The sequence below is a fragment of the Quercus robur genome, chromosome 4 (genome assembly GCF_932294415.1).
Source record: "Quercus robur chromosome 4, dhQueRobu3.1, whole genome shotgun sequence".
In the NCBI taxonomy this organism is placed as follows: domain Eukaryota; kingdom Viridiplantae; phylum Streptophyta; class Magnoliopsida; order Fagales; family Fagaceae; genus Quercus; species Quercus robur.
Window position 1 is genome coordinate 39,077,488 of NC_065537.1, and position 144,179 is coordinate 39,221,666.

At 34.1% G+C, this 144,179-nt stretch overlaps 7 protein-coding genes across 10 annotated transcripts in view; 5 read left to right on the plus strand and 2 right to left on the minus strand.

The window, feature by feature from the left end:
• Positions 1-3,608, plus strand: part of LOC126721570 (subtilisin-like protease SBT4.13) — a 5,865-nt gene extending 2,257 nt beyond the window's left edge. The window contains exons 4-9 of the mRNA XM_050424617.1: positions 507-990; positions 1,829-1,923; positions 2,015-2,236; positions 2,454-2,565; positions 2,665-2,878; positions 2,967-3,608. Coding sequence (XP_050280574.1) covers positions 507-990; positions 1,829-1,923; positions 2,015-2,236; positions 2,454-2,565; positions 2,665-2,878; positions 2,967-3,472 — 1,633 coding nt within the window. The 3' untranslated portion in view covers positions 3,473-3,608. The remainder of the gene's footprint in view (positions 1-506; positions 991-1,828; positions 1,924-2,014; positions 2,237-2,453; positions 2,566-2,664; positions 2,879-2,966) is intronic.
• Positions 3,609-15,030: 11,422 nt separating this feature from the next.
• On the plus strand, positions 15,031-15,978 carry LOC126721841 (subtilisin-like protease SBT4.2). Its single transcript, XM_050424911.1, has 2 exons — positions 15,031-15,170; positions 15,639-15,978. Exons 1-2 carry the CDS (start codon positions 15,031-15,033, stop codon positions 15,976-15,978), a joined length of 480 nt encoding a protein of 159 aa, XP_050280868.1.
• A 28,764-nt stretch (positions 15,979-44,742) lies between these two features.
• LOC126721572 (ferric reduction oxidase 2-like) lies at positions 44,743-54,044 on the plus strand. Of its 2 annotated transcripts, none has more exons than XM_050424620.1 (8): positions 44,743-45,114; positions 45,220-45,322; positions 45,518-45,712; positions 45,844-46,078; positions 51,580-51,907; positions 52,282-52,525; positions 52,887-53,575; positions 53,760-54,044. In XM_050424620.1, the coding sequence occupies exons 1-8, from the start codon at positions 44,913-44,915 to the stop codon at positions 53,897-53,899; spliced, it is 2,136 nt and encodes a 711-aa protein (XP_050280577.1). In that variant the 5' UTR covers positions 44,743-44,912; the 3' UTR covers positions 53,900-54,044. The 2 variants fall into 2 exon arrangements, with proteins under 2 accessions (XP_050280577.1, XP_050280578.1); XM_050424621.1 differs by having other exon boundaries at positions 44,744-45,114; positions 45,521-45,712.
• Positions 54,045-63,487: 9,443 nt separating this feature from the next.
• LOC126721842 (uncharacterized) lies at positions 63,488-64,048 on the minus strand. The gene has a single exon (XM_050424912.1). The coding sequence runs from the start codon at positions 64,046-64,048 to the stop codon at positions 63,488-63,490; it is 561 nt and encodes a 186-aa protein (XP_050280869.1).
• A 14,105-nt stretch (positions 64,049-78,153) lies between these two features.
• On the plus strand, positions 78,154-90,435 carry LOC126721574 (ferric reduction oxidase 2-like). 2 transcript variants are annotated; one of them, XM_050424622.1, is made up of 8 exons: positions 78,154-78,529; positions 78,635-78,737; positions 78,933-79,127; positions 79,256-79,490; positions 87,861-88,188; positions 88,561-88,804; positions 89,150-89,838; positions 90,026-90,435. In XM_050424622.1, exons 1-8 carry the CDS (start codon positions 78,328-78,330, stop codon positions 90,163-90,165), a joined length of 2,136 nt encoding a protein of 711 aa, XP_050280579.1. In that variant the 5' UTR covers positions 78,154-78,327; the 3' UTR covers positions 90,166-90,435. The 2 variants fall into 2 exon arrangements, with proteins under 2 accessions (XP_050280579.1, XP_050280580.1); XM_050424623.1 differs by having other exon boundaries at positions 78,936-79,127.
• A 679-nt stretch (positions 90,436-91,114) lies between these two features.
• Positions 91,115-105,486, minus strand: LOC126721571 (uncharacterized). 2 transcript variants are annotated; one of them, XM_050424619.1, is made up of 23 exons: positions 105,083-105,486; positions 104,789-104,896; positions 103,762-103,910; positions 102,902-102,983; positions 102,333-102,748; positions 100,882-101,314; positions 100,570-100,793; positions 99,151-99,346; positions 98,853-98,998; positions 98,605-98,779; positions 98,425-98,478; positions 97,473-97,652; positions 96,591-96,703; positions 95,879-96,058; positions 95,266-95,323; positions 94,726-94,785; positions 94,543-94,584; positions 94,308-94,435; positions 94,075-94,207; positions 93,913-93,990; positions 92,644-92,760; positions 91,709-91,761; positions 91,115-91,610 (listed from the first exon to the last, which is right to left on the minus strand). In XM_050424619.1, exons 1-23 carry the CDS (start codon positions 105,227-105,229, stop codon positions 91,385-91,387), a joined length of 3,498 nt encoding a protein of 1,165 aa, XP_050280576.1. In that variant the 5' UTR covers positions 105,230-105,486; the 3' UTR covers positions 91,115-91,384. The 2 variants fall into 2 exon arrangements, with proteins under 2 accessions (XP_050280576.1, XP_050280575.1); XM_050424618.1 differs by having other exon boundaries at positions 91,709-91,771; positions 105,083-105,485.
• Positions 105,487-138,114: 32,628 nt separating this feature from the next.
• LOC126721581 (brassinosteroid-responsive RING protein 1-like) lies at positions 138,115-138,999 on the plus strand. The gene has a single exon (XM_050424632.1). The coding sequence runs from the start codon at positions 138,213-138,215 to the stop codon at positions 138,723-138,725; it is 513 nt and encodes a 170-aa protein (XP_050280589.1). The 5' UTR covers positions 138,115-138,212; the 3' UTR covers positions 138,726-138,999.
• The last annotated feature ends 5,180 nt before the right edge of the window (positions 139,000-144,179 follow it).

Consider the following 144,179-nt stretch of genomic DNA (forward strand, 5'->3'; position numbering starts at 1 on the left):
CCGAAGATTCTAAAACCACTTAAATTCTAAATCATATATATATATATATATATATATATATAATGAGAAACCATTACATATTTTAGAAATATATGGTTGAAAAAAAGTGTAAACTAATATCATGTATAATTTGAATATTTTCTAAAAAAAATGTATAATTTGAATTGTATAATTGTGCTTATTTTTAATTATACTTGTGCATATGTATAGGGCTACACACTAATTATTATAGATTAGACACCATAAGTTTAAATTTTACAAAAGCTATAAAAGAAAAAGAAAAGACTTTCTAATTATATTTAAAATTTTGATTGCATTGACCAATGAAAAACTACCATTGATAATATTCTTTCGAAAAAATTAAATTTAATGCAACCAGAAATTTGAATATTATCGAGAACCTAATGTACAATGTATTACCTAAAGTGTTGTATCTAATTTTTTTTTTTTAATAATAAATAAATAATGTTAACATACTAAAAAATAGGAAATGTTTCATTCTACAGTAAGCTTATTGGAGCTCGAGCTTATGGAAGTACTTCTGCAAGGGATGAGGAAGGTCATGGTACCCATACTGCCTCAACAGCAGCAGGTAACAAAGTACCAGATGTGAATTTTTATGGATTGGCAAAGGGCATTGCACGAGGAGGGGTTCCATCTGCAAGGATTGCAGCATACAAAGTATGTAGTGAAGAAGGGTGTTATGACCAAGACATCCTCGCAGCCTTTGATGATGCTATTGCAGATGGGGTTGATCTCATTACCATTTCAATCGGTGGAGAACCAAGAGCTTTTGATTCTGATTCTATTGCTATTGGTTCTTTTCATGCAATGGAGAAAGGTATACTCACCCTTCAGTCAGCTGGAAACAGTGGTCCTGGTGCAACAACAGTATCGAGTGTTACACCATGGTTATTCTCTATAGCAGCCAGCAGCATAGATCGGAAATTTATTAGTAAGGTTTCTCTTGCTAATGGAAAGACACTCGTTGTAAGTATCTTTAGCTGACACAATTAGTTTTATTTTATACTAGTGATTGCTTATATATGTTTTCATCACTTTTAAATAGTGCATGCATTTGGCATTCCCATAATCCCATTCATAAGCCTTTTCTCTCCACTTGGTTATTTGTTTAGTTATATTTTATATGAGAGTTCTAGTTTTAATTTAGAGCACCCATCCTATGTAGTTTGATTTAGGTTTTCCTTGGAATGACTGTATTCCTTTATCCTCTTTAAGTTGCCAGAGTCGGACTATCTAGCATTGAAGTGCTGTGCTAAAATCCCTATATTGAATTTGCCTGTTTGATCATTAGTTTTTTTTTGTTTTTTTTCTTCAAACTTAGAAAACTGTTTTCTAAACAAAATTTTGACATGATTTGTGTTTGACTCTTATATTTAAAAAACAAATTTTTAAGAAGAGAAAATGAAAAATTGTGTTTGGCTCCTATTGTTGAAAACTAGTTTTCATAATTTAATTGAGACAACACAAGGTATGGGACCTACAAATTTTCGATTTATTTACAAGATTGTCACCGAATTTAGTTCTCATTTTTTCAGAAAACACCGAAAGCTTGTTTCTTGTTTTCCGTTTTTCAAACTGAAAAATTGGATTCAGTTATTTGAGAACAGAAAATCGAAAACACTTTTCAAACAACTATCACATTGATAGGGCAACAGCCTGATCATACGAAAACAACTTTAAAAAGAAAAAAAAAAGTCTGTCTGTTGGCCACAAAAACTTCAGAGACACGATGAACTTGACTCTTTTTTTTTTTTTTTTTTTGGAGTGCATTCTATTCTTACACAATTTCATTTTATATTATCAGGGAAATGCAGTAAATTCTTTCACATTGAATGGAACTAAATTCCCTCTGGTATATGGGAAAGATGCTTCAAGTAGTTGTTCGGAAGAAGAGGCTCGGTAATTTTTTTTTTGTTATGATCATTGCTAACTTAAAGTTCTTGTTAAAGAAATAAAAGTTAAAAACTGTGCATGCCATGTTCAATATCAGGTTTTGCCTTGAAAATTGTTTGGATAGCGATTTGGTGAAAGGAAAAATTGTTGTGTGTAATGAGGCAACTGGAAGGAAAGAAGCTTTTAGAGCAGGCGCCCTTGGGGTAATCACATTAATTGGAGAAGAAAGAGCCGATGTTTCTTTTGTAGTTCCTTTACCTTCATCTGCTTTAACAGCCAAAAATTATGACCTGGTTAAGTCTTTCATAAATTCAACAAAGTAAGCATTCTAATATTTATGTTATCTTTGTTCTTCTAATACCCTACTGTTAAAATAATGATTTAGATATCAAATTTAACTGTTGCTTAAGTATATGAAAACTGCATTATGCTGATTAATGGCATAGTTCTTGGTTTCGTAAAAAAGAAAAGAAAAAAAAAAAAAAAACCATAATTTACATGAATTAGGTATTAATTTTCAAAGGTGGTGATTTCAGAAATTCACAAGGAAGTATACTAAAAAGTGAAGTTATTGAACATACAACCGCTCCTATAGTTGCTTCCTTCTCTTCACGTGGACCAAACTACATTGCAGCGGATATTTTGAAGGTTAGGGATCAATTACCTGTATATCTTCCTCTCTCTGTGGTTCACCTTGCTTATAATATCACTTCTCTAATGCCGACATATATTTGGTAAACATTGCAGCCAGATATAACTGCTCCAGGAATAGATATTATAGCTGCATATTCCCCTCATGCTTCACCTTCTGGAGCCCCTGGGGATAAGAGGTCTTTGAAACACAATGTAATGTCTGGGACCTCCATGTCTTGTCCACATGCAGCTGGTGCAGCTGCTTATCTCAAAACATTTCACCCTGATTGGTCTCCGTCGGCCATTAAATCTGCTCTCATGACCACTGGTACATCACTGGTCGCATCATTAATTAGCGGTATCATTTCTTTTCGAATTTTATGGTTCTAACTATGTTTGTTTTCTTGTTTTGACAGCTTGGCCAATGAATGCCACAAATGTATATGAAGAAGGTGAATTCGCTTTTGGGGCTGGCCATATCAATCCTGTGAAGGCAATAGAGCCTGGTTTGGTTTATGAAACCTTGAAAGAAGACTACATAAAAATGCTTTGTAGCATTAAAATTAGTTTTTTTGGTACTTGTCCCAAGGGTGTTAAAGGATCTCCCAAGGATCTCAATTACCCATCAATGCAAGCTCTTGTTGAATCTGACAACAGTTTCACTGTTGAATTTCCCAGAACTGTAACAAATGTTGGCCCTGCTGGCTCAACATACAAGGCAAAAGTCAATACAGACTCTCATATCAATGTAAGTGTGAAACCTAGCACCCTCTCCTTCAAGTCATCAGGTGAGAAGAAGTCTTTTTTTGTGACTGTGTCCGGGAAAGGATTGCCAATAAAAACAAGGGTATCTGCATCAATCGTGTGGTCAGATGGCATCCATAATGTAAGAAGTCCAATTGTTGTGTACACTGAATCCTAGAAAATTTTGTCATTGTATGTTCATTTCATGAAGTAACAATGTAACATAGACATGTATTGGAGGGTAGCAAAATAATTAGTTATTGTTGTGAACATCTACAGTGCAAACTAATGATTCAAAATAATTTTTGTCCATAGATTTCACCATCCTCTTCATAGTTGATCCCTTCTCTTCATAGATTACATCAGTTGTAAAGTCAAATGGCACTCCTTGAATTTTCCATCCATCACATAGTTTAGCAACTAGTATAAATATATAAAAACAGAAGTAGAGAGATGAAATGTATAAATATATAAGAGATTTGGGTTGACTGTACAAATCCACCCTAAATTATAGACATTTTTGCACTTTACACTCAAAAACTATTACAGATTGCAAAACCCAATTATAAAATAAAAAAATAAAAATAAAATCCCTTGCAAATTGCACCCTAATGTCGGATTGGCCGTTAAAATAAATAGTCACAAGCTAGTCAAGACATTAAAAAATTAAGTTCTCCATTTTACAAGATAAAATTACGATCATTTCAAAAAAAAAAAAAGATAAAAGTACGACATTACCCTTAAAATCCCACACCCACATCTATAATCTACACCCAAACCCTTTTTTCAATTCAAAATGTGATCCAAGAAACCAAGTCTGAGCCCAAAATTCATTTTCTAAACCCAAAATCTATTTTTAAGCCCAAACCCTTTTCAAGCCCAATTTCTAAAAGGATTATGAAAACTGCGTACATGCCTTTTGTAAGCTAATTTTAAAAAGACTTACAAAGAGTGTGTATACATGTATATGTATCTGTATGCACTAAATTTAATGCGTACGCACTCTTTTGGTTAGAAGTGTAAAAATTGGGTTTTTCCTTTTTGGTGGGATTTTTAGTCAATCAATTTGGCCCATTGATTGATTAATACATCTCATCATAAATTTAAAAATAAATAAAAAATAAAAAAATAAAAACCTGGCCTCCACTAAGCCTATAAATACCCCCACTTTCCTCCACCAAAGGGATCCCAACTTTTCACTAATAGCGGAAGCTTTGCCAGAATCACTCAAAAATACTTAGTGAGTTTCAAATAGTGTATGGATAGTTTTTATTAGTATTTGATTTAGTTTTCTAATCTTTAGTTACTAGAAAGCTAATCATTTTCGCATGATTTCTTAATCACACTAACCTTTTTGTGATCCTATAACCAACTGTCCACTAGTCTTAGGTTTCTTCATCAAAACCCCAAAGAGAGTCTTTATCCAAGTTGTTAACCCACACAAAACTGCGGTAGTCAATTTTAACTGAGGGACCGGTCAATCAACATCACTGTGAGTGCCACGAGGAGGAGATGTAGGTCTTTTCCATGATCTACATTCTCCTCCTCGTTTTGTTGTTTCTTCTATGCTATTTTTAATTCTATAATATGTTGTTTTTTGTATCATGTCATATTATATGTTCATTGTTTGATTTATTTTCTTCATCTTGTTGCAAATTTGTCAAAACCCTAGAATTTGCCTTAGGGCGCAAATGCATGAGATTAGGTACATAAGCATCATCCTTTCTACATACGCACTCCTTAGCCAATTAGGGTTCTTGTTCCTTGTTGCTTTTCTGGGAATTTGTTTTGGCGCCCAAATACGTATACATCTTTCTTACAGTGTACGCCAATCTAGGCAGAACCCAGATTTCTTTCCTTTTTGGTTTTATTTGCTTTTAATGCCATATTTATTATCTTTCCTTATTTGTTTTATCCACTTTAAATTTATATATTCTGTCTTGTTTTGTTCCCTTTTGCATCACACATAATATATTCAAAATACTAAAAATACCTAAAAACAGTGTAATTAGTTTTCTTTCCTTTTTAATCATCATTAATTCTCTAGGGTCAGTCAAGGGTCATAAAACCTAAAGGTGATAATCATGAAATGTACTCAAAGCATTACTTGGAAGATATTTCCTAAAAGATAAAAGTCTAATTCAAGAATAAAATCTTTCCAAGTGGGTATCAATAAAGCTTTAATGATAAAAGATGACTAATTTGAATTTAAACTTAAAAGTTAATTAAGGAAAAGACAAGTAATTGATGAGGTATTAATTACAAATCTTTCCTAAAAGGCTTAAGGGTTTAATTCCAAAATAGTTAACAATCAAGAGATTATATTTTCTAATATATTAGAGATAGTTGAACTTGAATTTAAAGGTTAATTAGGAAAGGACAAAGCATTCAGTGGCTTATTTAATTAGAAGATCCTTCCTACAATACTTGGATATTTAAATTCAAACTAATTTGATATTTATGGTAATAAAAGTCAATTAATTAAAGAACACATTAAAAGGCAAGAGCACATTTAATAATTGATGTTGGGTATAAAGGAAAGAAATTCAACATTTAATGAGGACTCCACTCCAATTAAGTGTCACTCCTTCATAAGACTTAATCGTTGATTCTCATTAAACATTAACCCTTTTTTTTTATCCACATGCACACACACTTTGATGATAATATGTTCAGATGTTTAAGTGATCATGTAGTTGGACGATCATGCGCTCACGCGCTTTGATGGTTGTGCTTAAATGCTAACGTGATTGGGCGGTAAGAGATACGTTCTTAGATTCTCACATGCTTATAAGCTATTATGTCCACATGTTTGTATGCTCCTATGTTCACATGCTTGTATGCTCTCATGCTCACATGCTTGTATATCCACATGTTCACATGCTTGTATATCCACATGTTCACATGCTTGTATGCTCACATGCTTCGATGATTACATGCTTAATTGATCACATGCTTAGATGTTCACACTCTTGCATATTCACATGTTTACATGCTTACACCCTCATATCTTCACATACTTGTATGTTCACATGTTTGGATGTTCACATGCTTCCATATTCATATGATCAATTGTGTTGTGCTCATACTTTCCTTTGATCTTCATATGATTGATTTCCTTTCACATGTCTATTTTCAATATCTATCGCACATAGATAAACTCTGGGGCTTAGATGCCTACAGGTGTTCACATAGGCTCATTAGATAGACAACATTTATCCATTATTCAGTAATGATATATGAAGGCCAGCTACGGCTAGGTAGGTTAGGGTGCCTAACCCTTTTCCATCTTGTACCCTAACTTCGAACCTTATCTATTAGGAAGAACTTCAAGGAGTCATGTTTTGGTTCTTGGACCTATAATGAGGTTGTGACTCCTTTACTCTTTTTAAGAGGCATTGCATACTGCCAAGCTCACGTCAGTTTGAATCTAAAACCGCTTTCTAAGAGATTAACTACTGCACACCCCGCCTTCGCAAGAAGGAACCGATGTGTCAATATGTCATCTAAAGGGGATAAGGATCATGGAACTTACAATAGCAACTCCATTGAGGATATTTGAAATAGGCCAGGTAGCAAAAGTGTCCTCTTTATGTTTGGACTGACAAAGATAGGAAGAATGCATGTATATAGTTATTTGCAGAAAAGCTTATCAAATCACTAAATGAAGAAAAAATAGGAAATTAGAGATAACATATTCTCCTCTTAGTGATGATAGAGAGAGTCGGGGGAGATGTCTTCCTCTTGCTAGTATGAGTCCTGCTAGAAGGAAGGGTATCCAAAGGTTGCCTCGACATTGAAGGCCTAGACTTGGTCACAGTGGACCTCCTAGTGGAACAGGTTCTAGATAAAGGAGGAGGAGGGCTCTCTAGGACTATGTTAGCAATAGGAGGAAAGCCTCCCTCATAAGGATTATCTCGAAACAAACCTTAGGGACATTTGCACCCTTCTTGGTTGGCTTGCGCTTAGAAAACCTAGAAGTCGAGCCTTTCTTTGTAGGTGCAGGAAGGTTTACTACTTTCACCTTCTTCTCCCAACCACAAGGGAACTCCCCTGTATACTAGAACCACCCATGCTCCTCTTCTTGCCACTCAAATATAGCAAACCTACTCTGCTTCCTAGCATAGGCAATCACAAACTTGGTAGGGAGAAGCAACTAAGGGTTCATCAACTACCCAATAGGTCCTCACTGAAGGAAGTCATAATGGCTTGCCAATAGGCGTGCATAGGGGCAATGCAAAGAACTACCTTCTAAGAATTGGGAATGGTAACAGCAGTAAAGAGCTTACTCCAAAATTTGAAGTCATGTGGGCGTAGGAAGGGGCAGACTGAAGTAGTGGTGTCCAGAACCAAAGTAAAGTCATCATGCATATCCTGGTCAAGCTCAAATTGCCTCCTCACTCTATGGGCGGAGTAGTGCACATACCGAATTCCTTTATCAACCAAGTAAGGCGGCCAACCAGAATTGGTGGCAACCAAGTAAGTAATCCCCCTCTCATCATAAGCCACCAATGGAGTGGTCGTGCCAGCAGTACCCATAAAAAAACCCATCATCGAGTCAACACAAGTATAGCCAGTACTAAAGTCCCTACAAGCTCTCCATGAAAAGCCCACTCCTTTAACAAAAAACTCCACAGCAGGATAACTAAAGAGCTTCTACCCGACCCAGCGATATGCCAAAGGAAACTTAGTAACAAAAACTCCACAAAAGTCTGTAATCACCCTAGGATAGGATTGGAACTTCTCCTTGGTATTGCGAATAGGCTTACACTTAGCCAAATGCCTAGCACAACGCTCCTAAAGAAGATGCTACAGGATAGTACTGTGAACAGATGAAGTAACTATATGGTAGGAACTTGCTTGTCTCTCATCACTCTGTTGAATATCTAATTGAACATATAGATGACCTAAAAATAGAAGGGCCAATGGCAAACTCACTCCAGTAGAAATCTTTATGGTTAATTGAAAGTAAACGGGTTTCATAGCATAATGTGGATGGGAACCAAAGACAAACTTACAAAGCCATAATGTAATGAAGACAGCATGGCGAGCGGTGGTGGAAGCTTTCAAGAAAGCCCCAACCTAATTAAAGAGCTTTGCATTCCTACCGCTAAGCCCCTTTCTCAACTCTACCTCCACTACCTCCTCCTCAATAGAAAGTTGGATGGCGAAGGGATTGACGTTGCAAAGAGCGGGAAGCAACAACTGATTGGCCACATCCTCCAAGGTCACAGTGAACTCACCGCACGAAAGGAATAAGGTGTGGGTGGCACTACACTACCGATGAACCAAATGGTGAAGGTTGAACAAATCACGGTAATTGTACAAGCACCATAAGGAGACGACGGCCTTCAGAACACTGGTTCGTTGAAGTGCCTCCATGAAACCTGTGTTGGGAAGCTCTCTATCACCCATTCTTTCCAACCCAATGACGTACCTAACCCAAATTTGAAGATAATAGGAATGGGTAAGGTCTCTTCACAGCAAATAACAAGATCGAGGATGGAGGAAGACAATGGAGCCTAAGAGACGTCAAAAACACGCTGTTCTAGGGATAGCCAAACAGGGTTCGACAAAGGAGGCGAATAGTCACCAAGCACCACTGGAAAGTGTGAATGGGTATTGAACCACAGATCTATGATAAAAGGGCACTCACTGTGAGGATCGCAACTCGCCTCCTTCTACTTAGAACAGCCTAATTTGGAATAGAGAGCCTCTTTTCCTTTTCAACCTCCATGGATGGTTCATCAGCAACAACCTTTTTCCCCTTATGGCGGGAAGAACTCTCACCTTTTGCCGGTGACATGAAAAAGAGATTAAATGGTAGAGTGATGAATGTGGGAGTATGTGAAAAGCGAAGCGAAGAGGAGAATGGAAAAAGAAAAAGGAGTTGTGAGAAAAGAAGAGTTATTGTGAAAAGGAAAAAGTGAAGAAGTGGAAACGAATAAAAACACTAGGAAGGGAAGCGACGGGCCAGCAATTAAAAGAGGTAACTCATTAAATGAAGTGTAGGCAGTGTTTCAGAATAATTGATGAAATGGGAAATTTGAAAAGATGAGCCTATTCATTGCAGAAAAGTGATTAATGTGGGGACCACTATTTAAAAAGCCCACAAAAGAAAACTACAAAGGCATTCACATGTGAATTGCAAGAGCAATCCACATGCTAAAGGGGCTGAATGTTGATACTCGTTTTTGACAAAAGGCCTAACGGCAGAAAAGGCCCAACAATGAGGAAGGATGAAGAAGAAAGGAGATAAAAAGTCCTATAGGCCGACGCATCATGAATGACAGCCAGCAGGCCCATAGGCACAACGAGGGGTAAAAGTAAAGTAAATGAGTCGTGGAAGCCCAAGACATGAAGTAAAAAGCCCTATGGACCAACATGATAGGAATGACAGCTAGCAGGCCATAAGCACAACAAGAGGTAAGAGTAGAGTAAATAGGCCATGGAAGCCCAAGAAAAGAGGTAAACAACCCAATGGACCAACATGGAAAGAATGACAGGCAGCAGGTCCATGGGCATAACAGGAAGAGAAATGACAAGAGCAAAAGCCCAACGGACTGGATTGGTAGGGACTTCTGCCAAGCCAATGTCCAAGCTCATAGGGAAATAAGAGGAAACAGTACAAGCCTAAGAGCCCAAGCCTTCCATGCTATGGAGGATAAGCACGAACATAAGAGACACATAGCAGAATGAGACATGGCAAGAACGACAAAAATGGCATGGGAGTAAAAGAAGACAAATGCAGAGGATAAAGAAACACACACATAAGGGCCGAAGTACAGCCACTCATACCCAGCCAATACAGGAGAGGTTGGCCCCCAACAAAGGACTTAGAGGGCGTGGTTTTGCTGGGGTGGGGGGGGGGGGGTGGGGAGGGAAGGGGTTTATTTTAGGGTTCTTGTCAAGACTTCTTTTGGGAAAAATGCCTTGCTGGGATGACATTTCGCCTAAAAGAGGTGAGCAAAGGGCTAGGACCACCTGATGCATGCCATAGAGATAGGTAGAGAGAGGAGCTCAAGCCTTGATCCATTCAAGTAAGGTAGGAGAGGTGAGGGGAGAAACAAAACAAGGTAGAGTTTTGTCTTGGAACCAGGAGTGGTGCAGCAAACACACTCTGAGCAAAGGTAGTGGCCGAGCAACCAACAAGTTAGTGGGCAATCCTGAAGGAATGCCCACAAGAAACCAAAAGTAGTTGGTGAAGGCTTAGGGACAAAAAGGAGAAATCTCATTGAATCAACTCACTATAAAAGGAAGAGGTAGCTATAGATGAAGGAGGAGGAACCTACGGGGAGAGAATAACAAGAAACTAATAGTAAAAAGACTAAGAGAAAGAAAGAAAGCAAGTGGTAAAAAGAAAGAGAGAAGAGAGAAAATACAACAAAAGTAGGGGCATGCATCAATAGATCGTTTTTTTCCCCTCCTCTTGACAAGCCCACCCTTTGGAACTTTACAAGTCATAACCCATAATCATTTAGGCCCTTTCTCCAGAACAAACAACTTTGATGGCAGCATCCTATAACAAGGTTGTTCATGTTGGAGTTTGGATCCCTTCTTCGACTTTTCATTGTCAGTAGTTTTGACCCAAGATTTGGACAGCAAAATCACATTATCTTATTTGCCTAGAGTCATTGTCACTTTCCTATCATGGTTTCTTTTAACTTGTTTAGCATTTTTATTGATATATGTCCTGCTGTAGTGTCTTACGCTGTTAGCTATTCTGCCATAGCACCTTCTATTATATTTACTGTATCAGTTGTTCTGCTGTAGCACTTTTTATTATATTTGCTGTATTTGTTGTTTTGCTGTAGCACCTTTTATTATATTTGTTGTATTAGTTGTTCTGCTGTAGCGCCTTTTACCATATTGGCTATAATGTTTGTTTTGCTGTTGTGTCTACTGCATCAGTTATTCTGCCACAGTGCTATCCACTGTGTTTGCTGAGACACCCAATCCACCGTAGCATTTTCTGTCTCGTCTGAGCATTGAGAATACCTAGCTGGCGCACAAGCTAGCCTGCTGTATAGTCCCATTGGGATAATAGGCCAATCCCAACTCCCTGATCGCTCAATCCACAGGCCTGAGTGTAGCAGAACGGGTCTAAGCCCATCAATGTAGAAAGGCCCCCACAGTTTGTAAATAGGACCACATGTAGCTTTCTTATTGGTAGTTAAGTTCTCTGTTAGTTATAATTCTGTTTTCTTATCCCACTAAGGTGATAGTATATATAACAGAGCATTGTAATCATTATTTGTATGCTTTCTTATTTTTCTGATTTGACAATAAGATTGCAATTCAGTTAGAAAGCTCGCTCTTTTTTGTTACATAGCAACAGTTGCATCTTGGGATTGTTTAAGTTGTCGAGCTTGCATTGGTTGGGATTTATTGGCAGTCGATCTGTGAGGGGGAGGGGCTTACCGCTGCGCGGAATTTTCTTTTTCGCTTGATAATGGCTATTGGTTTTGATTTTTTTGCCAATGGTGGCGAGACGGGATTGCATGCCACAACTGAGCAACATGCAGAGGTGTACGCGGCTGTCTTATGATGTTAGATTGGTTCACTTTGGCTGTATTAATTAGCTGGTTTATTTACGGCATTTGATTGCTTTGTAATATTGTTATACAATTTATAGTGGAATAAAAGTTCCATCTTTTATTTAAAAAAAGGTAGAGGATATTGTGTCTCCAAACAGAGTTCAGGAAAAAGACGACTTAACTTCAAGTTCTTGTTAAAGAAATAAAAGCTAAAACTGTGCATGTCATGTTCATTATCAGGGATTGCATTGAAGGTTGTTTGGATGGCGATTTGGTGAAAGGAAAAAGTGTTGTGCGATGACCCAATTAATGGAAAGACAACCTTTTAGAGCGGGCGCCCTTGGGGAAATCACGATAATTATAGGAGGAAGAACCGATCTTTCTCTTGTACTTCCTTTACCTGCATCTTCTTAAACAACCGAAAATTATAACGTGGTTCAGTCTTTCTTAAATTCTACAAATTAGGCATTCTAATATTTTTCTTATCTGTTTTCTTCTAATACCATACTGTTAACGAATGATTTAGATATGAAATTTCACTATTGCTCGAATTTATTAAAATTGTATTATGCTGATTAATGGCTTAGTTCTTGGTTTGGGAAAAAAAAAAAACATGAATTAGGTACTAATTTCCAAGGTGGTGTTTTCAGAAATCCACAAGGAAGTATACTAAAAAGTGAAGTTATTGAAGATACAACTGCTCCTATAGTGGCTTCCTTCTCTTCACGTGGACCAAACTACATTGCAGCAGATATTTTGAATGTTAGGGATCAATCACCTGCATATCTTCCTCTCTCTGTGGTTCACCCTGCTTAGCAATATCACTTCTCTAATGCCCACATATATTTGATAAATATTGCAGCCAGATATAACTGCTCCAGGAATAGATATTACAGCTGCATATTACCCTGTTTCTTCACCTTCTGGAATCCTTGGGAAAAAGAGGTCTTTGAAATACAATATATTGTCTAGAACCTCCATGGCTTGTCTCAAAACGTTTCACCCTGATTGGTCTCTGTCAGCTATTAAATCTGCTCACATGACCATTGTGTTGGGTCTCAAATAACGTTGTCACAAATATTAGCAATCCAAAATAATAATCACACACAAAAGACAAATATTTACATGGAAAATCTTTTTTCCTTAAAAGGAAAATCCACGGGACAAATTCCGAATAATGTCACTATTACAAATCAATTACAATAATTTTTGTATATGCCTCATGGCTAAAGAAAAATCTTTCTTATTTCTCTTTACTCTCACACACACACACACTAATTATCTCTTTCAAATGCGGCAACACTTTACTCTCTCATTTTTATTTTCTTCTTCATGCACAACTCTCTCTTGGCTGTTTTCTTTTTCTCTAAGCAGCTCCCTCTTGACTGCTCTCTCTTCTTTTTCTTTCTTGTGCAGCTTCATCTTTATTTGCTTTTGCACATACTCTCTTTGTGTCTTCTCGAAGGCCTACCTTACTCTCTCTTTCCTCTTGCATTCCTCCCAAGCAAAAATCCCATTTCTCTCTCTTGGTTTTATGCTCTATTTTCCCTCTCCTCATAGGGAGGACCCTTGGGCCAAAAGCCATCAAATTCTTTGTAGCGTTGTCTATTTATAAAACTCTTTGGTTATTCCCTCTTAGACTAGGAATACATTACCTTTTTAACAAGGAATTTATTCCCTCTTAGACTAGGAATACATTACCTCTTTAATAAGGAATAAACTTCCTTCCACACCAAAGAATAGTCTTTCCTTCTAAAACAAGAAAACCCAAATTAATTTTTCTTCTTCAACTAGGAAACCTAATTGACTTTCCAAGTCACAATTGGAATTTGAGGCAATTTCCCAACAATCTCTACCTTGACTCAAATTCTATCAATTGTCCTTAACTATCTTCTTTCCTCTTAGGATAACTCCTACCTTAATCAAGTAAACATCTTTTCCTCTTAGAATAGCTCCACCTTAATCAAAGCAATCCCTTCTCTTCCATCTTAATTCACACAAAGAGTCATCCACCAAATCAACTAAGCTCTAATACCACTATTGGTCTTTTCTTTTGTAGCATTGTGCATAATTGATCTTAATAGAATTGATCGAATAACTCCCAATAGCTGTGTATCAAGGAGGTTCCATTCTTCATCATTCATAGTATTAGGTTTCTTCCCCAAAAGTGGCGGATGCAACTTCTTCCCATAGAGATAATCTTCAACCTGCATCCTCCAATATCCAAAGTCTATTCCATCAAACTTTTCAATTCCTAAAGCCTTGCCTACTTCTCTGGCCATCGTTTCTACTATAACCTTAGCTCTGATACTACTTGTTAGGTCCCAAATAATATTATCACAAATATTAGCAATCCAAAATAATAATCACACAAAAAACACAAATATTTACATGAAAAACCCTCTCTCCTTGAAGGGAAAAAACCACGGGACAAACTCCGAATAATGTCATTATTATCAAATCAATTACAATAATTCTTGTGTATATCTCATAGCTAAAGAAAAATCTCTCTTGTTTCTCTTTGCTCTCTCACACACACTAATTATCTCTTTCAAATGCGACAATACTTTACTCTCTCATTTTTATTTTTTTCTCCACGCATTGCTCTCTCTTAGCTGTCTTCTTTTTCTCTAAGTGGCTCCCTCTTGACTACTCTCTCTTCTTTTTCTTTCTTGTGCAGCTTCATCTTTCTTTGCTTTTGCACGTACTCTCTTTGTGCCTTCTCAAAGGCAACAGTACCTTACTCTCTCCTTCCTCTTGCGTTCCTCCCAAGCGAAAATCCCTTTTCTCTCTCTTGGTTTCACGCTTTATTTTCCCTCTCCCATCAATTTCTTTGTAGCATTGTCTATTTATAAGACTCTTTTGGTATTCCCTCTTGGATTATGAATACATTACCTTTTTAACAAGGAATCTATTCCCTCTTGAACTAGGAATACATTACCTCTTTAATAAGCAATAGACTTCCTTCCACACCAAGGAATAGTTTTTCCTTCTACAACAAGAAAACCCAAATTAATTTTTCCTTTTTCAACTAGGAAACCTGATTGACTTTCCAAGTCACAATTGGAATTTGAGGTAATTTCCCAACACACTGGTATATCATTGGTTTCATCTTCAACCGTATCATTTCTTTTCCAATCTTAAGGTTCTAACTAGGTTTGTTTTCGTGTTTTGACAGCTTGGCCAATGAATGCCACAAATGTATATGAAGAAAGGTGAATTCGCTTTTGGTGTTGGACGTATCAATCCAATGAAAGCAATAGAGCTTGGTTTGGTTTATGAAGCCTTGAAAGAAGACTACATAAAATGCTTTGTCGCATTAACATTAGGACGTGTTTGGTAAACTATAATAGACACTTTAATGTAATGAATAGTTATTCCTTATGAATAGCTATTCTTCAAAATAAGGAATAACTATTCCTTATCAAAAGTACTTAATATCTATTCTTTCCCCTTATGTAATAAATTTTAAAAAAAATTTCCTAAAAAGCCATTAGTTGCCACATCTTCAAAATAAAAGAAAATAAATTTTCCTTCTTGTTAATTATTAGCTCTATTTTGAACACCGTAAAATAAGTGTATTTTAGAAAATTTGACTTAAAAATGATTTAATTATACATTCTTTTTATACTCTACTAAATTATGGATGCATATTCAGAATTCTATTCCTAAATGGTCACCAAACTAATGAATAGTAATACTAATTACATTCCAACTTAATATATTCCTTATAATACTAATTCTTATTCCTATATAATAATCATTACAGTGTACCAAACCTGCCCTTAGTTTTTTTGGTACCTGTAGCAAGGATGTTAAAGGATCTCAAAAGGATCTCAATTACCCATCAATGCAAGCTCTTATTGAGTCTGGCAAAAGTTTCACAGACGAATTTTCCAGAACTGTAACAAATGTTGGCCCTGTTGGCTCAACATACAAGGCAAAAGTCATTACAGTTTCTCATATAAATGTAAGTGTGAAACCTAGCGCCCTCTCTTTCAGGTCATCTGGTGAGAAGAATTCTTTTGTTGTGACAGTGTCTGGGAAAGGATTGCCAATAAAAATAAGGGTATCTGCATCAATCATGTGGTCAGATGGCACCCATAATGTGAGAAGTCCAATTGTTGTGTACACAAATGAAGCCTAGAAATTTTTTATCATTGAGTGTTCATTTCATGAAGTAACATAGACATGTATTGGAGGCTAGCAAAATAATTATCTATTTTTGTGAACATCTCTACAATGCAACCTAATGATTCAAAATAATTTTTTTTGTTCATAGATTTCACTAACCTGTTCATACCAGACTTTCCAAAGTCTTGATTTATCAATTGATCCCTTCTCTTCATAGATTACAACGATTGTACAGTAGAATGGTACTCCTTGAATTTTTGCATCCATCATGTACGTTTGCAACTGGTATAAACACATAAAAATAGAAGTAGACTGAAAGTTTAGCCCATAAAACCCTAGAATGACTTATATTATGTAATGTGACTATGTAATGATAGCTATATTGTTTGAGAGATTTGCACCCAAATCTATTAGAAATTGCAATCACCACCCGAATTAAAAAAATTACAAAATTTTCCCTAATGTTAAATTGGCTATTAAATTTAATAGTCACCAGAAATTAATTAATGACCTTAAAAATATAAATTTTCCATGGGTCATGTTAATGAGTGCCCTTAGGACATTGGTTAACAATTTAGTTATAAAAAAGTTTTTATGAAAAAAAAAAAAAAAAAAAAAAAAAAACAATTAATGTTTTAACAGCTTTTTTCGTTCCCCATAAAAGTAATATCAAAACTTTCCTAAAATGGATTGTTAACCAATATCCTAAGAGGACTTGTTAACATTTCCCATTCTCCATTGTACATAATAAAATTATGACATTACCCATGCTTAAAATCACAAACTAGCCCACATCTAGCCCCAAACCCTTTTCTCAATTCGGGTGAGATTGCACCTCCCAAGATTTGAGAGGAGAGTCCCAAGAACGGCGAAGCAAGATTTGAGGTTAGAAAAGTGAGGAGTTCAAATCTTCTGTCTCATCAATTATGCTCCATTTCATGCTCCACCAATAAAATTTGGACAGCTAACCTCTCTCATTAAATGAAATAACTCTCACTTTAACACTCATGTTACTAAAACGTTAACGTTAAAATCCTTTTCTTTTTTTTTTCTTTTTTTTCTTCCGCAACTTTATTTCTTCTCTGTTCCGGCTTTTGGTTTCTTTTTTTCTCTTCTCCATGTGGTTTGAGTCAACAAGAACTCTTTTGAGTTTTGTGTGTTGCCGTAGCTTTTGTTTTTGATTTGGACTCTTCCCTCTATTGTCTCATTATATTCCTTTCTCCCAAAGTGTTTCTGGCTTTTGCTTTTGTTTTTGTATGCCACAGAGGTTCCTTTTGTCCGGTGCAGATTTATTTCAACTTTTGAGAGACTTCTGCTGAAACAAGCAACCATCAAGGCTTTCAAGGTTTCTTTTTTTTTCTCTTCTCTATGTGGTTGACGTCTCAAGTGTTCATCTTCATCCTCACTTCGCCCCGGTTACAGACACATCCTCACTTCACCTTCAAGTGTTCATCTGCTTCTATTGGTTTCCACAAAACAAAAACAACATAGTTATTTTTTTTAATAAACAACATATATATATATATATATATATATACACACACACGTTAGACACAAACTCACACAAGTATAAGAAAGTTGTTATAAATCCTAAAATAAATTAAAAAAAGAAATTTATTTACATTAAACCAAAAGAAGAGGACTTACTTTGTGACTGAACAATACGTACAAGCCTTGTCGGTTGCTTGTTGCAGTAGGAGCCTCTCAAAAGTTGAAACAAATCTGCACCTATAGGAGAATAGGACCTCTGTGGCATATAAAAACAAAAGCAGAATCCTGATTTTGATTTTGGGAGAAAGGATTACAATGAGACAAAATAGGGGAAGAGTCCAAATCAATCCCAAAAGCTGCGGCAAGAGACAAACCACATGGAGAAGAGAAAAAAAAAAAAAAAAAAATCAAAATCCGGAATAGAGGAGAAATAAAGCTGCGGAAGAAAAAAAAAAAAAAAAAAAAAGGAATTTTAACGTTAACGTTTTAGTAACGTGAGTGTTAAAGTCAGTGTTATTTCATTTAATGAGAGAGGTTAGTTGTCCAAATTTTATTGGTGGAGTATGAAGTGGAGCATAATTGATGAGACAGAAGAATTGGACTCAAAAGTGAGTCCCACTTCACCATCTTATTTAAAGTTAGTAGTAAAAATACTAAATTGCAATTTAACCCCTCTAAAGTTTTAGATAATTTTAGCTCACTATCTTATTATCAACTCATTAAAGGTCACTAAGGAACACTTTTGGGCTGAAATTACGAGAGGAAATGCATTTGAAGTTGAGAACAATTACAAGATACCAAATTGGTTGCAATCATTGTTCTTACAGGTATTAATTATAAAGTTGTTTCTACTATCAATACTGTATTTTGTTTTCACTAATTTTAAAGTGATTATCATCCTCAAAAATAAAGTCTCGCAATCATCTCAGAATTGTTAGCAGCCCATTTGATAAGAGATTTCTAATAACGTTGTTATATTTTAGAAATATATGTGGGTGAAAAAATGTATGAAAATACGTGTAATGTTATTTAAACATTAATAATTGTTGTTTAAACAATAATACCAAACACTCTTAGATATTTGCTCGTATGAAATGAACAAAAATGAACTTTTAAGAATTTTTCCCATTTGAACCACCTACTTTTAGACCAAATAAAATTTTGTACAATGCACCAAACTTCATAAAGTCGAGACCTTTAGAAAGTACACTGCTTATAAGTTCTATCTTTTATCTCAAAAAAAAAAAAAAAAAGTACACTGCACAATCTTCTTGACAATAACAAGAATGCAGAAAACAAAGATCAGAAAGACCTCTATAACGAGTTGAAAGTGTACAAAGTAAGAGCATTCTCATTAGGTGTGTCAAATGCCAAATATTTGGCATTTGACACACCAAACATCAAAAAACCACTCTCATCAGGTGTTGTAAATGCCAAAATATTTGGTATGAGTGAATAGTACGCTCTCAAATATGAGAGCGTAAGTGTAATATTTTTTTTTCTCTTTTCTCTATCCTCTCTCATCACTTTCTTCTTTTCTCTTCTTTCTCATTCTACCTCAGAGTCTTAGACATCAAACGTCTCCAACCCACTTCAATCACTCTTTTTTCTTCTCACTCCCCTTGCTTTTCTCTCTTCCTCTCAGCCTTGCTGCGCCACCTCCTCGACCTGATGTCGATCTCTGTTGTTGTGGTTTTTTTTTTTTTTTTTTGGGCAATGACTTGATACCCGATTCAGCAATGGGTGGGTTAAGATGGTGATGGGTGGATCAGTGGTGGTGGGTTATGATGGGCGAATTCAATGGTGAGTGGGTCGGCTAGTGATGGGCAAATCGGTGGTGGTGGGTTCTGATGTGCGAATTCGGTGGTGGGAGGGCCGACCTATGGATGGGTAGTAGGTGGGTTGGCGACGGCAATGGGTGGGTGTGTGGGATGCGATGGGTCGATGGTGGGTTTTTTGTTTTTGTTTTTTGTTTTGGTGGTTGTGGGTTGATTTTCATGGGTTGTGACGAGCTGATGTTGGTGGGTGGCGGTGATTGTGGGTTGATTTTGGTGGTTGGGTTTGTTTCTTTTTTCTTTTTTTTTCTTTTTTTTTTTTTTTAAATAAGGTGGTGTTGGTGGATGTGGGTTTGTGCTAGTGATGATTGTCGGTGTTGTTGCGGCAGTGGTTGTTGGTGGCAGTGCTGGTTGTGCCGTTGTTTGTTGTTGTTGTTGTTGATGATGATGATGATGATGATGGGAGGGATTAATATATTATTTTAATGTGTTGAAAATATTATTTTGATGTATAGAATTGAAGAATAAAACATCTGATGAATGGGATATTGTAAAATGATGTGGTAAAATAATAAAGTAGGCTTTTGATGTGTCAAAATGGCATTTTTTATAGAAGAGCCAATGAGAATACTCTAAGAACCTCAAAACTAGAAAAGTTGGATGAAATTTGTGTAGGAAAAAGTGCAAAACTTGGGGCATAAAGACTGTGCTATGAATGACCCCGCGCACAGACCTAGTTTCCTAGGGTTTGTCTTAGCCTGGTAGTTATAGCCCATTCTATTAGAACACACGTCCTCCCACTCATAAATCAAAGCCAAAAACCATCCTGAAACTCTCCCAAGTAGCCCAGAACCCCCCCCCCCCAAAAAAAAAAAAAGAATCTTTCATTCCATTTCAAGCGTCAAGGGTATAATTTCTATCCTTTCTCATTAATTTCTCTTGATCTTATAGTTATATTGCTAACACTAATGAACTAAATTTACAAACAAAAACTTTCCTTTCTAGTCCTTTTTATTTTGCATTTAATATCTTGAGCATCTAAAGTCTGTTTGAATACCGCTTATTGCTGAAAACTGAAAATTGAAAACACTATAGCAAAATAATTTTTTAAATGTGTGAATAGTACCGTGGAACCTAGTTTAAAGTTGTTTTTTCTGAAAAAAGTACTTGCGGGTCCCGTGAACAGTGCACGGGATCCACACAAAAAATGCAGACGCGCGTCTACTTTCCTTTTCAGTGCAATCCAAATGTGCAGTATTTGACTCCAAAGGGATAACAAAAATCATCAATTATTTGAATATCCACCTTATTCTTTTAAGTACGTATTAAAGTACTTCTTCACTTCCTAGGAATTTTGTAATTAGCACGTAAAATATTATTTAAAAGCTTTATCAGGGAAAAATGCTCATACACCCCCTAAACTTTCAACTACTGGCCAAAAGATCCCCTCAACTTTTTTATTGGCCAATTTACTCTTTAAACTATTCACAACTGCCAAATCAATACTTCAGTTAGCCACACGTTAAAACACCAACAGAATAAGCACATGTAACTCACATGACTTTTAAATACAAACCTAAAATAACCCAAACATCCAAAACCCAGTGGAAAGAAGAGAGGAGAACCAGGGCCAACAGAGAGAGAGAGAAAGAGAGAGAATCCACACCGTTCAGAGCTTCTCCCCGCCATCTCGCCATCCTTGTCCCGGCGGCACCTTGGTGGTTCCGCCGCAGTGGTTCCGGTAGAGCCTGGGTATGTCTTTTTTTTTTTTTAATTTTTTTTTCCTTCTTACGTATTGCTATTTAAATCTTCTAAGAACTTCTTTTTTTTTTTTTTTTTTTAAGTAGAAATTCTTGTTTTGGTTTAATTTTTGGGTTGGGTCTCTATGAAATTCTTGGTTTTTTATTATCTTCATGTGCCTTTCACCAGTTGTTGCATTTGAGTATGCCATAGAGCTGTTTGATTAATTGCCTGAGAGAGATATGGCTACTGCTAATGGGGTTTGGTTGCTTGGTTTAATCTTTGGGATTGGTGTTTCTACAAGGTTGTTTGCAAAGGCCTCATCAACAACAATTTCATGTTTGAAGTTGGTGAAAGAAAACAACAGATACACAAAATTTCACAAGAAAAATGTGATATGTTGGTTTACTATTAAACCTTTTTTTTTTTTATGCATAGGATTATATATTATAAATTACTTTCCAATAGATGGGCCTAAGTATTTGATATTTTTTCACAAGTCTAACTCCTATGGCACAAAAAGCTTTGTCTAGTTTAATTGCATTTTGTGTTTTTGACTATGTTTGAATCAGAGTTCTTTGCATCAAAATTGTGTTGGTTTGGTTAAATTCTCATGATACAAACCTACAAGGAAAGTGGCTAGTGACACACCTCTTATCTATAACCTTTTAATCAATTATGTTCAGTATATTGCCAATATAATGGTGCAAGATATTTGTCCCATATGTGATAATAGCTTATCAATTTGATGATTTTGCTAACTTAATTGGAATCAAGCACCTCGTTACTAACCTAATTGATTGAAAATATCTTTCATTACTAGTGTTGTCTTGATAACTCTTACCAAACACTAATAATATGTCATCATTCATATAGCCTTTAAATAATAATAGTAAGAACTCAGCATAGAGAATACTATAATATTTAGTCTAGTGTACACCATTACCTAGAGTCATGTGTAGTCACATTTCATCTACCAACAAAAGTTTAATCTAGTAGTACCATGATACAAGACACCCTCAGCATGGAATGCAAGGCTCAAGGCCAAGACGAGGTGTTAACTCACACCACTATAAACCTGAAAGTTCAATCTTGTAGTACTATAAAATAAACACCCTCCAAATGGAATACAAGGCTCGAGGCCAAGACAAGGTGCCTACTTCACACTACTATGAATTGGTAATGGAGGCTGTGAGAGTCAACCCTTAAATCTCTCTCCCACTAGAAATTTTAAAAGAAAGGTTTTTATTTAGAAAACATGTGTAATCTCATCACACATTGCTTTGCACTTCATCAATACTTCAACGCTTAGTGAAATTTCAAAAACAATTCATTCGATTGGTCGAAGGTATTTCTCAATCAATCGAAATATTTAATAAATCCATTTCGAAGTCTCTGGATAACTCAATCGATTCTCGATTCCTATTTGATCAATCGAAAGGAACGTCCAATCGATCAAAAGGAATTCTCGATTGATCGAAAAATTGAAGAAATTCATCACGAAGTCTCTAGATGACTCGATCAATTCTCGATTCCTGTTCGATCAATCAAAAGGAATTCTCAGTCGATCGAGACTCTTGAAACTGAATTTTTTCAGCTTTTTCTGGTAACCATTTTTGACGTTTCACTTGAACAAAACACAGTTCCTTGATCATATTAGAATGAGATTGAGATCAAAATTGAATTTCATTGATGCTATAGTCTTAAAGTTCAATACGGCATGGTTAAAATCAAACTTAAACAACATCATAACATCAATATCAATTTCATCAAACAATAGTTCTAAAACTAAACTATGCAGAAAAATTAGTGCAAAATTTCCAAAAACCATGAAAACAGTTCTCTTTGATTCTAAAACTCACTCAACACATTATACAAACATAAGATTGAAGACTGCTCTGATACCATTTGTTGTGAAAACACATGGAAAGTACAGTTTTGTATCTCATACAAAAATACGCAACTGAATATAAATGGGTCTACTTTATTCATGTGAGATAACATGAAACACCTGAATTTTAGAAACAAAGAACAAGAAGACGTAACTTGATGCAACGAAATTTTTTAAATAAAAAAAAAAATGAAGATTGAACTTGCGAAGACTTTCAATTTTCACTCCAATTCCACAATTTGCCCAAGATGTGTGATCTCTTAATCAGTTCTATACATACTTGTTCAAGAGAATAACCAAGTGTCTAGAGGAAAAACTCTGAATGTTTATCTTTTTAATCATATGTATATTTATGCACTTGGCCGTTACTTTATTTAATAACTCTTATTAAATAAATAACTAACTATATAATTAGGTTAACCTTTTGGGCCAGCCCAATTAGGTTTTAGTGTGTGGCTTGAAGTGGGACCAAAAAGGGCAGATAACGCTCTAGCTCCAATGGGCTTTGAACTAATCTATCAACTTTTGACTAGCCTAAAGTTACCATTAATTATATTTAATACCACTATATAAATATAATTGCATTCTAAGCCTTATTAATAAATTATATCCCCAAGACTTTATTAAACATTTAACCTTTTCATGAAAATATTCATAGTAATACAAAGTCATAATGTGTAACTATCACTTTGAAAATCACTACCTCTCGATCTCTGAGTACCCGGTTTAATTCTTTAAGTTATTCATATATATTTTATGAAATCTAATTTCATAAAATATAAACTTTAGTAACGTTTTACTAAAGTGGTTAGACCTAACACTCTAAATAATCAAACCCATGATAACGCCTTAAAATGTATACTTGTTATATATTTATATGGCCGTTATCTCCTTATTATTATACTTAATTTGTATAATTAAGCCATGATTTGCATTAGTCCCTATTATTTATTTTTACATAATTTCTTGAATAAAATGCTATTCATTGTGTGTAATTTTCTACTTTCAGGAAATTATGTGAGAAAGATGAGTTTACAGGAATTTGTGAGCGAATGGAGGCCAAACTAGCATTAAAGTGGAGCTGAAGGACCATGCTTAAATTTCTAAGGAGGTGCAGCTGGAGTGTTTGGATCGTCTACCATGATTGGAAGCTTCAAATAAGGAAAGAAATCAAAGAAGCAGAATCTAAAAAGGAAAAATTTGATTTGAGCACTGATCAGTATTTTGGATGTATCTCTCTCCTCAAAAATCCAATTGACACAAGGCCAGATGGATTAGAACCGTGACTTAAATATCTACAACTTTCCATTATTGAGTTTTTCGAAATTCTCAATTTTTGAAGGCCGAAATTAACTCACAAGTTACCGCTGTAAACCTGGACGGAAATTAAAATAGTAAATGTTTTATTTTCTTTGAACACTTAGACATTAGGATTTTGAAGGGAGGCTGTGGAGAACGAATTTTGGAGAGAAAACCTTGTATTTTCCTTTCTCTAATGGCAGCCTAAACTCTTTGCTAGGGCTAGGGGTCGTAAGGGGGTGGGCTGTGCTAGTGGTGTTGGGCTGCCTCTTGCTGCACTAAGCCCAAGTTTTCTGGATAAGAGAGTTAGGACCGGCCCAGCTTCAGCTTAAGTTGGTCCGGCTTGTGCGCAAACTAGGCCAAATCTGCGAGGGACGTGTTCACGGCAGGCAAAACTGTTTCAGACAAATCGTGGCAGGCAGACATAATAATAATAAAATAAACAGAAAATATCTAGCCACTTTAATCGGGAATTGACCAAATAGCCCTTAGAATCAATTACAACAACAATACTATTTGTTTTCTTTTTTACGGAAGAGAAAAAAGGAATAACAGAGGACATCAAATGTTAATAAGCATGGGTTAGTTAGAATATTAGAGGAAATCAACCGGAAATCCAATCCGCAGGAGCAGAACCACAAAGGGGAGAATGTTCCTCCTCAAAGCAGTCAATCTCTCAGGAAAGAGTCCTGCTGTAGAGGTTAACCGCCCTGAGGGAAACGGGTCTGAGTGGTTTTCTGCGTAGATACTCTCGAGGTTTCTTACAGAGGGCCGGATTTCATGAGGGAGAGAAGGGACCAATCTATCGGTGCATGCCTACCTTTCTAATTCTCACTATTTCTTTCTTTCTTCTCACTTCGTTTTTTTTGCTATTTCTTTTAAGTTTTCTATTTCTTAGTCAAAGTTCCCGTTGTTTCTCTCTTTCTGTTCACGGCAAGACCCTCCTTTTATATTGCCTGCCGTGACCCTATTTTACTGTTTTAACCCTTAACTCCCTTTGTCTGGTCTGGGTGTACTGGTCGACCATCACTGTTCCGTCTGTGTGTCGCCCTCCCATTGACAAACAAGGAAGAGTATTTTGTTTGCTAGTCTGTCGTGGTACCCTTTCCTGCTACGGTCTAGGTTATTTCTCTCTCCCTATCCCTCATGGCATACACCTAATGGTTCCAACTCAGCTTGCCTTTTTTGGGTAGTAAGCCATCCCAGCAGGACACCTCCCCGAAAAAGCCTGAGCTGGAACCATAAAAATAGATTTTTTCCCTCTCCCCACCACCAAACTATGACCTCTGATCCTCTGACCCCCCGACCTCACCATGCTCTGTATTGGCTGGGTACAGGCTGGTGGTGCCTGGGCCTTGCACGTGCCTTCATTCCATATGTGTCCAAAACTTGCCTGCTGCCCATTCATCTGCCGTGGTCTAGAGGCTCACCGTCCGTGTTTTTTGACCTCTTATGTGGGCTGCTTTTTGTTTTCCCACTCTTCTCAGGAGCTGGGCTTTATTTGATGATGGGTCTTACATTTCTTTGGCCCATTCCTTGGTTTCCTTTATTTCTTGCAATGTCGTTCTGTTATTCCTGCTGTAATAACTTAATCCTGCTAGGCCTCTTTTAGGCCAGCCATTTATTCCTTCTCTTTGTGGCTTGGCATGGCCACTGGTTTGCTTTTATTTATGGGCTCTTATGTCCCTTTTGGCTTTCCTTTGGGCATCCTCAGCCCGTTTGCTTTCTTTGGGCTTCCTCGGCCCTTTTGCTAATTCTACATTCTCATGGGCTTTTTACTAACTTCATTGGGCTTCCCTGGCCCAATAACCTTATTCTCATCCTTGGAGTTTATGGGCCTACCATAAACCCCTTACTTTCTTAGTTTGCATTACTTTGGGCCTACAGCGGCCCTTTCTCGCTTTTCTACCTCATACACTGCCCATGGGATGTTATTTCTCTCTTTCCGGGCTTCTTTGAGCCCACTTGCCTCTTTAAGACCCATTTGTTTATTTCTTGGGCCTGTGATCCATTATTCCTGCCGCTTGAGCTTAATGGTTTTGCTGTCTGCTTTGTCAATTCTTTGTTGCCCTTGTTATTGGGCTTTCTTTCTTTCCACCTGGATTCTCACAAATGGCCCTTAACAGGGGTTATGTTTCTTCTATACGGTATGAATATTTAATGTGATTCTTTCTAGCATTTTATCAACGACATATTTGATTGTTTAATTAGATTTCTTTTGATGTATTAGTTCTTCCATGCTTTCAATAAGTTCAATCACGTTTTTCTTATTGTTTAGATGAATTTCTAATAGTTTCAAATAGAAATCAGGATTTAAAGTGAATGGGTTTTTCTGAAAACTTTTCTAACTGCATTATCAATTGAGGTTATCATGCATTCTTGAATTGGCTCAGTTCAACCGAATCATAAGTTTTTAATTGTATAAGAACAATCAATTATGAAATAGACGTTTTCTTAGATCACAAAGAATTTCATATCGATATAGGGAAACACCCCGATTCCCTAGTATTTACATTATTGATTAAATCAGTTTTTATTATTATTCTTGTTAACAATCACCAAGCAAAAGTATTTTTCTTCTTCACCCAAATTGTTATTTAATTATATTGTCTTTGAATTTACCCTGCTCCTTGTGGTTCGACTTCGGTACTCCGAGAATTATATTGCTACGATCTCCTGCACTTGGGAGTGAGCAAGCAACCCATTAAACCTATCTCAAGGGAATATTTTATATCTCTATAAAGAGACTATGAATTTCATCTTGAGAATATATGTTCCTTCAACATTACGTGTGATTGCCCAACATACTGAGGTTTTGACCGTTTGTCTAGATCTCACTCCTGATATATTAAAACAACTTACATTTCATGACCGGGTTCACTATTCCCTCAGGATTGAGAGTTTATGTAAATGAAAGTCGTGAGATTTATTATTAATTTGACAATCGTTAATAGAATAATAAATCTCACAGAGATCTAGTTCAATATGGCATACACTTAAACATATTAACATATCAACTAGAAGTCTTCACTTCTATGATCAAGACAAATCATCTTAATTGACATGTTATAGTCTTCGCGGATGAAATGCCCAATTTTATCACAAACTGCGAACTAAGATTTTGAGTTTACAAAGAATTTGTAATTTATATCTTTTATAGCTAAATCACGTAAATCACATACTATGCATCTCAAGGATCATATGATAATGTCCAAATATTCATGCTACCATTATTTTAGATAATAATAAAACAAGTTTATTACGTAGAACATAATGTCATACATAGCATACAATAGGATTTTAGGACACTAATCCTAACAAGTATCCCATCCCCTCGCCTTTAACATTCTAACACTTCTTGGTGAAATCCTAGGCATCTCTTTGCATGGTAGGCCAATAGTATCCCTGGCCATTTACCATAACTTTTTGCCACCAGGGTGTCCTGCTGGCTTTCCCTCGTGAAAATCCGAAAGAATGTCCTTCACCTCTTTGCTAGGAATGCACACAAGCCATTTCCTTGGGGAGATTCTTTTGAACAACTTCCCGTCCACCATCTCGAATCTTGTTGCATACTTCTTTAGCTTCACCCTTTATAACCGATAAGCAGGTAGTACACCCTCTAAAAGGTATCTCAAGTACGAATCCTACCAATCTTCTTCTTGTACTTCACTATTCAGCACTTCTACTTAATCTGGGGTGTTAGGACATATGTGTTTCACATGTTAAGAACATATGTCATGATTTTATATAATTGGCTTATCCTTTGACAAAACGCACTTTACTTGTATTTGGGTAGATTTAGGATGTGTTTAAATACTTCAAGAAACCGTGTTTCAAGATCAAGTGTTGAAGCCTTCAAGTCTATCCAAGAAAACAAGTTCATAGTGCAAGTTCATTATAGCTCGACAGCTGTATCTATCGAGCTTAAGAAAGCTGTTCAAAGTTCGGTGTGCTCGACAGCTATTTGACAGCTGCTCGACACCTTCTATCTGTCGAGGTTTAAGGATTTCAGAATTCTGATCTGATTTTCTTGGGATCCGTGAATATGTCTTTAGGCCTTCTTTTCTCCTAACCCTAGACATATAAAAGGATTGTTTTAAGGGCCGTCAAACAGTTCACAAGTTGCACAAGCATTGAGCAAACTCTGTTCAAGCAAATTGCGACCGGAGATGAAGTTCTTGCCCTAGTTTATCTCTTTCTCTTGAAGAAGTTGTTGTGTATGTGCACTGTAGGGTTTTGTGACCAAGCATCTTCTTAATCTTCATCGTGTGGATGAACTGAAGAACTTTGCAACCAACAACCTTCTTAGTTGGTGATTGAAGTCGCGTACTGGGATCCGCGCAATTGATTAGTCACGTACTTGGGAGTCATGCATCTGAAAGGGGAACTGTCACTATAGAATAAGTCCAATTGGGTATTGGGGTAAGGGTTCAACTGTAGGTTAGTAAGGTACTTGGGATTCCTTTACTTGTAACCGCTTGTTGTGATAATAGTGGAGTTTCGGGAGTGGTGACTTGAAAATTACCCGGTGGGGTTTTTGCCATTAGGTTTTCCCCATTCGTAAACAAATCACCGTGTTATTTATTTTCCGCTGCATAATTAGTTTATTGGTGATTTGTTTGTGCTACCACGTGTTTGCATGATAAATTGATTAATTAATAACTTGGCTAATTAATTAATTAATTTCTATCACAAGGGGTCATTCAATTTGTGGCCTATCATGGGGGTATGATAGAACAAGTCTTGCAGTCTCTCTGCTCTCCCTTGGCATCACTAGCCATCTCTGGCCAAAAGACCCCTAGCCTCTGTAATCTTCTATGTAGGCCGACATCAAGGTTTACCCCACAAACATCATCTTGTAACATATGCAACTGTGTCAGCTCTTCTTGCCTTGAAACACACTTCATTAGCAATCCTTCTACTCCTCTAAAAAACAAGTTCCCATTGATCTTGAGGAAATCTTTCATATTTGATGGCAAACTCATCCCAGTGTCCTTACCCTAGACCATTGCCTTTAATAAAGGTTTTCATCAATCTATAGGGAGGCATAACCGGCCTTTGATCAGGCCAGGTTGCTTCTCTTTCTGAAGTGTCATCTTCTCCTTCTTCAATACAGATTTGGTAGCTAGGGTGGCTAGTGAATTAGCCAACTTATTCTTATTCTGGTTAACCACCTTGCATTCTATGGAGGTGAAGTGTTTCATGAGTTCCTGTACCGTGGTCTTGTAAGCAGCCAAGTTAGGATTCTTCACCTCATAGGCTCCCTCAACTTGCTTAATGACTAATTCGGAATCCCCAAATACCTTTAACTTCCTTATGCCAAGTCTCTTGGCAGCCTTTAATCCTGTGACTAGGGCTTCATATTCTGCTTCATTGTTTGAGCAAGGGAAACGTAGTTTATAGGCCAACGTGTATTCTTCCCCTGGTGACTTCAGCACTACTCCTATTGGGGCCCCCCTTAAGATGTGGATGATCCATCAAAGCGCATAAACCATTTTTGCTCTTTTGTCACTAAAACGACCTGTTGGGGAAGTAAGAAATCACTAGTCCTTAGGAAATTGGCTAGTAGATCAACCACTACTTGTCCCTTAATGGAAAATAGTCTTATGCAATCGATATCATGGCATGATGTCAAGATGGCCCATTGAGCCATTCTCCCCAACAATTGAGGACTGGTTAAAAGATATTTCACAGAATTACTCTTGGTCACCAATTGTATGTGATGCGCTAGAAAGTAATGATTGAACTTTGACACAGCAAATGACAAGGATAGACATGCCTTTTCAACTTTGGAGTACGTTAGCTCTAGTCCTTTCATAAGCCTACTAATGTAATATATAGGTTTCTCCATGCCTCATTTTTCCTGAGATGGTAAAGCCCACAGTGATAGCTTCGTATTGGCTATGTACAATAAAAGAGGCTTACCAAGTGATGGGGAAACTATGGAATGAGAAACTGCCAAAATCACTTGTATTTTTATGAATGCTTTCTCACATTGGTCATACCATACAAAGGCTACTCCCTTCTTGGTTTGCTCGACCACAGGTTCTAAGATCTCTGCTAATCCTAAGATGAACCTTCTCAGGTAGGACATTATTCCCATGAAGCTTCTTAATTCTTTCAAAGTTGTCGGTGGGGTAAGTGCAACTATTTAGTGGGATCCAGGTTAATCCCTCTCTAATGAACAAGGAATTCCAAAAATCTTCCTAAGGATACCCCAGAGGCGTATTTCAAAGGGTTCATTCTCAGGTTATACTCTCTACATCTCTCAAACACTTGTCTCAAATGCAATAAATGTTCAACCGGGTTTTTTGCCTTTATGACCAGGTCATCAACATATTCCTCCCCCTGCTTATGCAACATATCACCAAAGATCAAAGTCATGGTCCTCTGGTAGGTAGCACCAGCATTCTTCAATCCAAAAGGCATCATTTTGCAGTAGTAATTCCTATAAGGCACCCTAAAGGCAGTTTTCTGGGCATCTGCTAGTTCCATAAATATCTGATTGTAACCATTATAGCCATCCATAAAGGAGAAGAATTTGTGTCCAGTAGCTGCATCTACCAGAATGTTGACATTGGGGAGTGGGAACCCATCATTAGGACAAGCTCGATTAAGATCTCTGAAATCTACACAAATCCTTATCTGTCTGTCTATCATTCTTCTTTACAGGAACTATGTTGGCTAACCATTCAGGACAATTGATTTCTTCTATGAACTTTGCATTCAAAAGCTTGCTCACCTTAGCTTTGATCTTTTCCTCAACATCTAAGTGGTATTTCCTTGCTAGCTGCTTCACAAGCTTTGCTTAGGATCAACATTCAGCCTATGTGTGACCAACTTTGGATCAAATTCGAGCATCTCTTCATAGTCCTACGCAAAGACGTCTTTATACTCTTTCAACAGAGTTATTAGCTTTCTCCTTTCTCTTTCAGGTAAGCCTTTACTTATCTTAACTATTCTTTCTCTTCCTTCCTCGCTAAGGTTGATCTCAACGAGCTTTTCTTGGAAGTTCTTCACAACATCATTCATGCATTCAGGGCTTCCTTCACAGGTTCTTCAACCATGCATTTCCCTCTTGGCTATTGAGTAAGGCTAAAAGGGTTAGGCCTGCCATCCTCCCAACCCCCTTCCCCTAATCGTCAAAATTCATAGACCACCCTGCCATCAGGCTTGGTGGTCCTTCTAATCTTAGGAGGTCTCTCAGGCTCTATAACCTCTCCATCATCTTCTTCCTCCTGTTCTAAAACAGTGGCATTGAAAGGAAAGGATCTTTTTCTCTCCTTAAGGTTCAAACTCTTGATAGAAAGTTACCTCTGCATGGTGGAGCTCTACCCTGTCATAAGGCATCCTAATGGCCTCAATGGTCACAGGCCTACCTCTCTAGATAACATTCACACACTGATGATACGTGTAAGCCACTGCTTTGTGTGCTTTAAGCCTAGGGCAACCTAGAATAACATGGTACTAAGTATCACCATCCATTACATGCATAAGAGTGTGTGCCCTAATGGGTTCCACCCTCAAATCTAAGGATACATGTCCCAAAGTGCACTACTGTAATGATCCTATCCCTACTACTTGAAGTGGCTGTCAAATGATTCTTTCTCTTGGAATGCCTAAAGCATCCAATGTCAAGAGAGGTAGAATGTTGGTGAAGGCACCATTATCTACTAAGGCCCTCTTAATTTGGGAAGCTCCTAGAAAAGCAGTGACATACAAGGGCCTCTCGCCATTCACGGCCCCGTTGGCTAAGTCTCTAGTAGAGAAGGTCACTGATTCCCTAATCTCTTGATATGCCACCTGCAATACGCTTCCCTCGGAGCCAGCTATTCCCTAGCTCCTTTCTACCACTTGAGTTAGAGCCTAAGCTGCCTTTCTTCTAGCCAATGGCCTAAGGACCATCCCTTCAAGAAAGGCATGAAATTTATCAGCTTGTTGGATTCTCAACGTCATCTCTTCATCCTGCAATGGCGTAGGTGCAGCATTGCTGCTAGCTATATTCTTAACCTCTTCTTCCATAGGGTCCTCACATCCTATAAAGAAGGTCATTCCTACCTCGAGTCTGTGCATTCCTTTAGATCTTGACCAAATTCTCCCCTAATGACAAGCTTGGTTAGGTTAATCAAAGCTAAGACCCCATCCACATCCATCAATCAATCAAACACAAACACACACAACATGCAATACAATTTTAACCAGGACCGACCTAAGGATAGGTTCTACGCCATTACAGTGTAAGGTGGGTTTGTTGTTTCATTATTTCTCATAGCTAGGACGTTACACCTCCTAACTTGTAATGTAATGAACATTGTGTTAGTCCAAACTACATGGTTTATCCATTACAATCAATAGGAAATGATCCAGTGACTTTGGGCTATGAGGTTGTAAGTTCGCCACTAGGTACCCGAATCTAATGAAGACCGGTGATCCATGGTTACTACCACCACAAAATTGTTGAAAGGGGTGCGTACAGTGTTGTTTAGATGGAACACATTATGACAGTTAGGGAAAGCTTTTAACAAACAATACAAACAACAAATATCATACAACATCCCATCAAACATAAATAAACAAACAAACAACTATATCATGCAAGACCATGCAAAACAAAGGTACGTATTTAGTCACTTAAGTCTAATACGAACCTTAGCCCTCGATGTCCCAAGCGAAGTCACCACTGTGAGACACCTCGAAAGTTGCCTCTCAAAAAAGAGAGATTTTTGGAGTGCTTTTTAGGGCACCTCTCTTTTTGGATAAGTGGTATGGAGTTGCCACTTATTTTTTTATACAAAAAAATAAGAAAAAAATAAATACATGACTGAATTATTCTCTTCATTGATTGAATAAAAATACATGTTTGAAAATTTGAAAAATTACATGGCTTTGGGTCCTAGTTACAAACTATCAAATAATTTCATGGCTTTTTGTCCTAGTTACTTTCTACCCAAAATAAAAATAAAGACAAAGCTAGATCTACTTATCCAAAAACCTAAATCCAAAGGCTAGGTTACGCAATGGGAAGGTGTTGAGCACCCACTTTGCCCAGACAGAGTCTGGTCTTCAAGACTCTTGTGACAAATGTACCTTTTTATGCATGTCATGAATGATATGTTGAACATGTGAAAAAAAATTAAATCGAACAAATTTATTTATGAATGAAGACTCTTCTTTTCAAAATAATCAGATCTGTTTTGGTTGGTAAAAAAAAAAAAAAAAAAAAGTGGTTTTTGGAGATAAAAAATTCAAATATGTGTTTATTACATAAGATAAATTCTTTTGATTTGAAAAATATCAAATCTGTTTTTTTAAGAACTAAAAAATGGTTTTTGATTATAGAAAAATCAGATCTAATTTTTATATGTTTTAAAAGAATGGAAAAGATTTTTTAAGAAGAAAGTTTCACTCATAATTTAAATTTATACAACATGAATTAAATAAAACAAACACAGACACAATCATGTTTAATCTTTTTCTTTATTTCAAAAATCTGCATATGTTAAAGAAAAATCAGATCTGTATCTAAGAAAGATACAAATCTTTTTTTCTTTTTTTCTTTTTGGAAGAAAAATTTAGATCTGCTTCTAATGAAGATGCAGATCTGTTTTTGGATTAAGAAAAATTCAAATCTACATCAAAGAAAGATGCAGATCTGTTTTTTTTTTTTTTTTTTTTTTTTTTTTTAAAGAAAAATTCAGATCTACATCTAAGAAAGATGCAGATTTGTTTTTGTTTTAAGAAAAAGGATTATTCACATGCAGATTATTGGAATTATAAAAAAGATCATAACATATTGTATAAAAATCAAGATCATGCTTTAACAAAACAATAAATAATAATTCATGGATAAAGAAAAACATTCGTCATCATAAACAAGAAGCATAAAAAGAAAAGGTGATTGAAAACAACCTCTTGCATGAGCACTCCTAGTTCTTGAGAGGATGTTTTATGGTCCAAAGAAACTTATTCGGTTATCTTTGAAACCTAAAAACCCTAATGTTAACAGCAAATCTCAGAGAGGATCAACAAATATCAGTAGTTTAAGAGCCCCAAAACGTATGCCTCTAAGAGCATAAAAAAAGGTGCTAAATTATAAGACCCAACCTCTATTTATAGAGGCCAAAAGACTCTAAAAAATAGCTCTGATGGGTAGAACGTGAATCGGGACTCACCCTTTTGTGAAAAGATCGAAAAGGGCGTGCCTTATCATCTCCCGAAGGGCGTTGAGCCAAAGCCTAAAAGGGGGAAATTCGGCCCTTTTAAAGTGTCGTTCGGCACTCCAAAAGTGCCAAATGGGCTCTTGGACACCAAATGTTCTTTCGTGTTCAGGTGCATTTTGGACTCTCCTTCTTGGGTTTTTTGATCCAGTCCCCGCACCTAGACGTGTTTTCATCCTTAGTCTATGATTTTTTTTTTATCTCTTTTCTGGATAATTCAGGCTTTTTCAGGAACAATTATCTTGTAGATAAATACCCTAAAATAAATCTTGATAAAGTTCAGATTATCCACAATTTTATTGTTGTCCAATCATCCATTTTATTCCTATGCATGCATCCCTATTTTAAACACTAATTATCAACCAATCACAAAATTATTTAATTAATTTTAATTGCTTAACCAATCAAAATTAATTTAAATTGATCATGTGTGGTTGACTCTACCTAGACACAATGCATGTTGACCATGCAACTTGATCAAGTGATATCTTTCGATCCAATGGTCTGATTTGGAAACTATACACACCATTATGACCGTTAGAATCTCAAGATCATTTTTATGATATGCCATGAATGAATTAATACATGTTATGCAAAGACAAATTGATGCATGTAATACAAGAACAAATTGATGCATGTAATGCAATCATGATTTTTGGGATATATGGATGGTCATTCAAGTCATTTTCTTTGATTAAATCATGGGTGCAAAATTGAGTGTCAACAGTAACATGGAAAGTAAAGAAGACATGAGAAGTACATGAAAAACCCTTTTGAAAGGGATGAAAAACCACGGGTGAGCAAGGGAAATGGTCTTTGCTCTCTTCTGTTTTCTATTATGTAAAGAAAAATGAAGGTTTTTGTACAATGGTGATGTCCCTTCCTAGAGGATACCTTTCTCTCTACCTTACTTTCCCACCCAAACTTTCTAGTTTTTCTCTTAGTTTCTCTCTCTTGGTTCTTGCCCTAATGGTTCAACAACATGTTCTTCTTATAGTCCAAGGAATGCTACCAAGTACATAAGGATAGGTGTCAAACCATGATTCCTCCATTTGAATCTTGAAACAACTACTGTACTATGTAGTGGCTGGAAGAAAGATAAAGCACACCAATGTCAAGGTAGTGGGACTGAGGGTAGCTCTGCTACTACATGGGGGGCAAACCTTGTACAAGGAAAGGGACATAGGGATATTAAGAGCGATACACGTGTCTTTAACAGTCATGTCTTTAACGTGGTCCAGTACAAGCCTAGGCAATATGGGGTGCTCTATTGCATTTGACTATGGGGGGTTGCTATCTCCTTTTTTTGTGCAAGTGTTTGTTGTCAATGTCAAGTGCAAATCTCACTCTTTCCCAAGATATTCACACCATTGGCACAGGCCAAAGATCCCTTCTTCAACCATCGTTCCTTTTCCTTTGCTCACAGCTGTTCCATGTGTATGGCCTGGATCCAGCCATGCCAGCATTCTCACATGCCTTGACTTGTGTAATGTATGGGTATGGATAATGTTTTTTTTATGCATCTAGAACAACAAGGTGAATATTTGACCAACATAACAAAAGTCCCCTTGACATACTCACCCTACCCATTTCTTCAAAATTCTCAAAAGACCATCTATGTGTCCAGTATTTGCATTTACCTTCCTTTTTCTTTGTTTCCATTAAAAACATAATGGATGGTTTTTGTTATTGGACAACTTGGAGCATAGAGAAACTACAAAGGCATTGCCTAGACCCCTGTAGTTCCATGCCAAAATCCTCATGCTTGCTACGAAGGCCTTTCATGGGCCACCTTCGATAGCTCCAAGTTGGACAGAAGTTGCAGAATTAGGGAAAACATCGAGCTTGCTTGTTGCTGCTGAGAGTGTGGTCTAGTCCAAATGAAGTTTGGTTCCCTATGTTGGCTAGGATTGTCTGGGATTCTGATTCTAATTATAAACTCATTATTTTCAATGCCAATATGTTGTAGAGATTCTACTACATTAGACACTGCCTCTGCTTGGTTATAAAATTCCCCTTGAGTTTCAATACTAGAAATCCCCTAGTAATGGTTGATTCTTCTTCGGCATGGACTACTTGTGCCTTGTACTTCATCACATCTTTGTTGTTTAGGTGAAGACTTTTTTGGCCGTTGGTATTGTAGCTTGTTGAAGGACAACTTGGGGTCGTACAACATGATCTTTATGCTTGTTTGTTGGGTTCTCAAATTAAAGTCTATGTTACAAGTTTGCTAGTTGACCAGAGCAGCTTCAAAATGATTCCTAAGATCATTTGGTTGCCTAATAGAGAGGCCATGTAGCTGCATGAACCTTTGTGCTAGCCCTTGAAATTAATTTAGAAGGGAGACAAGGCTTTGGGTTTTGTAGCAAAGGGAAAGAAAGACTGATACTGCTAGTTATGGAGTGATCTCCCAGATGTGAGTGCTAAACTCTAGGTTGCCCACAGTGCTATTTGTATGTTAGTAAGTAAGGTTATAGGACATGCTTGTGTTCTCATATTGAGCCTCCCTCGGAATCATTCTAGTGAGAGTAGCCACAATAACTTGTAAATCCTCATTGTCATGAGCTGTTCCACTACTTTCTCCCTTTTGAAAGTTTGAAAATTTTGATTCTTCTAGTGAAGTCTCAGCCATGGTGACTTCTGGGTTTTCTGCAAAAATCATCCTAAAGTCAAAACTTGAGAACTCTTCTCTTGTAAACGTTGGATAGCTTGAGTAGGATGCCTCCTAATCCATGAACACTAGCTCTACATTAGTCAACCCACAAAAACCTTCCTTTACTTCCACCAATCTAATATTTGAGCCTTTAGGAAGATCCCATGATTGGTTTTTTCTGTTATTGGTTTGATCTGAGGTCAGTTGGATTGTATTATTTAAGGTCGCATTTGGAGGGTTATTCTCATCATCAGTATCAGTAAGGAAAATTGTTTCTCAAAGGCTGTCATTTGTGGGACTCTAAGGATTTTGAGCATCCAGGTCACTTAAGTCTTTTACCATGAACCTATCAAAACTCGTGGGACCAAGCGTAGTCCTCTTACTTTTAAAATGGTTCCTAATATTTTCACCTAGATAAGGTTGATTGTTGTTTTGGAGTGGCTGATTTTTGGGTTGTTAATGACGGTTGGTTTGATGTTGGTTGTTTAGTGGTTGAGGAACACCAGGTTGTTAGTTGTTAGGGAGGTCTACTGGGCTAGGTTGTGACTTAGCTTCGTATTTGACTCGAGTTGTTCTTCTGCTAGGATGGCATCTGAAAGCTCTTATGTCATCAGTGTAGATGACTTTGGTGATGTCCAAGGCAAACTCAATAGGGTAGCGAGATCATGTGCGATGTACTTGATCTCTAAGTAGCTCTTCCACATCCATCAAGTCCATATGAAATTGGCTATGAGAATGTCCAATCAAACCACATTTTTTGCAGAATTGGCCATCATCACGCTTTAGAATGAACCTAGCAACTAGAAGGAACCATGGATCAATTCTCACTGGCAATCTTAAGAAATGGATGTTTCGAAGGAAGGTGGGCTGCCAATCCATAGAACCATATTCTCCAATTAAATCACCCATAAAATGTGCCAATTTAGTGTCATGAGACTCCAATGGTTGATTGTGCACTTGAACCCAAATTGTAAAGAAATTTAGTTGGACTCGATTTAGAGCTAGATTGGGAGCCCATTGCTCCACCACAAACAAAGCACCATCAATGGACTAAGGTCCCTCACGGAGGATATATTCCTAGTCTGTTGGATATTCAAAGTGGATAATGTAGAAACTCTTTTGTCTACCTACTATTCAAATGCTACCTCTAAGTCTCCAAGCAAAGTTTAGAATGGGCTGCATTCTTCTTCTAGAGAAACGAATTCTGTCAAGAAGATATCCCACCAAACATTGCCTCCGAAAAGCTCTATTCCTCTCTAGGGAATCTCTGTCTACTTGAATGACAGGTCCCCTACGAAATATGGTATTGGTAAGGATGTCATCATTGTTGAGGTTTTGTGTGTCACCCATTTCTTCATCATCTTGCCAAGCTTCAGAGTTGTTGCTATCACTCCATCCGATTTCTTTATTGTTTTGACTTGGCTCTATAGGTTTAGAGTAAAGGTGATTGGATTGGTGATGGGCAGGGGTGTAGGGTTTTTCCTTTACTGGGTTAAGGTGACTAGAGTAGGGGATAGATTTTTGGGGTGGTATGAGAGGTGAGTTGTTTGTTAGGGATTTATAGGTTTTATCCGAGTGTTTGTAATCCAGTGTATGCTGTTATTCAGGATGTTCAGAGATGGGTGAAGCTTTGAAGTATTTTGTGGGGTGAAAATCGTCTATATAAGGGTGGTGGAATGATTGCTTTTGAAATTTCATTGGTTGTTTCAACAGTGGATCAGTAGAGTTTGCCTGACTAGTGGGAAAAAAGTAAAACAGCTGGGTCGAGGAGCAAGGATCGCAATTATGCATGTGTGGAGAAAGAGACATTGTACCCAGTTTGATTAGCTATCAAAATGGATGTTTGAGTTCCCCATACATAGTCGTCTTTGGGTTTTGAGAGTTTAAAGGGTAATAATTAAGAGGGAGATCTCACCTAAAGTAGGCGTGGGTTTAAAGCCACTTGAAAAGGGGAGAAAAATAGTAGGTAAATAGAATCTATAAAATTGGGTTTTGTCTGTAAAGATTTTCCAAATCACTCTAGGCCAAAAGCAAAGTGCAAAAGGTGATGATGGACACTTGAATACACAAGTCAAAGAAGCAAAAAATATTTTAGGGTTTCTGATAAGAACTATAGCTGAAAAAGGGGTTTTAGGGTTTTGGATTGCAATGATTATCAATTGGGTGGATTAAGAATGTATGCTTGTCAATAAGTTTGCAATAAATATACCTTTTATACATAGATCTATAATATTTTACTAAAAAAAAGTTTTAACATTCATTGTACTCTACTCTAGAAAATGACTAAATTCAAAACACAAACTCTTTTGTATTTTCTGACTTTGACAAGAAAATTAAATTAACTTCCAACTCATCATTTAGCATTTAACACTCTTCTTCACTCTTCATTGTATCAGGACATTTATCAAGTGCCACATTAGAGATAACGACTAATTAAAATTTAAAAGATAAGAACTCTTCATTTTCTTGGGTTCATTATTTCAAAACTTTCCTCTCTCTACAAAGCACAAAACTTTTCGTGTTTCCATTCACCATTTTCACCTCTTGCACTTCTGCTACTTTTTATATACCTACCCATAGCCTTTCATCTTCATGGTGAATCTCAAGGTATTTTCTACCTTTTATTTTATTCTCTCCTTCTTATTCTTAGTTCTATCGTCTACTTGAATATCAAATAAGTATTTCAATATTTGCTACAACAAGTTGGACCAAACTGTTTGTGTTGCCTTCGAATCACAGGTGTTTTATTATTTTCTCATACACAAAAGTATGAAAATGGTAGGTTCATCATAATCATAAAGAAGATCATAAGTTAAGATATTGACAAAAAATTGAAATACTGCTTTCATAGATTCTGATATCATTTGTCCATTTTGAAAATCTAAACTATTTATAGGATTCTTGCCACAAAAACTCAACATATAATCTATGATGCAAAAATAAGTTTGGTATCCCATATGGTAGAAATTAGAGAGGACTAAGTAAACCTTTTGTTAGATGCACACCAATTTTTTTTTTTAAAGCCTTTTGTAGTATTTTATGGCTTGGCTTAAAGCAGAATTTCATTAGCAAAATCAATTGTATGTTCATTCAATCAAATCCATGAGCAACAAGGGTATGTCATATGTGATATTTTTACTGTAAATGTTATTTCACTCGGCTTTTTTATTACGTATGTACTACTTTTCTTAATTTTTAGTTCTTGATTTATATATTTTTTTTTTTAATATTGCGTCTAATAATGTTCTTATTTTACTTATTAAAGAAAATTTATGTTTATTTTGATGTTCATTTCTATGAATCATGTTCAAGCTTTCCCTGCTTACTCAATTTCCATTGATGTAGATAGTGATGATCAGAATCCTATAGAAACCAAGTTTATTGCTTTAGCTTGAGACCAACATAATTTAATTATACTTTTATGCAAAACTTGAGACTGACATACTTTTAGGAAAAGTTTTCCTATGCATCGCACACGTTTCTAACTAATTATTTTAATAGTTCAAGAAATACAGCATTATATTAAAGATTATCAAGTGTTTGCAACTCCATAATTATTTGCCTTCTATACCCATGGTAATGAAGCCTTAGCCTTTAGTTGATTTTGTCAAAAGCCATGTAACTTAATTAGCACTTCCTTATACATATTGTAACTATCTAATAAAAAAATAAAAAAATAAAAACCATTCTTTAGCCGACGAAAATTGCTATTTTGTATCATGATGGTGAAAACCGTGATTTTAACTCAAATTAAGAGCATATTATGATGTCGATTTCAGGCTAGATTAGTTTTGGAAATTTCAAAATAAAACTTTATAAATATATATATATATATATATATATATATATATATATATATATATGACCATTTTTTGCCATGTAAATTTGTTTGTTCAAAAAATGGAATTGTTATGCTTATGAAATATGATGTCTACAACATACATATGGGTATATTTATGACTTAAATTACATCTTTTACTATATTCCAATTAGGTTGAAAGAACAACTATATGTGTCTTAAATTATCTCTTTTACTATATTCCAATTATAGTACGTAATACATATGATAACAAAAAAAATTATGATATTATAAATAAATAAATAAAAAATAATTTAGCATTTAGTATTTTTTTCCCCAATTTTTAACTATATCGTCAAGAAAGATATATAACTAATGAATGAAGAGATGATGTTTAATATATTTCTTCAGTCAACCAAATAAATTACAAAAGTATTTATTGTCTCATTTTCTTATAATCTTGAAATTATTTTTTTTTATTCATTTAAATTTGATATACATATAGAGTATATTATTTAATCATATGATCTATTCATTCAAATTGCAAAAAAAAAAAAAAAAAAAAAAAAAAAAAAAAAATTCAAGATCTTTATGAAATGATTTTTAATATAAAAAATAAAATATGGTTCTAAAAATTTAGATTTTTATAACTTTATTGTATTTGTAAAAAGTCAAACTTTATTATAGTATATAATGATATATCTTAACAAAATAAATTATTATTATTGTCAACAAAATATTAAAGTTCAAACAAGTTGAAATATTTTTATACATATATAAAAGGAGAAATGTTTTATATGTTTTCTATATAAAAAAAGGTTTATCTTTTAGAATAATTTTATCTTGTAAATGAAATTGGTTTTTTTTTTAATCTCTCTCTCTCATATAGTTTCTTACAAAATATGCAATATAGTAATAAATAATATTAGTCACATAGGTTCAAATCTGAAGTAGAACAAATTCTCAACAAAATATATATATATATATATATATATATATATATATATTATAAAATCAGAAGTAGAGAATGTGGCAAGCTTGTGTGGAAAGTATTCCCCTTAGATCAACCACAAGCTGGGGCACGCAGGCACATTCTAAACACACGCACACCTACATAAAGATCTAAACAAACACGAGCCCAAATGCATTTAGTCAAGTCGATGCCATATTATTACCAACACCAATCAATTTCTATCCTTTCTGTTAGAAAAGAAAAGAAAAGAAAACAATAATTAGTAGATACAAAATGTTAATGTCTACAATATTATCACAATAAATCGTAAGTGGTAAATTGTTTTTTTTTTTTTAAAGAAACTTAAGTGGTAGATTATTATTAGCTGTAAATGATAGGAAAATGGTAATTTCAATAATAGGTTTAAATTACAACCAATAACAACTTCTAAAATTTATTATAAAAATGTTGTGAATATAGTATTTCTCTTATTAGATTATAAGCATTAAGCATATTAGAAGCTTGTTAGCCACATCATCATCAACTTTTACGGTTAGAGCAATTAGCAAAAATACCTCCTCCCAAACCTAAGTTTCAAATAAAATTAACTTAAACTTGTGCCTGTAAACAACTATAGTCTATTGTTATTATAAAATTTATTCCAAGCATTCTTACAGTATGTATGCTCAACGCATCTATTGGATTTAACATCTAACGGTTTCCGCACTATTTCACGTTAAGATTTACCATGCTTACTCAAATTACAGACGTATTTGTGTTTTTTTTTTTTTTTTTTTAAATAAATTATAGACCAAATTTGCTTATATTCGATAGTTACAAGGAATAGAATGAGATTTAAATGTCAATCGAAAATACTAAAATGTGCCAACCATGGCTCTTCACAATTGTGGGCCAATTTAATTGCTCCAAAATGAGCTCTTCCTACTTTATGACTCCAAAGTCCAAACTGCATACTAACTATTGGCCCCTTTTGGTACAGAAAAAGGCCTAGGCACCACGTTTGTGCGTACTATAAAACTGGTAAGGTCAACAATGCCATGTACATACTGTGCCTTCACTAGTTTAAATTGGAGGGGGCCATTATTATTACGTCATGCTAGCTGGTCTTTCTTTTTTCCCTTTGCATTTGGCAAAAAATTAGTACAACCACCTTGGATTGTATGCTACAACTTTGATGTACTAAATTGTATATAATGGAGTAAAAAATAGTGAGTCAATATATGTGAAAGGGATAAGCTAGAAAAATTGTGGTAATTGTTATGATCCTAGAAAATTTATTATTATTATCTTTTTTTTATGAGAGGTCGTGCTGTTTTTAATTCTGGAGAGTTTGAGGGGCTTTCTTGTCTCTGCAATTTTTTTGACGTATTATTGACATGGACCTTTGTCAAGTAATCTCAAAATATTTATTTATCCTTTCAAAAAACACAATTATTTATCTTATCTATAAGCATTATATAAGTATTTCTCCGATTTAGAAGTGTAACGACTTTTTCATTGCAAGCAATTTGATTATGACACTACGAACTCCAACTTTGGATTAAAAACACAAAAGATTATGATACTATTTCCAGTCCTTAATTAACTACTGCATGAACCTTGCAATCATCCCGTGCCCATCATTCATAATACATATATTTTTTATATTGTTGCATTCATTCCCATGCCCCGCCATAATGTTTGATATTGAAAAGGATCGATTCAATTTTAAATTCATCAATTTCATTAGCATATTAAATATAAAAATATATAGTTAATGATAAGCAGTGGCGGAGCCAAGATTTTAGTTTAGGGGGGGCAAGATCAAAAGACAATAATAATATAATAATAATAATAATAAAACCTAAAATTATTAATTGACAATTGTAAGATAAATAAACAATTGTAAAACATCTAATTCATAGTTATTAATTGGCAATCAATCATCAAAGTAAGAGATTAATCTATATACATAAAGTTTAGAAATCTAATTTGATTACTCAAAATAAATTGAGAAAATAAATTTCAACTTTTCTCTATTCTTTTAATTATTTAAATTTTGGATTTATGTAGAGACTCAAATTTTGAAACTATGAAAATGGAAGAGATGAAGGATAAAAAAGTAATGGACATTTTAATGCTTTAGTACCATACAAGACATTATTATTAGATAAGTGAAAAAAATAAAAGATAAAAAGAGTTATAATTGGTCAAAAGTGTAAACAGCTTTAACAAGTTTTGTTTGGTGGCATTTATTTTTGTGTCAGATTGTTTAAAGTGGGAGGAATTGTTTTAGTAACACTACAAAATTTCACAATATTTTTACAATAAATTAAGGTGTTAGTACATCATTGGTCAAAATAAAATAAAATAAATTATTCTGGAATTCATTTCAACTAAAAATAAGAGTATTGTGAAAATATTGTGAGATTTTATTGTGTCTTTAAACTTTCTCAATTGGAAGATTTGTTATTTTATTATTTATTTCATATCTTGTACTGTTGGTTTAGGGAAACTATTTCTTTGTTTTTCTATTATGTTAGGAGCTAAATCAACTTTACATAAGTATAATGGACATTTTAGGTGGAGTCAGGGGGGGGCAGGTGCCCCCTCTCGCCCCCCTTTGGCTCCGCCCCTGATGATAAGTCACTTAAAATTTTATATTAACACTGTCAACGTACATTGTTAGATTCATAAAATAAAATTATGCGATAAAATGAACTCCTTCACTGAAAATGTAAAGGATTTTGTTCCTATTCGATCTATGGTACTTTTGCTTTTTTTTCTTTTTTCTTTTTTTTCTTTTTTTTGGTAATTCTATAGGGCCCATCTTTGTTTCCTTTATTTTTTTGAGAAATAATAATAGTGCCTTATTTGGTCCACTAGTGTTAAAAAATGTGTCATTCATTCTAGCTCTGTAACAAGTAACAAGAGACGTGAACCATGCTTCTTTTCCATGTACATCCCACTCAAACACGATAAAGCTAACTTTCGCATCTAATATTATATCATTTGCAAATTCTTCCCTATAAATATGATAAATTCCTCTCAGAATATCATCGATATATAGAAGAATCTCGGAAGAGTTATTGATTTGTGAACGTGTACGTGTCTGCGAGAGAGAGAGAAGATGGATGCAAATGTGGTTAAAAAATGGTCTTCTTCCAATGAAATAATCAGTACAGTTCAGGCAGCCCTAAGGCTGCTATTGATGGCAGTGTTTTTGGGGTCTCTTCTGATGTGGATCATGGCGCCTACAAACACCTATAAGCAAAGTTGGTTGCCGAGTATCCTAGCAAAGCTTAACTCAACATATTTCGAGCCCAAACAAGGTTGTTCCATTTGCATTATTCTTTTCTCTTTCGTTGCTTTTGTGTTCACGTTGTATATAATGTTGTTTTCTCAAATCATTTATTTGTACTCTTCATGGGTTACAGGTGCAAGACTTCTGATTTACACTCTTCCCATTCTATTTGTTGCTGCCATGGGCTGTTTCTACCTCCATATGGGAAAGGAATTGAAAAATGATAAAATGGCAAGGTAGTTTATAGCTTTCTATGTACATTTTATAGACTAAATTATTAAATTTACTATTTTTTAACAGTTTAAACTTTTAGAATAATTGATATTTTTTCAACCACTTTTTTATTAATATCACTAATAATCAATTTCATTTCTTATGTAATCAAATATTTTTTACAAGAATGAAAACTCGGATCTTACCTTTTTTAACAGCAGTTGCAGAAATCCTCGGTTTGCCTCATGGAAAAAGCCGGTGCTCATAAAAGGCCCTCTGGGGATTGTTTCCAGAGTAGAGCTAGCTTTTCTCATCATGTTCATCGCACTGTTAGCATGGACTTTTGCAAATTACATAAGCAATTATTTTGCTAAAATCAACCCAAATTCAGCAGCAGCACAAGGCGAAAAAGTGTAAGAATTTCTTAACAAATTATCAAATCCAATGCTCGATCGAACTCTCATTTCAAACGATATCATCATCCTAAAAAGTTGAATTAATAATTTAATAAAATGTTAAAGCTTGTTCGTGCTTTTGGTGGCAGATGGCAATCTAAACTGGATTCTGCAGCCTTAACCCTAGGCCTCGTTGGGAACATATGTTTAGCATTTCTGTTTTTCCCGGTGACTCGCGGTTCATCTTTGCTGCCACTCTTTGGCCTCACCTCTGAGAACAGTATCAAGTACCATATATGGCTTGGAAACATCACCATGACTCTCTTCACAACTCATGGTATTTGTTTCATCATCTATTGGGCCGTTACCAATGAACTCTCCCAGGTAATTAAAATTTATATTTCGGAACCAACTTCAATTTATTCATGAAGCATTCTTGTATCTCTTTTTTTTTTTTAATTATTAAAGATATACGCCTCTTTTATGGTGTGTTTGGAAATTTTGAAAGAGAGGAGAGTAGAGGGTATGAGATTGAAGGAGATGTAAAGGAAGAAGAATAATTTTGCCTTTCTCTTGTTGAAATATTTTAAAAATTAGTGAAGATGAGTGGAGTAGATGTATATCTCTCTTTTTTTTTTTTTCTTTTTTCTTTTTTAAATTAAGATGAAAATGATAAAATTATCAAATAAATTGACAATCATATCCTTGTTTTGATCAATTTAAAAATCTATATATATACTAGCCTCTGAGCATGTGCTCACGCGCGTACTCAAAGACACTTTTATTTTTTGAGTAAAAATTAACAATTTGTATCTATTATAATTGAGTTGGGTTCAAGTTACACTTAATACAACTCTAAATAATATTACACCATCCAATAACTTGTCATAGAATTCATATTTTGAAAATCTCATCATTGAATTACATGTTTTATATGTTTTTAACATTCTTACCAATTTTCATGTCAATTGAATGTTATTTGCTATTCGATCCATAAACTCATCTTTTATGCATTATTTTAAACTACAAAAATTTAAATTTAAATAATTGATTGATAACATAGCTATTAATCTTTGATTACCAAAAAAATTTGCAAGTATGGAAAATATACGAAGATAATGTAATCTAACAGTAGATTTATCAAAATTCACATCCAATTAAAAAAATATTGAGTGGTATAATATTGCTTAAAGTTACACCAGGTGTAACTTGAACCCAATCCATTATAATTTATAATTTTTTTTTCAAACAAATAAAAATGATAAACTTTAGAGATAAGCAGTAACTGTAATTTCTTTTTTGAACGTGAAGAAAAAAATCCTAAATTTTAGGAGTTCTCTTTTTGAATTCAAAATGAAATTTGTTATTTGACATTTATAACCATATTTCTAAATGAAGTAACCCTTTATTGATGAGAATATTTTTTAACCACTTAAAAATCCTTCTTTTTTTTTTTTTTTTTTTTTGAGAAAGACATAAAAGTCCAGTTGAAAGAGGGGGAATCCTTTTATACACCTATATAATATAGATAAAATGTCATTTTAACGAGTGCCCTAAGAATAATTATTAATAAATTATATTAGAAAAGTTTTGACACAATTTTAATAGGAAATATAAAAAGTTGTCGACAACATTAATTATTTTATCATTTTTCAATAAAATATTTTTAAAAATAGTTCTTAAACCAATGCTCTTAGAGTATTCATTAACATTTTCCATATATAAATTATAGAATCATAATGACAAAACTGACAAATTAAAATTTTTTTAATTGAAGGAAAATCCCTCTCCCTCCAATTTTGCTCACTTTTCTTAATATATATATATATATATATATATATCTCATTCCCTCAAGTCTCTTCTCTAGTTCTCTTCTCCCTCCAACCTTTAAGAAAGGTGTCAACTTTTTTTTCCTTTTTTCTTTTTGATATAAATAGGAAAGTGGTGTTCAATTGGGAAAATTAGGTTATCCCATTAAGGACTCTTGACAAGAAAGGGGTAATCTTTCTACTCTTTTGCCAAATCTTTTTTCAAATCTTAGACAAAGAATTTACTCTTTTCCAATTATTTTTTGTGTTTGATAGAAATATAGAATCATAGAAAAGCTCTTTTTGGGATGGAGGGAGGATAATGGTTTTAAGAAACTAAAAGCTGTCATGATTTGGTATGGATATAGAGGAAAATTATCATTTCCCTTTTTCTTTCTTTTTCTTTTTTTTTTTTTTTTTTTTTTTTTGATGTACACGTACTATGTACATACTTTCACCTTAACTGTTCACAATTTTTTAAAAAGTCCATATTTATCATTTGATGACATATTATGTGTATGTGTATTCCCATTTTTGGAGAGATACTTACTTGTAATCTATAAATGAACTGAGTTTTTTTATAAATAACTTGAGTTTAGCTCAAGAAAATACTTGTTTGTTTAGCAAACTATCTAAACTCAAATCCAAATTTATGCTCGACTATTAAATAAGCTAAACTCAAATATAATAATATGTTCGTGAACAAGCTTGTGATTAGAGTTTCAATTTAGCTATATATAATACAATATCATTATATATAAATTTGTTTAAAAATATACTTATATAAACTTGAAATTAGATTATATAAATTTGTAAATAGATTCATATGATATCAAATCTTTTTTTTTTTTTTTTTTTGGCTATTTAATGATGGTAAAGCAGTACATTCATAATAAATTCTAATAAATTTGTGAAGGACCAAATATTTTAGTTATAGTTTTACTATATATAGGAATTAAATAACTTAATCAAGTAGTTTATAAACAAATTCGAATTTGATTGATAAGAAAATGTGCCAAACCTAAATTTAAAATCTAGTTTGATAAAGAACTAAAATTTAGCTCGTATTTAGAAGAAAATTAAATGAATAACATTAAATTTCTAATATACAAGTATACAACTTGACATGACTTGTTTACTGCCATACTTACCTGCAAATTATTTTTGTTATCTAATTGCGAATGTAATTTTTATTTTTTCATTTTTTTAATTGAGGGATTGTGAGTGTAATTATACAACGAGAATATATAACCCCATGTCAAAACCTTAATCTTCCTATTAACTTAAAAGACTATTAGCACTAGAAGTAACCAAAATAGAAAAAGTGTCAATGTTTGTAGGAGACGTACGTGTAGGTATGATTTTGTTCATGTAAAGAGATCATGAACCGAAAGTAGCAGATGCAAAATCTAAAAATGGTGGTATTCACTTCACATCACATGGAAATCGTGGTGCTTTCCTCCGGTAGTGGTTGGACCCACTCGTCAAGTTCTGTGGTTGTTCTCCTATGTAGATTACAGGGTATGCAGAGAGAAGTTTGTGACTATTTCAAAGTTTGAGAAGGTTGAATTTATGTTGATCACTAAAAGAGGTTCATCATAAATGGAACTAAATTGACTTCATGGTTAGGAGAGAGCTGAGTGGCACACTTTCATGTAGGACCCTGTCCCTCAGCCTCAAAAAGATAGTGAGTGCGGTATTACTAATTCGTGTACGTACGGTAGAGAGTTACTTTTTCTTTTCTTTTTTTGTACTATGTCGGTTGTTCTTTACGCGGGACTTTTGGAGGTGGATTGTCACTAACTTTTTTAAAAATGAAAACTAGATAGTTAACAAACTAGAAATGAGAAATGTTTATATCCAAAGGAAAATGTTTTTATCCGAACTTCAAACTCCTCTTATATCTTTTTATTAGATATGAGTTTTAAAAATCTATTAGTTGGATTATATATTTTTATTATATTCTCTATACTTACAAAATTTCATAAAAATCAAATATTAATAGCTAATTATCAATTAAATGTTTAAATTTTAAACTTGATTCTCAAAAAAAAATGTTTAAATATTAAACTTTTATGGTCTAAAAATGATTAATTATTGTGTGCCCTTAGGGCATACATTAGTAAAATCCTTATCAATTTTAACAACTCATTTTACAATACACTTAACCTCAAAAGTTTTATTTTTTTTTACCATTTCGTTTAAAATAATATAAGCTAATTATTAAAATAATAAAAAAAACAATTAAACAAACCACCTTTTCCACCACAAGTATTAAAATAATAATTTTTTTTCAAGATTGGAGCTACAGTACGCTCACTGTAGCTCAGTTATGAACCTAACCTTTCTTAATTAACTAACATATAAATTTTTGAAAGTGATATTAAATTTCTACTCTATTTATTTTTCTGAAAAAATATATATCAATAAATTGATTATCTTACTATTAATTTTTGCATCTATTAAATTATTAATGATGTAGTGAAATTTTGTCTACTCATTTCAAATTAGATTTGATAAAATTTTAGAAACTCAACGACTATAGAAGATTCTAATCTTCATCAGCCATTGCTAACTAAGGAGATTTTTTATTGGTCTTTCATTGATTTAAATTGATCGAGCATTCAAATAGGTTAAGGGATAAGGGTGTCACTGGTTGGGTTGATTCGAGTTTGACAACTAAGGTCTTAGTTAATCAAACTCAAATCATCCCAACCAATTAGACTATTGAATTAGGATCCATTTTGTAAATCAATTTGAGTAGTCTATTAGATTATTTAACAATATGACTTAATCAAACCCAACTAGATCTTACGTTTTTTTTTTTTTTTCTCTTTTCCCTAACCAATTCAACCCAAATGGCCGGTCTTGTAGATTTTTCTTTGTTTTTTTTTTTTTTAACCTACTTACAATTACTTATCTACCTAATTTTTTTTAAAAAAATCCCTATAATTAACTTCTCATTTTGGTCTTTTAAAAAAAATTATATTAAGGAAAGAAATCAAGCAATATCATATCACCATGTCTTGTTTGCCATTATTTCCCTAATTATTCATCTTAATTTTGTATTATGGAGAAAAATCATAAATGTTTGAAATGATTTAATATATTTTATTTTTAAATTTGTTGAGTTTTTTCATAATATTTTCCTTAAACAATGTTTTGTATCTTTTAAAATTGTTCACTCTATTCTATTTTATTCACTTTTATTCATTTAATTAATATCTCTTTTTTATTTTTGTTTTAATTAAACCTACGGCTCGATTATTAACTTACTAGTTGAACATACCCTTAATCCTTTGAGTCCTGGCATATACCAGCGATTACGACTTTATGCATCTTAGGATACTTCGGACTTGTGAATTCCAGTTAACTCAACGGGTAAAGTCTCTGATGATTGTATAAGAGATCTGGGGTTCAATCCCCACCTACACTAAAAACTGATTGGTGTCTTGGTCTGATGATAAAGAGCTATCATCCGGAGCGAACGTCATAAGTTAAAACTCTATCAAAAAAAAAAAAAAGGTACTTCAGTTTTTCAACCCAAAAATAAAAAATAAAAAAAAAATTAAAAAAAAAAAAATGAAACCTTCATGTGTGCTTTCCGAGTCCTAAAACAATTCCACCCGATTTCAAATAAACTACTAAGTTCTAATAAAACCTTCTTGAGTGCTGTCCAATAAGTTTTTACAATTTTGCTATGAAAATCTTACAAATTGATGCCAATAATATATATGATAATAAAATCTCTTTATTACTTTCTTTTTTGTGTTTTCCTTAAAATTTTACACGTTAGTTAGTAAGACTAAGATTTATATTATCCTTACTTCCTTAGCATCACTTATTGGGTACATATGTACAAAGATCCTATATGTCTGTCTTTGAAATGCAAATGGTACACTTCGTGTCATATATATACCCATATTCGTGGAGATTATTATATATTGCAATGTTGTTTTTCCTCTGTAATCTTTTTTTTTTTTTTTGAAACCTTTTCCTCTGTAATCTTAATTGAGATGTAAAGATTAAAATGTTGAGATGTAAAGATTAAAATGTTATGCTATTGTTTCAATACAGATGTTTAAATGGGACAAAATTGGGGTATCAAATTTGGCTGGAGAGATTGCTTTGGTAACTGGATTAGCCATGTGGTTAACAACCATCCCTTGCATACGACGGAAATTCTTCGAGCTCTTCTTTTACACACATTACCTTTACATCATCTTCATGATTTTCTTCATACTCCATGTTGGTATCTCTTTCTGTGGCATGATGCTTCCCAGTTTCTACCTCTTTGTTGTCGATCGTTACTTGAGGTTTCTACAATCACAACGAAATGTTCGATTACTCTCTGCCCGCGTTTTACCATGTGAAACTCTTGAACTTAACCTTGGCAAGAGCTTAGGTAATGCTACTATATACATATGATCGGTGCTTATATTTGTATTGTGTTTGACTTTATATCTTACTAATCACAATCTTTCACACGTTTTTTTATAAAATAATAATAATAAATTTTCACACATGACATACTAGAGTCGATGAAGCATAAAGTAGAACATCAAGAGTGAGACATAAGATTTTTATTCAGGCTCATACATACTACAAAATGAATTTTCAAAAACTGTTTGAATATAACTATTCTTGAAAGAAAAGAAAAAACTTATTTTTAAACTTATTCAAGGAAAAAAATTCATTGAGAACATTTTACCTGTGACTTTTAAGATTGATGTGAAGGTCCATTTTATTTTAAGTTCGTTTTCTAATCTATCCTGCCAGGTCTGAGCTATAATCCATTGGGCATTATGTTCATAAATGTTCCCAGCATTTCCAAACTGCAGTGGCATCCTTTTAGTATCACTACTAGTAGTAATTTGGAACCTAACAAGATCAGCATTGTCATTAAAAGCAAAGGAAGTTGGACCAAGAAGCTCTACCAGATGCTTTCATCACCTTCTTCACTGGATCGTCTTGAGGTATCAGTTGAAGGACCGTATGCACCGGCTTCTAAAGATTTTTTAAGGTAAACGTATGCACATGAATAGACTCAAAGCACAAAATAACATGTCAGATAAGAAAGTAATAGAGACTGTAACTTCAAATAAAATAAAATGGTAGAAAAAAATACATGTAACCAATCATAATTAGTCTGTTGACAATTCATAATTGAACCTACAAATTTTAGAACTATGACTTGGTTATTGTTCTAACTCCTTTTCTTTTCAAACAAAACTTTGCTTCTTCTTTTTTCTTTTTTTCTTTTTTTTTTTTTTTTTTTTTTGGGACCAAATAAAGGAACATAAACAAAAATGTACTTTCTTTATGCAAACTAGCTATATGGTAGCTTAATATATTTCAAATAATATTAATTATCATTTATGCAGGTATGACACCCTTGTGATGGTGAGTGGAGGCAGTGGCATTACTCCATTCATCTCAATCATTCGAGAGCTCATCTATATGAGCACAAAGCTTAATTACAAAGCTCCGAAAGTGATCCTAATTTGTGCATTCAAGAACTCCTCAGAACTAACCATGCTAGACCTCATCCTTCCTATCTCTGGAACCCCCTCTGACAACTCCAATTTGCAGCTACAAATTGAGGCCTTTGTAACAAGAGAGAAAGAACCCAAAATAGATAACATAAAGCCTATAAAAGCCATAAAGTTCAAGCCTCATGCAAAAGATGCACCATTGTCTTCCATTTTAGGCCCCAAACACTGGCTTTGGCTTGGCATGATAATAGCCTCTTCCTTTGTTATTTTCCTTATATTACTTGGAATTATTACTCGTTACTACATATATCCTGTTGATCATAATTCCAATATAATATTTTCAACCACTTGGAGATCTATGATAAATGTGTTAGTCATATGCATCTGTATAGTCATAACGACTAGTGCAGCAGTATTTTGGAACAAGAGGCAGAATGATATTGAGACTAGTCAGGTTCAGAACATGGAAGGTACAACTGGGTCCCCAAGCTCGTATGATATGGAATTGGAAAGCCACCCACGCCAGTCTCTTTCCCAAGCTACCAATGTTCACTATGGTCAAAGACCTAACCTAAGGAGTGAGTAACTTGTACTCTCATATAAACATCTAATATCTGGATTGGCCTTCAAATTTCGAAGTTAAGACGGCATGCTCTGAAATTATAATAGACCAATTATTTCAAAAGTTTTAAGTGTGGGGAAATGGTAAATTTAATTATTTAACTATAATTCTAATAAATGTTGATAAATTTTCTCTTGCAGGAATGCTACTTGAGTACAATGGATCAATTACCAACGTTTTCGCGTCTGGCCCAAAGAGGTTGAGACAAGAGGTTGCAACCATTTGTTCATCCGGTTTGGCAGATAATCTGCACTTTGAGTCTATCAGTTTTAGCTGGTGAGTTGTCTATGTTGAAATTTCTAAGGGACGTGTGCAGCAATGTTGTAAAATATCGGTGCTTGTGGTTGCTGGCTTGCTTCTATATGCCTGAATCATTAAGACGTGTTTGTTGAGGAGAATAAATGTAACTATGCAAGTGCAAATGATTTCGTATGCTTTGTTAAATATGTAACTGTGGCTTTAGTCTCTCACTGCTCAATGATAAAATGAGCAGAAAATAATGACTATCTTTTGGATGACTTATCTCTGTGACTGGATTTTCTATCATTGCATGAACTAGTGTAAGGCTGAGATTTGTACTCCATAAAATGAAGCCAATGTCAAAAATGTGTACAACAAAAACCTTCCCACACCATAACATAGCTTTTGCTTAAATGGCAGGCGAATGAAACAAATTAAATATAAAAAGCATCGGAATTTTCTCTTTCATTTTTAAGACAATCAAATGCACTCAATCTAAACTCGAGTAGTCAATCCTTTATGAAGAATCAATTGGATCGTTTCTGTATGTAGGAAACCAGTCGATGTGATCACATTATGAATTTCTTGAATTTTCTCATCTTAAGGGTGTGCAATATTTTCCACGTTACATGTCATTGGTTACATTCATGTGAGGGATGGCGTAAACAGCATAATTTGCAAACATCAATGTGACTCTACCGAGTTTAAATTGGAGGGGGGGCCTTTATTATTACGTCATGCTAGCTGGACTTTCTTTTTTTCCTTTTTATTTGGCAAAAAATTTAGTACAACAACCTTATATGCCACTACTTTACTACCACTTTGATGTACCAACCTGTAAATAGTGAACCCTTGTATATTTTTGACTTCTCTCTCTCTGGCTCTCTGACAGTAGAAGCTACATACTCACAGCCTTCCTCGTGAGATTCAAACTCTCCAATCTGTTTCTTATCAGGTTGTAGTAGAGGTCTTCGTTTTTTTTTCCCCCCCTCTTCTACTTTGTCTCGTCTATTTTTTCTCTCTCTCTGTTTCTTAGACACTTGCTATTCTTCTTTTTTTGTTTATGTTACTGTTACTATGGATGCAACCATGGAGGAACTTTGGAAACACTTCAAGTTGTCTGATGAGGAAAAAGGAATAATGGCTGTGAAATCTCATGAAGTTGCTGTCTCCAAACAACAGGCTCAGTTTAGCATCTTGTTTAAGTTGCAAACTACCAATGACTTCAACAAGGAAGCCTTCAAATCGACTTGTTTAAGTCTTTGGCGATGTTCTCGGGGAGTAACCATAAAAGAGGTGGGTCAGAATTTATTTTTGGCTATCTTTGGCTCAGAGGAACATGTGAGGGAGATCATTGATAAGAGTCCATGGTCATTTGATAAAAGACTAATTTTGATGAAACGTTTCTACAGTGATATTAGCCCAACTAATGTTAGTTTTACTCATTCTCCTTTCTGGATTCGTATTTTTAATATTCCAATTAAAAGTATGAATAAGGATGTTGGTGCTTGTATTGCTAACAAGATGGGTGAACTTATTACGGCAGATGCTCCAAAAAGTGGTTTAGCTTGGGGACCTTTTCTTCGAATTAGAGTAATTATTGATATCACTAAGCCTCTCATGCGTGGTAAAATGATTCAGATCGAGAACCTCGATGCAGGATGGGTTGTTTTTAAATATGAAAAACTTCCTATTTTTTGTTATTGTTGTGGTATTCTTGGTCATCAAGATCATGAGTGTCCTCAGTTGAAAACGGGATGTTTTTCCTCTGATGAAGATGAGTTTTAGTTTTGGACCTTGGCTTCACTCTATTTCTTCAAGGGGTGGACGTAAAAGAGAGTCTGGTATTCCTCATTCAAAGGCACGAGACGAGGATGATGATGATGAACCGGAGGATTCTCTACATATTGGAAGGCGGCCAAAGGAGCTTCCCATGGTGCTTGTGATCAGAAATCTAGTTCATTTGATAGTTACTCCAATAAGCGATACAGCTATTTCAACGTCGGAAAATATTTGCTCTTCTATTACTTAGGAGGATTCAAATGTTCGAAAGGACACAGCTGATCCGACTTTAGTGTTGGATTCTAATCCAAATTCAAATTTGATTATTCAAGATCAAATTTTGTATTTGGATCAATCCAAGATCTCGCCCACTAAGGTAATTCCCTCTCTAAATCCAGATGTTAAAGATAGAGATAAGGAGGATCCGTTGAGTTTTCAAACACTTAGTGATAAAGGTATTAATATTGGGGAGGTTATCCTGGAATCCTCTTCAAACTCTAAGATATTACATTCTAACTACCCCGATTCTAAAGAAAATACTAGGAATTTTGAAAATCCTATTGCGCGAAGAGCCTATTGATAATCATGAGGATATTGAGATGGAATTTATTGCGGATGTGAACGCTGAGAATTCGGAGCAGAAAAAATATTCCCTTCGTAGCTGGAAGCGTGTTTTGCGAAACAAAGGAAATTCAAATTCAAAAAGCTCTTCCAATCCTTCACACCTCCATTCCAAACATCCCCAGTTAGACTGTTCACAGCAAGGGTCTTCGATTTCCAAAAAACTAGCTGTTGAGGTTGATAATCAGGCAGGTCAGCATTTGTTCATTGGGGATACTCTCCCCTCTCCATCTCCTACATGAAGTTTCTAAGTTGGAGAAAAAAAAAAAAAAAAAAAAAAAAAAAAAAAACTCATCACTTTGATGTCCATGTAAATCAAGAAGGTGTCGTTTGGCATTTTTTTCAGGTTGTCTGGGCATCTAAGTGAAGATTTGTTTTTTTTACAGTTAGGGCTGTCCACAAGTCGAGCCGGGTCGGTTTTGGGCCTAACCCGAACTCGACCTGCCAGCATCGAGTGGAGGGGCAGAGGAACCCGAAACCAACCGCCAGAAAAATTGGTCGAGTTGGTTTCGGGTGAGGGTAAGCGTTAGTCAGTTCGGTCAGTTGCTAGAGTAAAAAAAAAAAAAAAAAAAAAAAAAAGGTCGCTGGAATCTGAAAAATATCGCCGGAATCTAGAAAATCATGCCGAAATCTGGAAAATCATGCCGGAATCTGGAAAATCTCTCCGATATCTTCATTTTTTCTCACTGGAATCTGAAATTTTTCACTAAAAATTGCTAGAATTGGCCGAATCTGGCTAAATCCCACTAGATCTAGCTGGATCTGGTCGAGATCTCATCGGATCTGGCTTTATTTTGCAGGATTTGGCCGGATTTTTTATACAACTCCGGTCGGGTTCGGGTTGCTTGGGTATTGGAGAAGCAAACCTGCCACTCGACCCATCGGTGTCGGTTCTTAAGAACGGAAACCCGCTGCAGACCGACTAGACCTTTGGTTCGAGCCGGAATCGGGTCGACGTCAAGCAGTTTGGCCAGGTTGTCGAGCTCCGGTCGGGTCTGGACAGCCCTACTTACAGTAGTTTGGATTTTGAAGTTTTTTCTTTGTTTCTTTTTTTTTCTTTTTTCTTTTTTCTTTTTTACGATGTAATCATGCTACTCTAACGTATGCTAGTGTTTCAAAAGGGAAAAAAGGGGGTCATTTGTCCCTTTTTCTCTTTCCCATTGTATATTATTTTTCTTAATTAATAAAGTCTACTATCGTTTCCTCTCAAAAAAAAAAAAAAAAAAAAAAAAAAAACCTGTAAATAGTGGAGAAAAAAATAATGAGTCCATATATGTGAAAGAGATAGGCTCGAAAAAGTTGTTATAATTGTTGTGATCCCTGAATTTTTTTTTTTTTTTTAATTATTTTATGAGAGGTCATGCTATTTTTAATTCTGGAGAGTTTAAGTGGCTTTCTTGTCTTTGCAATTTGTACAACGTATTATTGGCATGGACCTTTGTTGAGTAATCTCAAAATATTTATTTATCCTTTCAAAAAACACAATTATTTATCTTATCTATAAGCATTATATAAGTATTTCTCCGATTTAGAAGTGTAACGACTTTTTCACTGCAAGCAATTTGATTATGACACTATGAACTCCAACATTTGGATTAAAAAACACAAACGATTATGATACCACTATAAAAAAGATTGTTATTAGCGATGGCCAGAGTTCATCGCAACAACACAGAAAGCCGTCGCAGATTCGTATTGCCGACGGCAAAAGGTCGTCACGGCCATCAAAAAAAGCCTTGTCGGTAATACTATATTACCGACAAGGCCGTTGCTAACACTCATTTTCAATAGCACAACTCCGTCGTAAGTACTTGATAATTGTCGTCGTAAATTCAACTTCATACGAGGAAGTTGGATGACCAAATACCTTTTGCGATGACCTTAGGCCATTGTTAATGCATAGTTTTGACAACAAAATGCCGTCATAATTATTTCATTTGTCATCGACAATACAACTTCATATGAGGAAGTCGTATCACCAAATACTTTCTACAAAGAACTAAGGCCATTCTTAATACCTTTTTTTTACGAATAAAAGCTATCGTAATTACTTGGTTTGTCGTCGACAATGTAACTTCATATGAGGAAGTCAAACGACCAAATACTTTCTATGACGAACTAAGGCCATTGTTAATGCCCTTGTTTTGACGAATAAAAGCTATCGTAAGTACTTGGTGTGTCGTCGAAAATAACTTTTGTGATGAACTATAGTCATCGTTAATGTAGTTTGCCAATGACTAAAAGCCATTGTAAAATACTTGGTTTGTCATCAACAATACATTATCAATGTGACCATTTACCTTTTTTGATGAACTTTAATTGTTATTGAAACATATTCACCAGATCACTAATACATTATTTGCAACAAAATAACTCTGTTGATAATAAAAGAGAGATCATTTATAATATTTTAATTGCGAGGAAACATAAATCTCCCAAAAGTTTCTCACTTCAAATAACAAGCACAAATCCATAATTGTCCAAAACTAGAAAGTGCATTATGCAATAAAAAATATCAAAACTTCTACAAAATAGAATCAAATGTTCATTAATACATGAAAGCTATAATATCCTTCACCAAACTTGAAAACATAAATATTGAAAGATCAATCGTCCTCTGAGTCAGTATTCTCCTTCTGAGAGCCATTTGAGTCAGTATTTTCCTCCTCAGAGTCATCTTCTGTGTTTTCGTCCACATTTTGATTTCCTCCTCTAACATTGGTCTGCAATATTTTGATTAAATTAAATAAGTATACAAAAAATTATTACTATGCAAATTATATTTACAATACATAATAAAGATATTGAAACATATTAATTTAACAACATCAACAACAATCCCCACAATGAATAACAATGGTATTATCAACATCAAAGAATACAGAATCCTTACTAATAAGAACCTTGTAGTTCTCTTGTGCATGAGAATTTCAAAGAATAAATTTGCCACAAATAATAACATTTTCATAACAAACACTATAAATCATGTACTTTGCATGGATAGGTAAACAAATACTAATTTAAATAACATATATTTAATCTAAATTTAGTGATCCAAATAATTGAAATCTATAATGAGCAATTTTACAACTTATTTCAACAACCTCAAGAAAATAGCAAAAAATATTAATGTTGATTATACTGAAAAATATATAAATATAACTGTGTAGTAGGTTCTTGCATAGAATTAAGGCCCATCTTTTTCAAAACATTTGCTATCATAAGAGGCATTTTCCTCTTTCGATTGATTGATTGTTCCCTCCAATTCCATTTTCTCAGCAAAACTTTTATCCTCTTCTTCTTTCAAACAAAGCTCAAAATCAAGGACCATATTAGAAATATCAATATAAAGATAAAAAATAATTTGTTCTCATTCATAATATGAAAATAAAATACAACTAAAAAACTAAATTAACAGCACCACTGCTGAATATATTGTAAATTAACTAACATGAAAATCTTAATTAAATTTTAGAAGTCCGCTAATTTAATTAAATAATTAAATACAAATAACATGCACAGCTTCAACAAATTGCTAAAGTTACTTTTAAGTTAAATAAATAAGAAAAAAGAAAAAAGAACTATTCTGATACAATTTATTAGCATGGTGCAAATCATTTTTATTTTTTTTGTTTTATCAAATTGAAAAGTGGTGAATACTATTCTAGTCTCCACTTGTAGTTTTATAGACAAAAAAAAAAATATTCAACGGTCCCCACATCAATAGTTCTTTTATTTCTTTTTTGGTTAACAGGAAACAGATACAAAAGCTATCTCACAAAAGCAATGAAACCAGTTCCAGCACTTCTAACTACATACATACCAGCCATATCCATATTTAGAGGGCGTTCGGGCTCCGCGTCTGTGCGTCCGCGTTTTCTCCAGTTCACGTTTTCTCCTTTATTTTTTTTTTTTTGGCCCGCATTTGTTGACTTTGGGAGACAAATTTTACTGTTATGAACAGTGAATGTTCACGCACTGTGCTGACACTGTTCACGTATTAATTAAAAAATATTTAAAATGGGTCCCACGGTACTATTTACACATTTAAAAATTATTTTGCTACAGTATTTTCAGTTTTCAGTTTTCAGTTTCAGCAACAATAAGCTCAATCCAAACGGACCCTTACTAAATACAAAACATCAAGGCTTGGTGGAGAGCTAAACACAACAAAATCTTCCTCCGTCATACTCCCCCACCTTGCAAGTGCATCCACGCATCGATTGCCTTCTCTATATACATGCACCACTTGAACCTGAGGGATTCTTCTCAGCAAACACCTGCAGTCGCATAAAAGAGGAGAGTATGGTTTATTAATGTCCACATTAGAATTTAAAAGATCAACCACAACTCGTGCATCCAACTCCACAATCAAATTCTGGACCCCTTCACTCAAAGCTAGCTTCAGACCATCCCTTAAAGCCCAAAACTCAGCTGACACGCTAGTAGCAAAACCAATGGATCTCACAAAACCTTTAATCCACTGCCCACTACAATCCCTTATTAACCCACCACCTCCAGCTTTACCTAGATTCCCACAAGAGGCTTCATCTGAGTTGAGCTTGAACCACCTTTCAGGAGGTTTGGACCACTTCACTAACACTCTCTAACTAATTTTCCCCATCTTTCCAACATAATAATAATACTCCATGGCTTGACTTAAACAAAAGCCATGCAGATTGGTATTGAGTGGAATATTATCAAAAACCACTCTGTTATGGTGCTTCCATAAATTTCAAATAGCAAAAGGAAAAATAACACTCCAAGGCACATTACTATGATGAATCTATGTACAGTGGCAATTACATGCAACTAGTCACCCAAACTTTGGCTGTGCAGGGGCGGTGTGATATAAGGAGACCGAATCTTCAACCAAAACTGGCGAACAATTATACCTTCCCTCAACAAATGATCTATGGATTCACCTTGCTGCCTGCAAATAGTACAGAGAGGATTACAATTAATACCCCTGCCTGCAAGAACTTCCCTCACTAGAACACTGTTATGCATGCATAACCATAGATAACTCATGATCCTTGGAATAGTATCCAACTTCCAAATCCAAGCACCCTTGAACGAGTTTCCCACTCCTATTTCAGTCTTAATACTGAGGTAAGCCGAGCTAGTGGAGAAACTACCATCCTTCGTAAATTTCCACATTAAACATCCTCTCCAATACCAAACTCTTGAACTAGAATTGCTCTAATCTTCTCCTTGACGCAAGGAGGCAAGGCAAAAGATAAACTCTCCCACCTCCAATCATTGTTAGTCTGAAAGTCAGCTATGGTTAACTGCAAATCTTCCCTTGTTAAAGGCCCCTCAATAAGCTCCCTTAATGGTTGCCCACAAATCCAATTATCCATCCAAACACTCTTTCTGGAGTTATTCCCAACCCTCCACCATATTCCTTTAGAGAAATAAGGAAAACCAACCTTAATAGCATTCCAATTAGGAGAAGAAGGAAGGCTATCAGGGTTGTTGGATCTATTTCTGGCATTAGAATAGTACTTAGTTAATAGCACCCTTGCCCATAAAGTCTCCTTTTCATGGTACATACGCCAATTTAGCTTGGCCAACAAAGCTAAGTTCTTGGCTTTGGCTGACTGAATCCCCAGAACCCCTTCTTCCTTGGGTCTTATCACTTTTTCCCACCCAACAAGATGCATTCTTCGCTTCTCATTGGCTGACCCCCATAAAAAATCTCTATTTATTTTATCCAATTTCTCGCACAAATGAATTGGCAAAACAACTCCTTGCATAACATGGTTAGGTATAGCTGACATCATAGATTAACTTCACCAAAACTGCCCTTCCCGCAAAAGATAAAAATTTGGGCTTCCAACCAACCAATTTCTTCATAACCTGATCAGCCACAAAGTTGAACTGCCCCCTCATTGCTCCTTTATGTTTAAAGGGAAACCCCAAATACTTCCCAAAATTATTCATTTCAAGCATACCCAACTTCTCACAAATTTCCTCCTTCAAATCAGCTCCAACATTTGGGGGAAAATATATTCTAGATTTAGCACAGCTGATTTTCTGTCCAAACTCCATACAAAAAGTCTGTAACATCTCAAGTATAACTTCACCAATCTCATTAGTAACCTTAGCAAATAGGATGAGATCATCCCCGCAAAAAGTAAATGGGAAATTTTGATATTCCCACGTGATGCTTTGAGGGGACACCACAAAGCTTTAGAACATTTCTCTTCAATAAAACAACCTAAGTGCTCCATACACATGATAAACAGGTACGGAGACAAAGGATCTCCTTGCCTAATGCCCCTTGAGGGGTTAAAAGCTTCAAGCGTACACCCATTCACCAACATAGACAAGGATGAGGTCAAAATACAACTCATGATCAACTTAATGATGTTATGAGGAAACCTGAAAGCTTGGAGAACTTTATGAATATAGCTCCATTCCAATCTATCATAAGCTTTTCTAGATCAGCCTTCACTGCCATATAGCCCTCACATCCCTTCATTCTATCCATCGTATAAATTAGCTCTTGAGCAATTACCACATTATCAACACCTCTCCTCCCCGGTACAAAGGCAATCTGAATTGGGGATATGAGATTATTGAGAAGAGGCCTAATCCTGGCAACAAGCACCTTTGAAATAACTTTATACACAGAATTGCACAAACTGATAAGCATGTAATTAGCCAAGGATTCGAGGTTATTACACTTAGGAATAAGAGTAATCAGAGTAGTATTCAAATAGGCTGGAATGGTTCCATGATCAAAAGCCATCTTAACTTCCTGATACACTGAAGCTTGCACATCATGCCAAAAATATTGGAAGAATCCAGCATGTAATCCATCAGGTCCAAGGGCATTAAAATGTTTAATAGACCATAAGGCAGCCCTAATCTCTTCCTCATCTACAACTCTACCCAATTTACACCTCTCCTCCTCAGATAGCATGCAGCACGAAAAATTCATAATAGGGGAGTGTAAATGAACCATGCATAATTCTGAAGTGTACAATTTAGAAAACTCATGCCAAATATGTTCCTTAATCTTCTCCTCCTCATAAATCCATTCACAAATCCCATCCATGATGCATCTGATTTTATTTCTCTGTCTCTGAACCACAGTTGTGATGTGAAAATATAAAGTGTTACGATCCCCAAACACAGCAGCATTCAACCTGGATTTTAGAGCCCAAAACTCCTCTTGAAGCATGATCAATGCATGTTCCTCAATCAAAAGTTTCTCCTACCTGAGAAGGGCTTCACTTGGATTACAAGCAATAGCTTTTTGAACTCCACCCAATCTGGCTAGCACCCTTCTTTTCCTTGCAAACAAATTCCCAAATACTTCAGTATTCCACTTCTTCACTTTACTAGTAAAATCAAAAATGGCTGAAGAGAGGGACCTATCTCCAAACCAAGCTTCCTCAACCACCTTCGGGAATTGGGGGTGCAGTAACCACATGGTATGAAACCGAAAGGGTTTATTTGTGGCATTTGTTCTAGTATCCAATAGTTCAATTAAAACTGGACAATGATCCGAAAAAGTCCTGAGGAGATGAGTAACAATAGCTTCAGGATATAGCATTCTCCAACTAGGGTTGGCAAAACATCTATCAAGCCTTTCAAGAATGAGGCTTGTGACAGTCTTCTTATTAGTCCAAGTAAACTTTGGGCCAGCAAAGCCCAAATCCAAAAAGTTACAATTATCTAGACATTCTATAAATTCCAATGCCCTATTTAGGTTTATCTGATTCCCTCCAAGTTTCTCTTCACTACTCAACACTTCATTAAAATCACCAAGCATCAACCAGGGAAGATTGTGGAGTTAAGCAATTTCTGAGAGATTAGACCAGACTAACCGTCTCTCAACCAAATGAGGACTTGCATAAATAGCTGAAATAAACCAGTTCAAATTAGAGTGACATACCTTAACTATGGCATGAATTTCTTGCTATGTAGCTGCAAGGAGATCAACTTCAGCTTCCTCCTTTTTCCACAACACCCAAAGACCCCCAGCATAACCAATAGTCTCTATTGTAATGAAACCGTCAGTAATAATCTGTTCAGCCCTATCACCACCCACTCTAGTTTCTGTAATCACCATAATTGCTGGATTATGATTAACAGCCATTTCAAAAATTCGTCTTTTAAAATCGAGGTTCAAAGCACCCCTACAGTTCCACATTAAAATATTCATTTCAACAAACTGACCCAATGGAACCTCCATAGGGTTAGGATTCATTAATGCAGCTTCCTCCTTTATTTCTTCTACCTCTAGTTTTGCTCTTCTTTAAGCCTATTGTACTTTTATGCAAGCAATCGCTGCTCCTCTAGTTTTCAATTTAACTCCAATTTTTTTTTTTTTTTACTTTTTTCAAAAATAATAAGAATAGGATAGCCATGGACACAACTACAAATACCTTAAAATTTACAAGCACAAATAATAGGAATAGGACAACCATGTATAGTCACTTGTTTCACTCTGTAATCCCCTCTGACTAAATGAAATCACAAAACAAGAGAAAGAGAGAGAGAGAGAGTTCCCAGCCAGCAGCAAGTAGGGGAGATGGTCGGCAGTGGGCTGCTAGAGGGTCTATGAGAAATAAAGAATGAGAGTAAACCCTTTTTTCTTAGAATCAAATGAAAGCAAACATGATAGTGAGCTAGAGACCTAGGGGATGTTTGGTAAAGGAGTTTGAGTAATATTGTTTGGGTATTTTTGATATACGTGTGGGTAAAAAAATGTGTGGAAAAGTGTGTAATATTGTTTAAAATACTCAAAAGTGTTTTCAAACTAAACTACCAAACAGACCCCTAAAGGCTAGAATGACAATCAGCGCTTTCGTTTCTCTTCATTATTATTATTATTATTATTATTATTATTATTATTATTATTGCATTTAACGAGTTATTGTGACTATATTTGTTGTGGCAAAAATTTTTGTCATAATAGGATATCCATTATAACAACCGTGCAAAGTTGTCTCAAACTCAACTATTGTGACAACAATTGTGCTTTGTCACAATAAATTCTTTTTATTTTTTTGAAAGACAAGTAGAATTAGGAAAAATTGCAGCGGGAACTCTCCCTTTAGAACTTAAAACAATACAAATTTTAAAATATTTAGTACAGCTTTTTCTTATTTTTTTACTTTTTAAACAAGTTGTGAAGAGATTTGTTGTTACAAGTATTTTCATGCTTGATAAACTTTGCATTATTATTAAAAAATTGTCAGTAATGTATGTACTAATCATTATTGAACTTTGGTAAAGAAGATTTTATAAAAAAGCATGAAAGTCGACAAAACCCTAAAACACAAAAGAATACTTACAAGCCACTCAAAATCTCCATAGTTAACCTAATGTGATCCTATCGAGTGGTCACAGACCTAACTTTGATGGTTGATCATGTTTGACCAAATATTGACCAATTTTGACAAAATTTTGCAAACTTTGACTACACATTTCTCACAATCTGACTGTCTAATTGTTGTCATACTTCACCAACACAAATATCTAACAACATTCTTCCAATCCAATGGTCGGATTTTGGATTTGAGTCTAGAGCATTATGGACATGTGTTGTTGTACCAACACACCAAGAAATTTTGATTGGTCACGTTCTACCAATCCAACCGTTTGATTGAGCTCAAAATTCATCGAAACCAATATTTTATCCTACTATTTCAATCCAATGGTCAAATTTTAAATCTAACTATGACACAAGATGGATGCGTGTTGTATCTGCTTATAATGAAACTTCAATAACAAAAAATATTTAATACTCTACTAATTAAGAGAGTTATATACTATATAAATATTACTAAGAATTGAGAAAATGAAATGCAAAATACAACCAAAAACCTACAAAAGGACCTCGAATGGATTTGTATATGACTTCTGACTTTGCCAATTTAAAACTTGAAACTGATAAAAACATGAAAACCAAGAAAACCCTAAAACACTGACCAATACCCAATACCCAAAACACACTCAAAACCTCCCTACTCAACATAATTTGGTCCTATCGAGTGGTCATAGACCCAACTTTGATGGTTGATCATGTTTGACCAAATATTGACCAAGTTTTGCAAACTTTGACTACTCATTTTTCACAATTTGACCGTCTAATTGATGTCATACTTTGCCAACACCAATATCTCACCACATTCTTCCAATCCAATGGTTGGATTTTGGATTTGAGTCTAGAGCATTATGGACATGGGTTGTTGTACCAACACACGAAGAAATTTTGATTGGTAACATTCTCCTAATCCAACCGTTTGATTGAGCTCAAAATCAAGGTTTTGAAACCCGGACCGGACCGTACAGTCCGACCAGGAAAACCTCAAACCGTTCATTTTTGCGGTTCTTTTAGCTTCAAGAATCGTTCTATGTGCAAAAAGCAGGGACCTGTGTGAACCGCAATCGGACCTCACGGTTTTGAGAACCGTGATCAGACCGTTTCTCACGGTTCCCTACTTCCCTTTGAATCTGAACTTAAAAAAATAATAATAAAATAAAAAATAAAATAAAATAAAAATAAAAAACATTATCTACAAGCTTACAGAAGTAGATCTCCATTATTGTAGCTTCAAACATGCTGTTAGACGTTGAGACTTGAGATCACATCATAGTTTCTTCTCATTCTTCTTCTCTATATGACTATATCGCTCTCTCTTGTTCTTTCTCTGTCTCAGTATTCTTCATTTTCTCTTCTCTCTTGTTATTTCTGCGTTTTTGCCTTCTCTTTCTTCCTCTCTTCTCTTGGTATTTCTTGTTTTTGCCTTCTCATTTACTCAACCTGACTGTCAACCACAGGCTATATTCTTGGGCTTCGATTTTAATCGATGGACAAAACAATGTTTTCCTTTCACACTCTTCTAGGTTTCTAGCTTTAGTTTATATTTTATTTTTAAAATTTCATAGGGAAATGGGTAAAGTACCAAGCCTTCGGTCTCTCACAAAATTTATTGGGAATTTAGTTTATATTTTATTTTTAAAATTTCATGGGGGAATGGGTGAAGTAACAGAGCCTTGGGTCTCTCAACAAAAGTTATTGGGAGCTTTAGTTTATATTTTATTTTTAAAATTTCATGGGGGAATGAGTAAAGTTCCAGAGCCTTGGGGGAGACAAACTAGTAACCAAACGGAACTATTTGGGACTATTTTAGGTAAGGACAAAATTTAGCTACAAAATTGGTTGTAGCTTAAGGCTACAAACTCACTCAATAAAATAAATACTACAACATATTTTGAAAATCTAACCGTTGAATTGCATGTATTTTACGCCCTTAATACACATGTTAAATTTTGTGTCAATCGGATATCATTTACTATATAATCTATAAGCTTATATTTTGTGTATAATTTTAAATTACAAAAACTTGCAATTTAAAAAATTTATTGATGACATAGCTATTGATCTTTAATTTTTTTGAAATTTTGCAAGCATGAAGGATATAAGAAGAAGATGTAATCCAATGGTGGATTCGTCAAAATTCACATCCAATAAAAAGATATTAAGTAAGTTTGTAGCCTAAGACTACAACTAATTTTGTAGCTAAACTTTGTCCTTTAGGTAATTTGGAACTATTTGACTATTTAATGAGGGAATGTTTATTAACTTTTTTTTTTCCAATTAATTTTATGGGAAATGGCTATTAACTTTTATACTGGGTTCCATAAAAATAAAATAAAAAAGTTTATTGGATTGAATAGTCAAATATTTGGAAGTATTTTTCAAAAAAAAATATATATATATATATATATATATTTGGAACTATTTTAGGTAATTTTTCAATTTTTATTAATTTAATATATTTATTTATATTTTAATTAATTTAATAATTAATTATGACGTTATCATGGTTCGATTTCGATCCGACCTTAAAAACCTTAAACATTTCTGAAAGTTCAAAAACGTGTACAAAACACCTTTGAACGTTTAGACCCCCAAAATACAACTTAACCAATTCAAGCAATATGTCAAACAACAAGTGTGCGGAAACTTAACACATGCTAAAATATGAAATTGGTTAAACAACTATCTAAGCCATAACAAATTAAAACCACAGCAGATAAAATAAAGGCAAAGATAGAGAGGAAGGAAGATGCAAACACAAAGATAACACCCGATGTGTTATCGAAGAGGAAACCGAAGACCTCGGCGAAAAACCTCTCCGCCGCCCTCCAAGCGGTAATCAATCCACTAGAAAATACAGTTGGGATACAAGGACAGCAATAGACCCTCCAAGCCTAATCTACCCAGTGCACCTAAGCCCTCCAAGCTTCTTGCTCCAACGAGGTTGCGCCGAACCTTTTTCTTTTCTAGCTTCCCGGATTCCGCTACTAGACCATAGCATCAACCAATGAAGATTGGCTCCTTCCTAACTGCTTCCCAGAACTCCAAACGACTGTCTCACAAAGATGATGATGGTGAGAACCAGGTTTGGTATAATGCCTCTCAAGGTTTTGACAATGGAGAGGAAGAGAGTAAGGGAATTTGAAGAGACTCTAAGGTATAGATTGTGGGTGAAGCAATCTGGTTTTTCTTTAGGGTTTCTCTCTCAAAATTCTCTCTGGAAGCTCTCTTTCAATCGTGGGTTAAAGGGGTATTTATATTGGAGTGGGAGAGGAATGTGAAACGTCAGGTTTTAGCAAAACAGGGGTGGCTCGCGGCTTGACCTCGCGGCTTGACCAAGTCGCGAAATCCAGTCGCGAGTTAACCGTATGGCTAGTTGTCCTGTTTTGTCCTGTAGTGCTCCAGCTAGCATGACTGTTCATCTTCCAGCATGTTTGGCACGTGTGCATCTTCTGGCGGCTTGCAGCCGCGAGTCCACCCGCGAGTCCCAGCCGCGACACTCTGTTTTCTTGCACACTCTTGAGCAATCTTCACTCTATCTCACTCACTACCCTTACAACAAACCCACCTAAATACAGGGTTACTAAATGCTGAATTACAAGCAAATTTGGCACGGAATAAAGCCAATTAGATGGTTGAATAAATTCAACCTTACAATTTCCTTTTTACGGTTCATTAAACGGTCCGGGTCTGAAAATTTTGCTCAAAATTCATAAAAACCAATATTTTATCCTACTCTTTCAATCCAATGGTCAAATTTTGAATCTAACTATGACACAAGATGGACGCGTGTTGTATCTACCTATAATGAAACTTCAATCACTAAAAATATCTAATACTCTACTAATTAAGAGAGTTATATACTATATAAATATTACTAAGAATTGAAAAAATGATATGCAAAATACAACCAAAAACCTACAAAATGACCTTGAATAGATTTGCATATGACTTCTGACTTTGCCAATTTAAAACTTGAAACTGATAAAAACATGAAGGCGTAAATGCACTTTTAATCCCTACATTTTATTTTTACCACTTTTAGTCCCTAAATTAATTAACACATGACATTTAAGTCCTTACCATCAGCCAACTAACAGGAAAAGCTAACGTGGGCATTAAAATATTATTAATAAAATTATTTGGCATTTTTTAAATGCCAAAATTTAAAAAAAAAATTTAATTACTCAATTTTAATTAAAAAAACAAACAAAAAAATTTATTTTCTTTCAAACAAAAATTTTACTTTCTTTTAATTAAAATGAATTTTTTTATTCCAATCTTTTTTTTTTCAAAAGAACATATTCATGTTCTTTATGTTCTTCCCCGTATATGATTCATATTCATACCGAATTAATCCTTATTTTCTTATCATTTTCTTTTCCTTTCTTGTACTTTCTTTATAACCAAACACATCAAAAATAAATAAATTAGTTAAATATCTTTCTTGTCTTCTTTTTTTTCTTTTCTTTTCATTATTTTTGTAAAAAGAACATGTTAATGTTCTTTGTGTTCTTCCCTAGTGTTCTTCCCTATAATCAATCTCCAGCAAAAAACAAACCCTAAACCCAGATCCTAACCAAACCCCAAACCCATATCCCCAGTAAAGGAAACCTTAGCCTTCAAACCCATAAATTTTCTAGGCAAACAAACACCCAAAAAAAAAAAAAAAAAAAAAAAAAAACCCAAATCACCACCACTGAATCAAAGAACATGAAGATCAAACCCAAGCGAAAGAATAGAAACCCAGCAACCAGCAAAGCACCACCACTGAATCAAATCATCCACTACCACATCAATGAAACCACTCCCAAAGCAAACCATCCAAAGAATAGAAACCCAACAAAGCACCCAACTCATCGACTCCCAAACCAAACCAAAATCAAAGAATCTTCCAATACCATAACAAGTTAACAACTTAAAAATCAGAAAAAATTTCAAAATGCGAAATGTCTAGCAAACGCCAAACCCAAATCTCCAGTAAACCCCAAACCCCAAATGTCTAGAAATGTCAACTTCTTTCTCCTCAACGCATTTGGCTTCCCCAAAGGTTGTCTCCACCGACTCCTCAAAGCCCATCAAGAACCATTTATCACTTCATATCTCTACCGCTTGCACATCAACAGCGGAGAGGCTGACTACTAGGTCCCACACTACCACGATAACGTTGGCGTGTGGTGGAGAAGAAGGCCAAGCTTGTGAGCTCCGGCCATGGAGCTACGATGAATAAAGAGAGAGAGAGTTTGAGATTAGAGAGACTTTCCATCCATGGAGGGTGAGGAGAAAAAGAGTTTGAGAATAGAGAGAGAAAAGGGTTTTGTTTGTTAAATGTGATGAATTTTAGAGTTTAGTTTGAAAGAAAATCTTGATTTTCTAGGGAAAATGTTGATGATTGGAAATGAGACTCAAGGGCATTGATACGTTATTTTAAATCTTTAATATTTTAAATTTTTGGACAATCAAACATGTTTAGGGAAGAACATGAAGAATATGAACAATCATGTTCTTCCCAAAAACTAATGAATTTTTTTATTTTTAAATTTAATGTTTGTTTTTAATTTAATTGATTGATTATATTTTTTTTTTATTCCATTGTCAGCCACGTCAGTTTTTGCCCTTAGTTGGGTGAAGGAAATGACCTAAATGTCACGCATTAACCAGTTTAGGGACTAAAAGTGGTAAAAATAAAATGTAGGGACTAAAATGGAAAAAGTGCAAAATGTAGGGACTAAAAGTGATTTACACCAAACATGAAAACCAAGAAAACCTTAAAACACAAACCAATACCCAATACCCAAAACACACTCAAAACCTCCCTATTCAACATAATTTGATCCTATCAAGTGGTCATAGACCCAACTTTGATGGTTGATCATGTTTGATCAAATATTCACCGAGTTTTGCAAACTTTGACTACTCATTTTTCACAATTTGACCGTCTAATTGATGTCATACTTCACCAACACCAATACCTCACCACATTCTTCCAATCCAACGGTTGGATTTTGGATTTGAGTCTAAAGCATTACGGACATGTGTTGTTGTACCAACACAAGAAGAAATTTTGATTGGTAACATTCCCATAATCCAACCATTTGATTGAGCTCAAAATTATTCAAAACCAAAATTTTATCCTACTCTTTCAATCCAATGGTTAAATTCTAAATCTAACTATGTCACAAGATGGATGCGTGTTGTATCTACCTATTATAAAACTTCAATCACTAAAAATATCTAATACTCTACTAATTAAGAGAGTTATACACTATATAAGTATTACTAAGAATCGAGAAAATGATCTGCAAAATACAACCAAAAACCTACAAAATGACCTCAAATTGATTTGTATATGACTTATGACTCTGCCATTTTAAAACTTGAAACTGGCAAAAGCATGAAAACCAAGAAAACCTCAAAACACTGACCAATAACCAATACCTAAAACACACTCCAAACCTCCCTACTCAACATAATTTGATCCTATCGAGTGGTCATAGACCCAACTTTGATAGTTGATCATGTATCACCAAATATTGACCAAGTTTTGCAAAATTTGACAACTCATTTTTAACAATTTCACTGTCTAATTGATGTCATACTTTGCCAACACCAATATCTCACCACATTCTTCCAATCCAATGGTTGGATTTTGAATTTAAGTCTAGAACATTACAGATATGTGTTGTTGCACCAACACAAGAAGAAATTTTGATTGGTAACGTTCCCATAATCCAACCGTTTGATTGAGCTCAAAATTCTTCAAAACCAATATTTTATCCTACTCTTTCAATCCAATGGTTAAATTCTAAATCTAACCACAACACAAGATGGATGCGTGTTGTATCTGCCTATTATAAAACTTCAATCACTAAAAATATCTAATACTCTACTAATTAAAAGAGTAATACAATATATAAGTACTACTAAGAATCGAGAAAATGATCTGCAAAATACAACCAAAAACCTACAAAATGACCCCAAGTTGATTTGCATATGACTTTTGACTTTGCCATTTTAAAACTTGAAACTGACAAAAGCATGAAAACTGAGAAAACCTTAAAACACTGACCAAAACCCAATACCTAAAACACACTCAAAACCTCCCTACTCGACATAATTTGATCCTATCAAATGGTCATAGACCCAATTTTGATAGTTGATCATGTTTGACCAAATATTGACCAAGTTTCGCCAACTTTGACTGCTCATTTTTCACAATTTGACCGTCTAATTGATGTCATACTTCGCCAACACCAATGTCTCACCACATTCTTCCAATCCAACGGTTGGATTTTGGATTTAAGTCTAGAGCATTACGGACATGTGTTGTTGTACCAACACAAGAAGAAATTTTGATTGGTAACGTTCCCCAAATCCAACCGTTTGATTGAGCTCAAAATTCTTCAAAACCAATATTTTATCCTACTCTTTCAATCCAATGGTCAAATTTTAAATCTATTTGTGACAAAAGTTGGATGCGTGTTGTATCTACCAATAATAAAACTTTGATGGCGAAGTATACTAACCATGTTTTGCAAACTTTGACTACTTATTTTTCACAATTTGACTGTCTAATTGATGTCACACTTAACCAGCACCAATATCTCGCAACATTCTTCTAATCCAACGGTTCGATTTTGGATTTGAATCTAGAGCATTACGGTCATGTGTTATCATACCAACACAAGAAGAAATTTTGATTGGTCACGTTCTCTTAATCCAACCATTTGATTGAGCTCAAAATTCTTCAAAACAAATATTTTATCCTACTCTTTCAATCCAATGGTCAAATTTTAAATCTAACTATGACACAAGATGAACACATGTTGTATTTTCCTATAATGAAACTCCAATCATTAAAAATATCTAATACTCTACTAATAAAGAAAGTTATATACTATATAAATATTACTAAGAATTGATAAAATGATATGCAAAATACAACCAAAAACCTACAAAATGACCTTGAATGGATTTGCATATGACTATTGACTTTGCCATTTTAAAACTCGAACCTGATAAAAGCTTGAAAACCAAGAAAACTTAAAACACTGACCAATACCCAATAACCAAAACACACTCAAAACCTCCCTACTCAACATAATTTGATCCTATCGAGTGGTCGTAGACCCAACTTTGATGGTTGACCATGTTTGACCAAATATTCACCAAGTTTTGAAAACTTTGACTACTCATTTTTCACAATTTGACCGTCTAATTGATGTCATACTTCGCCAACCCCAATATCTCACCACATTCTTCCAATCAAACTGTTAGATTTTGAATTTGAGTCTAGAGCATTAGAAACATTTGTTGTTGTACCTACACACGATGAAATTTTGATTGGAAACGTTCTCCTAATCCAACCCCCCTAATCCAACCATTTGATTGAACTCAAAATTCATCAAAATTAATATTTTATCCTACTCTTTCATTCCAAATGTCAAATTTTAAATCTAACTATGACACAAGATGGACACGTGTTGTATCTGCCTATAATAAAACTTCAATCACTAAAAATATCTAATACTCTACAAATTTAATAAGTAATACACTATATAAGTATTACTAAGAATCGAGAAAATGACCTACAAAATACAACAAAAAACCTAAAAAAGGACATCAAATGGATTTGCATATGACTTTTGACATTGCCATTTTAAAACAAGAAGTTGACAAAAGCATGAAAACTAAGGAAACCATAAAACGCTGACCAATACCCAATACCCATAACACACTCAGAACCTCCCTACTCAACATAATTTGATCCTATCGAGTGATCATAGAACCAACTTTGATTGTTGATCATGTTTGACCAAATATTGACCAAGTTTGCAAACTTTGACAACTCATTTTTCATAATTTGACTATCTAATTGATGTCATACTTCGCCAACACAAATATCTCCCCACATTCTTCCAATCCAACGGTTGGATTTTGGATTTTAGTCTAGAGCATTACGGTCATATGTTATTGTACCAACACAAGAAAAAATTTTGATTGGTAACGTTCTCCTAATCCAACCGTTTGATTGAGCTCAAAATTCTTCAAAACCAATATTTTATCCTACTTTTTCAATCCGATGGTCAAATTTTAAATCTAACTGTGACACAAGTTGGACGCGTGTTGTATCTACCTATAATGAAACTTCAATCACTTTTATATCTAATACTATACTAATTTAGAGAGTTATATACATATAAATATTACTAAGAATTGAGAAAATGATATGCAAAATACAACCAAAAACTTACAAAATGACCTCAAATTGATTTGCATTTGACTTTTGACTTTGCCATTTTAAAACTCGAACCTGATAAAAGCTTGAAAACCAAGAAAATCCTAAAACACTGACCAATACCCAATACCCAAAACACACTCAAAACCTCCCTACTGAACATAATTTGATCCTATCAAGTGGTCATAAACCCAACTTTGATGGTTGATCATGTTTGACAAAATATTCACCAAGTTTTGAAAACTTTGGCTACTCATTTTTCGCAATTCGACCATCCAATTGATGTCATACTTCACCAACACCAATATCTCACCACATTCTTCCAATCCAACGGATGGATCTTGGATTTGAGTCTAGAACATTACGGACATGTGTTGTTGTACCAACACACGAAGAAATTTTGATTGGTAACGTTCTCCTAATCTAGCCCTCCTAATCCAACCATTTGATTGAATTCAAAATTCTTCAAAACCAATATTTTTTCCAACTTTTTCAATCCAATGGTCAAATTCTAAATCTAACTGTGACACAAGATGGATGCGTGTTGTATCTGCCTATAATGAAACGTCAATTACTAAAAATATCTAATACTCTACTAATTAAGAGAGTTATATACTATATAAATATTACTAAGAATTGTGAAAATGATATGCAAAATACAACCAAAAACTACAAAATGACCTTGAATGGATTTGCATATGACTTCTGACTTTGCCAATTTAAAACTTGAAACTAATAAAAGCATGAAAACTAAGAAAACCTTAAAACACAAACCAATATCTTATACCCAAAACACACTCAAAACCTCCCTACTCAACATAATTTGATCCTATCGAGTGGTCATAGACCCAACTTTGGTGGTTGATCATGTCTGACCAAATACTGACCATGTTTTGCAAACTTTGACTACTCATTTTTCACAATTTGACTGTCTAATTGATATCATACTTCACCAACACCAATATCTCACCACATTCTTCCAATCCAATGGTTGGATTTTGAATTTTAGTCTAGAGCATTACGGTCATTTGTTATTGTACCAACACAAGAAGAAATTTTGATTGGTCACATTCTCCAAATCCAACCATTTGATGGAGCTCAAAATTCATCAAAACCGATATTTTATCCTACTCTTTCAATCCAATTGTCAAATTTTAAATCTATTTGTGACACAAGTTGGACGCGTGTTGTATCTGCCTATAATGAAACTTCAATCACTTTTATATCTAATACTCTACTAATTAAGAGAGTTATATACTATATAAATTTTACTAACAATTGGGAAAATGATATGCAAAATACAATCAAAAACTTACAAAATGACCTCAAATGAATTTGCATATGACTTTTGACTTTGCCATTTTAAAACTCGAACCTGATAAAAGCTTGAAAACTAATAAAACCCTAAAACACTGACCAATACCCAATACCCAAAACAGACTCAAAACCTCCCTACACAACATAATTTGATCCTATCGAGTGGTCATAGACTCAATTTTGATGGTTGATCATGTTTGACCAAATATTGACCAAGTTTTGCAAACTTTGACTACTCATTTTTCACATTTTGACCGTCTAATTGATGTTATACTTCGCCAACACCAATATCTCACCACATTCTTCCAATCCAACGGTTGCATTTTGGATTTAATTCTAGAGCATTATGGTCATGTGTTATTGTACCAACACAAGAAGAAATTTTGATTGGTCACGTTCTCCTAATCCAACCGTTTGATTGAGCGCAAAATTCATCAAATCCAATATTTTATCCTACTCTTTGAATCCAATGGTCAAATTTTAAATCTAACTGTGACACTAGATGGACGCGTGTTGTCTCTGCCTATAATGAAAGTTCAATCACTTTTATATCTAATACTCTACTAATTATGAGAGTTATATACTATATAAATATTACTAAGAATTGAGAAAATGATATGCAAAATACAGCCAAAATCCGACAAAATGACCTCGAATAGATTTGCATATGACTTTTGATTTTGCCATTTTAAAAATTGAAACTGATAAAAGCATGAAAACCAAAAAAACCTTAAAACACTCACCAATACCTAATACCCAAAAAACACTCAAAACCTCCCTACTCAACATAATTTGATCCTATTGAGTGGTCATAGACCCAACTTTGATGGTTGATCATGTTTGACCAAATATTCACCAAGTTTTGCAAACTTTGACTACTCAGTTTTCACAACTTGACCGTCTAATTGATGTCATAATTCGCCAACACCAATATCTCACTACATTCTTCCAATCCAATGGTTGGATTTTGGATTTGAGTCTAGAGCATTACGAACATGTGTTGTTGTACCAACACACGAAGAAATTTTGATTGGTAACGTTCTCCTAATCCAACCGTTTGATTGAGCTCAAAATTCATCAAAACCAATATTTTATCCTACTCTTTCAGTCCATTGGTCAAATTTTAAATTTAACTATGACACAAGATGTACGCGTGTTGTATCTGCCTATAATGAAACTTCAATCACTAAAAATATCTAATACTCTACTAATTAAGAGAGTTTTACACAATATATGTATTACTAAAAATCAAGAAATTGATCTGCAAAATACAACCAAAAACCTACAAAATACAATATGACTTTTGACTTTACCATTTTAAAACTTGAAACTAACAAAAGCATGAAAACCGAGAAAACCTTAAAATACTGACCAATACCCAATAACCAAAACGCACTCAAAACCTCCCCAATCCACATAATTTGATCCTATCGAGTGGTCATAGACCCAACTTCATTGGTTGATCATGTTTGACCAAATATTGACCAAGTTTTGCAAACTTTGACTGCTCATTTTTCACAATCTGGCCGTCTAATTGATGTCATACTTCGGCAACATCAATATCTCACCACATTTTTCCAATCCAACGGTCGGATTTTGGATTTGTGTCTGGAGCATTACGGACATGAACACACCAAGAAATTTTGATTGGTCACATTCTCTTAATCTAACCGTTTGATTGAGTTCAAAATTCATCAAAACCAATATTTCCGCGTACTTTTTCAATCCAATGTTCAAATTTTGTAGGATACTATTTCCAGTCCTTAATTAAGTACTGCATGACCCTTGCTATCATCCCGTGCCCATCATTCGATCTATGGTACCGTTTTTTTTTTTTTTTTTTTTTTTTGGGTTAATTCTATGGGCCCATCTTTGTTTCCTTTATTTTTTTGAGAAACAATAATAGTGCCGTATTTGGTCCACTAGTGTTAAAAAATGTGCCATTCATTAGCTCTGTAACAAGTAACAAGAGACGTGAACCATGCTTCTTTTCCATGTACATCCCCCTCAAACACGATAAAGCTAACTTTCGCATCTAATATTATATCATTTGCAAATTCTTCCCTATAAATATGATAAATTCTTCTCAGAATATCATCGATATATAGAGGAATCTCGGAAGAGTTATTGATTTGTGAACGTATAAGTGTCTGCGAGGGAGAAGATGGATGCAAATGTGGTTAAAAAATGGTCTTCTTCCAATGAAATAATCAGCACAGTTCAGGCAGCCCTAAGGCTGCTATTGATGGCAGTGTTTTTGGGGTCTCTTCTGATGTGGATCATGGCTCCTACAAACACCTATAAGCAAAGTTGGTTGCCGAGTATCCTAGCAAAGCTTAACTCAACATATTTCGAGCCCAAACAAGGTTGTTCCATTTGCATTATTCTTTTTTCTTTCGTTGCTTTTGTGTTCACGTTGTATATAATGTTGTTTTCTCAAATCATTTATTTATACTCTTCATGTGTTACAGGTGCAAGACTTCTGATTTACACTCTTCCCATTCTATTTGTTGCTGCCATGGGCTGTTTCTACCTCCATATGGTAAAGGAATTGAAAAATGATAAAATCACAAGGTAGTTTATAGATTTCTTTGTACATTTTATAGACTAAATGATTAAATTCACTATTTTTTAATAGTTTAAACTTTTAGGATAATTGATGTTTTTTCAAATACTTCTTTTTTAATATCACTAATAATCAATTTCATTTCTTATGTAATCAAATATTTTTTACAAAAATGAAAACTCGGATCTTACCTTTTGTAACAGCAGTTGCAGAAATCCTCGGTTTGCCTCATGGAAAAAGCCGGTGCTCATAAAAGGCCCTCTGGGGATTGTTTCCAGAGTAGAGCTAGTTTTTCTCATCATGTTCATTGCACTGATAGCATGGACTTTTGCAACTTACATTAGCAATTATTTTGCTAAAATCAACCCAAATTCAGCAGCAGCACAAGGCGAAAAAGTGTAAGAATTTCTTAACAAATTATCAAATCCAATGCTCGATCAAACTCTCATTTCAAACGATATCATCATCATAAAAAGTTGAATTAATAATTTAATAATATGTTAAAGCTTGTTGGTGCTTTTGGCAGATGGCAATCTAAACTGGATTCTGCAGCCTTAACCCTAGGCCTCGTTGGGAACATATGTTTAGCATTTCTGTTTTTCCCGGTGACTCGCGGTTCATCTTTGCTGCCACTCTTTGGCCTCACCTCTGAGAACAGTATCAAGTACCATATATGGCTTGGAAACATCACCATGACTCTCTTCACAACTCATGGTATTTGTTTCATCATCTATTGGGCCGTTACCAATGAACTCTCCCAGGTAATTAAGAATTTATATTTCGGAACCAACTTCAATTTATTCATGAAGCATTCTTGTATCTCTTTTTTTTTAATTAATAAAGATATACGACTCTTTTATGGTGTGTTTGGAAATTTTGAAAGAGAGGAGAGTAGAGGGTATATGAGATTGAAGGAGATGTAAGGGAAGAAGAATAGGTTTGTCTCTCTTGTTGGAATATTTTAAAAATTAGGTAAGATGAGTGGAGTAGATGTATATCTCTCCTCTCTTCTTCTTTTTTTTTTTTTTTTTTTTTTTTTTTTTTTTTTCAATTAAGATGAAAATGATAAGATTATCAAATAAATTGACAATCATATCCTTGTTTTGATCAGTTTAAAAATCTATATATATACTAGCCTCACGCGCATGCTCAAAGGCACTTTTATTTTTTGGGTAAAAATTAATAATTTGCATCTATTATAATTGGGTTGGGTTTAAGTTACACTTAGTATAACTCTAAATAATATTACACCACCCAATAACTTGTTATAAAATTCATATTTTGAAAATCTTATTATTGAATTACATGTTTTATATGTTTTTAACATTCTTGCCAATTTTCATGTCAATTGAATGTTATTTGCTATTCGATCCATAAACTCATCTTTTATGTATTATTTTAAACTACAAAAATTTATATTTAAACAATTAATTGATGACATGGCTATTAACCATATCCTTGTTTTGATCAATTTAAAAATCTATAAACGCGTACTCAAAGGCTCTTCTATTTTTTTGGTAAAAATTAATAATTTGCATCTATTATAATTTAGAAAAAATTTTTTTTTCAAACAAAGAAAAATGATAAACTTTAGAAATAAGCAGTAACTGCAATTTCTTTTTTGAATGTGAAGAAAAAAATTCTAACCTTTAGGAGTTCTCTTTTTGAATTTAAAATGAAATTTGTTATTTGACATTTATGACAATGATGATATTTTTGAACCACATAAAAATATAGTTTTTTTTTTTTGTTTTTTTGAGAAAGATATAAAAGTCCAGTTAAAAGAGAAGAATCTTCTTATACTCCTATATAATATAGATAAATGGTCATGTTAACGAGTGGCCTTAGAATAATTGTTAATAAACTATATTAAAAAAGTTTTGACTCAATTTTAATAGAAAATATAAAAAGTTGTCAACAACATTAATTGTTTTATCATTTTTCAACAAAATATTTTTAAAAATAGTTCTTAAACTAATGCCCTTAGGGCATTCGTTAGCATTTTCCATATATAAATTATAGAATCATAATGACAAAACTGACAAATTAAAATTTTTTAATTGAAGGAAAATCCCTCTCCCTCCAATTTTGCTCAATTTTCTTTAATATATATATATATATATATAACCACCAAACAAAGTGACAAAATCATTCTATCTCATTCCCTCAAGTCTCTTCTCTAGTTCTCTTCCCCCTCCAACCTTTAAGAAAGGCGTCAACTTTTTTTCTTTTTTTTCTTTTTGATAAAAATAGTAAAGGGGCGTTCGGTTGGGAAAATTAGGTTATCCCGTTAAGGGCTCTTGACAAGAAAGGGGTAATTTTTATACTCTTTTGCCAAATCTTTTTTCAAATCTTAGACAAAGAATTTACTCTTTTCCAATTATTTTTTGTGTTTGATAGAAATATAGAATCATAGAAAAGCTTTTTTTGGGATGGAGGGAGGATAATGGTTTTAAGAAACTAAAAGCTGTCATGGTTTGGTATGGATATAGAGGAAAATTACCATTTCTCTTTCTTTTCTTTTCTTTCTTTCTTTTTTTTTTCTTTTTTTTTTTTAATGTACTCGTACTATGTACATACAATGTACATACTTTCACCTTAGGTGTTCACAATTTTTAAAAATGTCCTTATTGATCATATGATGACATATTATGTGTATGTATATGTCTGTTTGGATTGAGCTTATTTTTGCTAAAACTGAAAATTGAAATTGAAAACACTGTAGCAAAATAATTTTTAAATGTGTGAATAGTGCCGTGGGACACATTTTTAATGAAAAAGTTGCTGAAAAGTGGAATTTGTGGGTCCGTGAACAGTGCATGAACAATAGCCGCATTACTCCCTGAAATGCGTGAAAAAAAAAAAGACTTGTAAACACAGACGCCGAATCCAAACCCCACCTATATACCCATTTTTGGATAGATACTTACTTGTAATCTGTAAATGAAACAAGTTTTTTTTGTAACTAACTTGAGTTTAGCTTAGGAAAATACTTGTTTATATTTGTTTGTTTAGAAAACAATCTAAACTCATATCCAAGTTTATGCTTGACTGTTAAATGAGCTAAACTTAAATATAATAATATGTTTGTGAACAAGCTTGTGATTAGAGTTTCAATTTAACTATGTATAATACTATATCTTTATATATAAATTTGTTTAAAAATATACTTATATAAACTTGAAATTAGATTATATAAATTTGTAAATAAACCAATGTTTTATCATTTTCCCATAAAACGTTTTTAAAAATAGTTATTAAACCAATGCCCTTAAGGCATTTGTTAACATTTTCCATATATAAATTATAGAATCATAATAACAAAACTGACAAACTAAAATTTTTTTAACTGAAGAAAAATCCCTTTCCCTCCAATTTTGCTCAATTTTCTTAAAATTTTAGTTTGTGTATATATATATATATATATATATATATAATAAATAAAACCGCCAAAAAAAGTGACGAAATCATTCTAACCCATTTCCTCAAGTCTCTTCTCTAGTTCTCTTTCCCCTCCAACCTTTAAGAAAGGCATCAACTTTTTTTCCTTTTTTCTTTTTGATATAAATAGGAAAGGAGGGTTCGGTTGGGAAAATTAGGTTATCCTGTTAAGGGCTCTTGACAAGAAAGGCGTAATCTTTCTACTCTTTTGCCAAATCTTTTTTCAAATCTTAGACAAAGAATTTACTCTTTTCCAATTATTTTTTGTATTTGATAGAAATATAGAATCATAGAAAAGCTCTTTTTGGGATGGAGGTTAGGTGTTCACAATTTTTAAAAATGTCCATATTTATCATATGATGACATATTATATGTACGTGTATACCCATTTTTGGAGAGATACTTACTTATAGTCTGTAAATAAACCAAGTTTTTTATAAATAACTTTAGTTTAGCTCAGGAAAATGCTTGTTTATATTTGTTTATTTAGCAAAAAATCTAAACTCAAATCCAAGTTTATGCTCGACTATTAAATGAGCTAAACTCAAACATAATAATATATTTGTGAACAAGCTTGTGATTAGAGTTTCAATTTAGCTATATATAATACTATATTTTTATATATAAATTTGTTTGAAAATATACTTATATAGACTTGAAATTAGATTATATAAATTTGTGAATAAATTCATATGATATCAAATCTTTTTTTTTTCTATTTAATGATAGTAAAAGCAGTATATTCATAATAAATCCTAATAAATTTGCGAAGGGTCAAATATTTTAGTTATATTCTTACTATACATAGGAACTAAAAAACTTAATCAAATAGTTTATAAACAAATTCGAATTCGATTGATAAAAAAAGGTACCAAACCTAAATTTAAATTTAGTTTGATAAAGAACTAAAACTTAGCTCGTATTCAGAAGAAAATTTAATGAATAACATTGAACTTCTAATATACAAGTATACAACGACTTGACTTGTTTACTGCCATACTTACATGAAAATTATTTTTGTTATCTAATTGTGAATGTAATTTTTTTTTTTTTAATTGAGGGATTGCGAGTGTAATTATACAACAAGAATATATAACCCCATGTCAAAACCTTAATCTTCCTATTAACTTAAAAGACTATTAGCACTAGAAGTAACCAAAATAGAAAAAGTGTCAATGTTTGTAGGAGATGTACGTGTAGGTATGATTTTGTTCATGTAAAGAGATCATGAACGGAAAGTAGCAGATGCAGAATCTAAAAATGGTGGTGTTCACTTCACATCACATGGAAATCGTGGTGCTCTCCTCCGGTAGTGGTTGGACCCACTCGTCAAGTTCTGTGGTTGTTCTCCTATGTAGATTATTGAGTATGCAGAGAGAAGTTTGTGACTATTTCAAAGTTTGAGAAGGTTGAATTTATGTTGATCACTAAAAGAGGTTCATCATAAATGGAACTAGGTTGACTTCATGGTTGGGAGAGAGCTGAGTGGCACACTTTCTTGGTAGGACCCTGTCCCTCAGGCTCAGCCTCAGTGAGTGCGGTATTTCTAATTCGTGTACGTACGGTAGAGTTACTTTTTCTTTCCTTTTTCGTACTTTGTCGGTTGTTCTTTACGCGGGACTTTTGGAGGTGGATTGTCACTAACATTTTTAGAAATGAAAATGGAAAAAATGCCCACACACCCCCTGAACTTTAGAGTAGTGGCTAAAACACCCCCTCAATTTTTATATTGGCCAATTTACTCCTTAAACATTCCACAACTGCCAAATCAATACATCAGTTAATCTAACGTTAAAACACTAACAGAAGTGGCACATGACACTCACGTGAACTCAAAAAAAAAAAAAAAAAAACACAGTCCCATTTTTTGTTTATTTATTTTTTTGAGATAAAAAGTAGAACAGTCCCAAAAATTTGAACGTGATAGAAAGAAAAAGGATGAACAGACTGGTAGAAAGGAAAGAGAGAGAAAGAGGCAGTAGAACTAGAGCCACTGTGGCACGGTGTGTCGACGCCTAGTTCTTTATCCCGCCATTGTCTCGCCGTTTGTATCCTGAAGGTACCTTGGTGGGTTCAGAACAAGCTGATTCGTTTTGTTGATCCGTGGCACATTTTTATTTTTTATGTTTTCTCAGTGTCAAAATATAAAAGGCAACTGTGTCTTTTGATAGGTTCCATTTTCCTTCATACTTTCCCAAAAATTTCTCTCCTATACGGCTATACCAACACGTATTTGTCCATCAAGCATCAACCCATTATTTTATTCATTACAATAGTTAATATGATGCCAAAAAATGAGATCGATTCCCATTGTTATATAACTTGGTCATCTATTCCCTAATATCAAATAACTAAAGTAGCAAAAGCCAAAAGAGAATCAAGAGAAAAGATTAAAAAGAGATGTTTTTGATGGGTCGCTAAGATGAGTTGGGTTTTTGTGATCGATCCGAACATCAACCAAAAAATTTTCAAAAGGGAATCAAAACAAGCTTTTTTTTATCACATGGTTCTATCGCCTCTCTCTCTACTCTCTGTCGGTTAGACCCAGGTCTATCTGTCTTTCTTCTTTCTTCTTTCTATTGTGTTTCAGATTCTTAGGACTGTGTGGCTTTTCAATTTCACGTGACTCTCACATGCCACTTCTGTTAATGTTTTAACAGTAGACTAACTGATGTATTGATTTAGCAGTTATAGAATGTTTAAGGAGTAAATTGGCCAATATAAAAGTTTAGGGGGTGTCTTGGCTACTACTTCAAAGTTTAGGGGGTGTATGAGCATTTTTCCCAATGAAAATTACTAAATTAGATAGTTAACGAACTAGAAATGAAATGTTTCTATCCAAAGGAAAATGTTTTTATCCGAACTTTAAACTTCTTTTATATTTTTTTTTTATTAGATGTGAATTTTAAAATTTTAATGGTTGGATTACATATTTTTATTATATTCTCTATACTTACAAAATTTCATGAAAATCAATTAGCAATAACTAATTATCAATTAAATGTTTAAATTTTAAACTTAATTCTAAAAAAATTGTTTAAATTTTAAACTTTTGTGGTCTAAAATTATGCATAAAAAATATGTTTATTAATCGAATAGTAAATAATATCTAATTTGAAAGAAATTTAACTTGTATGTTAAGAACATAAAAAACATGTAATCAAAAACTTAAATTTTCAAAATTTACATCTAATAAAAAGAAATAAATAAAAAAAGTCTGAAATATTTCTCTCAAAATTTGATTCAAGAGAAACCTTATAAATATATATATATATATATATATATATATATATATATATATATATATTTCATCTGCTAATATATTATTATTGTTGTCTTTGAACATAAGACTACCTATTTTATTATTTCAAACAAAATACTGACTATTAAAATTCAAGGTTTAAATATAAATTAAATACTGTAATAAAATTTTAAATAAATATATATATATATATATCATAAAAAAAAACTTGTTAGGAATAACGTGGGATTGAGATCAGGTTGTTATTGCATCCTATCCAAATCCGAAAACGTGTTGTGTGGTTGGGAGGAGTCTTCACCCTACCTACATTAGGAAATGTATTTTTTTTTTTTTTTTTTTTTTTGGTAGGAACTAAAGAAATGTTGACTAACATATAAATTATTACATTTGTTGTAAAAATGTTATGAACCTGACATTTCTTAATTGACTAACATATAAATATTTGGAAGTGATATAAAATTTCTACTCTATTTATTTCTCAGAAAAAATAAATAACAAAAAATTGATTATATTACTACTTTTGCATCTATTAAATTATTAATGATGTAGTAAAATCTTGTCTACCCATTTCAAATTAGATTTGATAAAATTTTAGAAACTCAGCAATGGAGTTTTCTTGAGAACTATAGAAGATTCTAATCTTCATCTGGCATTGTTAACTAAGGAGATTTTAAATTGGTCTTTCATGGATTTAAATTGATCGAGCATTCAAATAGGTTAAGGGATAAGGGTGTCACTGGTTGGGTTGATTCGAGTTTGACAACTAAGGTCTTAGTTAATCAAACTCTAATCATCCCAACCAATTGGACTATTGAATTAGGATCCATTCTGTAAATCAATTTGAGTAGTCGATTAGATTATTTAATAATATGACTTAATCAAACCCAACTAGATCTTACGTTTTTTTCTTTTTCTTTTCCTTTTTTTTCTTTTTTCTTTTTTTTTCCCTAACCAATTCAACCCAAATGGCTGGTCCTGTAGATTTTTCTGCGTTTTTTTACTTTTTTTTTTTTTTTTTTTTTACCTACTTACAAATTACAATTACTTATCTACCTAATTTTTTTATTAAAAAAATCCTATAATTAACTTGTCATATTGGTCTTTTAAAAAAAAATTTAAGGTAAATTGCAAATTGCACCCCTAAAGTTTAGAGATGGTTGGATTTTACACTCTGACGTTTCAAAATTCGGATTTTACCTCCTAAAATGTGGTGATATTTGGATTTTACATCCTGACATTTCAAAATTTAGATTTTACCCCCTATATTTTAAAAGTGTTTGGATTTTACTCCCTAAAATTTTGGATTGTCTGAATTTTATACCCTAAAATTTCAGAATTGGAAAGTGTAAAATCTAAACAACCCTAAACTTTAGAGAATAAAATCTAAGTTCTAAAACGTTAGGGTGTAAAATCCAAACACCCCAAACTTCAGGGGATAAAATCCAAATTCTGAAATTTTAAGATGTAAAATCCAATCACCCCCAAACTTTAGGGGTGTAATTTACCATTTACACAAATTTATATTAAGGAAAGAAATCAAGGAATATCATATCACCATGTCTTGTTTGCCATTATTTCCCTAATTATTCATATTAATTTTGTATTATGGAGAAAAATTGTAAATGTTTGAAATGATTTAATATATTTTGATTTTAAATTTGTTGAGTTTTTTCATAATATTTTGCTTAAACAATGTCTTGTATCATTTAAAATTTTTCACTCTATTCTATTTTATTCACTTTTATTTTTTTAATTAATATCTCTTTTTTATTTTTGTTTTATTTAAACCTACCGCTTAACTTACTAGTTGAACATACCCTTAATCCTTTGAGTCTTGGCGTATACCAATGATTACGACTTTATGCATCTTAAGGTACTTCAGATTTTCAACCCAATAAAGAAAAAAAAAAACATGAAACATTCTTGTGTGCTTTCTGAGTCCTAAAACAATTCCACCCGATTTCAAATAAACTACTAAGTTCTAATAAAACCTTCTTGAGTGCTTTCCAATAAGTTTTTACAAATTTGCTATGAAAATGTTACAAATTTGATGCCGATAATATATATGATTGATACCACATATTAAATCTCTTCATTACTTTCTTTGATGCCGATAATATATATGAAAATGTTACAAATTTGATGCCGATAATTAAATCTCTTCATTACTTTCTTTTTTGTGTTTTCCTTAAAATTTTACACGTTACTTAGTAAGACTAAGATTTTTATTATCCTTACTTCCTTAGCATCACTTATTGGGTACATATGTACAAAGATCCTATATGTCTGTCTTTGAAATGCAAATGGTACACTTCGTGTCATATATATACCCATTCGTGGAGATTATTATATATTGCAATGTTGTTTTTCCTCTGTAATCTTAATTGAGATGTAAAGATTAAAATGTCATGCTATTGTTTCAATACAGATGCTTAAATGGGACAAAATTGGGGAATCAAATTTGGCTGGAGAGATTGCTTTGGTAGCTGGATTAGCCGTGTGGTTAACAACCATCCCTCGCATACGACGGAAATTCTTCGAGCTCTTCTTTTACACACATTACCTTTACATCATCTTCATGATTTTCTTCATACTCCATGTTGGTATCTCTTTCTGTGGCATGATGCTTCCCAATTTCTACCTCTTTGTTGTCGATCGTTACTTGAGGTTTCTACAATCACGACGAAATGTTCGATTACTCTCTGCCCGCGTTTTACCATGTGAAACTATTGAACTTAACCTTGGCAAGAGCTTAGGTAATACTACTATATACATATGATCGGTGCTTATATTTGTATTGTGTTTGACTTTATATCTTACTAATCACAATCTTTCACACGTTTTTTTATAAAATAATAATAATAAATTTTCATACATGACATACTAAAGTCGATGAAGCATAAAGTAGAACATCAAAAGTGAGACATAATATTTTTATTCAGGCTCATACACTACAAAATGAATTTTCAAAAACTGTTTGAATATAACTATTCTTGAAAGAAAAGAAAAAACTTATTTTTAAATTTATTCAAGGAAAAAAATTCATTGAGAACATTTTACCTGTGACTTTTAAGATTGATGTGAAGGTCCATTTTATTTTAAGTTCGTTTTCTAATCTATCCTGCCAGGTCTGAGCTATAACCCATTGGGCATTATGTTCATAAATGTTCCCAGCATTTCCAAACTGCAGTGGCATCCTTTTAGTATCACTACTAGTAGTAATTTGGAACCTAACAAGATCAGCATTGTCATTAAAAGCGAAGGAAGTTGGACCAAGAAGCTCTACCAGATGCTTTCATCACCTTCTTCACTGGATCGTCTTGAGGTATCAGTTGAAGGACCGTATACGCCAGCTTCTAAAGATTTTTTAAGGTAAACATATGCACATGAATAGACTCAAAGCACAAAATGACATGTCAAATAAGAAAGTAATAGAGACTGTAACTTCAAATAAAATAAAATGGTAGAAAAAAATACATGTAACCAACCATAATTAGTCTGTTGACAATCCATAACTAAACCTACAAATTTTAGAACTATGACTTGGTTATTGTTCTAACTTCTTTGCTTTTCAAACAAAAGTTTGCTTCTTTTTTTTTCTTTTTTCTTTTTTTTTTACCAAATAAAGGAACAGAAACAAAAATGTACTTTCTTTATGCAAACTAGCTATATGGTAGCTTAATATATTTCAAATAATATTAATTATCGTTTATGCAGGTATGACACCCTTGTGATGGTGAGTGGAGGCAGTGGTATTACTCCATTCATCTCAATCATTCGAGAGCTCATCTATATGAGCACAAAGCTTAATTACAAAGCTCCGAAAGTGATCCTAATTTGTGCATTCAAGAACTCCTCAGAACTAACCATGCTAGACCTCATTCTTCCTATCTCTGGAACCCCCTCTGACAATTCCAATTTACAGCTACAAATTGAGGCCTTTGTAACAAGAGAGAAAGAACCCAAAATAGATAACATAAAGCCTATAAAAGCCATAAAGTTCAAGCCTCATGCAAAAGATGCACCATTGTCTTCCATTTTAGGACCCAAACACTGGCTTTGGCTTGGCATGATAATTGCCTCTTCCTTTGTCATTTTCCTTATATTACTTGGAATTATTACTCGTTACTACATATATCCTATTGATCATAATTCCAATATAATATTTTCAACCACTTCGAGATCTGTGATAAATGTGTTAGTCATATGCATCTGTATAGTCATGACGGCTAGTGCAGCAGTATTTTTGAACAAAAGGCAAAATGATATTGAGACTAATCAAGTTCAGAACATGGAAGGGACAATTGGGTCTCCAAGCTCATATGAAATGGAATTGGAAAGCCACCCACGCCAGTCTCTTTCCCAAGCTACCAATGTGCACTATGGTCGAAGACCTGACCTAAGGAGTAAGTAACTTGTACTCTCATATAAACATCTAATATCTGGATTGGCCTTCAAATTTCGAAGTTAAGATGGCTTGCTCTGAAATTATAATAGATTACCAATTATTTCAAAAGTTTTGAGTGTGGCAAAATTATAAATTTAATTATTTAACTATAATTCTTACAAATGTAGATAAATTTTCTCTTGCAGGAATGCTACTTGAGTACAATGAATCAAGTACCAACGTTTTCGCATCTGGCCCAAAGAGGTTGAGACAAGAGGTTGCAACCATTTGTTCATCCGGTTTGGCAGATAATCTGCACTTTGAGTCTATCAGTTTTAGCTGGTGAGTTGTCTACGTTGAAATTTCCAAGGGGTGTTAGACGTGTGCAGCAATGTTGTAAAATATTGGTGCTTGTGGTTGCTGGCTTGCTTCTATATGCCTGTATCATTATGACGTGTTTGTTGTGGAGAATAAATGTAACTATGTAAGTGCAAATGATTTCGTATGCTTTGTTAAATATGTAACTGTGGCTTTAGTCTCTCACTGCTCAGTGATAAAATGTACATATTCATGAGTAGAAAATAATGACTATCTTTTGGATGACTTATCTCTGTGATTGGATTTTCTATCATTGCATGAACTAGTGTAAGGCTGAGATTCGTGCTTCATAAAATGAAGCCAATGTCAAAAATGTGTACAACAAAAACCTTCCCTCACCATGACAGCTTTTGCTTAAATGGCAGGCGAATGAAACAAATATACAAAGCATCGGAATTCTCTCTTTCATTTTTAAGACAAGCAAATGCACTCAATCTAAACTCAAGTAGCCAATCCGGTACATTCCTTTATGAAGAATCAATTGGATCGTTTCTGTATGTAAGAAACCAGTTGATGTGCTCACATTGAAATGAATTTCTTGAATTTTCTCATCTGAAGGGTGTGCAATATTTACCACGTTACATGTCATTGGTTACATTCATGTGAGGGATGGCGTAAACAACATAATTTGCAAACATCAATGTGACTACCGAGTTTTCCAAAAAAAAATATCAAGTTTAGCCACAATTCCTCACAAATTTTTTTCATAAATGTTGAGATAGCAGGTTGTTAAGCGGTTGGCTCATTTTGTGTGTGTGTGTGTGTGTGTGTGTGAGAGAGAGAGAGAGAGAGTTGAAAATGAGGTTAAGGAGACACTTCCATTTCCCCTATCCTTGGTTGGTAGTTCAGTAGACTAAGCTCTCAACGTTTACCATGTGATAAACTGGATATTGGGATACGTGTGTGAACCAATAAAATTGCAGAAACGCCTACACGATCAAAGGCTCTTTTTCTATATATAGAAATTATACATGTGAATAAATAAACAATTTAAAAAATGAAAATGAAAACTCAGGAGGCAGTTAACTGCGCATAGGTCTCCCCATGTAGGTTTTGTTCCTCCTTACCTATAAGAAAGAACAATTCTATTATTCCAATGAGACTAGCAATACCATCATTTTCATTCAAAAGATTAGATACAAAATGGACAACATGATTTATTTCCTGGTGCTCATTGTCCGCTCCATTCAACGGACCGATGGATGCTTGGTCATTTGTATGGGATTTGACTGATATTTGCTCCGGCCAAGGAAATGTTCCAATTGAATTATTCCAATTAGCAACAATCTGTTGCCGAAGTCTAGGCTTGGAAATCCAAAACTGCCCTTGCTAATCTTCCAAATTTGTGACTGATGAAAGTTTCTCTTCCAAGTCTTCAAGCAGATCATGGTATTCAGCAAACACCGGATGTGACTGAAAATCATTGATCAACAAAGAACCCTGAGATATACATATATATGACCAATTTCATGATTATTGTTAAAATCAAGAAAGCATTGAAGCATACATACCTGCAGGGTAATGCTATATGCTTTCCATAACCGCATATCATGCCGGAAAAGATCTAAAAGGACCTGGGCAAATTCACAAGGAACATGGGTTAAAAAGGGTCCAGAGTTACTTTAAGAACAAAGATAAGATCCCCTGGAATTAAATCCTTCAATTCCCTCCAATTGTTATTTAGATTTAAGACGTGACATTTAAAATCAAATAAATGCCAAGTGTAACACATCTGGCTAAAAATGTGAGGGAATTGGAGGATTCAATTGGGGGGGATCCTTTCCCCTTTAAGACTAACCTAGATGAGACATAAATATTGCTCTGTTCTACCCTATCTTTCACCAAAAAATTCCCTTGCCACCTATACACCATTTTTGCATGCATGTATCCATGCAGGATAAGGTTAAGCATCAATGCTTTTCTGCACATATTAGTCAAAGACTCCTCTATTGGCACAAGGCTAGGATGACAAAAAACTATCATTTAAACATATTATAATCCTACTTTTTAACTTCCAGTACTGGCTTTCCTCAGCTTTGCCACCATTAATTTTATTTATCACTAGTACACAAATTTTGAGAGGTGAGAACATTCAGCTACAAAATGTCAGATGTATATGGTATATACAAGAATACAAGCAATTCCAAAATCGTTAAGTAATTGCCTCCAAGATATATAGGTGAGATCTTAACCAAAAAAGAATTGTTAACTTTACAAAATTTCCACAAATAATCCCTTCAAGAGTAAACATAATAAGAGTTATCCTTGTTAGAGTTTGAAAATTCTTACTACAGAAATTACAATCCCAATAATAAGACGTTCTTCATTAGTTTCTCATAAATCATGAAAGCTAATACTGATCTCAGACAAGTAATACACCAACAATGCTTATGCATGAACCAACAATTTTAGAGACCAGAGCTTGTAAAAAGGAATCCAAGTGTACCTCAGATCGTCTTAGAAGTGTAGCCAATACAACTATCCACTCTTTGAACTTGACAGAGCACATATGAGCCAAAAGGAATTCCGCATCCAACCGGCTCTGCAAAGTACTCATTTGAAGCTGCAAACACAAAGAGTGGATTTAGTAAGGGGAGAGAGAGTCCAAAAAACAAAAATAATACGGAAAACCAAATATTCTAGTATTAAATGCATTATCATGCTTTGTGCTTTAAGACATATTCAAGCCTCAGCATCAATTCCTCTCTGTTTACACGTCAACAAATACACTAGGTACCCGTTTGGATCACATCCAGCGTGTCCACGTCTGGCGTTTTTGGCTTTTTTTTTTCTTTTTTTGAACAGTGTTTTTCGTGTGAACAGTAATCCGGAAATTATTTTTTTTATTGTTTTCAGTTTTCAGCAAAATAAGCGGTATCCAAACGCACCCTAGGATCCATTGTTCCTTATATAGAAAAACCCATCAGGATTCAACATTTCTTCTTGACATGTGATGAAACCCAAACTACAACAAACTGAGCCTAGCTGCCCTACCAAATTAGAAAACTTAAAAGATCCCTCAGCTCTAAACAAGGATAGATTGGAAACTATGACTAAGGCTATTATTAGCTAGCCAGTCAGCTGAAAACTTCCTCTTTGCAAATGAAGAAAGAGACAGCCCCAACATCAACTATTTGCAGACAGGGAAAGTTAGGATAGCAAGTTGCCATCTCACCATTCAATAGCTGGAGCAAAGTACCTGAGTCTATCTTTACTCTTGAGCAGCCTTCTATTTTACTACAGGTAGGCCACAGCATAATGCCCCTTGCTCAGTCATAGAACAAATCCATGTATAATATGAAAAGCTTGCCAGTCAAGCTTCGTAGATCAGTCCTGCCCCACTAGCTCATCACCCATTTAATTTGACCCACCCCTTGTGAGATTCCAATTGTTCATATTCATAAGAAGCTTTATCTTATTCCAAATTTCAGTATAAACCATTGCAATTGATCAACCAACACATGACCAGAGGACAATAATAAATGGTCTCATTTTTAACCTAATTTTTATGACAAATTATAATTACTTTCGGCATATACCCATTACAAAGGCTGAATCAGGATAGGCACCTAGGAAAATAACATAAAAATGAAATAAAACCAAAGGAAAATGGCAGAGAGAGAGAAGTGTGATGCTAGGCTGTTAATATGTGACTTTAAAATTTTTAACAATAAATTAACAAGGTTTTTGAGCATTTAAGAGTTTCCAGTCATGCCTTTTGCCCAATTAGTTCAAGCCCTGAAGCAAAGTTTTCCAAGCGAGCAGATCCATATCTTTCTCTTTGAAGATACTCCTGCAACATACAGTTGTCAAAAAATTAAATCACTTCACAGTAGAACATAATGATGCGGGAAGAAAAAACACAACCTTCTCTTACCACCAAATCAAACTGAGTGCCTTTTACAAATGCAACAAGCTTAGAAAGTTCTTTCCCTGACATTAAATAACTCGCATGGTTTTCTAAGATACTCTTAACAGAAGCAATATGAGCACTCTGCTCCTTGAATGAGCTGACAGGAGAAATAAGATGCTTAGTTAGTATCATTTGGAATGCCAAAGCTTGCGGGGACTGGGAATCATAAAAAATTATTAAACATAAAAATGTACAACCTTTTCTCCGAGGACTGCCTCTGGTAATTAGGACGGAAAAGAAAATAGCCCAAGATTCTAGGAGATAATTTGTCTGAATCTGTAGATGCTTGTTCATAATCCCTTCCTGATCTCAGCAAGAACCTTACCTAAGAACAACAAAATAAAATAAAACAAAATTTATTATTATCCCCTCTCGAGATACAGGTATCAATGTTGAAAAAAGCATATAATAATAATCATGTCGAATTCATACCAGCTCCCCAGCAAGTTCATATAATGATTCATCAAGCGTTGCCTGCAGAGGGTTTGACAATCACTGTCAAAGATAACTCTTAAAGAAAAACAATAAAGCAGAAAAGGGGGAAAAAAAAAGGGTTTGAAAACGGAATTTATAATTTTTTTTTTTTTTAAAAAAAAACCTACTACTAGTCTCTACCTGTAATAACCGTAAAGCACAGTACTGACTCACAGCAGGACCTTCAAGTTTAGCAATCACCTGAAACATTCAAGATGAAATAAGTCAGTAGATTCTCATAACCAGAAATAACACAAAAAATGGGGGGCATATACTATGTACTTATGCATGGCCTGGTAACCACAGCAAAAGGGATTCAAAAACTTTCATCTCCTTCCACAATACATCTACAGTTCAGTTGCAGGGTTCAAAGTTTCTTCTTCCAACCAACACAAGGCACAATTGTCTCACCAACCAAATTCTATCTTAAAAACACCCTAAAAGACATAATTCTTGGAAACACAATCACTTGATAAAGCATTGGATGATCCATGGAAAGTTATCTAATCAGGAGACAAGATTGACAGCACTATTTTTTAGTGAAGGCACGTATACTGAAGAATGGTACTAACTACCCCTTATTTCACAGTTAACCTTAACCCCTATCAAGAGAAAAGAACTATTGGCAGAAAATAGAGGAAGAAGAAGCAAAACCATGATAATTTCCAAACAATTTCTTACGAGTATATAGCAAGCAGCAGTACGGTACCATCTCCGCTGGAAGCACTCCTCAAACAACCTAAACAATGAAAAAAAAAAAACACACTTTTGAGATTATAAGACATCAATGTTAAGCAAACACGGAAACAAAATGAGAACATTTAAATTCTAGATTGTTCAATTGAGCTTATGATGTAACTGACACAAGTGATGTCCAACAACTGATAGAATGAGAACAACAAATCAAGGCAATTTATGGACCACAGATGTGTGGGAATTGGTTTTTTTACTATTATTATTTTATAATTCAATGGTTGAACTTGGGCCAAGAGGTGCCAGTCAAGCTAAATGGCTCTCAGCATGTGGAAAATGGTATGTTATGTCCACATAATAACTTTTGTCTTGATGAGGCACAAACTACAGACTAATCAAGCACAAGTCTGGGGACCAAAGGCCAACCAGGTCTACCAGCACAATCTGCAGGAAAACTGAAAGACTTCCAAACCGCATTCAAACAACATTTTTTATCCTTGTTACACAAGTTCCTAAATATACACAATTCTAATACACTTCAAATGTGAAGTAAAATTATTCAAGAAAAAATAAATAGAAAAATTGAAGTGAAACACTGAACTCTGTAGATCTTCCTGCAGCAGAAAACAAATCCGCCCAATGTCGACCATCCGTTTTTCTTGCAACACTTACAACCACATCAAAATACTCGGGGAAACTTCTGATCAAATCACAGGTCTTCTCCAGAAGAGAGAATTTAGCATATTTAGAGACTGAGACATTGTTCTTGCTTACATTTTGCCTGCAATACAGTTAGCATAGTCAATGACATAGTTCTTTATATACACAGATGGACAAATACAGCAATCATTATAAATTCCAATATATTGACAAATAACCTAGAAAGAGAGATTAATTAATGCAAAAGGTCAAGCAAAATATACCCAACCATTCTGTATAGTGTAGCTCTCATAAAAGTAACCTCTGTCAATTAGAAAATACTGCTAGAGGTCATATAATTTAATAGCAAGGAAAGCATTAACTAATGCCAATGAAGAATACACTAGATTAAGGTGCCAACTAGCATGTTGAGATGATAATATCTATGGTGTTCAAGGACTGGGATGAAATCTGGCCTTCATAAAGATTTAGGGGGTTTTATCATTAGGGAGGAATCTACCCACATTGTATTGCCAAGTTGCCAACCATTCCCAATAATATACAGTCTATAGGAAGCTATTTTGGACACTGATCTTCTACAACTCGTTACACCATAAAAGTATTCATGCTCAAAGTCAGACTCATTCAATTTCCCTTCCTTTATTTGAAAATACCTGGTTATTTCTGTATCAAATACAGTGAATAGAAGCCACTCCAGACAATGTGAAAAATGAGGCTTTTCTGCTGATAATTGTGCCAACCTTAAAGCCTCCTCCCTTTTGTCCCTCTGGCAGACACACATACAAAAACTGAATTAGAAGAAAAGCATCTCAAATATAATAAAGAACACTGTTATTCAACTTACATGAACTTCAAGCAGCTTCGGGTATTGGATTAAGCCAATAAAATCAACCAAGGAAAGTAAATAATCCTTGCTTGACAAGAGAAAACTTCATTCCAAAATCATAGGAATACTAAATGATGTCAGATTCCTACCAACCAGCAATAAACAGAACACTACATATATTCTTATGACTTTATCAACGTTTTTGAAATACAAACTTTTTGATGAATAAGTTTTCGAAATACAATTGTCTAGACATTGGCCCTGCTAATATCCTAAGCACCATCCAAGGGCCAACTTGGTTGAGAGACTCTGTATTACACATGGTAATTTTTAGTTAATGACACATCTATAAGGATCTATTGCATATGAATACACTGAAGCGAGTATCAAACTACTCTGACCAAATTTTCTCTCATTGGACAAACAAAACATAAGGCAAAGTCCTGAGATTGGGAATTTCCAAGTGAAAGCATGAGGTCAGGGAATTCATGCTATCTGCAGTAGAATTAGATCTAGGTTTCTTTCAAACAGTCCTAACACGTTCTTGTGCAAAAACAATCACCTCCCTCTGCCCCCAACAAAAAAAAAATTCAAATAAAACGTGCAGAGAGGTGTGGGGAGTGTCCAGTTGAGGAAAAGAAAGTTTGTTTATGGTTTTAGGAGACATTGGACATCCATATCAAAGAACATAACAAGGCAAAAGTAGTACCTGAAGAAGGTGACGAAGTAGGCAATGCAGTATAGTTTGAGCTTGAGGAGTAGGCTCAAAACATGGAAATTCAGTGCATGCTGAAAACGACATTCTCTGGGAAACGCCAACAACAACACCAGCATTTGGAAGAAGCCCCAGAGGGTATACTTCACGATCGAATTCCAGCTCCGGATCCAACTAAAAATGAAGGCCGAGTTACTTTACCAACTCAAGGTACATGGACCAAATACCAGATCAAATTTCTTTAAGTCCCACAAATTCATTTTTGAATATGAATATACATAAAGTTGAACACTTTTTTTTTTTTTTGAAAAGCAAAATTAATAATACATAGGTAAATCGAACACATCACCAGTAGGTTGAAGCCATTTAACATCTGGTCTTAATTCAAACAGAAAATTTAATATCTCATTACCAAAGGTAAATACATTTACAGGCCATATTTCTTGCATGAAAGACAGACCAGAACAGAGAACAGAACTAAGCCCATCTTATAAATTAAAAAGAACAAGAAAAAGAGATACGTCTCTTATAGTATCAGGTAAAGGCAACCAAAAACATTTAACACTGAACTCCTATATGACATGAATTAGTGGAACTACTATTTTACCTATAGCCTAGCTGATAGCTTTGCAAATGAACAAATCAGTAATTGAATTGTCCAAAATACAGGTTGTACCTAGTGCACAAAGGTCTCACTTTTACGAGGTTTGGGAGAGGTCATGGTAGGCAGCCTTACTCCCAATTTATTGGAGAGGCTGATTCCCAAACTCAAACCCACAACCTACTGCATTTGGTGGAAGGCACTTGCCATCACACCAAGGCTTGACCTCAATTGAATTATCCAATATGAGGAAGAAAATTACACAACTGAAAACAAACTTCAAAAAATCACATATCCTATCTGCCAAAAAACCCACAATATAAAGAGTCTTGAAAACATGCATACCTGCATGAAATCCTCCTGCTTAAAAGGGTCAACACCAGGAGATGGATACCAAACCTGTAAAAATAAGCTTCCAACCAGAATCTATATCAGACAAGTACAAATCACCAAAACTAATGGTAAATCATAATAAACAAGATGATTAAGAGTATTAAAATTCAATAGACCTCAACAGTTCATTACCTGCATTCCTCGGTGGCCATAATCTAACCACGAAACTTCCTCAATTAGATTTACTTTCTCCTCTGATTGACCACAAGTGACCCAAAATAATTCAACAGAGTCGGTAAGCTCCCTTTCACGTCCTTCATCCAAATCAAGAAGTGAAAGCTCCCCATTCACCCTCAATATCAAACATCTAGCAAAACATGTGTCCATTCAGAGGATTATGTTTGTGAAAGTTTCTAAGTATCACTTTGGAGGACACATACCTTGCAGGCTCACTAAGTAACAGATCCGGAGAGGAAGAAATATGATTGTTTGGGATATTATCTCTGGGAAGCTGATCAGGGATAAAGCGCATAGCTGCAGGATGGCTCTTTGCAGTCATGATTGAGAGTTCCCGTACTGTAGAAAGCTGTTTGTCATTTTATCACTTAAAAATGTATGAAGTATAAAGTTTTATTAAAGCACTCATTCAGAGTGCAAACAGAAGCTTCAAAAGTACAGAAAGTAGGATCATTTCCAATGATATACTTAAAGAAGAACAGCTGAGAAACAGGCCTTTACCTGTAAATCTGGTGTACTAGAAGGTGTCAATTCACCTAATAATTTCACATGGAATATGTGGACATCAAATGGCCGATACGTAACAAGAATGTATTCTTGATAGACATCCATCACCATTGGCTTGGCAAGCAAAGGTTTCCGACCAAGCAGTGAGCTCTGATCAAGGTGATATCTAGGATAAAAAAGCAACTCATACCTGCAAAGGATCAATTATTTTAGATTTATATACAATGATGTCCTGCAATACAAAATAAACAAATCGTGCATTTTAGCTATTAGAGGAGCAAAATGCAAACAAATAAAGCCATAGAAATACCACGAAGTGAATTACATATACAAAGGGATAAGGCCTATGATGCAGCCATGGAAGCCTAATTTGTTACTACTTCGAAAATTTCATCTATTCAAGATTTATTTTATGGGGCCCACTGTGAAGTCCACTAAAATAAAAGTCATAGTACGTGTCCTAGGGTTAAAAATGTTTTTTAATTTGGGTTTTTATTTGACAAGTTATGATTAATTTTTTATTTAGGGGCAAAACTATAATTTCCACAATCCCTAAAAAAAAAAAAAAAAAAAAATTAAGATCCCTAAGAATTAAGTGTATTTTGGTAATTTAATTTGAGTCAAATTTATATGATATCCCAAGTATCTTAGGCTTCTTTTGGAGTCCTAGATAGTATTTTATTAGTTATTACCTTATTAAGTTTTTAGTTTACTATTTTTTTATATAGGTATTAAGTTTTTAGTTTACTAGTCAAACTAGGAGTTCTAATACTGCAAGTCCAGATATATTTTTGTGCTAAATGTACTCAAAGAATTGGTGGAGTTGATTAATAAAAAAAATTTTGATAGGTGGAGTAGGTTAATAAAATTATGGAGTGTTTTTAGCATTGAGGCACATTGTCCTTATTATTCCTTTTTGCCCTTTCTATTCTCACTTTCTTTCTTTTTTTTCTCTTTCTTATGGTACTGGTCATACAAACGCTATAAATTTTTTTCTATACTTATTTCCTTACAACCCCAAGTCAAACCCTTCTTCTTGCCTATCAAAAGATTCAAAACCATCATCCCACATACTTTCTCGATCAAATAACCATATTTATTAATAAACAAAAACAAAAAAGATACTCATCAAACCCTAGCCAATTTTGAGCACTAACCCTTTCTTCTACAACTCTAAACTTAGATTCACAAATTCTCCTAAACCTAAGCCCACCATAAACGCACATAGAAAAATTCCCCAATTTGTCCATCCTACGGCTGCCTAAGCAATCAGCAAATTCAGTGAATAGGCTTACCTCAATGTAACATATATAGAGCAATAGTTCATAAATTATCATCATTTTTCAAACAGATTAAAACAAACTTGGAATAGACTAAATAAATGAAACATGGAACCATGGATAATCATCTCACGTGTTAGAAGCATCAATGTAGTTGCAGACAACAACGATCTTCCCCAGCCATAACAAACCTTTGCACTGAATCTTTTGCTCCTGAGTAATATCTCCAAAGACTCTCCATTTTTTCAACCGTATATCATATATGATTAACCCATGGAGACCAGAAACTGCCAAGTACATTCCATCCTTGCTAGCAGCCACATGTTGAACTGGCCAATTTTGGGAGATGTATGAAACCTGAGCCAAGGCAAATCCAAATCAGTAAAATCCATATTGCAAGGACATCAAATAAGGATTTTCCAAGTTTGTAAGTTGAATGCGTAACTGGAAGGTTAAGATGTAGCATTTTCAGATCGTCGGTATCTTCAGACTGCACAACAAGCAACCGATCTTCCCCATAAATAACTTGACGAACATGTGTTGTTCCTGAAACTCCTCTGTTTAGGCAACATTTGCCAAAAGAAAATGCAAGAATTCTCTCAGAAGATCCTTCCTCAATAGCATAAAGCCTATATCCATATTCGTCCCACTGCATCAGTGAGGTGCCACCCATCAAAGGTTCATACTTACTATCCTGGTTTGGCTTAACCATTGGAGACGAGACAGAACTTAAACCAATCTGACGGATCGTCGACATCAAACGGCACCCAGAAACAGACCAAACTGTAAGTCCTCTTAACTTCCACCCAACTGCAAAAGCTGAATTATCAGGTGTCCATGCAATACAACTGACAGAGCCAGTATCATCCATTGAATATCTGCAACATAATTACACCAAGACATAAAAGCCCATCATACTTCATGATCTATAACCTAGACCAATAAGAGTATATGATATAGACATCTAATCAAACTAGCAAATACTTTGATTTCTATAAGTCAACAGGAAAGAGCATTCCTCAAACTACTCGCAAATGCAGGTATTAATAATCATCAATTAAACTTTTGGACTCATCTTCAGAAACAGCAATACGAAGAAGACATTAGCAAATGAAATAAAATTCACTGTAGCATTTTGGTTTATCAATTTGAATGAACTGATCAAAAACAAAAATTCACAAACACAAACTTTGATACAAAAGCATCTCCAATATGAGTAATGACTTATAGTATATAACTAAATATACACAAAATTCGAAGTTACAGATTTAACTCAAGTCCACTCCAGCCAGTCTCATCTACTGATTACAGGATTTGAGTCATTCAACCCTTCCTCAGACATACTAGGTTACTTGGAGCACAACTCTTCTTTTTCCTAACCTTTGTCCAGGTCATAGTAATGAAAGAAATATTAACCATGCAAGGGGAAAAACAATCACTTTTTGATAATTCGATAGTTCGGGGGTGGGGGCATTTGAATCCTGGAGGTCTCAGTTGAAAAAGCCAGGAGGTGCCAACCAATTGAGCTACTAGGCTCTTGGCAAGGGGAGAACAATAACACAAAGATGAAAAAGAACAAAGGCAAGGGTAAGTTGATATAAACTCAAGATGAAAAGGAATATTATTTTGAAAATCTTAGGTGACACAAATGTATTTATAGAAGCCTCGGAGTTTTCAGTATCTAGCCCTACAAATTAAACTTTAAAAAAACAAAACAAAAACATTGATAAGTACACACGCACCCAATGGGTTTAAATCCACAACCATACCCTCCACCCATTCTTTTGAGAGAAGGAAAAGGCATCTGAGCTAGAGCTCAATGCCTACAGAGTAAAATCAAAAATTATTCAATTTTGCCACAAAATTTCTTGCTTTACTAATTCTATCAAGGCTTACCCCCAATCATACAAAGACACAGTACGAATAAGTGATGCAGATTCTGTCAGGTCATATAACTCAACAACTCCTCTTCTGGTACCAACAGCAAGGAGCTCTTGTTCTGAAGCAACTGAAGTACATACAGCATCACCAGAACCCAACCTTTTTTCAGCTTTAATAGATTCGGCTTGCTTTACACCTTTCTTACTGACTGAACATGACACCAGTTGCCCATCAGAATATAACATGAATAGCAACCTCAATGGAAGACAAAGCTCCAGCTGGATAATAGCAGACTTGCTGGAGATATTATGGTCAGATACAATAACTCCTGGAGTCCCTCCAGAAGCAAAACCATTATCAAGAGAATTTGGTATTTGTGTAATTTCACTGCTATCACATGGAAAGGGATCAAGTTCAAATGATCCATAGAACTGTCAAGAAGACAATATACAATAAGATGACCAATACAAGTAAAATAAAAATATCACTCAATACTAAATAGAATTTATGACACCAATAAAAAAAATGTGCTAAACTGAATCGAAACAGCTAAAAAATTCTTGTGCCTATCAATTTAACGGTACCTCCCCCTTCCAAGAGATGTTGTATAAAGATCCATTAGAAAGTCCAACTAGCATATGTTTATTATCACATACAATATTGCTCCTGGCAAGACAAATAGTACCAGAAAAGATATCAGTATGAAACTAAAAAGAACAGATTATGAGACCAAACCATAAAAATAAAGGGCTAGCATACATCATGAAAATCAATTTTTAACATAATATCAAAATCGAACTAGCAAATACTAATGTTATCAAAAAAATTTAAAAGCAAGTCAGTCATATAATCAACAATATTAACCCCATTATAAAGGAACAATTTACTTATTGGATATAAATTGGCAAAAATTCAAATTAATGGAAAATTTGAGCAAGATAGATTCTTTTATGGACCATGTATCATTTATCATACAAAACTTCCTTTTAATACTTCACCATACTTTTTTTTTTTTTCTTTTACAAGATACTTGGATGAGAGGAACGAAAAGGTCAAACAATGTACTGACACTCTGGGAAACATCAATTGAGCCTAAGTGACTTCCATTCAGTTAGTTGTTTATGCCAGTAAAGTAAAATTTGGAATCATTTACTACTACCTCCATTTTTTTTAGACTAAGAACTATAACTGAAGTAAAAGTTCAATTCCATGAAATAAAAGTCAAGGGTTCAGTTGTTGATGCCGGTAAAGAAAAATTTAGAATCATTTACTACCTCTCCGTTTCACAAAGACTTTATTTCCGATTACCTGATTACTACATGGATTTTTTTTTTTTTTATGACAATTGAATTTTGTAAAGTCTCAGGATATCTTTCCATTTTATTGAGATTAAAAGCTATAACTGAAGTAAAAGTTCAATTTTACTAAGTCAAAGAGTACTTACAATGCCAAGTCCTTCTCTGCAAAAGGCACCTGCTCACTAAGAAGAAGAGATATAGAAGCAAGAAATAAACTAGAAGGTTGCTTCCCTCCAATCTGTATTCTTTTCTCTGTAAACTGAACCTTAAAAATGTGAAGAAAGAAAGATGATGTCTGCAACAGCCAAAAACAAAAAAGCATAAGCAATCTAAAAAACTTGTTAGAACCAAATCTGAAGAAAGAAACAAAAGGTATGCATTCAACACAAAAGTGCTACAGAAAATCACATTACATGCCTTTATCAAGACAATTAAAATTTAGTTCATAATGAGGGCTTTTTATCATCCTAAAAGATTAATGGTATGCAGTGCAAGCACACTTGTGGATGGTGAGATTAAGCCAATATTCCTTGGACCAAATGGCTTCTCCCCCCATAAGTAAGTGGTGGAGGGTGAGGCCACGGGTTCAACCCTGTGTTCGTTTGAGGTGTATATTTGCCTATTAAAAACACTCTTTCATTAACAGCATCAAGTCCTATTTCCAGATATATTGAAACTACTAATGCTACACAAAATATTAAACATCAGTAGTAGCTAATGAAAAGGTATATTCAAAGTCACGGGATCTCATTAACAAGTTATAGTAATCAATTAAAATAAATCTGCTGCCATTCTTTTTCCAAATGTGCACAGACAAATAGGCATGGCTACACATGAACAGCACAATGTAAGACAACTGACTTTGATTCCCAATTCCCTATTCCATTTGACATAGTGAGGCACTTTGTTCATTCACTTCCAAACATAATGCCCATCACCTTTGTGCTAATTCTAAACAATGTCATTGCCACATCAGTCAACAAAGGCAGTTATATAAGCAATCATCCAAATGTAAGCACAGTCAAGACATTAGCCAAATACCTCCCCCATGAAAGATCACATGTAGTAGAACTCAACACCGGTAGACTCTATATCACAATTTTGAAGAACTCACTGAAATACATTAATACAATAAACCAAAAAGTACACAAATAAAAACAATGAAACACTTACAAGAACAGCTATTAATTTGCCATCAGGACTCCACACAGCCTGCAAATTCTCTCCCTCCCGTTGCAGCGAATCCGAACTCCTCTTGTACTTCCCCAATCTCACTTTGTGCTAAAAACCCAAATCCCAAAACCAACCAAAAAAAAAACCATTAAAACAGTTCAAACCCAACAAAACACAGCATACCCACATCAAAAAACCCCACACCCAGAAAAACCCAGTTGGCAAAAACTCAAATACACACAAACCCACATACATTTCCACACAAATATACCCAAAAAAAAAAAAAAATGGTACCTGGAACGAGCTCCATAGCTCTATATGAGAAGGGGACACGACCAACAAGAGACGATTGATGACTTTAAGGTATACGATCTGTTGGGAAGAGGGGTAAAGACCTTGTTCCAGTGGGATCACCTGAGGCCATCCATATGACATATACATCTTTCTTCTTGGGTTTGGGTTATCGTGATTTGGAATGGGATCTGAGAATTAGAGGGTTTGGAATGAATTGGATTTGTATGAGACGGGAGAGAGATCTGATGCAATTCATTTTCTGTTGAAAATAGAGAGAGAAAGAGAGAGTGATGCTGATGCTGATGCTGATGCACCCATTTCAGTTTGGATCTCTCAACCTTCACAACAACCAGCTCTTTTTTTATTTGGGGTCTAATATTCCAATCTGGGTGGAAAATGTTTGTTTTTGTTGGTGCAAGATAGGACATTATACCAATGCACAACAACGAAAGAAACAAAGAACTGAAGAGGACCCATGGTCCCACCGAATGGAACTGAAAGATGAGGACCATGGTGACCTGGATTATGTTAATCCTAGTAGTTTTTTTTTTATGCTAAAAAATCTTTTATATATATATATATATATATATATTGGGAAATCTTTTATATTTTTATTTTTTAAAATAAATTATAAATTTCATTCTTTAACTTTTTCTATATTTATTCTCGAAAAAAAAAAAAAAAAAACTTTGTCGATATCGCTAACAAGACAATAAATTTTATTAATACCGTATTTTATTCGCTTCAATTTGTGTGCTAAAATCCTATTTTTTATAAAGAATTACTAAAATCATTGTTTTAATTATAGGCAGCTCTACGTTTAAGTGGGATGGTCACAAGACCACGTTGACTTGCAAAAATATATATATATACTAAACTAAGTTATTGTGACCACCTTAATAAAAATGTTGAACACTCTGACTTGTGAATCATAAAAATTTGAGTTTAACAAAAATAAGAGTAATGTTACACATTCACAATATTTTCATAATAATTTCGCAATAAAATCCTATGTGGTAAGATTTTAATTTGGACGCAATAATGACATCGCTTTTTTATCCACCAATAATAACTGATGGGTAATCAATAAGTGTTTATCGTCCATGTGAGTCATCCACAAGAAGAAGATTTGTCCAAGAAAATGGGTTGGAAGGAAGAGAGAAAAATGCTAACATTAAGGAGAAAGGTCATCTAAGAAAGATAGATCGTTTATGCGACGAGAGACTATAGACGACCAATGAACACTTAATAAACTCTAAGGTGTTTGCTGCAAACCAAGTCCAAATAGATATCCCGCATCTCCACCAACCATCCAAATAGACATCAGTCGTTCATAGAGATATAGGTCGTCCACACGACAAGAAGGTGTGGACGATCAACAAACGCTTAATAAAATTTTAAGTATTCTCCACTAACCACAAAAGATCGGACCATGATTCACTATTCCGAGACGTGGGGTGAATTCTCCCGACTAAATCGACACATCTCCCACGATGTTAGTGGCATCTAACTAGTAGACCAACTCCAAACTCTCTACAAAAAGGACCAATCTCACCAAATAAAGGTAGGTTCTACTACTCATCCATTCATTAAACATGAGTCCTGGAGAGAAAACTGACTTAACAATCAAAGAGTCCTCAGCCGGTTCACCCAGTCACCTTCGATAGTCTCTTTCTTTCTTTTCAAGTCATCTTACAAACGTTGAAGCCTAGAGTATTCAGCTTACTACTTTCATGCATCATCAATAATTTTTTGCATAAGATTTATTATAAAAATTTTATGAACATAGCATTACTCCAAAATTAATTTTGGCCTGTCAAACATAATCCCTAACCCCTTAAATAAATTTTTTTCTTTTTAAATGCTTAAATGACATCAATAAAATTAGTCCAAATAACTCAAACAAAAACAATACTAGACCAAATAACAGGTGAACAAATTATTTAACAAAAAGTCTATTCAAAAATAAAATAAAAAATCTCTAATCATTCAAATTTGTAACTCATTCACTCATTCAATAAAAATAATCCATAATTTCATTTTAAAAATGTGTATAGAACTCGATACTTTAGAAATCGAGTTTTTTTTTTTTTTTTTTTTTTTTTTTTTTTTTTTTTTTTTTTTAAATTGTACAGCCCTCAATTTTACTAAACTCGAGTGCTACATGGCCTTTTTTAATCGAGAAAGTAACATCAGCTACTTCTACCATGGCACAAATCCCATAGAACTCGAGTATAAGGAAATCCAGTTCTACATAGAACTCGATTTTCTTAAAATCGAGTTTTAAAATAGGGGAATTTTATGAGATAGTTTCAAAAGAAGAACATTTTGCTACATAGTTTTCAAATTAATGCTATTTACCCATTTTGGCCCATGTATATATAAGTAGTGTTTTCCAAAAAGACCTTTTTTCTAAGAATAATGTTTCTTTTAAAGTTTGTCTTTAACTTGGGCTTCCACCTATAAAACCTTTTAGGGGGGATTTATTAAAAATAAAAACTCATATGATTTTTAATCAAGTCACGAATTTTTCAAAATGCAAAACTTATGAGATTTCGATGATATACCCTCTAATTACTTTTCAAAACTTAAAAACCATGAGAATTTTAATTAAACCACTTCTCAGGAATTTTTTTAAATCAAAACTCATGAAATTTATCTTGAGTGCTTAAAAGTTGATGCTTGGGCCATGGCTTAAATTCACTAAGTCCATGGGCCCCCCTAAAGCCAAACATAACCCCTCACCCCTTTAACTAATGTTCTATCTTGTTGTTTTTGCATAAGAATAAATTTGGTGCCTAAGCAGTTTAATTTTAATGTAAAGGCAAAAGGTATATATTTTGTACATTTTATTTAATTTCTTATACATGTTTCACATGCCTTTCATTTGCAAGTCATCATAGTTAGATTGTGATGATGCATGAGAATTAGTAGACTGAATTCTCTGAGCTACGACGTCGATTTAGTGACTTGAAGAAAAAGAAAAAAGACTATCATGGACGACTATCATGGATGAATGGAACTTAATTTAATCCACCATCAGTTGCCCCCTTGTCCTTTTGTTGTCCATGCCATTGTTGAAAATTTTGTCGATATTATTATTATTTTACACGTGGCGATTTTTTAGTGGTTGGTGAGTGTTCCACATGGCATCTTGGGGTGGCTTGGGATCTAACGTCCTGGATGTCAACACATGGCTTAATCCTAGAGGTCTACACGTCACATCGTTTCATTTTTCAAAAAAGCTACCACATGGCACTTCTTGGTTGGTTTGCATCACTTTTGTGTCCCACCTTGTTACCTATAAATAGGCCAATGTCTCTCCTGCCCTTTCACTTTTCTCATATTTTCTCTCTTGACCTTCTCGTCTCAATTTGCTCTTTGCGCTTCGTCTAGGAGTCCTCATTGTCGTCCTATATGCCCAAAGGACGCTGGGTAGTTCATCTGACCATATCCCTTTTGTCCTCTCAAGCCAAGTTTTAATGATCTTTAGTAAGGATTGGTTTGCAACTTCTGCCTGTCTATTGGCTTATGGGTAGGAGGGTGAGGAGTAGTGATTCCCAGTACCCAACTGCTCACAGAACTCTCTAAAGGGTGTGTTATCGAACTGGCATCCATTGTCTGAGACAAGCACCTTCGGAATTCCAAAATGGCGAATAATATTCTTCTAGACAAAGTTTCTAATGTTTTGCTCAATGATCTTCACTAATGGCTCTACTTCCACCCATTTAGTGAAAAAATCGATTCCCACCACCAAGAACTTCATTTGCTTTATCCCTATAGGAAAGGGACCAATGATGTCAAGTCCCTACTAGGCAAATGGCCAAGGGGCCACCATCAGGGTAAGGTACTTTGATGGTCGTCTAGGCACATTGCTGAAGCACTGACACTTGTCACATGCTTTGACATATGCTTCGGCGTCTACTTGCATAAACGGCCAGTAGTATCCCGCACGGACAATCTTGTGGACGAGAGACCTTACTCTTGAATGATTTCCACATGCTCCTTCATGGACATCCCTCATAATGTAGTTTGAGTCGTCTAGGGTCAAACATCCCAAGTAGGGGAAAACCCCTCTTGTATAACACTTCATCCATAAGGACGAATTTAGTTGCTCTAACCTTTGGTCTTTGAGCTTCTTCCTTCTCCTCAGGGAGTATGCCGTTATTAAGGTAAGATATAATCGATGTAGTCTAATTGGCTTCTTCATCTATCTACTGTACTTCAGGGACATCAATGCTTGGGATATACTGGACCTTAACCTGTTCATTTATAATGCCATCGACAGAGGGGGCTTTGGCTACGCTATCCGCTTCCATGTATTCCTCTCTTAAGATCTGTTGAAACTTGGCTAGTGTGAAACTTTTGACACAATGCCTGACTTTGCTCAAATACCTCTTCATTCTTTCTTCCTTGGCTTCACATGTTCCATTCACCTGGCCTATAATCAGCTACGAGTCTCCTTAGACGAGAATTGACTCTGCTCCTAGTGACTTAGCCAACTCCGAGCCCTGGAGGAGGGCTTCATACTCAACTTCGTTATTGGTTGTCTAGAACTATAGACGTATCGCATACTCTAGACGATCTCCTTCGGGTGATTGTAAGATTACACTGACTCCTCCTGCATACTGAGTAGACAAACCATCCATATGGACGATCCATTGTTTTGCCCCTCTCCTCCATTTAACTGGTCATGGGCTAGAGTGAATTCTGTGATAAAGTCTGCAAGTGCTTAGGCTTTTATTGCTTCTCTAGGGTGGTATCTTATGTCAAACTCACTGAGTTCCACTGCCCATTGAATCAGTCGTTTAGCTGCTTCTAGCTTATTCATAGCCTTCTTGATCGAATAGTCTATCATGACGTTGATGACATGAGCTTGGAAATAAAGCTTAAACTTTCTTGCTGTTGTTACCAATGAGAAGGCTAACTTTTCTCTTGGCGGGTACCATCCTTCAACTCCTCTTAAGGTCTTGCTAGCATAGTAGATAGGCTTCTGCACCTTTCCTTCTTCCCTAATTAAGGCTAAGCTCACTACATGAGGGGACACCGCTAGGTACAGATACAACTCTTCACCTAATTTGGACTGGCTCAACAAAGGAGTTGAAGTGAGATAAGCCTTAAGGTCTTCAAATGCCTGTTGACACTCATCCATCCATTCAAACGCTTTTCTTAACACTCTGAAAAATGGTAAACACTTGTCAATTGCTTTTAAGAAGAACCTGTTAAAGGCTGTTACTCGTCTAGTAAGACTTTGTACTTCTTTGACATTCTTTGGCAGCACTATGCTTAGTATTGCTTGGATTTTATCAGGATTTACTTCAATTCCCCTATGTGAAACCATGAAACCAAGGAACTTTCCTTATGAAACTCCGAAAGCGTATTTGCTCAGGTTTAGCTTCATGTTGTATCATCTAAGCATGTCAAAAGTTTCCTGCAGGTCATCCAAATGTTATGTCTCCTTTGCGCTTTTGACTAGCATATCATCTACGTACACTTCAACATTTCGTCCAATTTGTGAACAAAATATATGGTTGACTAGCCTTTGATAAGTGGCCTCTGCATTTTTCAAACCAAAAGACATTACTTTGGAGCAAAACAAACCTTAGCTTGTGATGAAAGATGTTTTCGCCTAGTTTGCCTTGTCCATCTTAATCTGATTGTACCTCAAGAATGCGTCCATGAAGCTCAGTAATTGGTGCCCAGCTATTATGTCTACCAGCTGGTCAATGCGTGGAAGGGAATAGCTATCCTTGGGGCATGCCTTGTTCAAAACTATAAAGTCCACGCACATCCTCCATTTGTCATTAGCTTTTTTTACCATACTACATTAGCTAGCCAATCAGGGTAGTAAACTTCGCAAATGAACTCTACCGTTACCAATTTTTGGACTTCTTTTTTGATAGCGCTATCTCATTCTAGGGCGAACACTCTCCTTTTCTAATGGACAGGCTTATAGGATAAGGGCACATTTAGACAATGAGTAATCACACTTGGGTCAATCCCAGACATGTCTTCATGGCTCTGAGCAAAAACATTTGTGCTCTTCTTGAGGAATTGGACAAGATCTTGCTTCATCTTCCCTTCCATGCTTGTTCCAATTTTAGTGAACTTCTCCGAGTTAGACTCGTCTAGAGGGAAATCTTCCAATACTTCGATCAGCTCAGCAAATGCTCTTCTTTCTTCAATGTTCATTGTCTACATCTGCTCATCCATTGCTAACATAGCCAAGTAACATTCTTTAGTCGCCATTTGGTCTCCTTTTACTTCTCTAAGGCCATATTCCATTGGGAATTTAACGGACAAGTGATAAGTAGACGTTGCAGCTCTCCAATTGTTCAAAGTTAGTCATCCTATTATGGCATTATAGGAGGACGATTTTAGGGCTATAAACGAGCCAAGCCAATCGTGAACAACTTGGTCTCAGCTCGATAAAAAACTCGTTCATGTTTGTTTGTTTATAAATAAGCCAAGCTTGAGCCTTAGTTTTCAGCTTGTTTGATAAATAAGCTGAGCCTAAGCAAAAAAAATTGTTCGTGAACAAGCTTGTAAACAATCGGGCTCGATACAACACAAGCCAAGCTTCACCTCGTGTATAGCTTGATAAAAGGCTTGATATATATTTGCTAAATAAACTAAATAATTTTACATTACACATATTTTAATAATAAAATTTCCCACGTGAGACCACTTTTCAGTACCCATTACTTTAAGTTTTTTTCTTTCTTAAAAAAAAAAAAATTAGAGCAAAAAAAAAAAAAAAAAAGACTGGAGACTTCACTTTTAGTAATTCACATATTTTCTAAACTTTTCAATTTCCACTTCTAGAGTTCTCTAGCACAGTAGTACTTCATGCATAACAGCTGGACTTCACCATCTTAGGTGTCCCTTTGTTGCCTTTTCCTATTATTTTCGTATGTTAATGTTTACTAGTTTAGTCATTTACTAAGTATCCTTTCCATCTGAATAGACTATATCTTAATACAGTTTAGTTTCTTCTTTCTAACGAAACTTTAGAATTTAGTTCTATGATTGAACAAAAAAAAAAAAAAAAAAACCCAATTCAGTTTTATTCAAACTGAAATTCTCGGCTGTCACTTAATGAGTCCATGTTTATCCTATGCAGTCTGCAGTCTAAAACTCTTAGGCTCTCTTGGAAAGGCCGAAGCTTTTTTGAGAAGCTTCAATCTTTCTCTCTTTTATCATCAGTTTCTTTCTTTTCCCCAAATTTTCACAAAGAATTGATCAGCTCTCTCTCTCTCGTAAGGCCAAGAAATTCCACCAAATCTGCCCTATATCTCTTTGCAACAAATAAACAAGTCCTAGATTTGGAAGAGTTAGATGCTAGCAAAGAGGATTTAGAGTCCGGTGTTTACCGAATCACCCTATAATTTAAGGGTTCTAGTGGGTGTACAAAGAGCTCTGACAACAGCTCTAGATCCGGTGTAGTATTTGGCATCACTACCATCTTTGCTCTCTACTTTGATCCTCCAAGACATTCATAACCTTCTCTCACCATAGGTAAATTTTCATGTTTAAAAATTTTCTATATATTTTTATAGTTGTTTGCACTGTAGTTTGTTTGATATTGCAAAATCGTTTTGATTTCCAAGTTATGGTTGTTTATGAAATTTCTATATAACTTAGAAAAATCTTGTTGGTTGAATTCGTTTGATAATAACTTAACTTTGTAATTAGTGGATTGTGGTTGTGGAGTCTGGTATGTAGTTTGGAATGGGTATGTACTTTTCTTTTCTTGAGGTGCAGAGTCCTCTGTGGTTAGCTACTAAAAATGTTATAGTTTTTTTGTACTTAGCTTTGTTTTGTGCTATGTGCTATGTGTTTTTGGATATCTAATTTGATTTCATGTTTATTCTTATATGTTTTGGAATGTTAATTTATTTAGATTTGTGAAGTGGAGAGTCAACAAAGGGATGCTCCTACTACTGAAAATCTAGATGCAGTAATTAATATTGATGAGAATGAAGAATCTATAAAAAATAATGATGTCAAACTTGAAGAAAATTCATTTGAACAAAAGAAAAGGAAAAGGACTTCTGTGATTTGGAATGACTTTAATGAAATTATTCTTCCTGATGGAATAAAAAAGGTTCAATGTATTCACTGCCTTAAAAGACTTGCCTACAATAATAATGGTGCAACAACACAATACCACAGGCACTTGAAAGGTTGTCTACGTCATAAACTACCTGATAAGAAGCAAAACAATTTAGCTGTAAATGAAGGTGGGGTGACAGTCATAATGGTGCAACAACACAATACCACAGGCACTTGAAAGGTTGTCTAAGTCGTAAACTAGCTGATAAGAAGCAAAAATAATTAGCTGTAAATGAAGGTGGGGTGGAAAGTGAGGTGGTAATAGCAAACTTTAAGTATAACCATGCCAAGGTCAGGGAAAAGGCTTCAGATATGATCCTTATGCATGAATACCCTTTTAATATGATGGAGCATGAGGTTTTTAATGTTTTTATAAAAACGGCTACTCCATATTACCAGAAAATTTCACCCAATACTGCAAGGAATGATTGCATTTCTACTTTTGAGTTGGAGAAGAAAAAATTGAAGATTATGCTTGGTAGTGTCAATAGAGTTAGCCTTACTGTAGATTTTTGGAAATCTGGACAAAAAATTGGGTATATGTGTCTCACCTGTCATTTTGTTGACTCTAGTTGGAAATTACAAAAGTGAATTATAAATTATTGTGATGTACCACCTCCACATTCTGGAGTTATAATTTCTGATGCTATCTTTAAGTCTTTGCTTGATTGGGGGCTTGGAAACAAGGTGTGTACAATAACCTTGGACAATGCTAACAACAATGATGCAGCTGTAAGAATTTTGAAATATACTATCAAAAGGAAGCTCATGTTAGGGGCAAGATCTTTCATGTACGTTGCTGTGCACATATCATTAATTTGTTGGTACAAGATGTGTTGAGTAAGAATGAAACGGCGATTGAAAATGTACGTGAAAGTGTGAAGTATCTAATTGCATAAGAAGCTTGTCTTACAAAATTTGGTGAGATTGCCAAGCAATTGTAATTACTGTCCAAGAAGTTGATCTTAGATTGTCCCACAAGTTGGAATGCAATATATGCAATGTTGGTTTCTGCCTTGGAGTATAGAGAGGTGTTCCCTAGGTACAAAGATAGAGATGTGGGGTATAGTTGGCTGCCTAGTAATGAAGATTGGGATAGGACAAAACATGTGTGCAATTTTTTATTAGTTTTTGAAGAAGTCACAAATGTCATATCAAGAAATGAATATCCAACTGCAAATATATTCCTTCCTAAGGTTTGGAAGATAAAAGAAGTTTTAAATAAGAAGTCACTTGATGAAAATGATTACATTAGTGCTATGGCATGTAAGATGAAGTTAAAGTTTGACAAATATTGGGGTGAATGCAACTTTGTAATGGCCATAGCTGCTGTGTTAGATCCTCGGTTCAAAATGACTTTGATAAACTTTTCATTTCCAAAGATCTATCAAAGGTTTGAAATAGCTAGAAACATTGATTGTGTTCATGATTCCTTATATGAACTTTATAATGAATATGTTGTGGACTATACTTCAAGCAATGCTGGACAAAGTGCATCTAAATCCACTGAAGGTAGTAGTAGTGTTGGTGGCAGTAATTCAAAGTTTAAAATTAGAGGTAGAATGGAGTTTGATTAGTTTGTTAGAAATGTTGATAACATACAACCAGCAAAATCAGATTTGGATGTGTACTGGGAAGAAGGTTTCTTTTTATGCTCGAATGATTCAGACTTGGACTTTGATGCTTTGGAGTGGTGGAAGGCTAACAACCTAAAATTTCATATTCTCTCAAAAATGACATCTGACATACTTATCATCCCCATCACCACAGTAGCTTCAAAATCTGCATTCTCTACATGAGGTAGAGTAATTGATGTGTATCGAGCTTCTTTATCAACAAAAACTGTACAAGCTTTACTTTGTGGCAGTGATTGGGTTCAACCTCTTTACAAAACTAAAAAACAATCAAAAGTAAGTGTTCATCACATTTATTAATTTTTTTCCAAAAAACAACTTAAATTTATTTTAATTTTTGTCTAGGTGTAATTGCACTTTTAGTCCCTACATTTTGGGGTCATTTCTATTTTGGTCCCTACATTTTCATTTTACCACTTTTAGTCCTTAAACCAATTAATGCGTGACATTTAAGTCCTTATCGTTACCCAACTAACAGAAAAAACTGACGTGGCTGACGGCACATTAAAATAATAATTAAAAAATCTATTTTGGTATTAAAAAATGCCACATCAGCATCTAAATTAAAAAAATTAATTTATTAATTTTAATTAAATAAAAAGAATTAAAAACAAGAACATCAAACCCAAAAATAAATCTAGCAATGATATCAAACCCAAAATCAAAGAGCAAACCCAGAATAAAAGAACATGAACATCAAACCTACAGGAAAAAAAAAAAAAAAAAACATGAACATCACCAAATCAAAGAGCATGAACATCACCGCAATGCATCCCAGTCGTCCATCATTATCCACGCCTAAAAAAAAACCCAGATGCAGATCCACCAAACCCAGTTTCAAACTAATTCCATATATTTCAAACAAAAGCCCCAAATTCAAATATTCAAACTAATCCCAAAATCCTTGGCTACAAACCCAAATCCACCAATACCCCAACCGTCCAATACCATCCTAAACCCAGATCCACAACAGAGCTTGATCTGTGGCCAACAACCCCAAAGAAAACCAGATCCAATCGATCCCAATCCCGATCCCGCCCCACCTGACTCGGATCTCCTCGTCTCAAGCTCGACCAGCATGGACCTAGCCTCAAATCGTCGCCGCCTTGTGCAGCAATAGCATCCCACGAGCTCCTCATCGCACATGGACGTTGGTCAGAATGACGGAGATTGAGTCGAAGGATTGGCCTTGACGGAGATCGAGCCTCATCTCTCTCGCCTTCGCTTCTGCCTCCTCCTCCTCCGCTCAACAACCTTACTTCTCCGAGCTCCTCTCCTTCAATCTCGATCGTCTCCAAAAGGTTTTGGTTTTCTCTCTCTCTCTGCTTTTGTTTTGTTGTGTGAGAAAATTTTGATACAAAAACTTGTAGGAGCCGAAGCTTCTTTGAGTCGATGCGGAGCGGATCTGAAGGCAAATGCAAGAGATGGCTATTGGAAGCTACCGAGCATTCATTGCCACATCTGGTGCATTGCTACTATTTAAGAAGTGTGGTGGTCGGGTTCTGGGTTTCAATGTGAGTTTGGTGATTGAAGAAGTGTGGGTTGTGGCTTCTGGGATTTGATGATTTTCTGGTTTTGAATTTTCTGGGCTTATGGCTTGGGGATTTGATGAATTTGCTGGGGTTGAAAATGAGGGCTTTGAGATTTATGATTTCGTTTTTGAGCTGAATTTTTTGGGTTTTTTTGTGTGTTTGTTTCTCAAGAAAATTTCTGGGGATGAACCCAAGGAACATGAACATGTTCTTCAGAAAAAAAATAACGAAAGAAATAATTTTTTTTAATTTAATTATCTTATTTTATTTTAAAAGAATTTAGAAAAAAAATGAAAATGTCTTTTATTATTATTATTTTATGCTAATTTGGCATTTATTAAATAATAAATAAAATTTTTTATTATTATTTTATTCACCACGTCAGCATTTACTGTGTCAACAGTGCACTCCGTTTGCCACATCAGCTTTTTCTGTTAGTTGAGTGACGGTAAGGACTTAAATGTCACGCGTTAATTGGTTTAGGGACTAAAAGTGGTAAAATAAAAATGTAGGGACCAAAATAAAAATTACCCCAAAATGTAGGGACTAAAAGTGCATTTACGCCTTTTGTCTATTGTAACAAAGACTTGGAATCTAAAGCTTCTAATTTTTTTGTTAGGTTGAACCGGGGTCTACTATCATCACGGAGATAGCCATATCTTTTCCAAAATGATGTTATCTTAAGTGTAATGTCTAGTATGTGTGTGAGTCTGTTTTTTTTTCATTAAATGTTTTTTTATAGTTCTTTTTTTTATAATTTTTTTGAAAGCTTATATTTGCTTTTACATGCAGTTGGAAGGATAATGAGTTGAAGGATTTTTTGTTGTGGATGTTAGTTTTTTGTGTTTGCAAGAGGGTGTAATTGGTACGTGCTTTGTTATTTGATAATGGTCTTTTATATCCATGATTTTCTTATATTTGCAAAGGGCATGTTATGTTGATATGGTGCATATTGATAATACAACTATAATAATGTAAAATTGATTGTCTCTTAATTTACTGAATATTGACTATAATTATCATCATCCCTTATAATTTCTAATGTCTTTTTATTATTTTTGGTTGTTTTGTATGCAGGTTGTTGGTTTTCTGATCTAGTGCATATTAAAGACCTTTTGGTGGAATATATTATGATCTGGTTTTCTGATCTGGTGCATAAAGACCTAGATTTGTGAATGATAGATGGTCTTTTGTTTTAAAAAAAAAAAACGAAATATTCTTTTTGTTAATGGCATGGTTTTTAGCATATGATAACTTAGCATATGGTGATATGGATACTTTTGAAACGTCATGTCAAGAGAGTCTTTTTTTTTTTTTTTTTTTCTTTTTTGAAGATTATAGGTGCACAGATGACAAATGTGGATTTAAGAATTGTATTTTGAACAAATATTAAAGCTAGAGACAAGGAAGCATGAATGGATAGATTTAATTATGTTAAGCTTTAATTTGAGCAATTGCTAGTCATAGGTGGAATTAGAAGCATGAACAAATGAGTATATTATTTTCTTATTTTTGTTTACTTGATTGTTGGAGATTTGAGCAAATTTGAGCACTTGATAATGCAATTTTGTTAGATCCTGAGCAAAAAAGCTTGACTTGAGCTTGAGTTTGAGCTTGATGTTAAACTCGAGCTTGGCTTGATTAATTTATCAAGTCAAGCCAAATTGAGCTCAAGCTTTTGGGTTTTCCCACGAGCTCAAATTCAAACATTATATTTAGGCTTGTCTCGGGCTCAAGCCAAGCTTAAGCATTTGATTTTTACTGACGAGCCAAGTTCAAACAGGCACTACTCGCTTGAGCTTGGCTCGTTTACAACCCTAACTGGATGAACAATCCACAACAAGGAAGTTTACTTCCTTATTGATTTGTCGTGAGTAAGAACCAACTACAACTAGTAAGGAGATAATACCTACTAGTAAAGCCTTCATTCTTCCAAACCCAATCAAAGGTACATTCACTGGACGAAGTAATTCCTTGCTAACCCTTATTTGTTGGAAGATTGGATAGAAGAGGATATACGCTGAACTCTCATTATCTACTAACACTCTTCTTGTTGTGTAATTTGCAATCGTTAAAGTATTGCATCGTCATGAGGATGATGTAGTCTCCTCACATCTTCGTCTATGAAAGTAATAGCTGGCTCGTCTACTCTGGATGTCCTTAGTTGGTGGTCAGTTAGTTGAACATTCTGAAATACCTGTAAGTAAGTCTTTTTGGCTTTGGACGAACTCTTGGTTGACATTCCTCCCACAATAACTCTTATTTCTCCAAGTGGCTGACGCACTGGTTCTTCCTCTTTGCCTTTCAATGGTTGCCTTTCATCCTTGTGGTCTCGTCCAAGGAAATTCTTCAACTTTCCCTGCTTAATGAGAACTTCAATTTGCTATTTCAAGTCGTAACACTCATCTATGTCATGCCTGTGATTCGATGGAAACAACAGTGCTTGCTTTTGTTCCATTTGTTGGGATCTCCTTTTATCTTTTTTGGCCATTTCAAAGACGGGTCGTCCTTAATTTGCATCAACACTTGGTTAAGTGGGGCATTCAAGGGAGCGTAGTTGGAATATCGTCCTAAGGATGATCCTGACTTCCTGCCGTCTCGATCTCTTTTTTCTCCCGTCTTGGTCTTCTTTGGACGAGGACCTTACTCTAGATGGTGTATGTAACTAGCTTCCACTTGCTCAGCCTTCTTCTTTTTCTTGGCAATAATCGCATCCTCAGCATTCATGAAACTTTGGGCTAAGTGTATTGCCTCGACCATCGTCTGTGGCTCTTGGTCATACAACTTGTGGATGAACAAATTCGAAGTAACTCCATTGTAGAAGGCTGCTAAGAGGATTTTGTCGTCCATCTCATCTACCAACAAGGCTTCCCTGTTAAAATAACTGATGAAAGTTTGAAGACTCTCGTTTTTTCCTTACTCTATGTTCAATAAGCTGGACGAGGAATGCTTATGCCTTTGGCCTTCGACGAAGTTGTTGATGAACAACTTACTTAACTCTTGGAATGAAGTTATGGTGTTTAGTGGTAGCTTTCCAAACCACACCCTGGTCGGGCCTTTCAACGTGGTAAAGAAGGCTCTGCACATGATTTCATTTAAAATGCCTTGGAGATGCATGGTCATCTTGAACGTGGTAATGTGATCACAAGGATCTCATGTTCCACCATATGAGTCCAAGGTAGGCATTTTGAACTTGGAGGGTAGAGGATGACTTGTGATGGACACGGTGAAGGGAGAGTCAATTCTGTGGACGAGATCATCCACATGGTTTGCTATCCTTATGGAGTCCATCTCCTTTATGGCTTTCTTCATCTGGTCCATTTCTCTCTCCAAGTGTGGTAGCCTCCGAGTGATGGTACCTTTGGACTGATCCCTTCCTTCAACGTTGTTCTCCTCCCCTTCATTCTCTGAATTTTGCCTGTGTTCCTTGACATGTTGTTGTCGACGTTGTTTATTGACTTCTCTAGTTAACTCCTAGTTTTGTTGCGTCAAGTTCGCCATTGCAGCTGCCATAGATTGCAGCTATTGTTGGATGAACGTCGATGGTGGTTTTGGTGCATGATTTGGATGACTGGAGGCATTTCCACTCTCCTGGTGTTCTGGACTTGTGGCCATCGACCTAGTCCAAACCATGTAGCTTTTTTGTCTTAGAAAGTAAGGTAGTTAACACTTAGAAACTTTGCTTACTTTCCCACAAATGGCGCCAACTGATGATGCACGAGAATCAATAGGCTAAATACTCCAAGCTATGATGTCGATTTAGTGACCTGAAGAGAAAGAAAAAAGACTGCCAAGGGTGATTAGGGTGAACCAGCCAAGGACCCTCCGACGGTAAAGTCAATTTTCTCTCTAGAACACAAGGATAGTGAATCTGTGAATAGTAAAACGTATCTTGGGCTGATGAAATCATATCCTTTTTATAGAGAGTTTTTAGTAGGTCTACTTGTTCAGATCTATTACCATCATGGGAGATGTGTATGGTTAGTGGAGAAAATGGAGCGGATTTCAGGGAATCCTCCTCACATTCTAGAATGATAAATCGTGGTCTGATTGCTTGGTGTTTGTAGAAAAATCCTTCGAAATTGGCTAAGTGTTATTTGGTTGTCCATGTCTCTAAGTGACATGGACGACCAAGTTACTTTGGATGACCAAGATGTTTTTGGATGGATCCTATTCATTATCTGTGGTACTTTTTATCGGGCTCCATTAGATTGTACAAGCCATCCTAGGATAGATTGCATGTCATTCTAACATTTCATCCTAGAATAGATTTTACCTTTGTTTCATATCACATACACACGCAAATCATTCTTTCATTCTTATTTTTTTATAAGCCAAATACCAAAAATTTTAGCCATTCTTTAAATGATGATTTTGAAGATTAAATTCGAAATTATATACTATCCCTTGGGACAAATGTTGTGAAGTGCCTAATACCTTCCCCACACGTAACCAAGTTTCTAAATCTTTGATTTTTTTTTTTCAAAACATTCTTTTACTTTCTAGTTTAGCTTGGGAACCTTAGGGTTTTGTTACTTAAATTTAGAAAGTAAAATTAATTAAACTTATATGATCAATCACACCTTAGAATCCCAACGACTACTCAAAAATGAATATAAGCATAAATATTCACTCACATGTTATACAGGCGTCACACACATGTTGGCTTTTATAGCCAACACACACGTTGCCAAAGCAAGTTTCCAAGCCAATGGGAACAAAACATTGTGGAACAAGGTAAGAATTCAGGTACGACAATGTTCATAATTTTTTTCGGAAGTAACGAATTGTGGATAATGTATTAAATAAATAATGTTAATAGTAGGCTATTTCATCAAATTGTGGAAAAAGTAGTGATTTTTTTTGTTTTTGTTTTTGTGTTTATAGCATTATTGAATAAAAGCAGCTTTACAATCCTTTTATTACTTAAATTCTTGCAACTCATAACCATGGTCTTAAAATCCAGATCAAGCAAGTTGGTTGGATTAGATAAATTGTGAGTCGGTCTATTAATTCACTTTAGCATTATTCCCTCAAAATGGGGCTAACAAATTTTGATTCATCAATTTGCTACAACTACAAGCCAAGTTTGATCTTTGTGAAGCGAAAATTTTCAAAGTCAATCCCAAACTGATCTTATCCTTCGAAAGCCCAAGTCGTCAATTCATTCGTTAGACACTCAAACTTTGTTCATTTGTCATCGCAACTCTATCTGAACTAGAAGAGATAATTGTGGTTGATTACGAATTAACTTTTAGTACTGGAAGTAAAATTCTTCTTCAATATTAATCTTGTCTTTTGTTCAAGAATGTGAAAGTTTTTGTTTGCACTCGAATTTTTTATTTTTTTATTTTTTTTATGGATTAGTAATATTTAATACATTCATATAATGGTTAACCAAATTTTGTTGCTACCAATGCAACAAACTTTATACATGATTATCATTAATCTCTAATGCATATGATAGTGAGCAAAAGATAAATTCAAATGACTTGACAACCTCCAAACCCATGGCAAACAAAGTTAAATCAGTTATGAAAAAAAATAGTGATCAAAATGTTTTGGAATAGGAGTGATAGTGAGGGACTGCCATAGGAATTTCATTGCAACATTTGTGGTGAAGGCCTATTTAGGGGGTGAGGAGCTTGATCTTGAGGTATGATTGATCCATGGTTATATACTTTTTTGTTGAGAAATTGAGATTTAGATATGTTGCGATCGTTAAGGGCAACCGTAGAACTTATATCTTATTTGTAGTATTCATTTTGTTTTCTCATTTTGGGTTTCTATTTATTTATTTTCGCAAAAATAAAGGAGTATAGTTTTGTATGTTTCACTAAGATGTCAAATAACTTGCCAATCCAATATTGAGAAAGTTTTACCAAATACTTTGATAAAAATCCTGGCTTCCAAGTTTTTTTTGGTTGATGGGAAATGTAATTGCAGACATAAAAGATGTAGCTCATCAGCTTCCAAGTTGTACCAAATAGTTTAGCAAAAAAAAATTTTACCAAATAGTTTTGTAAAACTGGGTGTGCACTGTGTAGAGATTTAAATATAGATTCTCATGAACTAGGTAGGTGGGCTCTGGAAAACTCTTTTGAAGGATATTCAGATGTTGCTAATTGCCTGCTAAGTTTTGTAGAAGCGCCAAAAGGATTCATGTTCTGTAGTTGGTTCTTCGGATTAATAAGACTATTACTAAACAAGCCCACCAAAAAAAGTGAAAGCCCAATTTTTCTAAATGGGCCATATCACTATTCTTTTGGGGATGTAGAATCCTGATCACAAGTTGTAATGTAGCTGCATGGCCGATTGCTCCATTAGTAATCGATCACGTATAATAATCGGGCTTATTATCAATATCAATCAGCTTCATAGGCCTGGGCAGTTGGATTCAAAGTTTTTCACAACCTTAAAGTATAAACCCACATTCTCAAAAAAAAAAATTAAAGTACAAACCCAGGCCCAGAATTGGGATGTTATACTTCAAATCTTCAATGCTGTGGCTAGTTTCGTTGGAGGCCTAAAAGGGGTGGGATAATTACATGAAAGGACCACAAAAAATTTAATAAACTGTTGAAATTTAATAAGGTGTACAAAAATGCAAGATTTCATTCAGATAGTACAAAGATTTTTTTTTTTTTTTTTTTGGTTACAAAAGTAATGCTTAGGAATGAGTGTAACCTACCCTACTCTAAAGAATGACTTACTTGAGGGTCTTTCAAAGTTCATTTTGTCAAAAGGCTCAACAAAAAAATTGAACAACAAAAATAAAAACATTGGTCAAATTCCTTATGACCAATTTACTCAAGGTGATAAAATAAATAAATATACTTTGTGATGAAGTAATTAATCTATTGGAGAGTCATTCATGTTGGAAAACAATGGCTTCGCAAATGTATGAAATGGATAGTAGGGGATGGTCAAACTATTCAAGTATGGGAGGACCATTAGATTCCTGGAGAATCGCTTCGGAGTCATATTGTAGGTCCTCTTATGCCAAATAAGGAACAGAGACTAGTTAGTTCCCTACGGGACCAACATGATTGGTGATTAGAGGATTTACAATTTCCCCTTCCGAAGCAATTTGAACAACTTATACTAGGAATTCTAGTGGTCCAGTTGACTAGGTTGTCTAATTCCTTTGACTGGCCTCAAAATAATTAAGTTTATTCAGTCAAATCTGCCTCAAACTTCTTATACCAACAAGCTAATATCCCCTTTGAGAAATCTCTTTGGAGCTGGATTTGGAAACTCCATTGTCCCAAAAAAAATTCAAATTTTCATTTGGAAGTCCATGCGCCATCGGCTGCCAACGCATCATTATTTGGCATTTTCTCGCCCGGAAATCAATAACCACTGTCCTAGGTGCAATACTCTGGAAACTACTATCCATATCTTACGAGATTGCCCGTGGGCTAAGGCAGTTTGGTGTCAATCTCCGAGTATCTTGCCCTTGTCGTTTTTTCAACTACCGCTTCAAATCTGGCTTCAAACAAATGCCACATCAAATACACTTATCCTCGCCACCAGCTTCCTTGGAAAATGTACTTCACCTTCCTTTGTTGGCACTTATGGTTAGCTAGGAATGAACGTACTTTTAACAATCAATCCCACTTCCAATCCCAGATCGTCCGCAAAGCAGTTCAGTTCGCTACAAAATATCTTTATTTAGCTTGCCCCAACAAGACTATTAAAATTAGGATCCCCAGGATCATTAAATGGATTGCTCCTATAGAACCTTTTATAAAATTAAATATAGATGACAGTGTTATAGATAATCCTGGAATGGCTAGTGCAGGTGGTCTGCTGCGCGATAGTGCATGGATTTCAAGTTTTTCTATAAACATGGGTATCACTTCTAATAATATTGCAGAATTAGGAGCAGTTTGATAGGGCCTAATTCTGGCATTGGAGTTTGGTTTTAAATTTATTCATCTTGAAATTGACTCAATGACAATTTTTGCTAGTTAACCACTAAAAATGATATCTCACCAGATGCTATTCCATTACTCTGTGATTGCAGGAACCTTATGGAATGCGGTTGGACCATCCAGGTGCGCCACATCTTCTGTGAAGCTAATGGCTACACGGATGCTTTAGCAAAGAGGGGAAACCAACAATAGTGCCTTTTGGAAATCTATGATACCTGTCCCGCTTTTATATATGTACCTTTTGTATGAGATATGGAAAACTTTGGGACTAGTAGATTATGTCCTTTAAGGCTTGAACTGTCTGTTGTTGTATAAACTCTTTTATATATATAATTAAATAATACTCCCCCTTTTATCAACCAAAAAAAAAGAAAAAAAAGTAATTGATCTAAGAAGAAACATATATAAGTCTTTGAAGTCAAATCAAAAGAGGTAAGACTTAGAACAAAAAGGAACCATATAGGATCATTCTGCTATTACTAGGTTTTGCCGTCATCAAAATCACCATATGTTGGGTCAAGTCCGCTTAGTAGAGTTGAAATTCATCATTCAGAAACCTGAATCAATCCATGAAATGCCCACGTGGAGCATTTGGGTTGGGTTGATTTTATTGGATTGATGGGTTTAATTAATGCATGCCCCTAATCCCAAAAAATATTTACGAGGATTGGTAAACTAGATAATGACTAATGAGATAGATTTAACACTAACAAATTAAAGTAGGACAAATATAAAGAGAAGGTCATCAAATTGAATCAGCAACTAACAGAAACAAAGCACAAGAAAAATGCTTGTCAAAATTGAATAGACACAAAGATAGTTTAGAAACATGTTTACATCAAAAATCACATACATGAGTTCTGTAAAGAAAAAAGGAGTTTAGGAAAGGGACCAAAGGAGGTGATGACTGATGAGGACCACATTAGAAAATCCAAATCAAGGGTCAATGGATTAGAAACCACATTTCAAAGAAGATAAGATAATTTTTGAATCGGTGGGTATGCATGCTTGATCCGATAGTGAGAGAGAAGAGACAGAGATCAAACATTTTGTTTAGCATTGGGTCCCTTGACATTGGTGATTATGCATTAGGTCCCTTCTGAATGAATTACAATTGACATAAAGTGATTCATTTTCTTTCGAAATCAAAACTTTTTTGGGAAAATTTACATGCATAAGGGGTGCACATATGAATCTTAGCACTTAATTACCTGCCAAATCATAGTTGGTATAGGATTAGTCGGTTCTTGAAGTTGAAGGTTATAAATACAGTGCACAAAGCTCTCATTTTTATGAAGTTTTAGATAGGTGATTGGTAGGCAATTTATCTTTAATTTTTATTGGAGAGATTGATTCTTAAACTCGAACCCACAACACATCACTTTTTAGTGGAGAACACTTTCCTCTGAGAATAGTCTTCACACTCTTGCAGGGACTTGTGTAATATTAAATTTTCAGTTCTTTTTGGCTTGGCTTTTTATCTCATATGTTCTTTTTCATAATTATGATGAGTTCAATATGATTTTGGACCATCTTTACAAAACTCACGGTTCCACAATTTTTGACTAATTTAAGAATTAGTTGCAAGTATGGGTTGGGGATGATATTCATTTTTTAAAACACTTCCACTATAACTAGATTTGGTTCACTAAATGTGACGTGTGACATTCATTTCGTTAACAAAAGTTCTAATCTTATTGCGGTGGGGGCTAATAAAAGAAGAGTTTTATTCGCAAAAAGTGTTTAAAATGTCACCCTCCATTCCTTTATTAAGGAACTCAATTATTTTTCTACCACTATTGACTTATTCTACAGAAAAAACAAGAAAAAGGAAATAAAGCTGCTTCATATAATATTGTTTCATGCTGAAAGACATACGTCATTCTTTGGCATTTATATTCCATTCCATCATATTTGCTAGAAGCCAAACCAAAATTACTAAATTAGTGTAACATAGTCATTTAATTTTAGCCATAGTAACAGTTTAATATCCATCGAATGACAAAGTAAGTACTACACAATACTCATAATATAAATTTTCTGTTTCATTTTTTGCATTTCACCTAATATTTTTCTCTAAAAAAAAAACCCTAATATTCTACCAACCACAACTTGCTATAGTTTTTACTTCCCTCATAAAATAGGGTAAATTCCATTTTTTTTTTAATCCTAAATTATCATCTTGGTTACATTTAACCTCCTGAACTATCAAAATTAACAATTGACCCCCAAAATTAAAACTTGTTTTAATGTCCTCCCTGAGGAAATTCAATATTGAAAGAGCAATTTACCTCATCTCGAAAACAAATAGCTAAGAGCAATGTCTTTTAATACTAAGTTCCATTAAGAGGTTACAGCAAAACAAAACGGTAAGAAGATAAGTATAACATAATTTTAAAATTGGAGGGTCGATCATGTGTCTCATCAATAGTTCATGGGATTAAGTGTAATCAAATAGATAATTTAGGGTAAAAAAAATGTAATTTGCCTATAATATAACCAAATGTTTAAAATATAAAAAATAAAAAATAAGACTCATAGCATTCTACAATTGGTGAAACATTAAGTTAAACACAAAGTAGTACATAAGATTCCTACACAAGCCATCTACCTCAATTTTGCTTGTCCCACCCATAATTAACCAGAACTATTGAACCACTTTTGGTACATACCAATTGTACACTCTTTCAACGAGTGACAATAGCTTGAAGCATTTGGGACCATGAGTGTCTTGGACTGGCCAGGCACACAGCCAAAAGTAGCAAAGCTATAAGGGAATATATTGTTAGCTGACATTTCATGTTCAAGGTGCACCCTTGACTAACTTGGATTTCAGTAGTAGATGGTTTCACTAATGCAGCCATGATGGTTTGTTGGTTGGCCAGGGTTCGCACCACCGACGAAAATGTTTGTCGTGTCTCTTCTCTCTCTCTTTCAATGGCCTACTCTCATGGTCCTCTGGATTCTCCTTGTCCTCCCCTCTTATCATGGACCATGAAGTGGGCATGTCCCACACTCTCTTCACTTGGTCCTTGTTCTAGCTTTGGTGATCTAATTTCTTTTTCTTTCTTCCTTTTTCATTTTCCCATACTTCAAATTTTCTTCTTCATATAATGATCAATGGAGTACTTTTTCTTTTTCTAAAATACGTACTATATTTCTTTTTAAAAAGTTAGATAAAACCCATTACTTTAATAAAAATAAAGGTTAAGAAAGCCTTCATGCACAAAAAGTAAATTACAATAAGGTGTCACCATTTTACAGGACACTGTTCAAACATGCTGGACTGGCTTCAATAGTCAGATAAAAGTATCCATTAAGCTCAGCTCATCAGTGAATATATTAGAATGAATTGATTTTGCTGTAATTATTTAAGCAGAAATAACATACCTGCTATCCTTGTTGGAGATATCAAGATTAATCATGGCTCAAACCTATTGTAATTACCTCAGCTATTAGAGCATCCTCATCCCAAAATCCTATCAAATCCTATTTTGTCATCTCAAAAACCTACTTATTTTGTCATCCTCATCCCTACTATTTTATAATACTTCCAACATCCCAACTTTTATTTTACAATACTACACACTAAAATAATATAAATTATACAATAAAATAATATAAAATTATCTACCACTTATTTCTAATTTCTATCTCTCTGTCAACCACCTCTACACAACAACCACCCTCTCATCCACACCACCTCCACACACCAACCACTGTGACCCCAAACCCACCACAATCCTAGCAAATACCAACCTGCAAACCAACCACAAACCCAACCACAACCCATTAAAAAAATTATCAAAAAACCCAATCACCACCACACAACAACCACCATGACCAAAAAAGCCCTCCAAATATCCAGGCACAAACCAACCAAAAAACACCCACAAACCTATCTACAAACCCATTAAAAATAATCAAACAAACCCACATCAGCCACCACCATGCCCACTGCCCTTTGCCCACTACCAACACGGCACCACAAACCCACATCAGCCACCACCACCATCAATCACCCATCCCCACCACCACAAAAACTCTCCACCACCATGAATAGCAAATATAGAGAAACCCACAACCAAATCCATGACCATACCTATGCCGATCTCGCCACTGCAAACCACACCAGAAACCTATGAACACGCCACCACATTTGCCACCACATCGACACCTCTGCCACCACATCAAACCCATGAGCTCCACCACATCAAACCCATCTGCCACCACATCAAACCCTTGATTCAAGGGAAAATAGAGAGGGAAAAAAAAAAGGAAAAAAAAAAGAGAGGGACAAGAGAGGGGGGGGGGGATTGCAAGAGATAATTAGAATTGAAAAAGAAGAAAAAGAAAAAGAGAGAGAGAGAGAGGAGAGAGAGAGAGAGAAAGAGAGAGGAGTTGATAAAGCAAACAGTGAAAAGGAATAAAATATTAGTATTTTGTTTTACCATTGAGCTATAGTGCGATTCTACATTTAGAATCGCACTATAGCACAATTGCAAATTTTTTTGCAATACTCAGCATTTGCAAGACTAGCTGTTGGTGATTTTTGGGCTTTAATGTTAAATCATCCCAACATTTCTCATTTGGCAGTCTCAATGGGAATGCTCTTACTACTTATACTAATTGTAGGTGGGTAAAATATGGACAAGGGCACTTTGGTAACTTCGCCTAGTAGGGCCGGTACTTGAAGACCTACCTACCACCAGATTGGTGCCCTCCATCCACACTATTGAACTACAATACTTGTATTGCCATGATATAGCTCTATCCTAGCTAGGTTTAAACTCAATTAACTGCCAATTAAATTCTATATAAATACTCTTAATGGGCCCATTGTAAATCAATAGTTAATATAGTAAGAATATTCATATTGGTTTGGTCAAAATTTTCTCTCTATTATGGACTAATAACTTATTAACTTATTTTTTGGATTTTAGTTAATCACTTTTCAAAACACACACATCCGATGCTTTATATTCTAAACTCTATTTTATTTTAATAATCATTTTTCATTTTTTTTAATTGTTTCTCCCTACTCACCTCTTTCTATCTCAATCTAAAACACACATTAGGGAGATGACGCAACTCTGCCAACAACTTGTATATGAAGTCGACCAAAGAAATTTTGCTCCGAAGCAATATATTTACCCTTTTCATAGTTTCTCAATCACCAAACTCAGCGTATGGGGATAATTATGGTTATCAGTATCTTAATTCAGATCTTAGGATCTTACGATCCTAAGATCCTATTTCCCTAAACCGTCCTGAATCTCACTAGGATCTCTACTAAGGTCAAATCCATGTGGGATCTCGATTTTGATCTTAGGATCTTATAGGATCTCGATCCTATAACGATACTAAAGATCTTGTGATGTAGGATTCCGATTTGGATAATTATTCTATGTAATTAACATTGAATTGCTTGTTTGAAATAGATTCATAAATGTCTCATGTTTGAGGGCATTTCTGCTTATCTATCAAAAATTGTGGCATCAAGGATGGTGATCAAATTTGTGGTAGGTTTCCTTTTAGTTGTGAGAAGATATTTCCCATTTGCAACAAGTACAGAGAAGGAGATCAGGCACTTCACACCAAGAAGGTGAAAAATTAATAAAACATTAGTTTGACTAAGCTACAGTGTTATTTATTTTTAGAGAAGCCCTGTAGTTAACTATAATTTTAGTAAGGGCTGCTAGTCCAATGTGGGTGTTCTTTTGGTTTATTATGTAAATTTAGGTTGAAATTCTATTATAGCTAGTTAAGAGCATTCATATCAAATGTGCTAAAATAGCTAAAATTCTTTTTAGCACCCAAAACCCTAAAAACCCCACTACATCAATGGTGCCAAAAGTCAAAATTTTTAACACTTATCTATAGTAAATTGCCATTTTTAATATTTTACTATATTTAGATGGTAAACACGAAAAATATTATTTAAATGAAAGTTAGAAAAAGAGAGAAACTTGAGTGGTAAAAGAAAGAATAAATTTTAAAAAAATAAAGAAAAAATATTTAAATAAAGTGGTAAAAGAATAGAGTACTGATGTTGGGTGTATTATAATGTGAGGTATTAAAATATATAAATTAAGTAGCTTTTTAAGTTGCTAGTCAAATTTAACTTTTAGCAACTTAAAAAGCTAAACTTTTTAGAATCTTTGATGTGAATGCTTTAAAACCATCTCCTAGGCTTTTCCACCACATTAATCTTTGTTTTTCACTTTCTCTTCTCTCTCACTTACAATCTAGACAACAACTCAAAAATTTTATTAGTCTCTTAAGGGTTGAAGCACTCCTTGAACCAATTATCGACTAGCCAATAGAACGTTATCCACAACTGATATCATAATTTTGAATATCACTGTGGCAGTCATATGTCCACCCACGACGCTTTCATTTGCATATATTATCTTTCCAAAACAACTAGTGCAACCCTAATCCGATCACCTATGACTGTTGTCGTTAACAAGTTACTCGTGTTCCATTCTTCATTGGACTTGGTCCTCTACAAATCCAATCCAATCTAACATGATCATATTTTCCTTAAGAGTCTAGCATTCCAATTTCAAAGAATTTTCAAGCTTCTTGTCTTGATTTTGAGGAGGATGTTAAAAGATATCAAAACTGAAGGCTCAAGGCGATTGTTGATAGGCCAGATTTAATGTACTAGCATTACTTGTGCTATTGAACTACAATACTTACACTACATATCATACTCTAACCTAGGGTAAATCTATGGTTAGGGTTCGTTTGGATACAGTTTATTTTGCTGAAAACTGAAAATAATAAAAAAAATTTACTGTTCACATGCGGGTACTATTCATTGGCCTATTTGCACTGTTCATATCCCATGAACAGTGCAAGAGACGCTGAGCTGAGGAAAAAAAACAAAAACGCTGAACGTGGATGCGCAAAACGCGCAATACAAACATATACTTAGTTTCAATTTGGTCTCTCTCTATGTATAGTCTTTAAAGGGTTTTCATTATAAAGGTAAGTTGTCAGGCCAAACTACATTAATGTTTACTTTTGATTTCTCTTTCCCTTATCTCAATCCCAAAAATAAGTCTAACATTAATGATGAAGCATTTGGTTAGGGTGACAAAAGCAAATATATTTTGCATAAATCTGGCATAGAAACACTATGCAGTAGATTATAGTTTGGAGCTAATTCTCCAAAATGATAGAGAATCAAAAGATGCCAAGGGATACAAATAATAATGGGATGGACAGAAGCATAAAACATTTATAAAATATCTAAAGAACCTTTAATCCTTGTTTTCTGAACAAATCGTTGCTTTGTTTACTAAAAAGTAGTTTTGGCCAATAGAGAGTGGACGTGAAAGGTCTTAAATCATAATGCAAAATAGTGGAAGTTGTCCTTGAGGAGCTCACTCAGTTATCATTATCTAACGAAAGCATGCCACATTCATCAGTATCCCTCTCTTGGACACGGGCAATGATCTTACGAAACTTATTCACGAGGAGCACAACTGCACATAGTCACGTATTAATTATAGATAATCTTGATAAAATAATAATAATAATAATTAATTGCTAACTCATATTATGCATGAGAACCTATCTATTTGTGAGGTAGACTAAAATAATTTTATAAAATCTTAAATGATTAAGAAATTACACCATTGCATGATTTGCTCTTGTATGACTTTAATTTGTGTTACAATTTGATGAAGAAGTCATTGCTTGAACGTGCAATAACTTATAAAAAATTTGTTAGACAATTTCAAATACTGTAAAAAAATAACTCAAAAATTCAGATATTAAAATTTCTGAAAGACAAAAAAATATTAAAGAATCAAATGATTCACTGCTTAAAAATTATTGAAACAATATATATATATATATATATATATATATATGACTAAACAATAGAGAAATATAAGAGAAATATGAGTTACATTTAAAAGAATAATCTATGGTTATAACTATTGAAAGGAATCAAAAGATTCAAAGCCTACAAATTATAGATAATATATGTGTGTGTGTGATTACTCAATAGAGAAAATATAAGAAAAAGATGTGTTACCATCAAAATAATAATTCAGATGTGAAAACTTTTGAAAGGCCAAAAAATATTAAAGAATCATAAGATTTACTTCCTATAAATTTTTGAAACAAAACAAAATATATATGATTACAGAATAGAGAAATATAAAAGAAAAACTGATTACTTTTAAAAGAATAATACATGATATAGTCATTGAAACCTGCTAAACATGTTCAAATATTGCAAAAACTAACACAAATTTAGATATTAAAACTTCCAAAATGCCAAAAAAGATATATAATTAAAGAATAAGTTATTCAAACAATTCAAAAAATATATGACTATTCAAAAGAGAAATATAAGAAAAAGAAAAAATTACACGAACTCATTAAGTAATAAGTTTTAAATTTTAACGGGTTTAAACTTTAAATAGTGAAAAAAAATTATATACAGTCACGGACGTAGGGTTTGGTGGTTCATGTATGAAAATCACTTTTTAAAAAATATATGAAAAACCATAAATATATATATATATATATATATATATATATATATATATTTTTAACAAAGTAGAGGAGAAGAAAATAATAGAAGAAGATCTCATACCTCTACTCAGCATTAAAAAAAAAATATATATATATATATATATATTGGGGTTTGCACTGCTTTTATAGTGTTATGATTAACCTCACAAATTTGAAGATAAATTATCAACATTTGAGTTTGAATTTAAGTTGGACTTGTTAGAGAGATAAAGTTTCACTCCTTGTTAAGTTTGGACTTTGGCTTTGATGTCAAAGATTAGTCCTCCTTGGCTTAAAGTTGATATCGTTAATTAAAAAAAGTTAAATAATTTTGTTTTAAAAAAATATTTTTTTTAAATGATAATGATATGACAAACTCTGGAGAAGTCAATAAAAAGTCAAAGATTTCTATTATATATGTATATATATAAACCCCGGTAGATGCACATTTATAAAATGCAAACCCAATTATTATTTAACTAGTGTATAACCTGTTTATATGCACAGTACAATTAAAAACAATGACAATTACACATATATAAGTTTAAATCATACTTAATGTAAGAGTTAAATAGTTTTTAAGTCATATATATATATATATATATATATATATGAGTTTACTCTCTCTTTTTTTCTTTTGGATATACACAGAGTTTTTTTTTTTTAAATTGAGTTTTTGATGGTTTATTTATATTAATTAGACATTTTGTCTTTTGCACAACATTAATTCACCTAGAATAAAAATTAAAAAAAGAAAATAAATAAGACACATAGCACAAAATTAGATAACAATTAGAATCTAATCGGATATTCTCCCAGCTTTAACTTTATATATATATATATATATATATATATATATAGATGTGTAAGAGAGAAATTTAAAAAAAAAAAAATTTTGAAAAGGGAAAAAAAAAGTAAAAGTGAAAAGGTAGAATTTTAAAAAGAAAAGGTGAAAAAGTTCTTTTGCACCTACAATCTCTGTTCCTGATGTTTATTGTGTGCCAGAATTAACACTAATTGTGGTTAATTAGGTTTAGTCAAACATTTTTCTTAACCATTACTAAAACAACTGATTTCTTTACATAAGTTAAAATGAATTTTAAGCTTACCCCTATTTAACAACATGGGGTTAATAGTTTCACTCCTTATTTGATAACCAGGCCCAAGGGACATCCTAAGCTTGCTATAAAACCTCTCATTTAATCTTGCATTAAAAGCTCTCCAATAAAATATCTCTACAAAAACTCTCCCATACTCTTAATTATTCCCTCAACTACCATATTACATACAAACCTTCTCTGCAACTTAAGAGAAGCATAATAAAAGGGCTTGGTGTACGTGAACGTGGGAGCACAATAGTGTGTCTCTCTCTCTCTCTCTAATTTTCATTTTTGCTCTATATATGTAACAGTTCAAATATGACCATTATTCATATGTTTTCCATCTTTTTGTTGTCTAGCACCTTTGGACTCGTCTATGTAATGCACCACTAGCTTCTACTCTTTGTGTATTAAAATTTTAGACATGATTCTCTTTATTTTATTACACATATTGAACCAAATGGGTATTTGGGCTAATTTTCCCATACCACAAATCGACCCAAAAAGCTGCTTGTACTTCAGGTAAAATTATCTAACTTGGTTGTTCTTCGAGTACGATTAGATATAATAAATTTGGATTAGAGTTGTATAACATATATGAACCTTGATAAAGATTGAATATTTTGGGAAGTGAAGAAAAGTAGACACAAGATTTTTCCTCGGACAATTAATTGGATATTTTTTTTTGCAAAGGAAACTTTTAAAAAGATTGAATATTTTGGAACGTTAAGAAAATTAAGTAGACACAAGATTTTTCCTCGGACAATTAATTGGATATTTTTTTTTTGAAAAGGAAACTTTTAAAGTTTCCTTTTCAAAAAAAAATATCCAATTAATTAAAAGTTTCCTTTTAAAAAAAAAAAAATCCAATTAATTGTCCGAGGAAAAATCTTGTGTCTACTTTTCTTAACTTCCCAAAATATCTAATAAATTGTTAAAAAAAAGAAGAAGATAAGAGTGTATGAAAAATGTTAAAATGAAAATTAAATTTGAACTCCTAAATTTTTGCCCCTTTTATTTTATAACTTTATTAAGGTTTTACAGTTATCTCTCTAAATTTAGGAATGATAATTCTTTACAGTTTTCTTTTATCAAAACTATAACCACTTATAAATTCTTAAAAAAAAAAAAAAAAAAAATTCAAACTCTTTGAATTGAGAATCAAGTCAAACTTCAAACCACTTTGACCCAGTATGGATAAAGTTGTTGTGAGGAGACTTACATTAAAAACTAGAAACTTGCTTGGTCCACGTTATAAATATCTCATACCTCCACTCTATAATGAAAACAATTGGAATCAATCTTCAAATAGAAACGTGGTCATTTTTATTTAGAAGAGGTTCAAACTAACGATAACTTCTATGATTAATGTCATGTTTCCAATTAATATAAAACGTTCATATTAGATCAGTTTCAAAAAAAAAAAAAAAAAAAAAAAAACGTTCATATTAGATGGAACGTGGGAGTAATAGAATCCAACATTTTCTTTATTCGATATGAGGCAAGACTTCCTTCTCTTTTTGTTTTCTTCTTCTTCTTCTTCTTCGACTTTCTTCGTCTTCTATTTCTTCTTCTCAAATCCCTCTCTCCCTGTCCGTATTCCAAGTATCATAGTTTCGATCAAAGCAATTTCTAATACTAGAAAGACCAAGTTCATGGTCAATAATGACATACGATTTTTTTTTAATCATCTTTGATAGTGTGAAGCGTGAATTAATATATTTCATTTATTTATTCTGTGTTAACATTTAAAAATAAATAATAAAAACTAACCTGCTTGATTATAAGACTTAGTTATAACTCATATAATTAAGGGTCCAATTATCTTAAGGGCAAGTTTGGTACACTGTAATAATTATTATATGCAAATAGAAATAAATATTATAAGGAATACATTAAGTTGAAATGTAATAAGTATTATTATTCATTAGTTTTGTGACATTTTAGGAATAGAATCCTGAATATGCATCTACAATTTAGTAAAGTATAAAAAGAATGTGTAATTAAATCATTTTTAAGTCAAATTTCCTAAAATACACTTATTTTAGGGTGTTCAAAATAGAGCTAATAATTAACAATAAAGAAAATTTATTTTCTTTCCTTTTGAAGGTGTGGCAACTAATGGCTTTTTAGGAATTTTTTTTTTTAAAATTTATTACATAAGGTGAAGAAATAGATATTCAGTATTTTTGATAAGGAATAGTTATTTCTCATTTTGAAGAATAGTTATTCATAAGGAATAACTATTCATTGTAGTAAAAACATAACCAAACAACCGAATAGTTATGTCTATTACATTATAATGTCTATTACAGTCTAACAAACGTGCCCCTAATTGGTAAAGTATCTGATGGTTAAATAAGAAATCTGGGGTTCAATCCCTATTTACACCAAAAATCGATCGGTGTCTTGGTTTGATGTTAAATAGTACAATCATCAGAAGCGGACGCCATACATTGAAACTCTATAAAAAAAAAAAAAAAATTTACAAATAGATGTGTCACTAATTAGAAGAAGTAATTTAAATAGGAAAATCTTAGAAATTCTATAAATTTTACTGCACAACATTTCCTTACAAATCAATGTGACAATGAATATGATTAGTGGAATTCAACAACCTGTAAAATGCATTTTTGAATTATTTTTTGTGATTTGTGGTAAATCTTTGTAAATCTCATGTTATAAAATTTATAATATTACTATCATCAACAAGTCAAATATTATTATTATTTTCTTGAAGTGTTATTGATCACATTCGTTGATACATTAGTTTGTAACTTTTTTGTAGTAAAATTTATTATAGCAAAAACATTTTCCAAAAAACAAAAGTCATATTAATTTTGTTAATATATATAATATAAATTTATGTTATAAAACATTAATTAAATATGATTTAAGTGATAATGAAAAAGTTCTATTTTAAGATATGGCTCCAAATTTGTTAGGCCGATCTTTTCTTAAGAAATACAAAAAAATTGTCAAAAAATTAATTAATTTCCTCTTTTCATATTAAAAATTTTTAAAAGTAATTTTTAGACATTCAATAACTTTTCCAGTAAGTAATACGAATTATCAAGGAATAAATAAATGATGGTTAGAATTGAAGACTCAATTTCCACACGCTTTCCCAATTGCAGCACGTGACCCACGCTTGTAATTTTGTGGTCTACCTAGGATGGCTACCTTATTTTATTTACAATAATTTTATTACCTCTTATCTTATTCTTACGCGTGTATTAATCATTAATACAATCTTATATAATACTATTTTATTATTATATTATATATAATATAGTATAGGTCCTATAGGAGTTTCAGCCTTTACGCAGCCTTCCACGAAACCAAATCACAATTCACCATTCATCACCGCCACATTGCAAACCAAACAATGTTATGAGGTATAATAAATTTTCGTAAAAAAATCTCTTAACTGAATTTATAAGTTATAATAAACTTATTAGTGACATTATTTTATTATTTACTATTAATAATTGTCAAAGCAAGCTTTAATTGTTTGATTCTTTCCCAACTAAGCAATATTTACTTACACAATAAGTTTTCATAACAAATTTTACAGCTAAATTAATAGGTTATAATAATTTATTAAAATATAAGCTTTACTAGTAAGTTAATGACATTATTTTATTATTTACTAGTAATAATAACTTGTCACTTTAAGATCTAATCATTCAGTCTTTCCTAAACAAAGTAATATTACATACACAATAAATTTTCATAAAAAATTTTAAAATTTTTTTTTGAGAGTTTCAACCTATAGCGTCTGCTTCTAATAATAAATTAATGCTCTTTATCATCAGACTAAGATACTAATCAGTTTTTGGTGTAGGCGAAGATTGAACCTCAAATCTCTTACTCAACTATTAGAGACTTTACTAATTAAACTAACTGAAACTTACTAAAAAATTTCAAAATTGAATTGCCAAATTATAATTGTAATTGATTACCATATGGCTCTATTATTAACAACTTCTTCGACCTTTTCAGTCAAAAAAAAAATAAAACTTCTTAATAAATTTGATTTGAATGTTGTTCCCACAGGTTAAGTCACAGGCTGTAGCTCTAGCATGTAGCTTATTTGTACCCCATTTATCACAGCCGAAACAGAAGCTTCCATCCTCTCTCCCTAGTAAAAATTCTCTATAAAAGCCTCTCTCACTCAAGCTAGCTATAGCTAGATACATAGAATAGATAGCTAAAAAAGCAACAAACAAAAGAAAAAGAAAAAAAGACCCACTTTCTATTAACGGAGCTCCATGGGTTTCCCAGTCGGGTACTCCGAGGTTTTCTTCCCAAACCTCATCCTCCAAGCACTTTCCCTTCTGGGTTTCATCAGAAACCTCATTTTCTCACTCTTTAACTTTCTGGGTCTCTCTGATTTCATTGAAACCGACACAATTTGGGTAGATGACCCGACCTGTACACCCGAACACAAACCCGTATCCGCTATGCTGATCCGGGAATTCTTGCCGGTGATGAAGGTGCAGGACATCGTGGCCGGTGCCGGCGCCGGAGACCCGCCGGAAAGCTGTGCTGTCTGCCTGTATGAGTTTGATGGAGAGGACGAGATCAGGTGGTTGAGGAATTGTAAGCACATTTTCCACAGAGCTTGTTTGGACCGTTGGATGGACCATGATCAGAAAACGTGTCCTCTTTGTAGGACCCAGTTTGTGCCTGAGGAGAAGCAAGATGAGTTCAATCAACGCCTCTGGGCTGCTACTGGGGTTTCTGATTTTTACGCAGAGTACAGTGAGTACAATTCGGATTGAGGGGTTTTTTTTTTTATTTTATTTTTTTATTTTTTTGGAAGAGAGAATTAAGAATTTGGGTTGGTGGGATTATTGAACATTTTGATAGAAAAAAAAAAAAAAAATGTATATAGGGCATGAAAACTTGGTACGCAAAAATAAAATAGAAAAAACGAAATGAAAAATTTAGGACTTTTTTCTCTTTTTTTTTTTTTTTTTTTTTTTTTTTGCTCTAACAGAAGTATTTGAGAAGATTGCTTTAAATAATAGAAGTTGATAACTTTTATGTGATGTTTCTAATTGTGAGATTGGAATATAAAGGTTCTTGATGAGAATTTACCATTTAACGCACGGATCTACTACTATTTTGGGGAAATAATTTGTTTTGTTCTTTTTTTTTTTTTGTTTTTTGATTTGTTGTTAGAGTAGTATCCAAGGTAGTAAGTAATTTTATCTGCATATATATAATATAATATAAAATATAATATGATATAATATAATATTAGGGGCTCATAAAAATTGTTCTGTTATACTTGTGGGATATTCTTGATTTTGAAACCTACTAGGTACTCTGTCGGCAAAAGATACACAGCTAAGGGTATATTTAGATATTGTTTATTTGTTAAAAGTTAAAAATTTATTGTTGAAAATATTGTAGTAAAATAATTTTTATATATATAAATAATATAGTAAGACTTAAATTTATATTGAAATATGTGTTTAGATGACTTTTGTGAATTTGTAAATAATGCCATAAGACTCACATTTTTTCAACAAAATCACAAATGCATACACGCTTTCCAAATGTACATTAGAAGAAAATTTTAGAAAATAAAATCTAAACATAAATTTCTGAACTTTTCTTCTCTTTCTTTCTTTCTTTTTTTTTTTTTTTTTGAGAATTCAATACGAATTTCTCTCTCTCTCTCTCTCTCTCTTTCTAGCCTTGTAATACTAATAAACATCGAAATTTTGAGAAACAATTATTAGCTGAGCTGAGATTGTAGTCATCATTCAATTAACATCTCTTTATGTTGATAAAAGAAATCATAAAAAGAAAAAGCAATGAGCAATCATCTCTCTGCAATTACTATTCGTTCCTCTCAAATTCCTTTCACATGAAAACTACTGGTGCTTACGTATGGGTTTGTAGAATATAAAAATCTTTTCTTTTCTTTTTTGGATAACCTGTAGATTAGAAAACCACTTTGTTAAATTTTCTTCCCATCTATGTGAACAGAAGCATAGGATTAATATTTTATTGATTTAATTGCTTAACGTTACAGTTGGAGTTGTTCTCAATGGTTGGTGCAGGAAAAATAACGATTTGTTCGGATCTTGTCTGTGCCAGGTTTTTTTTTTTTTTTTTTGGTTGAGAAACTTTTTGTGCCAGTTGATATTAATTGGCCATGTACTAATTTTAACGATAACAATTAATGTTCCCTTATTTTGTCTCTGGCTTAGAATATGAAGTTAATTTTGATATGCCTCATGTTAACTAGAATTCATTTTAAGAAAGTTTTGACATCACTTTTATGGGAAATGAAAAAATTTATCAAAATATTAATTATTTTTTCTTTTCCCATAGAAATTTTCTTTAACTGGATTCTTAACCAGTGTCTTAAGGGCACTCATTAGCATTTCCCTTTTAATATTAATACTGTAGATTTCAGTTAATTCAATTGTTGAAGTTTTTTATGGTTGAATAAGAGATTTGGGGTTCAATCCATGCCTACACCAAAAACTGATTAGTGTCTTGGTTAGATAATAAAAAGTCGGACACCATAAGTTGAAACTTTCTCTAAAAAAAAAAAAAAAAAAAAAAAATTAATACTAATTCTCGTCCTTATTTTTGGTCCTCATGATTTTTTTTTTTTTTTTTTTAATGGAACTTGGTCCTCATGATTTGTTTATTGAATTTGTGATATTTAGCAAATCACAGAGCTGGTTCATTTTTAACTTTCATTAAAGGAATGATTATCAAAAAAAAAAAAAAAAAAAAAAAAAAAAACATTTTTTGGAAAAATTTTAGTTTACATTGTAAACTAAATAAAAGTATATAATAGTACATTTTTTTACAAATGCACACAACATTGTACACATTTGTTTAGTCTAAGATATAAGATTTATATTAATAGTACAATGTAAACCTATAACTACTCTAACTTTAATTTATAATAATACCAAATAACTTATTTTACTTTTTCTCAAACTTATCTAGACGGAAGCTAGAATTAAGAAATTTGAATTTGGACTGAAAGTTAATTCAATGTAGATTGAATTATCCAAGGATAGGGATCAAATTACTCTTTAAATAACTTTTTAATAATGTTATACTATTTAATAACATTTTATTGAATTTATATTTTAATAAAATTTGATTAAATATTCTTTTTGTTCTTAATATACATACACTCTAAATTTTGTATTAATCAAATCTTATTTACAATCTAATTCATAAATTCGTTATTTATGTATATTTTAAAAGTTGAAAAACTTGAAAATTTTAGATATTTAATAAATAAGATAGTTATCGCTCTCTAATAATGTTGTATATTAGAAAATAAATGGTTTTGATTTACTTATTTGCTTAAATTTCACAAAAGTGCAGTTATACTTAAAAAATTTGAGTGAAGCTTTAAAAATATTGTACACAAAAATAAATAAATAAATAAAACAACCAAACAAAATGCATGAGGAATAGTTTTTTTTTTTTTTTTTTTTTTTTAAAGCTTATTTGTTAAAAGTTAACAAAAATACAGTTATACCCCCCCCCCCCCTCCCCCCAAAAAAAAAGCTTTATATAAAAATATATAACATAAAAACTAAAGAAAATCTCCAAAAATCTTACACATATCCTGTTTACTATTTAAGTCATTGGATAAGTGGAGGTATAATAGTGAGGTGTTGACAAAAAGTAGGACATCAAAATGCACCGGTTTCTGTATCTAAATCCTGATTATTATAATTGATAAATCCCCTTTTCTTTTTGCAAAGGTGGGATTAAAGATTCAATAACAGATCTTCACCTTTAAAGCACTTTTTAAGTAGGTGGTTGTTTATGTTATGACTAAGTGCTTGAAAATTTTGAAAGCAGATTGGAGGTTCAAGCAAGCCTTCAGAGTAAACAGAGCCTGAGATAGAGATGGGTCAAGCACAGAGTCCAAGTTCAATGTCTATATATCATGGAACTTGATTAGGCTCCCACCACCACGTTTTAATGCCTTTCTCAGTGTTTCTCTGTCTCTCACAGTGTAGTGTGGTCCATCTTTCAATTTTAGGGTTCGTTTGAGAACAGTTTATTTTGCTGAAACTAAAATTTTTTTGCTGAAAATACTGTAGATAATAATAAAAGTGAGCTGAAATAGTACGTGAGACTCATGAATAGTATCAAAAAATGCAATAGGATCCATGAATAGTACGTGGGACTTATGAATAGAATCAAAAAGTGCAATAGGGTCCATAAATAGTAGCAAAAATAAGCTAAATAGTAAAATAAGTTAGCTTTTTAATTTGGAATCAAACACACGCTTAACTAAATAGCTAAGCTTCAGGAAGATATAGCCTGCACTATACCATGATAAATTCATTGCACTAAGCTTCCCTTTTAATTACTATGATTTTGTCTTGTGGGAAAATAAACCCAAACATGCACGTTGTATAATAAAAATGTCTAGATAATTGACTTACACAATTTATTATCATATACTTAAGGTAAAAATCTCACAGTAGGAGGCTCAAACAACTGATTAAGAAAGTAGGGGTTAAGATGAGATGTTCTAGGATGCACAAACCATTTTCCCGAGGTGTAGGGAGTAAGTGGGAAAAGAAAAAATACAGTATGGCTCTCTCTCTAGTTCTTCCCCAGATTTTTCTCTTAATATTTCCCAAACCCCCACTTTGTTGTAGCATCCACCCCTTTTATAGGCATTTCTTCTTCCCTTATCTCCCCAACTGGCCTGCTTTCAGCCAAATTTTTGGGATACTTGTCGCATCGCCCCTCGACTTTACCCACCTTTCATCATAAAATAAGACTTTTGGAGGTGTCTGCATTGTTTAGGTTATCCTATATGTATTCAATGTGGAAGAGATTAGGTAGAGAACCTCTCATTAATGCGGAGGTGACTATCTTTGTGATCCTTATCCTTTCAGGGTGTTTCTCGAGACGAATCTGGTGGAAGTAGCATTGTGGATTAAAAGGGAAACAATTACCTGCAGTCCCATTCTTTTCCATTAAAGGGCCATCCATGCTTATTACCATGGATAAAAGTTTTGGTATTGGTGCCTGATTCGGATCTCCATGGGAATTGCTCTGGTGAGTTACCTGTGACTCATCAGATGCCCTAGCTTGTATCCACATTGATGGGCCTAGCTCATTTTTTTCAAATATGACCTTCTAGCTTTTGGGCCTCGACCCGAAACCAAGTTCACCACCCCCCCCCCCCCCCCGGCCCCCCAATAATAGCCCCCCACGATCTCTACGTCATTAATGTTAACATGGAGATCGTGGCCCAAGATAAATGGGGGGTAATCATTAATTGTCATTGATGGGAGGTGGCATCATTAGGCATTAATTTCCCCAGTTGTGCCTGGGTTTCCCCTTCCCAAATGAGTGACATGCGTATTTTTAGGAGGCCAAATGAAGGTTTGGGGAATTAAGAGGGTGCGGGAAACCAGGAGTCATTCTCTGCCGTTTCCCACTCCTTACTCCCCTATATATAGGGGGAACTCAAACTAGTTTCAGAGTTCCCATTTCTTTCTCTTCCTAAATTTCCCTCTGAGCTTCTCTTTGAGTTTGTCCTTATTTCCTTCTTTCTTTCAATATATAGATTTTTCCGATTACCTTCAGGCGACCCCAAATGCTTTGTCCACAGTTAGTAAGCCTTTTTCTATAATGCTTTGTCCACAATTAGTAAGTCTTTTTCTATCTCTTCTCCTTTTTTTTTTTTTTTTTTTTTTTTGGTTCATTCGATCTGTCTGTGGGTTAGGATAATGGGTAAGTTTAAATCTATGGTAGATACGCCTGAGAGGTTAGCTGAGTTTAAGAGAGTATACGAGATTCCTGAGGGCGTAGAGGTGAGTTATTGCTCTGAGTCAAAGGTAGAATTCTCAAGGGGGGAAGGAAGAGTTATTATTCCTCTAGTAGCTTTCGTAAAGGGTGGGGTTAGGATCCCTATAAGTAGATTATTAACCAATTTTTCAAGGCATTTTAAAGTTTTCCCGAACCAATGTACCCCTAACGTGTTTAGATTAGTTAGTAGGAGGTTGACTATGTCCTCTAGGATGGAAAGGGATAAGATCAACAATGCCATCATTAACTTCTTCCTCTAACCGGGCTTTTTGTTGATTGACTGAACCCGGACTTCTTTTCCAATCCAAGCAACCTACGTGATCAAGTCTTCAGGTAGTTAGTGTAAACAAGCTTAATAAAAGGCTCAGCCTTAATTTAACTAAGCATGATATCAACTATGTATA

Coding starts and splice junctions, on each gene's coding strand:
- LOC126721581 (XM_050424632.1), top strand. CDS start 138,213: ATGGGTTTCCCAGTCGGGTACTCCGAGGTTTTCTTCCCAAACCTCATC.
- LOC126721842 (XM_050424912.1), bottom strand. CDS start 64,048: ATGCTTGGTGATTTTAATGAAGTGTTGAGTAGTGAAGAGAAACTTGGA.
- LOC126721841 (XM_050424911.1), top strand. CDS start 15,031: ATGTATATGAAGAAAGGTGAATTCGCTTTTGGTGTTGGACGTATCAAT. Junction 15,171..15,638: donor TTAACATTAGGACGTGTTTG/GTAAACTATAAT, acceptor TGGTACCTGTAG/CAAGGATGTTAAAGGATCTC.
- LOC126721572 (XM_050424620.1), top strand. CDS start 44,913: ATGGATGCAAATGTGGTTAAAAAATGGTCTTCTTCCAATGAAATAATC. Junction 45,323..45,517: donor AAAAATGATAAAATGGCAAG/GTAGTTTATAGC, acceptor CTTTTTTAACAG/CAGTTGCAGAAATCCTCGGT. Junction 45,713..45,843: donor GCAGCACAAGGCGAAAAAGT/GTAAGAATTTCT, acceptor TTTTGGTGGCAG/ATGGCAATCTAAACTGGATT.
- LOC126721574 (XM_050424622.1), top strand. CDS start 78,328: ATGGATGCAAATGTGGTTAAAAAATGGTCTTCTTCCAATGAAATAATC. Junction 88,189..88,560: donor TAACCTTGGCAAGAGCTTAG/GTAATACTACTA, acceptor CTATCCTGCCAG/GTCTGAGCTATAACCCATTG. Junction 89,839..90,025: donor TCGAAGACCTGACCTAAGGA/GTAAGTAACTTG, acceptor TTTCTCTTGCAG/GAATGCTACTTGAGTACAAT.
- LOC126721571 (XM_050424619.1), bottom strand. CDS start 105,229: ATGTATATGTCATATGGATGGCCTCAGGTGATCCCACTGGAACAAGGT. Junction 98,479..98,604: donor ATGGCCACCGAGGAATGCAG/GTAATGAACTGT, acceptor TTATTTTTACAG/GTTTGGTATCCATCTCCTGG. Junction 93,991..94,074: donor GCACTCAGTTTGATTTGGTG/GTAAGAGAAGGT, acceptor TGTATGTTGCAG/GAGTATCTTCAAAGAGAAAG.